General features: G+C 43.7%; 4 protein-coding genes across 9 annotated transcripts in view; 2 read left to right on the top strand and 2 right to left on the bottom strand.

Annotated features, from left to right (window-relative positions):
• Nucleotides 1–41,764, bottom strand: part of pde1ca (phosphodiesterase 1C, calmodulin-dependent a) — a 185,245-nt gene extending 143,481 nt beyond the window's left edge. For 4 of the 6 annotated variants that reach the window (XM_052483326.1, XM_052483324.1, XM_052483325.1 and 1 more), the window contains exons 1-3: nucleotides 41,020–41,764; nucleotides 8,228–8,278; nucleotides 7,247–7,412 (exon numbers count right to left, since the gene is read on the bottom strand). In XM_052483326.1, coding sequence (XP_052339286.1) covers nucleotides 7,247–7,412; nucleotides 8,228–8,278; nucleotides 41,020–41,263 — 461 coding nt within the window. In that variant the 5' untranslated portion in view covers nucleotides 41,264–41,764. Of the gene's footprint in view, nucleotides 1–7,246; nucleotides 7,413–8,227; nucleotides 8,279–14,869; nucleotides 15,428–41,019 lie in introns of those variants that run through there. The other 2 variants (XM_052483328.1, XM_052483329.1) reach the window with 1 other exon arrangement.
• Nucleotides 41,765–54,405: 12,641 nt separating this feature from the next.
• vim (vimentin) lies at nucleotides 54,406–62,965 on the bottom strand. The gene is made up of 9 exons (XM_035741659.2): nucleotides 62,278–62,965; nucleotides 61,552–61,612; nucleotides 58,985–59,080; nucleotides 58,265–58,426; nucleotides 57,184–57,309; nucleotides 56,568–56,788; nucleotides 56,148–56,191; nucleotides 55,230–55,312; nucleotides 54,406–55,011 (listed from the first exon to the last, which is right to left on the bottom strand). Exons 1-9 carry the CDS (start codon nucleotides 62,829–62,831, stop codon nucleotides 54,970–54,972), a joined length of 1,389 nt encoding a protein of 462 aa, XP_035597552.1. The 5' UTR covers nucleotides 62,832–62,965; the 3' UTR covers nucleotides 54,406–54,969.
• A 1,063-nt stretch (nucleotides 62,966–64,028) lies between these two features.
• trdmt1 (tRNA aspartic acid methyltransferase 1) lies at nucleotides 64,029–82,125 on the top strand. Its single transcript, XM_035741658.2, has 11 exons — nucleotides 64,029–64,172; nucleotides 64,995–65,104; nucleotides 73,772–73,848; nucleotides 74,041–74,112; nucleotides 74,551–74,616; nucleotides 75,000–75,069; nucleotides 75,164–75,247; nucleotides 75,470–75,801; nucleotides 77,276–77,333; nucleotides 77,585–77,714; nucleotides 81,728–82,125. Exons 1-11 carry the CDS (start codon nucleotides 64,109–64,111, stop codon nucleotides 81,826–81,828), a joined length of 1,164 nt encoding a protein of 387 aa, XP_035597551.1. The 5' UTR covers nucleotides 64,029–64,108; the 3' UTR covers nucleotides 81,829–82,125.
• A 365-nt stretch (nucleotides 82,126–82,490) lies between these two features.
• On the top strand, nucleotides 82,491–134,791 carry cubn (cubilin (intrinsic factor-cobalamin receptor)). Its single transcript, XM_052483322.1, has 66 exons — nucleotides 82,491–82,805; nucleotides 83,272–83,398; nucleotides 83,950–84,084; nucleotides 84,244–84,345; nucleotides 84,444–84,547; nucleotides 84,664–84,790; nucleotides 85,531–85,699; nucleotides 86,457–86,588; nucleotides 87,233–87,328; nucleotides 88,093–88,217; nucleotides 88,560–88,746; nucleotides 89,029–89,147; nucleotides 89,438–89,672; nucleotides 89,832–90,013; nucleotides 90,179–90,341; nucleotides 90,584–90,774; nucleotides 91,237–91,393; nucleotides 92,354–92,529; nucleotides 95,129–95,294; nucleotides 95,526–95,751; nucleotides 95,994–96,124; nucleotides 96,634–96,823; nucleotides 97,108–97,268; nucleotides 97,440–97,621; nucleotides 97,811–97,967; nucleotides 98,959–99,146; nucleotides 104,091–104,250; nucleotides 108,024–108,205; nucleotides 109,621–109,789; nucleotides 109,876–110,057; nucleotides 111,132–111,288; nucleotides 111,530–111,646; nucleotides 111,852–111,965; nucleotides 112,357–112,485; nucleotides 112,691–112,823; nucleotides 113,087–113,292; nucleotides 113,575–113,756; nucleotides 113,990–114,182; nucleotides 114,281–114,478; nucleotides 114,846–114,992; nucleotides 115,350–115,540; nucleotides 117,300–117,468; nucleotides 117,663–117,837; nucleotides 118,066–118,244; nucleotides 118,498–118,704; nucleotides 118,903–119,043; nucleotides 120,329–120,519; nucleotides 120,782–120,953; nucleotides 121,269–121,472; nucleotides 122,257–122,406; nucleotides 122,706–122,827; nucleotides 123,258–123,483; nucleotides 123,717–123,904; nucleotides 124,215–124,371; nucleotides 124,476–124,625; nucleotides 124,892–125,080; nucleotides 127,508–127,634; nucleotides 128,272–128,489; nucleotides 129,752–129,957; nucleotides 130,107–130,272; nucleotides 131,994–132,202; nucleotides 132,538–132,679; nucleotides 132,851–133,032; nucleotides 133,295–133,460; nucleotides 133,766–134,001; nucleotides 134,399–134,791. Exons 1-66 carry the CDS (start codon nucleotides 82,681–82,683, stop codon nucleotides 134,504–134,506), a joined length of 10,893 nt encoding a protein of 3,630 aa, XP_052339282.1. The 5' UTR covers nucleotides 82,491–82,680; the 3' UTR covers nucleotides 134,507–134,791.
• Nucleotides 134,792–144,179: the final 9,388 nt, after the last annotated feature.

The raw sequence follows: 144,179 nt of genomic DNA, 5'->3' as shown, positions 1-144,179 counted from the left end.
ACATTTCAATGCAAATATCAACCGTAACAAAGTCTCAAGCACATGTGCATGGACACACACACACACTCCTGCCACGTGTCAAACAAGATCTTCCAATCAACCAGTTGCCAGTAAAAACATATTTTTTATGTGAAAGGCCACGTTTTGAAGTTAGCATTTCCTCTGTGGCAGGAATAGAGTGTACCTGACACTGCTGTCATAGTGACACTAGGACCTTTAAACTCCCAATTATCATCTTGGCTACACACACACACACACACACACACACACACACACACACACACACACACACACACACACACACACACACACACACACGCACACGCACACGCACACACGCACACACGCACACACACACACACACACACACGCACACACACACACAGTTTTCATTTGATCCTTAGACGCCATGCTCCACTGAGTGAGGAACAGGTTGTGCAGCTAGATGGCTTTTTTATGGCGGAACAGATCTACCTGGCTATCCTAAAGTGACACGACACACACACACACACACTCTTCTCACATGTTATTCCATAATCATAACTATCCCCTTCTGGACAATACAACCATATTTTGTAAGGATAGAACTGATTAGCAACCTATTTTAGAACAAGGTTAGGCCTATTTCAATGACTGTCACCATCAGATTATGTTACAGAATGACAAGATATGTACTTTACTGTAAATAGTCACTGGGAATTTTTTTCCCTACCAGTACACCAACCCTATCACCAGGGGCAACAACAACTGCCCGAGTTACACAAGGAACACACAATCCCTCCATCAGTGCTCAGACTGCCCGCAATAGGCTGAAAGAGGCTGGACTGAGGGCTTGTAGGCCCGTTGTAAGGCAGGTCCTCACCAGACATCAACGGCAACAACGTCGCCTATGGGCACAAACCCACCGTCGCTGGACTAGACAGGACTGGCAAAAAGTGCTCTTCACTGATGAATCGTGGTTTTGTCTCACCAGGGGTGATGGTCGGATTCGCATTTATCGTCAAAGGAATGAGCGTGACACCGAGGGCTATACTCTGGAGCAGGATCGATTTGGAGATGGAGGGTCCGTCATGGTCTGGGGTGGTGTGTCACAGCATCATCGGACTGAGCTTGTTGTCATTGCAGGCAATGTCAACGCTGTGCATTACAGGGAAGACATCCTCCTCCCTCATGTGGTACCCTTCCTGCAGGCTCATCCTGACATGACCCTCCAGCATGACAATGCCACCAGCCATACTGCTGTTCTGTGAGTGATTTCCTGCAAGACCGGAATGTCAGTGTTCTGCCATGGCCAGCGAAGAGCCTGAATCTCAATCCCATTGAGCACGTCTGGGACCTGTTGGATCGGAGTGCGAGGGCTAGGGCCATTCCCCCCAGAAATGTCCGGGAACTTGCAGGTGCCTTGGTGGAAGAGTGGGGTAACATCTCACAGCAAGAACTGGCAAATCTAGTGCAGTCCATAAGGAGGAGATGCACTGCAGTACTTAAAGCAGCTAAATTTTGGGGGGGCCCGGGGACCCGTTTTGTGATAGAAAATTCATCATAACTCATAACACGAGAGTCACGACTTCTGCCGAAGTCGAAACCTCTCCTTGTTCGGGCGGTGCTCGGCGGTCGACGTCACCGGTCTTCTAGCCATCATTGATCCATTTTATATTTTCCATTGGTTTTGTCTTGTCTTCCTACACACCTTGTTTCAATCCCATTCATTACCTGTTGTGTATTTAACCCTCTGTTTCCCTTCATGTCTTTGTCAGAGATTGTTTGTTATTCAGTGTTGTGTTGTTTTTTTGTATTGGTGCGCGACGGGTCCTCGTACCCACTTTGTTATTTGTTTACATTTAGTGTTTGGAGTATGTTTAGTTTATCGTTATTAAATAACTCCATTACACTCAGTTTGATTCTCTTGTGCCTGACTTCCCTGCCACCTATACACACGACTCTGACAGAATCTCTGACCAAAAAATGAAGTGAGCAAGAGAAGATACCCCGGCCATGGAAGTAGAGGAGCGCATCATGGAACACACAGAGATGATTGACAATCTGAGTTCCGCCATGGATCGCGTTGTCCAGAGTATGGACCACTGGGAGAGACAGGGAGTTTTTCCAGTGCCTCCACCAGCACAACCGGGGTCTCCCCTGAGCGCCCTCTCCGCCTGAACCCAGCAGGATCCTTTTATCCCTGCCTAAGGGGTACTACGGAGATACTGCCGGCTGACAGGGTTTTTCTCCTCAAACTAAGCCTGTATCTGGCCACGGTTCACCCAGCTCCATCGGACCGTGAGAAGAGTTACGCCCTCGTCTCGTGCCTCACCAGGAAAGCCCTGGAGTGGGCCAGCGCTGTGTGTAGAGAGGAGGATGTGGCGTTGGACCATTTTGAGGACTTCACCCGCCATTTCAGGACAGTATTCGACCATCCACCCGAAGTCAGAGCGGCGGGTGAGCGCCTCTATCATCTGAGGCAGGAGACGAGAAGCGCACAGGAGTTTGCTCTGGAGTTTAGGACCCTGGCTGCCGGTGCTGGACGGAGCGACAGGGCCCTGTTCGACCATTACCGCTTGCGACAGGGGATACAAGTGACTCCTGGGAAATGCAGCATCTACCAGGAGATCTATCGCACAATCATCCCGTCGATGGGGTGGTAATTGTGCCTTCTTTTCGAAGAAGCTCAGCCCGGCGGAGCGAAAATATGATGTGGGAGACCGGGAGTTGTTGGCTGTCGTAAAAGCCTTGAAGGCGTGGATACATTGGCTTGAGGGGGCTAAACACCCTATTCTCATCTGGACTGACCATCGCAATCTGGAGTACATCCGGGAGGTGAGGAGACTGAATCCTCATCAGGCAAGGTGGGCCATGTTTTTCACTCGTTTTGTGTTTAACCTCTCTTACAGACCAGGCTCCCAGAACGTTAAGGCAGACGCATTGTCCCGGATGTATGACACAGAGGAGCGGTCCATGGATCCCACTCCCATACTCCCAGCTTCTTGTTTGGGTGTGCCTGTAGTGTGGGAGCTGGACGCAGACATTGAGCGGGCGTCACATGCAGAGCCCTCTCCCCCTCAGTGTCCAGCTGGGCATCTGTACGTTCTGTCTGCTGTCCGCGACCGACTGATCTATTGGGCCCACACTTCACCCACCTCTGGTCATCCTGGGATCGGTCGCAAGGTGCGCTGTCTTGATGGGATGTACTGGTGGCCCAATTTAGCTAAGGATGTGAGGATTTATGTTTCTTCCTGCTCAGTGTGCGCCCAGTGCAAGGCTCCTAGACACCTGCCCAGAGGTAAGTTACAACCCTTAACCATTCCACAACGTCCGTGTTCGCATCTGTTGGTGGATTTTTTAACTGATCTTCCACCTTCACAGGGTAACACCACGATCCTGGTCGTTGTGGATCGTTTTTCTAATTCCTGTAGTCTCCTCCCTTTCCCCGGTCTCCCTACGGCCTTACAAACTGCGGAGGCCCTGTTTACACACGTTTTCCGGCACTATGGGGTGCCTGAGGATATAGTGTCTGATCGGGGTCCCCAGTTCACATCAAGGGTCTGGAAGGTGTTCATGGAACGTCTGGGGGTCTCAGTCAGCCTTACCTCAGGTTTTCACCCCGAGAGTAATGGACAGGCGGAGAGTTAACCAGGATGTGGGTAGGTTTCTGCGGTCTTATTGCCAGGACCGGCCGGAGGAGTGGGCGAAGTTCGAGCCCTGAGCAGAGATGGCCCAGAACTCACTACGCCACTCCTTCACTAACCTTTCTCCCTTTCAATGTGTATCAGCCGGTTCTGGCTCCTTGGTATCAGAGTCAGACCGAGGCTCCTGCAGTGGACAATTGGTTCCGGCGCGCGTAGGAAACCTGGGAGGCCGCCCACTTCCACCTTCAGCGTGCCATACTGCGCCAGAAAGTTGGCACAGACCTCCACCGCAGTGAGGCCCCGGTGTCCGCACCAGAGGACAGGGTCTGGGTCTCGACCCGAAACCTGCCCATCCTCCTGCCCCTCCTCCTGCCCTGCCGGAAGCTGGGTACGCTGTTTGTTGGGCCATTTAAAGTCCTGAGGAGAGTGAACGAGGTATGTTATAGGTTACAGCTACCCACTAATTACAATATTAACCCCTCGTTCCATGTGTCTATACTCAGGCCGGTGGTGGCTGGCATGCTCCAGGAGACTGAAGTGCGAAATTTTCCTCCGCCCCCTCTGGACATCGAGGGGGTCCCGGCATACTCCGTTCGATCCATCTTGGATTCGAGATGTCGGGCATGGGGCCTTCAGTATCTCATGGACTGGGAGGAGTACGGTCCGGAGGAGAGATGCTGGGTTCCGTTGGAGGACATATTACATCCTTCCATGCCCCGAGGGGGGGTGGGGGGTACTGTCAAGCCTCTCCTTGTTCGGGCGGTGCTCGGCGGTCGACGTTACCTGTCTTCTAGCCATCATTGATCCATTTTTCATTTTCCATTGGTTTTGTCTTGTCTTCCTTACACACCTTGTTTCAATCCCATTCATTACCTGCTGTGTATTTAACCCTCTGTTTCCCCTCATGTCTTTGTCAGAGATTGTTTGTTATTCAGTGTTGTGTTGTTTTTTTGTATTGGTGCGCGACGGGTCCTCGTACCCACTTTGTTATTTGTTTACATTTAGTGTTTGGAGTATGTTTAGTTTATCGTTATTAAATAACTCCATTACACTCAGTTTGATTCTCCTGCACCTGACTTCCCTGCCACCTATACACATGACTCTGACAATGAGTGAGAAAAAGTAGCACACAAAGAGTTTTGCTATGACTTTAACAGCGCATGGCTGGACGAAACAAGTCTCGGGCCCTGGGAAGGCCCACCTCTTGGCATCAGAGAGAAAATGTGTTTACATCCCTGTTAGTGAGCATTTCTCCTTTGCCAAGGTAATCCATACTCTTGACAGGTGTTGCATATCAAGAAGCTGATTAAACAGCATGATCATTACACAGGTGGACATTGTGCTGGGAACAATTAAAGGCCACTCTAAAATATGCAGTTTTGTCACACAACACAATGGCACAGGTGTCTGAGGTTTTGAGGGAGTGTGTAATAAAAAATAAGTATTTAACCAGGCAAGTCAGTTAAGAACAAATTATTATTATTGACAATGATGGTTCAGGAACAGTGGGTTAACTGCCTTGTTCAGGCGCAGAACAACAGATTTTTACCTTGTCAGCTCAGGGATTTGATCTTGCAACCTTTCGGTTACTGGCCCAACACGCTAACCACTAGGCAAACTGCCGCCCCAGGTAGTAGCCTAGTGGTAGCCTAATTGGCTGCTGACTGCAGGAATGTCCACCAGAGCTATTGCCAGATTATTTAATGTTAACTTCTCTACCATAAGCCGTCTCCAAAGTTGTTTTAGAGAATTTGGAAGTAAGTCTGACCGGCCCCATAACCGCAGACCATGTGTAACCACGCCAGCACAGGACCTCCTCATCCGGCTTCTTCACCTGCGGGATTGTCTGACACACCAACCTGGATAGCTAATGAAACTGTGGGTTTGCACAACCTAAAATTTTCTGCACAAACTGTCAGAAACAGTCTCAGGGAAGTTCATCTGCGTGCCCATCGTCCGCACCAGGGTCTCGACCTGACTGCAATTCGGCGCCGTAACTGATATCAGTGGGAAAATGCCCACCTTCGATGGCAACTGGTACGCTGGTGAAGTGAGCTCTTCACGGATGAAACCCGGTTTCAGCTGTACCAGGCAGATGGCAGACAGCGTGTATGTCGTCGTGTGGGCGAGTGGTTTGCTGATGTCAACGTTGTGAACAGAGTGCCCCATGGTGGCGGTGGGGTTATGGTATGGGCTGGAATAAGCTACGGACAACGAACACAATTGCATTTTACCTATGGCAATGTGAATGCACAGAGATATCCTGAGGCCCATTGTCGTGCCATTCATTTGCCACAATCACCTCATGTTTCAGCATGATAATGCACAGCCCCATGTCGCAAGGATCTGTATACAATTCCTGGAAGCTGAATGTTCCAGACATGCATACTCGCCAGACATGCATACTCGCCAGACATGCATACTCGCCAGACATGCATACTCGCCAGACATGCATACTCGCCAGACATGCATACTCGCCAGACATGCATACTCGCCAGACATGCATACTCGCCAGACATGCATACTCCCCAGACATGCATACTCGCCAGACATGCATACTCGCCAGACATGCATACTCGCCAGACATGCATACTCGCCAGACATGCATACTCGCCAGACATGCATACTCGCCAGACATGCATACTCGCCAGACATGCATACTCATCAGACATGCATACTCGCCAGACATGCATACTCACCAGACATGCATACTCACCAGACATACATACTCGCCAGACATGCATACTCACCAGACATGCATACTCGCCAGACATGCATACTCACCAGACATGCATACTCACCAGACATGCATACTCACCAGACATGCATACTCGCCAGATATGCATACTCATCAGACATGCATACTCGCCAGACATGCATACTCATCAGACATGCATACTCGCCAGACATGCATACTCACCAGACATACATACTCACCAGACATGCATACTCGCCAGACATGCATACTCACCAGACATGCATACTCACCAGACATGCATACTCGCCAGACACATATCTGCCTTTCCAGTCGTGTGAAATCCATAGATTAGGGCGTAATGAATTCATTTCAATTGACTGATTTCCTGAAATGAACTGTAACTCAGTAAAACCTTTGAAATTGTTGCATGTTGTGTTTTATATTTTGGTTCACTGTAATTTTCTGCAATTGTACATATTTTGCCATGTGTCAGAGAGATGTTTTGTTGTTGCAGCTTTAAAGCTCATATCCTGCAATTATACACATTTTCCCATGAGGCAGAGGTAAAACTTTTTAAAAGCTTAAATTACAGTGCCTCCACGACCCTATTTTGAGAACCTCTGTTCGAAGAGAGCAAACACTAGGACAAAGTGTGTGTGTGTGTGTGTGTGTATATGTTTCAAATCAAATCAAAGTGAACTGGTCGCGTACCCATTGTAGCAGATGTTATTGCAGAACACAAAAAAAAGCTTGTGTTACTAGCTCCTAACGATGCAGTACAAATGTGTGTGTGTGTGTGTGTGTGTGTGTGTGTGTGTGTGTGTGTGTGTGTGTGTGTGTGTGTGTGTGTGTGTGTGTGTGTGTGTGTGTGTGTGTGTGTGTGTGTGTGTGTGTGTGTGCACAAGGCCACACAACTCCAGACCTGATGGCAGTCTTCTCCATGGCGTCTGGCCCGTCCACGACTGGTAGGTCATCAGCCAGAATCTCCTCTGGACTGCGGGGATCGATGAGAATCCCTCTCTTATCCTTATCCTTGATCCCGATCCCTGCAGTGATGGCGTTCCACAAGGCATTCTGGGACTTGGAGCCTGGACAGGAAGGTCAAGGGACAGAGTTCAGGGTTCATATAATGGGTAGGGCATGGAGTTTTACCCTGACCACATTTTGACATAACCAGGAAACACTCTGGGCATTACAAATGGAGAAGAATACTTGGATCTGAGAAATGTAATGCAATGAGTAAAGACCATAATGTTACAGATGGTGAGCTCAGTGTGTTTTATTTTGCTAGACTATAGATGTAACACATCAGTCAGTCAGTCAGGCTAAGCAGGGAGGCGGTGAGGGTTCGTAACAACTACATGACGAAACACTGCTGCGGCTGTGGGTGTCTGTCGCCCTCTGTCGATAGGTCTCTAGAATGCACTCAGATTCCACTTGGTACAGGAGGAGTGCATAACACTCTGTCACGTGTCTGTGGTGTATAAACACATGGTGTGATGCTGCCATCTAGCCTATGTATGGTATTATCACAAGACAAAAGTGTCAAAATGGTTGATGAGCATTGTGGTGTGATGCTGCCATCTTAGCCTATGTATGGATTTATCAAAAGGCAAAGGTGTCAAAGTTGTTGATGAGCATTTCAACAAACAGCTATTCAATTAAACGGCTATTGACTATGAAGAAAATTATATTTGTCATATGCCAGATGTGTTAAAAAAGTTTTGAAGTAGCTGGTTCCACCCAATGGGCATGCCTTCTCATAGTGTTTGTGTGTGTGTGTGTGTGTGTGTGTGTGTGTGTGTGTGTGTGTGTGTGTGTGTGTGTGTGTGTGTGTGTGTGTGTGTGTGTGTGTGTGTGTGTGTGTGTGTGTGTGTGTGTGTGTGTGTGTGTGGTGACTCACGTGCAAAGCGATTCAGTGGTGGAGGGGTAGTCTCCCCAGCCTTGTTGGCAACTGTGAAAACAGAGACCGAGATAATGAATTAACAAATGAGGGAAGAAGAGGGGGAGGAGAGGATCTGAGCAGGGGAGAGGTTGAAGAAGGCGGTTTTAATGAGTGTAGAAATTAACGCATTCTATTCATCTTATTTTATTTGTTTACAAACATGCTTTTTCATGGGCATGACTGGCTGACCAATTTCCTGTTAAAGTTCAGGACAAGTGAAAATAATGTGTGAATTAATGAATAATGAATTAATGAACTAATCCATCAACGAGTTAGAAGATAAAAGATACCCCAAATGTTCCATACACACAAAAAGCTTATTTCTCTAAAATGTTGAGCATAAATGTGTTTACATCCCTGTTAGTGAGCATTTCTCCTTTACCAGGATAATCCATCCACCTGCCAGGTGTGGCATAGCAATAAGCTGATTAAACAGCGTGATCATTACACAGGTGCACCTTGTGCTGGGGACAATAACATGCCACTCTAAAATGTGCACTTTGTCACACAACACAATGCCACAAAAGTTTTGTAGGAGCATGCAATTGGAATGCTGACTGCAGGAATGTGCACCAGAGCGGTTGCCAGATCATTTAATGTTAATTTCTCTACCATAAGCCAATGTCGTTTTAGAGAATTTGGCAGTACGTCCAACCGGCCTCACAACCCCAGACCGCATGTATGGCATTGTGTGGGCGAGCGGTTTGCTGATGTCAACACTGTGAACAGAGTGCCATGGTGGATGTGCGGGTTATGATATTGGGCTGCCATAAGCTATGGACAACGAACACAATTGCATTTAATGGATGGCAATGTGAATGCACAGCGATACCGTGACGAGATCCTGAGGTCCATTGTCGTGCCATTCATCCGCCGCCATCATCTCATGTTTCAGCATGATAATGCACAGCCCCATGTCGCAAGGATCTGTGCACAATTCCTGGAAGTTGAAAATGTCCCAGTTCTTCCATGGCCTGCATACTCACCAGACATGTCACCCATTGAGCATGTTTGGGATGCTCTGGATCGACATGCACGACAGCGTGTTCCAGTTCCCGCCAACATCCAGCAACTTTGCACAGACATTCAAATGGAGTGGGACAGCATTTCACAGGCCACAATCAACAACTAGATCAACTCTATGTGAAGGAGATGTGTTGTGTTACGCTGCATGATACAAATGGTGGTCACACCAGATAGTGACTGGTTTTCTGATCCATGCCCCTACCTTTTCTTAAATGTATCTGTGACCAACAGATGCATATCTGTATTCCCAGTCATGTGAAATCCATAAATTAGGGCCTAATGAATTTATTTAAATTGACTGATTTCCTGGAACTCAGTAAAATCTTTTGAAATTGTTGCATGTTGCTTTTATATTTTTGTTCAGTATAGATGACATTTTTTCATTTACCTTCAGTACTCAACTATTCTACTACTAGCTTTGTGATTCCACAGAGTAGTCACCATACTTTAGCACAATGAGTAGCAATTATATTCTGCAAGGTCAAATCAACACGTGCCATGCCACATACCAAAGGCTCATTGATGCACTGGAGACCTATCCACACACACACACACACACACACACACACACACACACACACACTGCAGTTCTACCCCAGTTGCCAGGAGACATGTAGCTAGCTAGTTAGCTCGCTTGACTATACACCTACAGCAGTTTAGTTATTTAGTGAGCTAGCTCCTTTTCCAACCGACACACATCTGTCCCTTTCTGGTAGTGAGAAACAAACACAGAATGTCAACCAACATGACAGAGATGGTAAGCAGATTCTCCTGCTGAGGTCACAGACCTTCGAGTCATAAGTGGTGTTTACACAGTGAGGGAAATACTGTAAACTGAATTTGTATTACATTAGTACATTACTTTAATGCACAACTATGTATTTGATGGTCTTGAAAGGTCTTCATTTGAAAGTCTAAATAGATGTTATTCCGTTGAGACTAATGGACTACCTGATGAATTATAAAGACTGTGCCATAAGGAATTTTGATTCACAACGTGTTGGCAACAGTATAAGCAAAAGCAATGAATATTTTTGTTTATATAAAACAATGTTTTATGTAATGATATATTTGGCTGACCAATATCGATATCATCAAGAACATTTAATTACAAGGATTCACGGTTCAGTTAGGAATTTGTAGGACAGCATGCCCTGCCGTTATTGTAAAGAAGAATGTGTACTTAATTGACCTGCCTGGTCAAATAAAGGTACAGTTAAATAAAACGACTGTCCTTCAAGAGCTTTTCAATTTTACACAAATCATACTGTCCTCATTCAGATGGTGCAGCCTATGTATTGGCAATGAAACAGGCAGTAAGAGATGAGGAGGACGGGAATAAGACCGCTGATATAGAGAATCATTGCAGTGCTGGACTGTACTGTGGTTAGGTCATTACATAGGATTACACCTATAATGGGCTACTCTGGGTTACCATGGCATTTTGCTCTACCTACCCCACTGATGACCACCACCTCAAAGACATCTACAGGTCATAAAGAAGGGAGAGAGAGAGAGAGAGAGAGAGAGAGAGAGAGAGAGAGAGAGAGAGAGAGAGAGAGAGAGAGAGAGAGAGAGAGAGAGAGAGAGAGAGAGAGAGAGAGAGAGAGAGAGAGAGAGAGAGAGAGAGAGAGAGAGAGAGACATGAAGAACAGAAAGGGAAGTAAGAGAGAGTGCAGGTGAAAATGGAAAATGACAGAGAAAGGAGATAGAACAAAGAGAGAGAACAAGGAAAGAGGTGCAATAAAAAGAAAATAATCGTAGACAGACATCGAGAGTGACAGATTGGTAGAGGGGTGGATCGAAGGGGTAGAGTGAACAAACCAGTGAGCGGGTCTCAGGAGGAGCTGGGTAAGAGGAGATCCACAGGGGCCAGCAGGAAATTAGGAGAAATCAGAGGGTCTCCAGGAGAGGCTCCCCTTAGTAGGGAGGGTGAGAGAGGATGACTAGAGAGGGAGAAGGAGGGAGGGGAAGAGAGAGGAAGAATAGAAGGGGAGGGAGGAGTGATCGATTGAGCAATAGAGAGAGAGAGAATCTGCTGGAAGGAGTGAGGAAGGAGTGAGGGAGGAGAGAGGTAGTAGAGGGAGAGATAAAGAGAGAGAGCGAGGTAGAGAGACAGTGTGTGTTTGTTCACGTAATTTGTGTCGTCTCAGTCGCCACGACGATAGAAGAGTAGTCCCCGGCAGAGCAGAGGGAGTCATTACCACTAATGAAGTGGCCTCCTCCATCACTGTCGCCCAGACAATACATTGACTACTTACACGTCAGACCCTCTCCTCCCTCACCCCTTATTATTTCCATCTTACCTCCCTCTCTCTCCCTCTTCCTTTCCCTCTTCACTCGCTCTCCTTCCTTCTTTCACTCTTACCTCTCTCTCCCCCTCCAACATGTCTTTCTCCCTCCTACCTCTCTCTCTATCCCTCCTCCATCTCTCCCTCTTACTCATCTCTCTCCCTCTTACCTCTCTCTGCATGTCTCCAAAGCGGTGCCCCAGGTAACCAAAGGTGATATCCCATAACCCCCCCTGCTCCATGCCCCGACAAACCAGAGTCACAGAGATTACCAAACAGGTGTGTGTGTTAATTAGGTCTCCACAGACTACCCTTCCACTGATAGAGGAGGGGACAGGCTAATTTACCACAAACACACACACTAACCCACACATACACGCACTTGTGCACACACACACTTTCCCTCCTCTACCCTTCCATTCTCTCACATCATGCGTCTTGTGTGCTTTTTAAATTCTATGGTATATTATCATCTATATTATTGTTGATGTCACTTCATTGTTGGAAAGAGCTTTCAAGATAAGAATTTCAATGTACTGTTTTACACCTGTTGTATCCTGTGTGCATGGCAAATAAACTATGAAAGTTGAAACACATGCACACACACGTGCACACACACACATGTACCACACACACACACACACACACACACACACAGCAATGTCATATCCTCCCCCGTGCCTCGTCCCCCGTTCCCATAGTAACAGTAATCAGTCATCATCACACACGGCAAGCGTGGGCAGGTAATGTGTGTGTGTGTGTGTGTGTGTGTGTGTGTGTGTGTGTGTGTGTGTGTGTGTGTGTGTGTGTGTGTGTGTGTGTGTGTGTGTGTGTGTGTGTGTGTGTGTGTGTGTGTGTGTGTGTGTGTGTGTGTGTGTGTGTGTGTGTGTGTGTGTGTGTGTGTGCGCGAGCGACGTGGGCAGGTAATGTGTGAGGTAGGGAGAGGGAGACCCTTATCAGCAAGTCAAAGTGTGAGGGTGTTTATGTCCCTTTCATTTACAGACCACATAGAAGCACATAGAAGCAGCTGGAACTCTGGACTCGATCACATGTCTGTTTACTTACATGGGACTTCATCATCAACTATATAGTCTACACGATGGGGAACTATTAAGCTACAACTGTTTACTGTTCATTAACAGCAGATCGCAGCCAGGTGTAGACGGTTAGGTTAGCTGGTTGCATAGTGCTGTAGCTACCGCCGTCACAGCTATGTATGGGCTTAGCCAACTCCTTTGACATTGGTTGTCATACTTCACATGCATGTTTGGCGGGAGGATTGTGTCTTCCTTTCCCATTATTCCTTTCCCATCCTCCCATGAATTGGAGAGTCAGATATTTCAGAAGGACCCCTGTCATATCTACTGTAAATAGTACCCTACCTCTTTTCGTCCCTTTTCATTTTCCCTCCTCTATCCTTTAATTGTCTCTCATCTCTGACCACTGAAGGAACAACTGAACAGAGGAGAGGAGAGGAATGACGGAACATGGAGAGTAGAGGAATGACAGAACATGGAGAGGAGAAGAGGGAGGTTACATAAGATGTACCACTTGACCTTTGAAAGCCTGCAATTACTGCCCTGTTTCTCTGCAAACACACAGTCACACATACACCCCCCCACATACACACACACAATGCTCATGTCACTCCTCTCCTCCACCTCTCAAACTGTAGATTTGAATCCTTACTTTAAATGCAAATCATTCTGCCGTCTTCAACAGCTAACTACTTCCCTATCCTCTGGCTTGACACAGTAAAGTAAAACACTTTCTTCTCTCAGCAGTCTCAGTTCTCGACATGTGAAACAGCCATATGGGCAATTCCATGAAAAGAGAATGATGCAACTAACATTTCCCTTTCAAATGTATGTCAAACAAAATAAAAGTTAAACAAACCATTAAAACAATATGCACAATGACTACTTCTATCAACTTCCACTCAAAATCGTACAAAAACAAGTTTATTGTATATGATGGTTTGTGCAGTCACCGTGTCACCAACATTTGCATCTGCACTCAACTAAATGTGTTTGTGTAACATTTTCTGTGGAAATTGTTATAATTAGTCATTGTGCCTAGAGATGTATGGTTTGTATAACTCCACAATCATCGGTTTATGTTTGGCTTACATTTGAAAGTGAAGCGTCTCAGCATCACTCTGTTAACGTGGAATTGTCCCATAAAAGAGAACACGCTCTGGGGATGAAATAAATGGGATCTCGGAAAGTAATTGTACAGATGTGAGACATTTTGTCTGAAAAAAGAGACGTGTTACAGCCTCCTTCTGTTATCTGCTTTGTTCAGACGACACTGCAATATTCCTCCGCTCAACAGAGAACTAGCTGACTGGATGAGACAAATGTTCACCTCACTGATTTCTGTTCATTATCACCCCTCTCCATGCATCACACACACACACACACACAGACACACACAGACACACAGACACACACACACACACACACACACACACACACACACACACACACACACACACACACACACACACACACACACACACACACACACACAGACACACACAGACACACAGACACACACACACACACACACACACACACACACACACACACACACACACACACACACACACACACACACACAGACGGACACACAGAGACACACACACACACACACACACACACACACACACACACACACACACACACACACACACACACACACACACACACACACACACACACACACACACACACACACACACACACACACACACACGGGGACTTGACAAACAAAGAGAGGAAAATGAAGCTGCCACCAAGATGCATAAAATATTGACAGGCTATTTCACTTTTTTTGATTTTCCTCAATCTATTGAAAAATAATGACACTTCAGAAGAATAGAGATATATTTCTCTCTGTGTCTCCCTCTGTTTTTGTTTTGATAGACTGTGTACAGACATTGAACGACTGTACAGACAGTGAACGACTGTACAGACAATGAATAGACTTGCTAAGGATGCAGGGGAAACATACGAAACTGATTTATCTGAATGTTCACACTGTAGGTCAGTTACATTGTGATATCACACAAGAAAATCACACTGTTAAAGTGCAATTTAACTTTCAAACAAAGAATATATTCAATCATTATATAGAAAACTCGAGAGATATGCTCAACTATGGCAAAGACAGCCTCAGCCAGTGGTAAAGAACACCATATGTTCAGTTCAGTTTGCAAAGACACACAGCTGCACTCAACTATCCCCTACACACACACACACACCCTCTTTCTCTCACTCACCGATGGTGAAGCTGAACCCATCGATGCTGAAAGTGGCGCTCCGGCACTTTTTAAATCCCTGCTTCTTGGAGCTCTTGGAGCTAGGCTCCGTCATCTTTCCTCAACTCCTCACTCTGTCACTGAACTTGTCTTGTATCAAAACTCTTCTCTCTGCTGCCTGCTGTTCTCTCTCTCCTGTGTTTTCCCTCTCTCTCTCTCCGTGGAGGCTCCGTGAGGTGAAGGGGTCCCCCCTCAGCCTGTCCCCCAGGAGAAGTGCACTGCGCGGGGGTATCACCAGAGACTCTCTCCCCTGGGTAGTGACGGTGGTGGAGCCAGGTAGGTGTTGTAAGAGAGAGTTAGCGGAGAAAGGCTAAAGCTCTAGCGCTAACTGAGATGTGGCGACACTAGGGACGGAGCATTAGCGCCGTCCAGTCTCACTGTGCATCCTTACTTCAGGCCCGCTAAGAGCTCTTCAGGAGCCTATAGCTCTAACTCTCTCTATCTCTCTGTTTCTCTGTTTCCCTTTCTTACTCCAGCTCTCCCTCTCTCTGTCCAGCTATCTCTGGCACAACCACTCACCACAGCCACAGAGGAACCCATGTGGGAGAATACAGAAGATATAAACCTCTCTCTCTCCCACCTCCCTCCCTCCCTCCCCTGTAGTAATCTCTATGACCATCCACACTGTTATGCTCCTACAGCAGTTGATTAGTCCCTCTCTCTGTCACATCTCCCTCCCTCCCTCCCCTGTAGTAATCTCTATGACCCTCCACACTGTTCTGCTCCTACAGCAGTTGATTAGTCCCTCTCTCTGTCACATCTCCCTCCCTCCCTCCCCTGTAGTAATCTCTATGACCCTCCACACTGTTCTGCTCCTACAGCATTTGATTAGTCCCTCTCTCTGTCACATCTCCCCCTTCTTTCTCTCTTTCTCCCTCCCTTTCTCTTTCTCAACCTCCTTGCATGAAGTTGCTATCAGAATCATGTTTCTCTTCACCCTGTTGTAGGTGTGCTAATATGGATGTTTCTCTTGCTGCGTACATGCCTGCGTTCATGTGTGTCTGTGTGTATTTGTGCATGAGTGTGTGCATGAGTGTCTGTGTGTATGTTTATTTGTGTTTGGTTGCATTAGTCCCTTGTTGCTGATCCACCAAAATATTTACTTTGCCTCATCGTTAAGAACACTGTAATGGCTGACCTGGGAGACTTGAATGCACACAAACACACACACACACACACCCACATACTGCTCTGTTGCTGTGCAGGGACACATCCACGATTACTCTTTAATGCAATTTCACTTGTCAACTAGGTCTGCAGGTGCATAGATCCTCTTACATTGGAAGTTACTTTACTGATAGTAGTGGACGAGGTTCTGTCAACTGGACTGCATCCCATTAATATATCAACTGCTAGGTCGTATCCTGATGAAGTGCAATAATTGACTAGGCTCTTGGGGAGGATATCCTGCACACTGGGGCCGTGCTATCATTGTATAGTATACTGATTACATTGAAGAAGTCCTTAAGACTGTGTGAAAGGTTTTTTACATGAAAGTGCCTCAGAAAACCACAGACTGTAGAACAATAACATGTTTCAGTACAGACTTTGTATCATTTCCCCCGACATCCATAATGTAAACACAGTCTGCACCACTACTCACTACTGTTCGTCTAGTGCCACTTCTGATTTCCTGCTTCACCAATTGTTTATGAAAAAGGTGTGTGTTTGTGTTTTTATTATTTTTTATTTTAAATAGTTATCGGGCACCATTGTTCACAGGCATCAATACAGACTACAGCCTCACAAAAGACGCTGTTCTTCTCAGCTGTTGGAGTCGTAGCACAGACATTCACCTCAAGGTCTCTCTTCCAACACAGAACAAGAGGAACGATTACACAATATGTCCCTTAGTAACAACAGAACCCTTTCAGTTCACTTACATTGACTTGGTCATCTCAACATATCGTACTGTGCTATAGCGGGAGGTAGGAGATCTCAGAGGAGAGAGTTGTTCTCAGGCTATAGGGTGGTTTTCACAGTCTGTTGAATAACTACCGGGGAGTACTAATAACGTGATCCAGTTGAATTGAATTGAATGTGTCGACGTAGAAAATATCCCACAGTTTCCTCAGAACCAAGTATTTCATGTGACCATCCCCACGGAGTGAGTGAAGGTGTGAAGTACAGGAGTGTCAACAGTGCGTCACCCTTCTACATCCAGTCTCTTAAACACCTGTCTTGTGGCACCTGTGAAACCAGTCAGGCCAGAGGGTTTCATTGTATATGTGATAATGGCGTATGCAGTTTCATCTACAATAGAGACTCTATGGCCAGAACAGATTTGATTTGTAAAAGAACAGACACACAAATGCAACATGCGACAATTTCAAAGATTTTACTGAGTTACAGTTCACATAAGGAAATCAGTAAATTGAAATAAATTCATTAGGCCCTAATCAATGGATTCCCGGGAAAAGGTAGGGGTTTGGATCAGAAAATCAGTCAGTATCTGGTGTGACCACCATTTGCCTCATGCAGTACGACACATCTTCTTCGCATAGATTTAATCAGGCTGTTGATTATGGCCTGTGGAATGTTGTCCCACTCCTCTTCAATGGCTGCGTGAAGTTGCTGGATATTGTCGGAAACTGAAACATGCTGTTGTACACGTCAATCCAGAGCATCCCAAACATGCTCAATGGGTGACATGTCTGGTGAGTATGCAGGCCATGGAAGAACTGGGACATTTTCAACTTCCAGGAATTGTGTACAGATCCTTGTGACATGGGGCTGTGCATTATCATGCTGAAACATGAGGTGATGGAGGCGGATGAATGGCACGACAATGGGTCTCAGAACTCGTCACGGTATCTCTGTGCATTCACATTGCCATTGATAAAATGCAATTGTGTTTGATGTCCATAGTTGATGCCTGCCGATACCATAATCTCACCGCCACCATGGGGCAGTCTGTTCACAACGTTGACATCAGGCTGCTGTAGGCCAGTTGGACATACTGCCAAATTCTCTAAAACGATGTTGGAGGTGGATTATGGTAGAGAAGTTAACAGTAAATTGTCTGGCAACAGCTCTGCCAATTGCATGCTCCCTCAAAACTTGAGACATTACATGGCATTATGTAATGACAAAACTTCACATTTTAGAGTGGCCTTTTATTGTCCCCAGCACAAGGTGCACCTGTGCAATGATCATGCTGTTTAATCAGAATCTTGATATGCCACACCTGTCAGGTGGAGGGATTCTCTTGTCAATTTAGAAATGCTCACTTAGAGGGATGTAAATACATTTGTGCACAACATTTGAAGGAAATAAGCTTTTTGTGCGTGTGGAAAGTTTCTGGGATCTTTTATTTCATGAAACATGGGACCAGCACTTTACCTATTTTTAACTGAAGGACAAACATATAAAATGGGTCATCACATTTAAATGCAGTTCATGAATGTTGCATTAAATCACACAAACCAGATGTCTGGAAACATACATAATTAACAAAAACACACTATGACATATGGGCAGGAACTATGAGCTTTTGCCAGTAGCAAATGCTAATATTGTCACGCCCTGACCTTAGAGAGCCTTTTTATGTCTCTATTTGGCTTGGTCAGGTTGTGATTTGGGTGGGCTTTCTATGTTCTTTATTTCTTTGTTTCTGGCCGAGTGTGGTTCCCAATCAGAGGCAGCTGTCTATCGTTGTCTCTTGATTGGGGATCATACTTAGGCAGCCCTTTTTCCCACCTGTGATTGTAGGTAGTTGTCTATGTGTAGTGGCCTGCGAGCACTACGTAGCTTTACGTTCGTTTGTTATTTCTTGTTTTGTTGGCGACATTCTAAATAAAAGTATAATGTACGCTCACCACGTTGCACCTTGGTCCACTTCTTCCGATGGGCGTAACAGAACTACCCACCACAAAAGGACCAAGCAGCGTGGAGAAAGGGACTCATGGACTTGGGAGGAAATCAAGGACGGTAAAGGACCCTGGAGGCAGGCTGGGGAATATCGCCGTCCAAAGGAGGAGATAAAGGCAGCGAAGGAGGAGTGGTGATTGTATGAGGAGGCAAGTCATCGAAGCAGGCACGAGAGGTAGCCCCCCCAAAAAATTTGCGGGTGGGCACACGGGGAGATTGGCGGAGTCAGGTTATAGACCTGAGCCAACTCCCCGTGCTTACCGCGGGGAGTGAGTGACCGGGCAGGCACCGTGTTATGCGGTAAAGCGCACGGTGAGCATGCACAGCCCTGTGCGCTCGGAGCCAGCTCTCCGCAAGTGCCACGCTAGAGTGGGCATCCAGCCAGGGCGGATTGTGCCATCTCAGCGCCATTGGTCTCCGGTGCGCCGTTTCGGCCCAGGGTATCCTGTGCCGGCTCTGCGCTCTGTGTCTCCGGTGCGCTGTGACTGCTCAGAGCGTCCTATGCCTGCGCTCCGCCCGTGCCCGGCTAAAGTGAGCATTCAACCAAGAGGAGTGGTGCCAGGGATCAGCACCAGATCTCCAGTGCTCCCCCACAGCCCGGTTCATCCTGTGCCTGCTCCCAGAACCAGGCCTCCTTTATGTCTCCCCAGCCTGGTGGGCCCTGTGGCAGCCCCACGCACCAGGCTACCTATACATCGCCTCCCACCAGTGATGATCCATGGCACGAAGCCTCCAGTGATGATCCATGGCACGAAGCCTCCAGTGATGATCCATGGCATGAAGCCTCCAGTGATGATCCATGGCAGGAAGCCTCCAGTGATGATCCATGGCACGAAGCCTCCAGTGATGATCCATGGCACGAAGCCTCCAGTGATGATCCATGGCACGAAGCCTCCAGTGATGATCCATGGCACGAAGCCTCCAGTGATGATCCATGGCACGAAGCCTCCAGTGATGATCCATGGCACGAAGCCTCCAGTGATGATCCATGGCACGAAGCCTCCAGTGATGATCCATGGCACAAGCCTCCAGTATAATGTACGCTCACCCCGCTGCGACTTGGTCCACTTCTTCTGACGGGCGTGACAAATATTACTACTCTGAAGCCAATCAGTTCAAACATAGCTGTTAGTCAAATGATCATCAAACCTGGGTTCAACTATTATTTCAAATATTTCAATTACTTTCACATATATATTCAGATATTTGTTATTTGAAAAGACAAGTAGTTGAATTTTGGCACGTATTTTAAAATACCCATTACTGTCACGCCTTGGTCACTGTATTTTGTGTTTTCGTTATATATTTGGTCAGGCCAGGGTGTGACATGGGTATATATTGTATTTTCGTATTGGGGTTTGTAGTATTTGGGATTGCGGCTGAGTAGGGGTTCTCAATCAGAGTCAGGTGATTCTCGTTGTCTCTGATTGGGAACCGTATTTAGGTAGCCGGGGTTTCACTGTGTATTTCGTGGGTGATTGTTCCTGTCTCTGTGTAGTTTCACCAGATAGGCTGTAATTAGGTTTCACGTTCCGTTTGTTGTTTTTGTATTTGTATAGTTATTTCATGTGTCACTTTTTCCATTAAAGTCATGAGTAACCACCACGCTGCATTTCGGTCCGACTCTCTTTCTACAAACGAAGAACGCTGTTACAGAATCACCCACCACACTCGGACCGAGCAGCGTGTTAACAGGCAGCAGCGAAGGGAGGACGTTATGGACAGCAAAAGCATGGAGTATACGACGTGGGAAGAAATAGACAGGTGGGCGGCCGACCCAGAGAGAATGCCGGAGCCCGCCTGGGATTCGCTAGAGCAGTGCGAAGAGGGCTATAGGCGAATGGAGTCGAAAAGAAAGACACGGCGGCTAAAGCGGAGAGGCGCTGGTATAAACAGGCAGCGACAGCTGGAGCAGCAAAAGGAGGATGAATTATTCGGAGAATGGACATGGGAAATCGTGTTGGATGGTAAAGGTTGTTACACTAGGGAGGAGATACTGGCCGAAAGAGATCGCCTCCCATGGGAACAGGTGGAGGCACTAAGTGCGGGTGCATAGCCCGGTGCGGTTCATACCAGCCCTTCGTATTGGCCGGGCTAGAGTGGGCATCGAGCCAGGAAAGCTTGGGCAGGCTCGGTGCTCAAGAGCTGCAGTGCGCCTGCACGGTCCGGTCTATCCAGAGCCACCTCCACACACCAGTCCTCCGGTAGCAGCTCCCCGCACCAGGCTTCCTGTGCGTGTCCTCGATCCTGTAGCACCAGTTCCAGCACCACGCATCAGGCCTACAGTGCGCCTCGCCTCCCGTCTCTCCAGCGCTGTCGGAGCCTTTCTCCTCTCCTACGCTACCGGAGTCTCCTGTCTGTTCAGCGCTATCAGAGCCTTCCTTCCCTCCTGCGCTGTTGGAGTCTCCCGCCTGTTCAGCGCTATCAGAGCCTTCCTCCTCTACAGCGCTGCCAGAGCCTCCTGCCTGTTCGGAGCAGCCTGAGCTGCCAGTCTGCAGGGAGCTGTCAGTCTGCAAGGTGCTGTCAGTCTGCATGAAGCAACCAGAGCTGTCAGTCTGCAAAGAGCTGCCAGTCTGCAAGGAGCTGTCAGTCTGCAAGGAGCTGCCAGTCTGCAGGGTGCTGTCAGCCTGCATGGAGCAGTCAGAGCTGTCAGTCTGCATGAAGCAGCCAGAGCTGTCAGTCTGCAAAGAGCTGCCAGTCTGCAAGGAGCTGTGAGTCTGCAAGGAGCTGCCAGTCTGCAGGGTGCTGTCAGCCTGCATGGAGCAGTCAGAGCTGTTAGTCTGCATGAAGCAGCCAGAGCTGTCAGTCTGCAAAGAGCTGCCAGAGCTGTCAGTCTGCAAAGAGCTGCCAGTCTGCAAGGAGCTGTCAGTCTGCAAGGAGCTGTCAGTCTGCAAGGAGCTGCCAGTCTGCAGGGTGCTGTCAGTCTGCATGAAGCAACCAGAGCTGTCAGTCTGCATAGAGCAGCTAGATCCGCCAGTCAGCCATGATCTTCTAGATCTGCCAGTCAACCAGATTCTTCCAGATCTGCCAGTTAACCAGAATCTTCCAGATCTGCTAGTCAACCAGAATCTTCCAGATCTGCTAGTCAACCTGAATCTTCCAGATCCGCCAGCCACCCAGGATCTACCGGAGCCTACTACCTACCTGAGCTTCATCTCAGTACTGGGCTTCCTCGCAGTACTGGGCTTCCTCTCAGTACTGGGCTTTCTCTCAGTACTGGGCTTCCCCTCAGTTCCGGGCTGCCCCTCAGTTCCGGGCTGCCCCTCAGTCCCGAGCTGCCCCTCAGTCCCGAGCTTCCCCTCAGTCCCGAGCTGCCTCAGTCCCGAGCTGCCCCTCAGTCACGAGCTGCTCCTCAGTTCAGTGGGTTTCTGGGTGAGGACTATTAGGCCATGGTCGGCGGCGAGGGTGGATTATCCCAGGACGCGAAGGGGAGGAACTAGGACATTAATGGAGTGGGGTCCACGTCCCGGGGAGGGGGTTCTGTCACGCCTTGGTCATTGTATTTTGTGTTTTCGTTATATTGTTTAGTCAGGCCAGGGTGTGACATGGGGTTATTGTATTTTCGTATTGGGGTTTGTAGTATTTGGGATCGCGGCTGAGTAGGGGTGTTGTATAGGCTTGGCTGCCTGAGGCGGTTCTCAATCAGAGTCAGGTGACTCTCGTTGTCTCTGATTGGGAACCGTATTTAGGTAGCCGGGGTTTCACTGTGTATTTCGTGGGTGATTGTTCCTTTCTCTGTGTAGTTTCACCAGATAGGCTGTAATTAGGTTTCACGTTCTGTTTGTTGTTTTTGTATTTGTATAGTTATTTCATGTGTCACTTTTTCCATTAAAGACATGAGTAACCACCGACTCTCTTTTTACAAACGAAGAACGCCGTTACAATTACACAATGTATTTTCAAATTAAATTAAATTCTCCCATGTATATGAACCCAGGTCCTAGGAGTCTTTGAAAAAACTTTATTTGGAAATATGTATTTGAGAAACAAATCTAATAGTAGGCTATTTATTGAAGATATTTGAAAATACTTTCAAATACTTCCAATAGAAGTAGTTGATTATGGCCACAGTATTTGAAAGTACTCAAATACACAAAGTAAATATTAGAATCGCAAAATACATGTATTGAAACCCAGGTCCGGTAGTCATGCATAATCATCTTAGATGTAGTTTTTGTTGTTTGTGCCACTTGGAAAAGAAGGTGTAATGCATTGTGAAACATGTGACAGTTGTTTATCAGAATAATGCCAGGTGTTAAGAGGAAAATATCACAGTATTAGAATTCTACAAATGATGCATAATTTATACCATTAAACTTCTCTTAATCATACCATTCACCAACCACTCCATCACCATCAATAGGTAATTACTGTTCTCAGAAACCCTTCCACAAACTGAAACAAATACTACAAAACAATCTAAAGCAGGGATGGGCAACTTTGATGGGGGTTGGGGCCACAAAACCCCCCAGAACCTATCATGATGGGCCGCAAAGCCCCTTTTTTTGTGCAGTTTTACAACTAACGTCCTGCAATTCTACACATTTTGCCATAGGGTGGAGGCAAATGTTTTCAGTTTTTAATATGATAACTGATAATCAATGGGCCCCCACCCTGGTCAGTAATTAGAACATTCTTACTTCAAGTTTAGATAGCTGGCCACTAGACTAACTTATCAATTGAAAAAAAAGTGTTGACTTGGGCTAATTGAGTGGCTGCTGATGCACAACTACATTTCAAAATTGCACGTTGTGTATTCTATTATTTTAACTCTCAACAGTAAGTTGAGATCCCGACGAGGTTCTTAAAGCCTTGAAATTGGTCCGCGGGCCTACAAAAGGGGGCCGCAGCCCAGTTGTCCATCCCTGATCTAAAGAGCCCAGGTAAATACCACACCAACTGTCATCCATCCACCCATCCCCCGCTCCACAGCAGGGGAAGGAAAAAAGGAACTCAAGGACAAGTTCCAGGCAGCTAGCTTGACCATTCAGCAGCTCTAACTTTTTCTCAGAATGAGTAGGAGTGGGAACACAAAGACAACTCTTTGCCTTTTCTCACCATTCAATCCGGTGCCTCTCGCTTGCCGCTTATTGAATAGGGCCAGGGTCCTTCAACACTGTACTGTATTGCCTCCTGGGTGCTCTCACTCTCTCTCGCTAACTCTCTCAGCTCAGGTTACCATAGGAACCATGTGTTCAGCTAGCTAGTACACCACACAGGTAAGCACGACAATCTTTAAAAGCGAAATTAGGATGGAGGCTTGGCTGAATCAATATTTAATACATTAGACCATTGATAACAGTGAACAGCACTGGTATTGTACATACAAACAGTGTAGGGTTTGTGTGGGACCAAAAAATGGAATGGAACTACTTCAACATGGAAGTGACACCAACGACCGAGTGGCTTAAGTCCTGTTTACAAAGGCACTCTGTCGACTCAGTTTTACTCTCTTCTACATGGAGGGGGAGAGACACATTATCAGGAGTGCTTAGTGTCCTTTTACTGTGTTTTTAAGTGCATGCTGTGTAGAGAGAGAGAGAGAGGGAGGGAGAGAGAGAGAGAGAGAGAGAGGGAGAGAGAGGGAGAGAGAGAGAGAGAGAGAGAGGAGGTGAAGGCTCGATCTTGTCAGAGCTATAATGTAAACCGAAAGACAAGTGATTTGCTGTGTAAGGCTATCTGACACCAGCTCTCAGCCATATGTCACTTACAATAGCTAGAAAATTGCTCTTCCGACAGTGCTATAGCATCAGTTCTTAACGCTTAAGGTGATGCTCCAGGACTATACATTTAATTTCAGCCAGTAGTTTTGAAAGAGAGGGAAAACGAGGAAAAACGCGTCCCTGTTTTGTGTGTACAACTTCATCCAATTGTGTACTATGCCATCCATTTAATTTGATATTTTACACCCTGCATCATTTTTTTTGTATTTTTTTTTTTTGCAATTCGTATGACACTATGTTAAGGATCCACACAATATGAGGGTAAAATGAGGGTATTTACAAGCTTTTCTTGTAATTGCAATTAGGCCTTACCATCGAGAGAGAGAGAGAGAGAGAGAGAGAGAGAGAGAGAGAGAGAGAGAGAGAGAGAGAGAGAGAGAGAGAGAGAGAGAGAGAGAGAAAGAGAGGGAGAGGAAGAGAGAGGGATAGAAAGAGAGAGAGAGCAAAGTGGTGCAGTGGTATGGCTACTTCTTCAATAACAAAAGGGCCAAGACGTGTCATGGATGACTTGCTCGGATGACTTGAGTTTAATTGGTAGTTTATGCTATGACCTTCCTCTTCTGAGCACAAAAGCCCCCGGCATCCTTCACTTCTTAACACACAACCCTGTCTCTGAACCCTCTCACTGTCTCTTGCGCTCTTTGGCTTTCTCCCTCTCTCCTCTCTCTTTGCTGTATATACAGAGCATTCGGGAAGTATTCAGACCCCTTGACTTTTTCCACATTTTGTTATTTTACAGCCTTGTTCTAAAATGGATTAAATAATTTTTTCCCTCATCAATCTACACACAATACTCCATAATAGCAAAGCAAAAACAGGTTTATAGAAATGTTTGCTAATTTATTCCAAAAAAACAAACAGAAATATGGCATTTACATAAGTATTCAAACCCTTTACTCAGGACTTTGTTGAAGCACCTTCGGCAGCGATTACAGCATTGAGTCTTCTTGGGTATGACGCAACCAGCTTGGCACACCTGAATTTGGAGAGTTTCTCCCATTCTTCTCTGCAGATCCTCTCAAGTGCTGTCGGGTTGGATGGGGAGCGTTGCTGCACAGCTATTTTCAGGTTCCTACAGAGATGCTTGAACAGGGTCAAGTCAGGGCTCTGGCTGGGTCACTCAAGGACATTCAGAGACTGAAACCACTCCTGTATTGTCTTGGCTGTGTGCTTAGGATCATTGTCCTGTTGGAAGGTGAACCTAAGACTTGGTGGTTCCAGACTTCTTCCATTTAAGAATGATGGAGGCCACTGTGTTTTTGAGGACGGTCAATGCTGCAGACATTTTTTGGTACACTTCCCTAGATCTGTGCCTCGACACAATCCTGTCTCGGGGCTCTACGGACAATTCCTTCAACCTCATGGCTTGGTTTTTGATCTGACATGCACTGTCAAATGTGGGACCTTATATAGACAGGTGTGTGCCTTTCCAAATCATCAAGTTGTAGAAATATCTCAAGGACAATCAACGGAAACAGGATGCATCTGAGGTCCATTTAGAGTCTCATAGCAAAGGGTCTGAATACTTATGTAAATAAGGTATTCTGTTTTTTATTTATAATGCATTTGAAAAAAATTCGAAACATATGTTTTTGCATTGTCATTATGGGGAATTGTGTGTAGGTTGCTGAGATGTTTTTTATTTAATCAATTTTAGAATGGACGTAAAAAATTTGGAAAAATTCAAGGGGTCTGAATACTTTCGGAAGGCACTGTATATATTTAAATACAGTTGAAGTCGGAAGTTTACATACACCTATGTTGGATTCTGCTAAATGGCATATATATATATATATATATATATATATATATATATATATATATATATATATATATATTGGATTCATTCAAACTTGTTTTTTTAACCACTCCACAAATATATTGTTAACAAACTATAGTTTTGTCAAGTCAGTTAGGACATCTACTTTGTGCATGACACAAGTAATTTTTCCAACAATTGTTTACAGACAGATTATTTCACTTAGAATTCACAGTATCACAATTCCAGTGGGTCAGAAGTTTAAATACACTAAGTTGACTGTGCCTTTACACAGCTTGGAAAATTCCAGAAAATGGTGTCATTTCTTTAGAAGCTTCTGACAGGCTGATTGACATAATTTGAGTTAATTGAAGGTGTACCTGTGGATGTATTTCAAGACCTGCATTCAAACTCAGTGCCTCTTTGCCTGACATCATGGGGAAATCTAAATAAATCAGTCAAGACCCCAGAAAGAAATTGTAGACCTCCACAAGTCTGGTTCATCCTTGGGAGCAATTTCCAAACGCCTGAAGGTACCGCGTTCATTTGTACAAACAATAGTACGCAAGTATAAACACCATGGGACCACACAGCCGTTATACCGCTCAGGAAGGGGACGCGTTCTGTCTCCTAGAGGTGAAAGTACTTTGGTGCGAAAAGTGCAAATAAATCCCAGAGCAACAGCAAAGGACCTTGTGAAGATGCTGGAGGAAACAGGTACAAAATAATCTATATCCACAGTAAAACGAGTCCTATATCGACACAACCTGAAAGGCCGCTCAGCAAAGGAAGAAGCCACTGCTCCAAAACCGCCATAAAAAAAGCCAGACTACGGCTTGCAACTGCACATAGGGACAAAGATCGGAATTTTTGCAGAAAGGTCCTCTGGTCTGATGAAACAAAAATAGAACTGTTTGGCCATAAATGACCATTATTATGTTTGGGGGAAAAGGGGGAGGCTTGCAAGCCGAAGAACACCTTCTCAAACGTGAAGCACGAGTGTAGCAGCATCATGTTGTGGGGGTGCTTTGCTGCAGGAGGAAATTGTGCACTTCACAAAACAGATGGCATCATGAGGGAGAAAAGTTATGTGGATATATTGAAGCAACATCAAGTTAAAGCTTGGTCGCAAATGGTTCTTCCAAATGGACAATGACCTCAAGCATAGTTCCAAAGTTGTGGCAAAATGGCTTAAGGACAACAAAGTCAAGGTATTGGAGTGGCCATCACAAAGCCCTGACCTCAATACTATAGAACATTTGTGGGCAGAACTGAAAAAGCGTGAGCGAGCAAGGAGGCCTACAAACCCGACTCAGTTACACCAGCTCTGTCAGGAGAAATGGGCCAGAATTCACTCAAATTATTGTGGGAGGCCTGTGGAAGGCTACATGAAATGTTTGAACCAAAAAAAAGAAAGAAAGAAATACAAGCTTAAATAAATAATTCTCTCTAATATTATTCTGACATTTCACATTCTTAAAATAAAGTGATGATACTAACTGACCTAAGACAGAGAATTTTTACAAGGATTAAATGTCAGGAATTGTGAAAAACTGAGTTTAAATGTATCTGGCTAAGGTGTATGTAAACTTCCGACTTCAACTGTATATATATATACAGTACAGTACCAGTCAAACGTTTGGACACACCTACTCATTCCAGGATTTTTCCTTTTTTTAATTACTATTTTCTACATGGTAGAATGATAGTGAAGACATCAAAACTGTGAAAAATCACATATGGAATCATGTAGTAACCAAAAAAGTTTTAAACAAATCAGAACATATTTTATACTTGAGATTCTTCAAAATAGCCACAGCCTTGATGACTGCTTTACACACTATAGGCATTTTCTCAACCAGCTTCTTTTAGGAATTATTTTCCAACAGTCTTGATGGAGTTTCCACATATGCTGAGCACTTGTTGGATTTTTTTTCCTTCACTCTGCGGTCCAATTCATCTCAAACCATCCCAATTGGGTTGAGATCAGGTGATTGTGGAGGCCAGGTCATCTGATGCAGCACTCCGTCACTCTCCTTCTTGATCAAATAGCCTTTACACAGACTGGAGGTGTGTTGGGTCATTGTCATGTTGAAAAAAAAATGATACAGTCCCACTAAGCGCAAATCAGATGGGATGGCGTATCGCTGCAGAATGCTGTGGTAGCCATGCTGGTTAAGTGTGCCTTGAACCACACATGTGGAGATCATCCGTTCACCTACTCCGCGTCTCACAAAGACACGGCTGCTGGAACAAAACATCTCAAATTTGGACTCATCAGACCAAAGACAGATTTCCACCAGTCTAATATCCATTGCTTGTGTTACTTGGCTCAAGCAAATCTCTTCTTATTATTGGTGTCCTTCAGTAGTGGTTTCTTTGCAGTAATTCGACCATGAAGGCCTGATTCACACAGTCTCCTCTGAGCAGTTGATGTTGAGATGTGTCTGTTACTTGAACTCCGTGAAGCATTTATTTGCGTTGCAATCTGAGGTGCAGTTAACTCTAATGAACTTATCCTCTGCAGCAGAGGTAACTCTGGGTCTTCCTTTCCTGTGGTGGTCCTTATGAGAACCAGTTTCATCATATCGCTTGATGGTTTTTGCGACTGCACTTGAAGAAACTTTCTAAGTTTTTAAAATTTTACACATTGACTGACCTTCACGTCTTAAATTAATGATTGACTTCTCTTTGCTTATTTGAACTATTCTTGCCATAATATGGATTTGGTCTTTTACCAAATAGAGCTATATTCTGTATACCACACCTACCTTGTCACAACACAACTGATTGGCTCAAACGCATTAAGAAGAAAAGAAATGCCACAAATTAACAAGGCAAACCCGTTAATTTAAATGGATTCCAGGTGACTACCTCATGAAGCTGGTTGAGAGAATGCCAAGAGTGTGCAAAGGTGTCATCAAGACAAAGGGTTGATACTTTGAAGAATCTTCAATATATATATACACTGCTCAAAAAAATAAAAGGGAACACTTAAACAACACAATGTAACTCCAAGTCAAGCAAGAGGAGCACTGCCAGAGCCCTGCAAAATGACCTCCAGCAGGCCACAAATGTGCATGTGTCTGCTCAAACGGTCAGAAACAGACTCCATGAGGGTGGTATGAGGGCCCGACGTCCACAGGTGGGGGTTGTGCTTACAGCCCAACACCGTGCGGGACGTTTGGCATTTGCCAGAGAACACCAAGATTGGCAAATTCGCCACTGGCGCCCTGTGCTCTTCACAGATGAAAGCAGGTTCACACTAGCAGGTGACGATGTGACAGAGTCTGGAGACGCCATGGAGAACGTTCTGCAGCCTGCAACATCCTCCAGCATGACCGGTTTGGCGGTGGGTCAGTCATGGTGTGGGGTGGCATTTCTTTGGGGGGGCCGCACAACCCTCCATGTGCTCGCCAGAGGTAGCCTGACTGCCATTAGGTACCGAGATGAGATCCTCAGACCCCTTGTGAGACCATATGCTGGTGCGGTTGGCCCTGGGTTCCTCCTAATGCAAGAAAATGCTAGACCTCATGTGACTGGAGTGTGTCAGCAGTTCCTGTAAGAGGAAGGCATTGATGCTATGGACTGGCCCGCCCGTTCCCCAGACCTGAATCCAATTGAGCACATCTGGGACATCATGTCTCGCTCCATCCACCAACGCCACGTTGCACCACAGACTGTCCAGGAGTTGGCGGGTGCTTTAGTCCAGGTCTGATCCCTCAGGAGACAATCCGCCACCTCATCAGGAGCATGCCCAGGCGGTGTTGGGAGGTCATACAGGCACGTGGAGTTCACACACACTACTGAGCCTCATTTTGACTTGTTTTAAGGACATTACATCAAAGTTGGATCAGCCTGTGGTGTGGTTTTCTACTTTAATTTTGAGTGTCACTCCAAATCCAGACCTCCATGGGTTGATACATTTGATTTCCATTGATAATTTGTGTGATTCTGTTGTCAGCACATTCAACTATGTAAAGACAAAAGTATTTAATAAGAATATTTCATTCATTCAGATCTAGGATGTGTTATTTTAATGTTCCCTTTATTTTTTGAGCAGTGTATATATGTATGTATATCCCTCTCTTTCCTCTCTCTCTTTCTCTGACTCTCTTCTTCTCCCTCTGATTTGGACTTTGGTCACCAGAGAGCAGTACTACATGCATAGTGTCTCTTGTCAATGTCACTACCAGGGGATTTTTCAAAAGATTCAATTGCATGATCTTTGCTTGAATATTCAAATAATTTCCGTCTGCATTGCAATACTGAATCATTTTTTCCATCTACAGTTAATTTTCACCTCCAGAGTAATACCTACCGCACAGTAATTTACGTTTAAATATTGAATTTCACAGTGGTTATGTAGCCAGGCGGAGTTTGACCGAGAACACACTAGAGTGTGGTGCAGTACACTCAGCATCACAATGCTTTCCCCTACCAGATGCCCAGAGCATTGGCCTGACCCTCACCTTTAACCTCTAACCAATGACCGATGTCCACTCCACAGTGTGGATGGAACAGACTTGACTTGGGGATATACTGTATATGTTGTTATTGTTCCTGAGTTAGCATACTAATGGCCTTGAGATAGCTCTGTTGACCGTAGCAATTAACTCAGTCCTTTCAGTCCGTCTCCTCTCGTCCACCATTCATTGCCCCTGGGCTGGCTTAGTGGGCGAGAGTAAAGACATGGCAGCGTTCCACTTCTACTGCTAAAGGCTCTGACCTTGTGAAAGCAGGTTCAGGCATGCACACACACACACACACACACACACACACACACACACACACACACACACACACACACACACACACACACACACACACACACACACACACACACACACACACACACACACACACACACACACACACACACACACACACACACACACACACACACACACACACACACACGCAAGAGATTGCATAATGGTAGTGTGATTGTGTGAGCAGCCACCAACCACATGCCGTGTAGTCTTAGAATTATGCCAATCATGACAGCCTGAAATATGGTGAGGGTAAAGGTCTAAGGATATAAGGATATATAAGGAATAGCCCATGACATCGTAGAGCGATTGACAAGTGGATCGCTCAACAAGAGAACTACACTGCTGTAACAGTAGGGGAGAGTGGGGTAAATTGAGCCATTTGTACATTGTACATTCAGCATCACTCCGTCAAGGGAAATATGATATTATTTCTAACAAATGTATCTACATATATTTCAGGACGTTGTGTCCCGGAAAATAATCAGAATTCACGTAAACATTACAGTTTTGAAAACGTAGCTTGTCCAAAATAAAGTGGTCTCTTGGCACAGGGTACCCAGGGTATGGGTACACAGGGTACCCAGGGTATGGGTACACAGGGTACCCAGGGTATCAGGGTATGGGTACACAGGGTACCCAGGGTATGGGGTAAGTTGAGCTGTGTAAATTAAGCAGCCTATACATGTATGTACTGCATTAAATATTACCACTATCCTTTTAAAAACCATGTCTGTCTTTATTTCCCAAACACAATCACAGCTGCTGTTATGTTTTTATTTTATTTTAAGCATCGTTAAAACACAGGTTTAACCCCTAACAAAAACTTTTTTAAACACTTTTAACATGCGTATGGGAATAAAACACTTACATTTTGCTCAACTTGCCATTGACTCAACCATTGGCTCAACTTGCCATTGACTGAACCATTGGCTCAACTTGCCATTGACTCAACCATTGGCTCAACTAGGCATTGACTCAAGCATTGGCTCAACTTTCCATTGACTCAACCATTGGCTCAACTTGCCATTGACTCAACCATTGGCTCAACTTGCCATTGACTCAACCATTGGCTCAACTTGCCATTGACTCAACCATTGGCTCAACTAGGCATTGACTCAACCATTGGCTCAACTAGGCATTGACTCAACCATTGGCTCAACTAGGCATTGACTCAACCATTGGCTCAACTTGCCATTGACTCAACCATTGGCTCAACTTGCCATTGACTCAACCATTGGCTCAACTAGGCATTGACTCAACCATTGGCTCAACTTGCCATTGACTCAACCATTGGCTCAACTTGCCATTGACTCAACCATTGGCTCAACTTGCCATTGACTCAACCATTGGCTCAACTTACCCCAAGGCAAACATTTTCATTATTTAGCCCAAACAGCTACAAGGATGGGGAAGGGGGATACCTGGTCAGTTGTACAACTCAATGCATTCAACTAAAATGTGTCTTCCGCATTCAACCCAACCCTTTCTGAATCAGAGAGGTGCGAGGGCTGCCTTAATCGACGTTGACAGCGCCCGGGGAACAGTGGGTTAACTGCCTTGATTAGGGCAGAACAAAATATTTTGAGATTGTCAGCTCGGGGATTCGATCCAGCAACCTTTCGGTTACAGGCCCAACGCTTCTAACCGCCTCTCATTTTGAAACTTATATGCTAGGTTAAGAACCTCATATCGAAGCTTATAGAAACCCCAACTAATGTATAGAACAATCTTTAAATTATCTACTTTGGTTTAGATACAAGCATCTTGAAACCTCTTAACACAATAAATTCATTTGACTTCATGAAAATCTTTGTTTTTTTTTCAATGTGGTTTCTTCCTTCAAAGACTCCATGATATTATGGTATTACCCCCACTCCCCTACATGAGAGAAAAACGTTGTCCTGCAGTTCACCTTATGCACCACTAGATCGCGGTCTTTCCTCTCAAAAGGAAGGCACTGAAGTAACTGCATGAGCTATGACCACAATAACAAAGTACCATCTCATGGATAAGACACTCTGATAGAACTGAGCTCAGATGTGAATATTTATATGTGTCTGCAAGTCCAGGGGGGTCTTTCAGATAAGGCTTGCCCTGTCACACACACCCTCTCCTCCTCTTGGCATACAATGCCATGGGGAACAGATGTTATCTAAAACAGGATCTCAATCGTGTGGAATGAGAGAATCAGCTTTTGCGTCAACCACGAACAGCATTCTAACCAAATTGTTGGAAGCTGAAGTTGCATTTTAAATCATAATGAATAAGCGATCCTAGATCAGCATTGTTACGCTGAAATGCTTTGTCAATACAGGCCATGGTCTAAAATGCAACATCATATTAATGGTGATCAGCCCATTATCAGCCTGAAAATGTCATCCTGGCACATTTTTGCAAAAAGGTCAAATGTCACAGAAGCTGTCGTTTTTCTCAAAACATTGCAGTCAATGGGATTAGATGAGGGTTGACTTTTTCTCAACACATTACAGTCAATGAGGTTAGAGTTGAGCTAAGATGTGGAGATGAAGCAAGGGTTGAGCCGGGAGTTGATATTAAGCTAGGGTTAGGGTTTTTGTTTTTAAAATTTTATTTCACCTTTATTTAACCAGGTAGGCTAGTTGAGAACAAGTTCTCATTTGCAACTGCGACCTGGCCAAGATAAAGCATAGCAGTGTGAACAGACAACACAGAGTTACACATGGAGTAAACCATTAACAGGTCAATAACACAGTAGAAAAAAAAGGGTTGAGGCTCGGATTAGGGTCAAACCAGGATATGGACATAGGGTTAGGGTTAGGGGTTAGGGTTAGGATTACGGTTAGGGATAATCCAATTAACAATTCATGATTTTGCCCCCCCCCCCCTCGTTTTAGGGTTGAGCCAGGATGTGGACATGAAGCTAGGGTTAGGGTTAAGGGTTGAGGATAGTTTTAGGGTTGAGCCAGGATGTGGACATGAAGCTAGGGTTAGGGTTAAGGGTTGAGGATAGTTTTAGGGTTGAGCCAGGATGTGGAGGGTTAGGGTTATGATCCCATGCGTGACAAAATTCACACATGGGATCATTCAACAGACGCTCCCGATGAACGCAAACCTACATCTGACCATGTGAAATGAACTCTTCACAATTAAAATTTGGTCCCACAGAGAACAAGGCTTTTCTTCTATAGAAAAGCATTACCTACAGTTCTCACATAACCATGACGTCCCCATTGACTTCGATTGAGCGAGGTAACCGTCCTTGCACACAACCAATCGTGGCCTTATAGCGATGATCTGTGTTGAGGTTCAGCTTCCTAATTAATCCTCAACATGGTCATTCATTCTCTCCCTGCACTGTTTGAAACTCAGGGCATCATTAAAGAGTGTCCCCAGGAGACTGTACACAGAATTTCAGCTTCCTGCGATTACAGGAAGTGACTTAATAGGGGGGTCATAGGGTCGAAGGGTTAAAAAGGTTTAATCTTCCCAAATTGTACATATTTGTGATCAGGAGATATGGCATATGAAGTCAATCAACCTCCATTGGTCTTGCAGTTCTAGAAATTAAGAGCCTTGTTATGAATTACTGATTTTTTAAATAAATTTAGATTGACTTGAAACTCTCTGGGTCTGCCTGTCTAAGTGTCTGCTTACTTACCTGTCTGTCTGTCTGTCTGTCTGTCTGTCTGTCTGTCTGTCTGTCTGTCTGTCTGTCTGTCTGTCTGTCTGTCTGTCTGTCTGTCGGCCTGTCTGTGGGAGAGAGGAAGGAGAGAGAGGAGGGAGAGAAAGATGAGAGGAGGGGGAGGCAGGGAAAAGAGGGAGAGAAAATGATGGGGAATGAGAGAAAGAAAAGTGGGAGAGTGAGGAAGGGTGAAAGAGGGGGGAGGGAGAGAGGGAGATGGTGAAAGAGGGATGGGGAGAGAGAGGAGGGAGCGAGACAAGGGAGAGTGTGAGAGAGATGAGAGGAGAGGGAGAGAGACTAGAGGGGGAGGGAGGGCGAGGGAGGAGGGAGAGAGAAAGAAGAGGGAGAGTGAGGGAGGGGGAGAGAGGGAACAGAGAGACAGAATGGGTGAGAGAAGGGAGAGGATGGGATGGAATAAGGGGAGGGAGATATAAAAATAAGGGGAGGAAGATATAAAATGGAGGTAGAGAGTAAGAGAGAGAGACATGAGATAAACGTCATCCATGTGACACTCATCTTTTCCCATTGACTTCAAGGTATTGAGAAAAATGTCAGCTCCTGTGACGTTTTACCTTTTAGCAATAATATGCCAGGATGATGTTTCCCTATAATATTGTGTTGCGGCGATACCATATCTTGGTATTATTTGCAATTCATACACAGTTGAAGTGGGAGGTTCACAGTACACTTAGGTTGGAGTCATTAAAACTCGTTTTTCAACCAATCCACAAATTTCTTGTTGACAAACTAGAGTTTTGGCAAGTCTGTTAGGAAATCTACTTTGTGCATGACACAAGTAATTGTTAACATATCAATTATTTCACTTATAATTCACTGTATCACAATTCCAGTGGGTCAGAAGTTTACATACACTAAGTTGACTGTGCCTTTAAACAGCTTGGAAAATTCCAGTGATGATGTCATGAATGGTGTCATGGCTTTAGAAGCTTCTGTTAGGCTAATTGACATCATTTGAGTCAATTAGAGGTGTACCTATGGATGTATTTCAAGGCCTACCTTCAATCTCAGTGCCTCTTTGCTTGACATTGTCATGACATTGGCCTCTTTGGGTATAGCAAGCCCCATCCCCCTCTCCCTGCCTCCCCCATGCCTCCTTCAACTAGGCTGCTGTGGTCAGAGAGAGGTCGTAAATTCCTGAGAAGACCCTGCCACATGGCCACATAGTATAAGAGGCAGAGTAGATTTTCATGGAGCACAAAGGAATTTCCTCCACCTCACAGAACTTGAGGTACAAACAAATGTCATGTTCCAGAGAAAGTATAACAGATCGGTGAAGAATCCAGCCACGAACTGGTCCGTTTGTTACAACTTGGGGAAGCTCGTGGGAGACGGTGTGGCAACATTACCATAACAGTGTTTATATAATAGCCTCAGATATGAGGTTTACATCTAATTGTTGTATAATATGAATGAGTGAGTATGATACTGTTTGTAAAATTGTGTAATGTGATTTTGGACTGTTTAATGACAGAAAATCCTATTTCCTTTTGATTTGAACTAAAAAAGAGAACCGCCCCTGAGCTCAGTTAGGGTCAGGCGTCCTGGGACAGCCATTCCGAATAGAACCCAACGTTGAGAAATTATCAGCAGACCATGTTTTTCTCCATTAGGAGAGGACAAAGATTGCAAAACCATTGCTGAATCTTTTAACCATACCACGTGGTTAAACTCTTAGACTAACGATACCGACAGAATAAGAACAAGTCTTTGATATTAATTATTAGTCTGCAGCTAGGAAGTCGGAATCATTGAACGTGAAGAACGACAACCGCCGAAACATCCATTCTATAACAAATGAATGAATGTCACTCTGAACGATCCACTATAACCATGACAAAGAGAGAGAGAGGACGACACACTGAGCGTAAATATATATATTGATTGCAATTGTTCCCGAATGAGTGAGCGTTCATGTGCAAAGGATTAGCATTTCAATTGTTATAATTATCGCTCTGTAGTGACTTCTTAGTCGACCCCCACTTCCCCTTTTGTCTAACAAGCCTCCATGCTGGTTTAGCCCACTAGGGCACATTCTCATTTCATATAACCACATTTACTTTGTTTGTTTGTTTATGCATTTCTGTGAATTATTTAGTTAGCAACAAATAAATTATTTAAGACAATTGATGTATGGATGACTCATATTGAAAACTGAGTTTGTGCAGATAACCAACAATTTACGACGTTTGGAATGAGACTAGCGTGAGGTAAAGTAAATAATTCATTAATTCGAAGACTAATTGATCAGATAAAATATCTGAGACATTATTTTAAGAAATTATAACTTCGAAATCAGAATATTTTTCCTTGGGGCTCCAACTTCCTAGTAATTACGGTTACATGATTAATCAGTCTAATCGCGTAATATTAATTACAGAGAATATTTGATAAAAACTATAAGTCTTCAGTTAATGATAGTAAAGACACAACAACATCATGGGAAAATCTAAAGAAATCAGCCAAGACCTCAGAAAAAAAATTGTAGACCTCCACAAGTCTGGGTCATCCTTGGCAGCAATTTCCAAATGCCAGAAGGTACCACGTTCATCTGTACAAACAATAGTACGCAAGTATAAACACCATGGGACCACACAGCCGTCATACCGCTCAGGAAGGAGACGCGTTCTGTCCCCTAGAAATGAACGTACTTTGGTGTGAAAAGTGCAAATCAATCCCAGAACAACAGCAAAGGACCTTGTGAAGATACTGGAGAAAACAGGTACAAAAGTATCTATATCCACAGTAAAACGAGTCCTATATTGACTTAACCTGAAAGGCCGCTCAGCAAAGAAGAAGCCACTGCTCCTAAACAGCCATAAAAACGCCAGACTACAGTTTGCAACTGCACATGGGGACAAAGATCATACTTTTTGGAGAAATGTCCTCTGGTCTGATGAAACAACAATAGAACTGTTTGGCCATAATGATCATCGTTACATTTGGAGGAAAAGGGGGAGGCTTGCAAGCCGAAGATCACCATCCCAACCGTGAAGCACGGGGGTGGCACCATCATGTTGTGGGGGTGCTTTGCTGCAGGAGGGACTGGTGCACTTCACAACTTAGATGGCATCATGTGGATATATCTAAGCAACATCTCAAGACATCAGTCAGGAAGTTAAAGCTTGGTAGCAAATGGGTCTTCCAAATGGACAATGACCCCAAGCATACTTCCAAAGTTGTGGAAAAATGGCTTAAGGACAACAAAGTCAAGGTATTGGAGTGGCCATCACAAAGTCCTGACCTCAGTACCATAGAAAATGTGTGGTCAGAACTGAAAAAGCGTGTGCGAGCAAGGATTCCTACAAACCTGACTTAGTTACACCAGCTCTATCTGGAGGAATGGGCCAGAATTCACCCAATTTATTGTGGGAAGCTTGTGGAAGGCTATCCGAAAAAAAAATCCATGTTAAACAATTTAAAGGCAATGCTACCAAATACTAATTGAGTGTATTTAAACTTCTGACCCACTGGGAATGTGATGAAAGAAACAAAAGCTGAAATAAATAATTCCCTCTACTATTATTCTGACATTTCACATTCTAAAAATATAGTGGTGATCGTAACTGACCTACGACAGGGAATTTTTACTAGGATTATGTCACGCCCTGACCATAGAGAGCCATTGTTTCTCTATGGTGTAGTAGGTCAGGGCGTGACTGGGGTGTTCTAGTTTATTATTTCTATGTGGCGTTCTAGTTTTAATATTTCTATGTTGGTGTGCTTGATATGGTTCCCAATTAGAGGCAGCTGGCATCGTTGTCTCTAATTGGGATCATATTTAGGTGGCCTTTTTCCACCTGTGTTTTGTGGGATATTGAATTTTGTATTTTGAGGTAGTGTATAAGTAGCACCTCTGTCGTCACTGTTTGTTTCTTGTTTTGTTTTATAGTTTCATTTTAATAAATTATGTGGAACTGTAAACACGCTGCGCCTTGGTCCTTCTCTACAAACGATTGTGACAGATTAAATGTCAGGAATTGTGAAAAACTGAGTTTAAATGTATTTGGCTAAAGTGTATGTAAACTTCTGACTTGAACTGTATACAGTATTATTGTAACATTCATTACTGTATGTTACATTACGCACCAAGGTCATATGCTGATGTAGAGTGATATAGAGTGATATACAGTATTATATCACTATGTGATATCACTCTGAAGCCACTATACTGCTTGCTAAACTGCCATGTTCCTACTACACAGTATGTGACTTTTCCCATTACACATTAAATGTCCCTCCATTCAGCCAGGATTAGGATGTAAACAAGTGGGTTTGTGACGATCTAATTTGCAGTCATCAAACTGCTATTGGAGTAATACATGTAATTTCAGCACATTACCATTTCCTGTTTACAATAATGGCTCCTCAGTGCACAGACTCACGAGTAAATGCTCAGGCCTTGCACAGCTGGGATCAGATCATGGTCCAGTAGGTAAGCTTTAAAATAGTTTGATTTGGTATAGAAGCTGAAAATTGGCACACTTGTATCATTTTTCATGCTGAGCAAAAGCCGATATATTGCCATTTGAGCAAAGCCCTGGGTCGACCTGTAGTGCCCCCTACAGGCCAACTGTGAATATGCTTTTAACTATATTGATGTGTTGGGTAATGACTTCCCCTGTGTTGGGTCTACATGGCTCCAAAATTGCTTAAAATGTTTGGGGAACACATTCAATCAACAACCAAAACTATATGACCTTTGTTTTGTCATTTATGATCTTAACAATTTTGAAAAAATATCACAAATTGCAGTAAAATGTTGATATTTTCCCTTTCGAAGTGATGTTTTAAATACAAAGTCACCTTTGACACTCTAAAAATATTTATAAGTGTTCCCTGACGACTGCTGTTTAAAATTCAATGAAATATGATATTATTTACTTATGAGAAACTTGTGACAGGAAACCTGCTCTGTACACGTCACTCTAGCTAAAATCCCATAGGAATATCCAGCAGGGACAGAGGTAACCCATTTTAGCAAAATCCCTTCATGATGAGACCACACAACTTTTACAAAAAGCCAGGATATGTCTCAATAAAGATGTCCAGCTATATTATATATATCCAGCTATGCACCATTGCAGATTAAACCGATTACACTCGAAGGCAGCAGTTTTGCAAAGTGGCCACCAACCAGCTCCATGGGGCCAAATAGGACAGCTAGAGCAGGGTTTGTCTTATTCAGGCCCTCTGGTTTGACGATAAGATTGAGTGTGGAACAACTAACCAGATGCTGATGAATTGCTGTGTAATTACAATCCTCTACAATCTGTCAACCATACTGGGCTTAAACATCCACTTCCTGCAATTGTTCAACTGACTATACTGTGCAATACCCAGAAAAGAGCATGATTTGTTGGATAAATGTCCTACAGTATTTGGAAGCGTACTCCCTGTTTTCACTGTTCATATACAGTATCATCTATCAACCTTTATACAATTATCAACACAATACTTCATCTCTAATACGACAACAGCCCCATACTGTGAATACAGTATGATCTGAGGACTGTAGCCTACAGGAGAGACTACAGGCAGACAGCACCACACCACAAGGCCCCTCTCTCCCCGCTGAGGTTCCAAGGGAAGCATTAACGTAACCTTGGTGAGAACATCATGGGGGACAGATAGATGATATTTTGGTGTTTGTCTTGGGAGACAGTAGGACGCTAGAGCTGTTGTTAAATACTGGAAACCTTCCATGAAAAGGAGAATAAGAGTCTGTGGAATTTTGCCCCATAATTACTTTTGTTTTGTAGATCAGCTTTAATATTGCAGATATCTTGAGGGTTCTATCAATTGCTAGAGTTGTCAGGTTGATTGGGCAGGACTACACAGAATCCACAATTACTTAACAACTGCAGCATAACAACCTGAAGTTGTTTTGGTTTTAACATAGCATACACATATAACACTTTAGTTTAAACTTGTTAGCATGTTTTCGTTGTCCAATATTCAAATCTCAATCAGAAATTAGACTCAAAAAGCCCTGAATCTGGACTAATCTGTGTGGTTCACACCATTGATTATTGCCTTTTCTCAGAATGGACGTGCTTAGTTAGAGTGGTGGTAACATTGTCAGAATTTAGTAGACACCCTTCATTTTCATACAAAAAACAAAGTATCATGGTCTTTTTTCTGGGAAAATGCATATTTCATAGTGACAAGAAGGGCAGGATTTGACAAAAAAAAATGTATGAATAATGCAATACTCATATACCAATAGACAACATTACAGAGAGAAAACATCCGATTCTTATTCACTATGCATAAAGGCGTGCTGAATGTTTTTTTTATCTTACCACCAAAAGTCTCCGACACGGTCTCTAGAACTCTTGCGGCTCCTCTACTGTCCTGTGCGTTCAGCACCTCGGACAGCGACCTCCGCGTGCTTTGTCCACTTCTTTGACACTGGGGCATGGTTGATCGAAGACTTCTCCGCTTGCTTCCGCTCCGGACGGACTGGCTTCTCTCGGGCTCTAATGATGAAGACCCCTGCACGATGGTGTTGCTTGTTTTTGTCAACGCCGAGGTGACGGAGCCCATGGCAGCAGTGTTAACTTTATAAACTTGTTTCAGGAATCTAGCCTAATAAGTCTACCGCCTATTTTTCTAAAACTTTCGAAGTCTCCCGAGGCTATTTACTTTTCATTTCGTCGACTTGAAAATTGGCATGCCAAAACATCCTGTCCAACTCATGAGACCAAACCAACTGAGTTTTAGTCAGACAGACTGTTCTGTTGACTGACTTGTTGTTTTTAAAGGCTTCCCTTGCAACAGTCAATTGATGTGGTCTAGTCTATAGCCTAATGACTAAAGTTCTCCATCGGTTTTCCACATAAAACTCCTAGGGGAAGGAACTGACGCAACCAGAATCGTTCAAGTTCGGTTAAAAGCTCCACACGTTCAATTATTCACTTTATCGTCACGTTTCCATCAAATTGGCGACAGACTTTCATGCGAATATTTAAAAAATCAGGATGAAACCTATAAAACATTTCCCATCAGAGATTTGTTTCCATCAAATTAACCTGTTGTGGATACAAGTCAGTACACGATGACATAGTGGTATAAAAATAACTTTTGCAGTTAAATTCCCATGTAAGTCTACCGAATAAAAAATACAAGTTAAATGGGTTTCCATCGCATTTTCAACTCTACTGGTGGTTTCATCCTCCCAAAATTGCGTTATATAGCAAATGTACCCAGACTAGTCTTGGCACATGCGCTCTAGCCAACAGATTGGCTACCTACAGTAGTATGCAAAGCTACGGGCAGTAAGGGTACCCGCTGAAAAATGTGAATTAAAAAAAAATACATTTAATTAGCAGACCCATATAGCCGTCTGTAACACAGTGGATTTTTTTTGTCTCCAAACTACGCGCGCAAACTACTATGAGTACATGATGAGATTATTATGGAGAATTTGTCAAATGGCAGCCAAGCATTGATCATCATATAACTAGAATAAGACCCTCGATATTTATTGGAAAGCAGCATCAAGCTCAGCACCATACACTTCCGCCACCCTGTGAAGTTCCTCATAACTTATTTAATGTGTAGCCTAATAAACTGGCTGCTTTCCCGAGTCGTAGTGGGAGGACCACATAACATACAGTGGGGAGAACAAGTATTTAAGACACTGCCGATTTTGCAGGTTTTCCTACATACAAAGCATGTAGAGGTCGGTAATTTTTATCATAGGTACACTTCAACTGTGAGAGACGGAATCTAAAACAAAAATCCAGAACATTGTATGATTTTTAAGTAATTCATTTGTATTTCATTGCATAACATAAGTATTTGATACATTAGAAAAGCAGAACTTAATATTTGGTACAGAAACCTTTATTTGCAATTACAGAGATCATACGTTTCCTGTAGTTCTTGACCAGGTTTGCACACACTGCAGCAGGGATTTTGGCCCACTCCTCCATACAGACCTTCTCCAGATCCTTCAGGTTTCGGGGCTGTCGCTGGGCAATACGGACTTTCAGCTCCCTCCAAAGATTTTCTATTGGGTTCAGGTCTGGAGACTGGCTAGGCCACTCCAGGACCTTGAGATGCTTCTTACGGAGCCACTCCTTAGTTTCCCTGGCTGTGTGTTTCGGGTCGTTGTCATGCTGGAAGACCCAGCCACGACCCATCTTCAAAGCTGAGGGAAGGAGGTTGTTGGCCAAGATCTCGCTATACATGGCCTCATCCATCCTCCCCTCAATACGGTGCAGTCGTCCTGTCCCCTTTGCAGAAAAGCGTCCCCAAAGAATGATGTTTCCACCTCCATGTTTCACGGTTGGGATGGTTTTCTTGGGGTTGTACTCATCCTTCTTCTTCCTCTAAACACAGCGAGTGGAGTTTAGACCAAAAAGCTCTATTTTTGTCTCATCAGACCACATGACCTTCTCCCATTCCTCTTCTGGATCATCCAGATGGTCATTGGCAAACTTCAGACGGGCCTGGACATGCGCTGGCTTGAGCAGGGGGACCTTGCATGCGCTGTAGGATTTTAATCCATGACGGCGTAGTGTGTTAGTAATGGTTTTCTTTGCGACTGTGGTCCCAGCTCTCTTCAGGTCATTGACCAGGTCCTGCCGTGTAGTTCTGGGCTGATCCCTCGCCTTCCTCATGATCATTGATGCCTCACGAGGTGAGATCTTGCATGGGGCCCCAGACCGAGGGTGATTGACCGTCATCTTGAACTTCTTCCATTTTCTAATAATTGCACCAACAGTTGTTGCCTTCTCACCAAGCTGCTTGCCTATTGTCCTGTAGCCCATCCCAGCCTTGTGCAGGTCTACAATTTTATCCCTGATGTCCTCACACAGCTCTCTGGTCTTGGCCATTGAGGAGAGGTTGGAGTCTGTTTGATTGAGTGTGTGGACATGTCACGCCTTGGTCTTAGTATTTTGTGTTTTCTTTAATTATTTGTTCAGGCCAGGGTGTGACATGGGTTTATTGTACTGTCATATTGGGGTTTTTGTAGGCATTGGGATTGTGGTTGATTAGGGGTGTGTCTAGTTTAGGCCTGGCTGCCTGAGGCGGTTCTCAATTAGAGTCAGGTGATTCTTGTTGTCTCTGATGGGGAACCGTATTTAGGTAGCCTGGGTTTCTCTGTGTATTTCGTGGGTGATTGTTCCTGTCTCTGTGTAGTTTCACCAGATAGGCTGTAATTAGGTTTCACGTTCCGTTTGTTGTTTTGTATTTGTATAGTTATTTCATGTGTCGCTTTTTTTCATTAAAGTCATGAGTAACCACCACGCTGCATTTCGGTCCGACTCTCTTTCTACAAACGAAGAACGACGTTACTCAGGTGTCTTTTAAACAGGTAACGAGTTCAAACAGGTGCAGTTAATACAGGTAATGAGTGGAGAACAGGGAGGATTCTTAAAGAAACTAACAGGTCTGTGAGAGCCGGAATTCTTACTGGTTGGTAGATTATCAAATACTTACTGTATGTCATGCAATGAAATGCGAATTAATTACTTAATGCTTTGTAAGTAGGAACCTGCAGAATCGTCAGTGTATGAAATGCTTGTTCTCCCCACTGTATCATTTCACTCAATGTTTACTTCGATGTGATGGCTATTATATCAATATTTGCGCATAAAGCCATTTTCCACATAATTAATCTTACGGACACAAAATAACATTGTGTCAGCATTCATATAACTGTACCGAAACTTCCTGTTTCCATCACAGCTGTAGTGATTTATTTTTTATACGGGATGACTGTGGATGGAAACGTGATTATAGACATTTGTAAATTAGGTGAATGTATTTTCTTTTTTTATTCCCAGAGATCCAAGTAAATAAATGCATTTATGTTTTTATTGTGGATGAAGGATGATATAAAAAGTTTGCAACTTCTGAACTTTTGAAGACCAATGTCATAATGTTGCCAGTATGGTATTCCTTCCTTCAGAAATGCTCCCCCTCAATTAAGATTGCATAGGCTATACTGGTAATTAAGAGGCAGACTATGGTGATAAAACACCTTGAACTGTAATTAGGCCAACAGTGCTTTTATAAGGTTGGCCCAGCAATAGGAGGCTTGAAAGGCTTGAATGGATTGAAACTAGGGCAGTGGTCATCACAAAAGTGAAGTTCTGGGAATTATAGCAATACTAATGCCGCATTCACGTGCTAGTCGGAACTAGGAAACTCGTTGTAGAAAGATTATCCAGAGTCCCAAATGGATAGTATCAGAATCAACTAAAAGGAAGCTCTGAACAAATAATGCCTGTTCATTTTAACTCGGCGGTTCAGAGTTTCCTGTCACGTTCGTCGTATGAAGGAGACCAAGGAGCAGCGCGGTAAGCGTACGTTCTCTTTACATTTACATTTAAGTCATTTAGCAGACGCTCTTATCCAGAGCGACTTACAAATTGGTCCATTCACCTTATATCATCCAGTGGAACAGTCACTATACAATAGTGCATCTAAATCTTAAGAGGGGGTGAGAAGGATTACTTATCCTATCCTAGGTATTCCTTAAAGAGGTGGGGTTTCATTAAAAGAAGGTTTTATTAAAAGAATGAACACCGAACAAAATAACAAACGAAACGTGAAGCTATATAATATACTGCTGATAGGTAACTACACATAAACAAGAACCCACACCAGAAAGTGAGGAAAAGGCCTGCCTAAATATGATTCCCAATCAGAGACAACGATAAACATCTGTCTCTGATTGGGAACCATATCAGGCCAACATAGGCATACAAAACCCTAGACATACAAAAACCTAGAGTACCAACCGTAGTCACACCCTGACCTAACCACAATGTATAGAAAACAGAGATATCTAAGGTCAGGGCGTGACATTTCCGGTGAACGAGGCATTCATTTGAATCCCGGGAAGCCTTCTACAAGGTTGACGATGACATCAACCTTGCCCTCATAGTTGAGCCCAATTCTATTGGTGCTTTCAAGACAACTCGGAAACTCGGAACCTCCAAGATTAAATTTGCTTATGTTGTTCGTGTAGAGCTTACTATTGGTTGATTCTGATACTCTTCAAGTGGGAAAGTCTGAGCTCCTCGTTCTACAACGAGTTTCCAAGTCAGAAATGTCAAGTTTGCGATTTGAGTTGTATTGAATGTACAGTACCATGTGAAAGTAGCCACCTCTTCTGCCTTACTTCCGTATCATGTCACCTAATCTTTTGAATTGGCAAGATGATTATATCATTCAATTCACGAAAATGTGGTTATTTAAGATATACAATTACATTTGTGTTTGTGGATGAATTTACTTTTGCCTTTTATGAACTTATTGTTCTGAAAACCTTTGCGCTACGTTTTGCCCATTGAATACAATTCAAAAAGCCTACAAAAGTAAAACATATTAAAAAATAAATAAAAAGCCTACTTCCAGGAAAACGATGCATGCATACATGCTTGCATAGCCTATTGTCCTTGGAATGAGCAAGTTTGTTTCTCATGGCCCGATGCCCCGGGTGGGTGGACATATCATCTTACTACCAATGGAATTGTTAAGTTATAAAGCGAAGAGACACTGACACCAGAGTTAGTAGGAAATATGAATGACTTTATCTGGCTTCAACACAGTATTTATTAACTCGGTTACCTTGCGCCCCCTTATGGAGGGGGACTTGTAACTACTCCTACATCTCCCTTCCTTAAGGAATAACAGAAAACACAGAACTGCATTGTCGAACATCAAATCGTCAACTGTAACAGTTCTTTGAACTAGCATTTCAATAAATGCCACAACTAACATATAAACAACATGTAGAGATCCAGTCACTTTTTTTCTTATTTTCTTTTCAAGGGAGCACATGGTACCTACTTCCTGCAAATCTTCTCCATACACCTGGGGCTTTATTCTGTCCCCATTCAATGTGTTTGGTGTGAACTATAGAGCTGTAAAGTCTTCACGGTAAGTGGGTGACAACCTAGTCCTCATAGAGTACGGTCGAGAGGGAGAACGTTGTGGAGAGGTAATGGAGGGCTCTGTCTGAGCTGGGGGAGGCTCCTTGGAGCTCGAGTCAGAGGTGCTGTGGTGGTGCATTTTCTGGTTGGGCCAGTGTGAGGTGTCGGTGGTTTCTCCTGTCTGTCTGGCCATGAGTGTTTACTAGGATGGAGTGGGGTGTGTCTGCATGTCCTTGCACTATGCCTTTGTCCCGGATGTCCTGTATCCACACTGTAGTTCCTATGCATGGAGAGCTGAGGGCCTTTGCGCAATCTCGGCTGTCGGAGTGGTTCTTTTGGTTGAGCTTAGATTGTCTGTCTTTGTCTGTAAACTCAGAAATATCTGGCCACCCTGGAGACAACTACAGTGTTGTGTTCGAGACCACCTAAATTGAGACAGAGAAACTACCAGCCCTCCAGGACACCTACAGCACCCGATGTCACAGGAAGGCCAAAAAGATAATCAAGGACAACAACCACCCAAGCCACTGCCTGTTCACCCCGCTATCATACAGAAGGCGAGGTCATTCTAGTGCATAAAATTTTGAACCGAGTGACTGAAAAACAGCTTCTATCTCAAGGCCATCAGACTGTTAAATAGCCAACACTAGGCGGCTTCCACCCAGATACGTAACCCTGCACCACATAGGCTGCTGCCCCATATACAGTTGAAGTCAGAAGTTTACATACAGGACACCTTAGCCAGATACATTTAAATTATTTTTTTTTCACAATTCCTGACATTTAAACCTCGCAAAAATTCCCTGTCTTGGGTCAGTTAGGATCACCACTTTATTTTAAGAATGTGAAATGTCAGAATGATTTATTTCAGCTTTTATTTCTTTCACCACATTCCCAGTGGGTCATAAGTTCACATACACTCAATTGGTATTTGGTAGCATTGCCTTAAAATTGTTTAACTTGGGTCAAACGTTTCGGTAGCCTTCCACAAGCTTCACAAAATAAGTTGGGTGAATTTTGGCCCATTCCTCCTGACAGAGCTGGTGTAACTGAGTCAGGTTTGAACGTCTCCTTGCCCGCACATGCTTTTTCAGTTCTGCCCAGAAATGTTCTATAGAATTGAGGTCAGGGCTTTGTGATGGCCACTCCAATACCTTGACTTTGTTGTCGTTAAGCCATTTTGCCACGACTCTGGAAGTATGCTTGGGGTCATTGTCCATTTGGAAGACCCATTTGCTACCAAGCTTTAACTTCCTGACTGATGTCTTGAGATGTTGCATCAATATATCCACATACTTTTCCTTCCTCATCATGTCATCTATTTTGTGATGTTCACCAGTCCTTCCCGCAGCAAAGCACCCCCACAACATGATGCTGCCACCCCCGTGCTTCATGGTTGGGATGGTGTTCTTCGGCTTGCAAGCCTACCCCTTTTTCCTCCAAACATAACGATGATCATTATGGACAAACAGTATTTTTGTTTCATCAGCCCAGAGGACATTTCTCCAAAAAGTATGTTCATTGTCCCCATGTGCAGTTGAAACCTGTAGTCTGGCATTTTTATGGCGGTTTTGGAGCAGTGGCTTCTTCCTTGCCTAACAGCCTCTCAGGTTATGTCGATATAGGACTCGTTATACTGTGGATATAGATACTTTTGTACCTGTTTCCTCCAGCATCTTCACAAGGTCCGTTGTTGTTGTTCTGGGATTGATTTGCACTTTTCGCACCCAAGTACGTTCATCTCTCGGAGACAGAACGTGTCTCCTTTTTGAGCGGAATGACAGCTGCGTGGTCCCATGGTGTTTATACTTGCGTATTATTGTTTGTACCGATGAGCGTGGTACCTTCAGGCGTTTGGAAATTGCTCACAAGGATGAACCAGACTTGTGGAGGTTTTGGCTGATTTCTTTAGATTTTCCCATGATGTCAAGCAAAGAGGCACTGAATTTGAAGGTAGGCCTTGAAATACATCCACATGTACCTCCAATTGACTCAAATGATGTCAATCAGCGTATCAGAAGCTTCTAAAGCCATGACCATGATCTGCTGGAATTTTCCAAGCTGTTTAAAGGCACAGTCAACTTAGTGTATGTAAACTTCTGACCCACTGGAATTGTGATACAGTGAATTATAAGTGAAATAATGTATATGTTAACAATTACTTGTGTCATGCACAAAGTAGATGTCCTAACCGACTTGCCAAAACTATAGTTTGTTAACAAGAAATTGGTGGAGTGGTTGAAAAACAAGTTTTAATGAGTCCAAACTAAGTGTATGTAAACTTTCGACTTCAACTGTAGATATTCCATTTAAAAAACAGCAGTTTCCAGCTTCAATAGTCATTCACAACATTAACAATGTCTACACTGTATTTCCGATCAATTTGATGTCATTTTTGGCAAAGTGGGTGGGGTTATATCCTTCCTGTTTGGCCCTGTCCGGGGGTGTCCTCGGATGGGGCCACAGTGTTTCCTGACCCCTCCAGTCTCAGCCTCCAGTATTTATGCTGCAGTAGTTTGTGTCGGGGGGGCTAGGGTCAGTTTGTTATATCTGGAATACTTCTCCTGTCCTATTCGGTGTCGTGTGTGTGAATCTAAGTGTGCGTTCTCTAATTCTCTCCTTTCTCTCTCTCGGAGGACCTGAGCCCTAGGACCATGCCCCAGGACTTCCTGACATGATGACTCCTTGCTGTCCCCAGTCCACCTGGCCGTGCTGCTGCTCCAGTTTCAACTGTTCTGCCTTATTATTATTATTCGACCATACTGGTAATTTATGAACATTTGAACATCTTGGCCATGTTCTGTTTATAATCTCCACCCGGCACAGCCAGAAGAGGATTGGCCACCCCACATAGCCTGGTTCCTCTCTAGGTTTCTTCCTAGGTTTTGGCCTTTCTAGGGAGTTTTTCCTAGCCACCGTGCTTCTACACCTGCATTGTTTGCTGTTTGGGGTTTTAGGCTGGGTTTCTGTACAGCACTTTGAGATATCAGCTGATGTACAAAGTGCTATATAAATACATTTGATTTGATTTTGATTTTAATGGACAAAAAGTGCATTTTTCTTTAAAAAACAAGGACATTTCTATGTGACACCAATCTTTTGAATGGTGGTGTATATACTGCATTCTATTCTACAGTATTTGTCTTTGCCACTCAGACTTTGCTCATCCTAATATTTATATATTCCTTAATTCCCTTCTTTACTTTGTGTATGGTTAGATATTACTGAACTGTTGGAGCTTGAAACAAACATTTTGCTACACCCGCATTAATATCGGCTAAACACGTGTATGTGAGAAATAAAATGTTATATAGCAAACAAAACATGATTGTTTGTCTCTGAAATGAAACCATCAAGGGATAGCTTTCAAACAAATGTCTGTTATTGAACAACCCCATGCCATGATTAGATATTGAAATCCTTTCTAGGGAGTTTTTCCTAGCCACCGTGGTTCTACACCTGCATTGCTTGCTGTTTGGGGTTTTAAGCTGGGTTTCTGTACAGCACTTTGAGATATCTGCTGATGTACGAAGGGCTATATAAATACATTTGATTTTGATTTAATGCCTGTGAGTATAACAGAACTTATGTAGCAGGCAAAACCGCGAGGACTAACCGTTCTGATATTTTTTTAGGTCTCTGTCTGTTCAGTGAGTTCTCATTGGGAAACGATGTTTCTTAGGAACGTGTTTTCAGTTCCTACCGCTTCCACTGGATGTCACCAGTCTTTGAAATTTGGTTGAGGTTATTCCTTTGTGCAATGAAGTACGGCCATCAATTTGATCAGGTGCCATTAATAAACAGGTGCCATTAATACAGGTAACGAGTGGAGTACAGAGGAGCCTCTTGAAGTTACAGGTATGTGAGCCAGAAATGTCTTGTTTGTAGGTGACCAAATACTTATTTTCCACCATAATTTGCAAATTAATTAATTAAAAATCATACAATGTGATTTTCTGGATTTTTTTTCTCTCATTTTGTCTGTCATAGTTGAAGTGTACCCATGAAAATGTACAGGCCTCTTTTTAAGTGGGAGAACTTGCACAATTGGTGGCTGACTAAATACTTTTTTGCCCCACTGTATGTTCTGCGATTTCATCTGATAGCATTGAGGACTTTACCACGACAGTCACAGGCTTCATCCAATAAGTGTATAAACAATGTCATCCCCACAGTTACTATAAGAACGTATCCAAACCAAAACCATGGATTACAGGCAATATCGGGACTGGGCTAAAGGCTAGAGCTACAGTTTACATGAAACTGGACATGGACGCATACAAGAAAGCCCGCTACAACCTCTGACGAGACTTAGATAAATTAAGACGGGGCCACGTTTACTAGCTTGCACTCTGAAGTGGTTTCCATCTGGAATATTACCTATGTTAGGTTAAATCCAGACCAACCGAGGCACCGGGCCATGCAAAACAAACTTTCCCGTTCCCACCTCAGGTTTGTCACTTATTTGGAAAGAAGACTACAGCAAAGATGGTGGATGACTTGTGTCTAAGTCAGGCCATTTACCATTGACAAAAATGGTCACAGTTCCAGTCTGCTTAAGGCATGGCGCTCCCATTTTGGAACCAATGCGATAGCAACTGGGTCCGGTCTGCTTAGGTCATTGACTAAATCTGAACCAGAAAAAAAAATTGCGAGTGGGGTGTTTCGTTTCCTCTTCCATCTGACTGCAGTTAAGTGAGTTCAATGGCTAATCTGGACTCAGCGGTAGACGTAACAAACTAATTTCGTATGGTTTGTATTAATTTGTGGATGTCCTCCCCCAAATCCTTTTCCCATCGAGTCTTTAAAGGCACCAAAGAAGGGTTCTGTAAGTCATGAATGATTGCATATACATCTGAAATTGCACCCCTAGGAAGCTTGTTCAGCTCCAAGATGCTCTCTACAGCTGTATTTGCAGCCCTATTGGGAAATCCAGGGGTGTTAGCTTTGACAAAGTTTCTAGTCTGGAGATAGCGGAAAAAGTGGGATTGGGGGAGATTGAACTTTTCCTGCAGCTGAGAAAGAGGCAAATGTATCAAAGAATAATTGGGCTAGCGAGGAGAGGCCTAGTGAGTACCAAATGCCAAAAGCCCCATCTTTCAAAGATGGAAATAAAATGTTCTGATTGATTGGGCCTGATAGAGAAAAGCCTCGGAGGCTAAAGGCTAAACGGAACTGATTCCAAATTTTAAGAGACTGCTTTACAATTGGGTTGACACACCTTTTGCCTAGGGACGCTGGGAGAGACGAGCACAGCACAGAGGAAAGTGCTGCAGGTTTACACGATTCAGACTCCATCTGGACCCAGTGGTCTAGGGCCAGTAGGATCAGTCTGCAGCCAGTACAGAATGGCTCTGAAATTTGCAGCCCAGTAGCATGTCTGAAAATTTGGTAGAGCTAAACCCCCCAATGACCTATGCTTCTGTAAATGTTTTCTACCAATCCGTGGTACCTTGCCATCCCAAATAAAATGCATGAATGTTTGATCCAGTGAAATAAAAAAAGATTTGGGAATCAAAATGGGTAAACATTGAAATAAATATAATTTGGGCAACACATTCATTTGAATGACATTAATCCTTCCGATAAGAGAAAGGGGTAGCGAATTCCAAAAAGTAAAAGATTGAAACAATCTGTCTGCTAGAGTAACAAAGTTTTCCTGAAACAAATTTGAATATTTCCTTGTCACTTTTACTCCCAAGTAAGTGAATTGATCCCAGACAATCCTTAACTGAGAACTTGTAAAAGAGCACTTTAATAAAGCAGCCTTGTTTACCGGAAAAAGCTCACTCTTGCCTAGATTCAGCTTGTACCCTGAGATTGATCCACACTTTTTAAGAACAGATAGGGCACAGGGCACGTGGCAGAGGTATCGGGGTTGGAGATGACCTCCTTTTGTTTGTCAGCATCATTAGAGCGTAGTGCAATGGCGAGAGGTTCGATTGGCAAAGCAAACAACAAGGGGGAGAGTGGGCAACCCTGTCTCGATCCGCAGTGCAAGGGAAAATAGTCAGAGGACAAGTTATTAGTCCGTACCGAAGCCATGGGGGGGAAATCATCTTTATCCACACAATGAATTTGGGGCCAAAGCCAAATCTATAAAGGGCAGCTGTTAGGTAATCCCACTCAACGCGGTCAAACGCTTTTTCGGCATCAAGTGAGACCACCTCCGGGTGTTTCCACGTCATTTAAGAACGTTTTTCTGCACACATTTGAACTTAAATCCAATGACATGGTGAAATGTTTTGATTTCACCTTGAGTTCACGTAAATCAAAACTAGACAAACAAACGTCTGTGCCCAGTGGGAGGCTAACAAAGATGACCATAGAATAAAGTGTGTGGATGCATGGATTGTGAGCAGCACGAACATGTTTAGAGGGATGAATATGAACGACTTAGGTAGGCCTAGGTGTGGGTGTATGTGCTTTTACACAGCATTTTCCACTAGGAGGTAGTCAAAGACAGGAAATCTACTCAGGAACTACAGATTGTAGACTATCTGCACTACTTTTTGACAAGAGCCATATGGGCCCTGGTTAAAAGTGGTGCACTAGCATGCCATTTGGGGCACAGACCTGGTCTCCAACACAATTTATGACCTACTCATTTACTCTGCCACACAGCAGGAGTATGTGGACTTATGTCCAGGCTATGTAGAGAATAGGGCTTAAATTAGCTCTAAATTTCCTGATACTAACACAGCATCACCAGTGGGAATGAAGCAGTCTGAAAACATCTAACCCACTGACCCGAAACGGCACCCTTTTGGGTATTTGGCTGTCTCGGCCCCAGAATACTCACAGGAATGTTACCCCCAAATAGAGGTCAGAGGGCCTATCAAGGGACTGAGCTCTTGATCCAGCTTTCTTGTGATTGGTGCGAAGGGACAAGGGTTAGAGTGAGGAAGTTAACTTCTTTCAAGCTCACGTTTCTATGTTTGTTAGCATCCTAGTAGAGACCATGGTTGTGCTTATTTCCCCCACCTTATTACTAAGCTGCATCTTGCACTTACTGTATAGGGAATTCCTGGTGACCATTACCTACCAAATGCACCAAACTCAATAGGGTAGAATGACAACTCTACCCAGCTGTATTTAGCACACTCATGCAGTTGTCTGGGGTTGTAGAGAGCAGAGTTTGGGAAGTTGCCTTGTGAGTTAGCAGGACCTGACATTACGCTGTCACTTTTTGATAATGCTCTGTCACTTCCTCCACTGTAGCGGGCTAGGAGATAGGCAGAGGAAACAGATGTCCTCTTGGTAATTATCAAGTCAACCATTGTGTAGAGCACTGAGGTTTCATTATAGTGTTTAAGTCCAAGTTTGAACTTTATAGTAGATAAATATATACAGCATACTAGCAGGGTTGAATTGGATTTTACCCCAATTCTTGAATGCACTCATGAAGTGGAGAATTGTTTAATTAGAGTTATAGAATTGAAATTAGAATTGGAAAACATTTAAATCTTTGGAATTCCATATTTTTACATTTCCCGATGAAATGAATGCACTTAGTATCAAATATTGACTGCAGGATTTGTTTTAAATCATTTCAACTTGTCTAAATCTCTGAACACTGACATGATCAGCCTGAGCGAATTGAATTTGAGGAATTGTCAGTGATGATATTGACTTGGGAAATTAATGATTGGAATTTACCTAACATAGGAAATGAGACTGACCTGGAATTTGAATTAAACGGAATTTACAGGGAGAAGGAATTAAACACCAAGAGTACTTTGGCCATTAAACTCAAAGAAAAAAAAAGTATAATTCAAGACACCTCAGAATAAATTGCATTTTCCTCAAAGCTTTATTGACTTACAGTAGCGTTGACAGTTGTGTTGGTCTTGTTTGTGTACATGAAACAGTGCTTCAATCCTTCCCATGATTTTGGTAAATTAGAATAGAAAAAAACAGCCATTGCTCAAAGTGTTGCTATGGTCTAAGCCTAACAGCGCAAGTGTAAACTAGACTCAGTGTGGTTGCATCACAAATGACACCCTATTCCCTTAGTGCACTACCTTTCACTAGAGCCCTGTACAAAGGTAGAGCACTATAACAGAAAAAATAAGTGTCATTTGAGAATTGCCCAGTGTCTGTGGTCAAACAGAAACATTCAGTAAAGCTGGTTTCATCACCTCTAAACAGTGTCTAGCCTACCTATCAACAACCCTACCAGATCAGCAAGTACCCTAACATGTCATAAAGGCACTTTTAAAGCTGTTTTTGTTTAGTTTTACTCACAAACAGAAATATCCCATTTTGCTTTCTCCTCATCCCCAGACAGTGCATTTCCCCCCCAGTATGCTGCTGCTAACTATTTTCTCTTCTCAATAGAGACATGCTATGTGATGTTCACTCCAAGTCATCATGGTTCTGGGTGGACTCATTGATCACCTGATGAGGAGAGGGAGGTTATAGTGAGTATGGAAACACTTTACTTGCAGATTACAGGTATAACGCATTATAACTTGTCATAAGAATGCATGTGCCTTCATGATGTCTTCGTATCAGGCCTGTGTCTAACATGAAAGTCGAACGGACACTTTCAACTCAGCCTCCACTGATGTTATGCATTCTTAATTCTATAGACTTAAATGGAGTCTAGTACTTACATGACCATCTCTAGTTTCAATGGTCTTGATCACAACCTTCTTTGACAGGTTGTCAATCATTGGTCTTGCCTCCAGCATGGATTCTGCAATAAGACAAAATATTGAATAGTGCAACTTGGATAAAATGATATTGAAATGTTCCACTCAGGCCTCCCGGGTGGCGCAGTGGTTAAGGGCGCCATCAGAGACACTGTGCAATCAGAGACTCTGGGTTCGCGCCAAGGCTCGGTCGTAACCGGCCGCGACCGGGAGGTCCGTGGGGCGATGCACAATTGGCCCAGCGCCGCCCGGGTTAGGGAGGGGTTGGCCGGTAGAGATGTCCTTGTCTCATCGCGCACCAGCGACTCCTGTGGCGGGCCAGGCGCAGTGCGCGCTAACCAAGGTTGCCAGGTGCAGTGTTTCCTCCGACACATTGGTGCGGCTGGCTTCCGGGTTGGATGCGCGCTGTGTTAAGCAGTGCGGCTTGGTTGGGTTGGGTTGTGTATCGAAGGACACGTGACTTTCAACCTTCGTCTCTCCCAAGCCCATACGGGAGTTGTAGCGATGAGACAAGATAGTACCTACTAAAAACGATTGGATACCACAGTATTGGGGAGAAAACAGGCTAAAAATTAAAAAATAAAATTTAAAGAAATGTTCCACTCAATACAACACTTTCTAGTCAAATCTGTAACTGAATTGAATTATTGCATTCAACCTTTATATTGCCATAAAAGCAGTTCCATTCCATTACATAATTTCTTTGAGAAGGACTTTCAGAATCACAGAATCCATAATTGAAAGGCTCAACTGCATCACTCGGAGGTTACATGAGGATAGTGCTGCTGGTTACCTGGTGAAGTTGTCAAGCTAGTGTTAAGTAAATCCTCACGAGTAACATTCCCACAGGAGGTAGTGCTCTGTTCTAAAGGAACCTACCTCTCAGGTTAAATGATGAGAAGTTGGGCATGGGAGTGGTGATTCTAGGAGGGATGAAGAGAGGGGGTAGATAGAGAAAGAAAAGCGCATTAGACACAGCTTGACGTCTGAAGTTGAGAAACTGGCATGCAAACCACTGAAACACTAATCTTCCTTACAGTCCCGTTTAATACGCTTATCTACAGTCCAGAGGAGAACACAAGATAAAACCTGTTTGTTTCAGTCTTGACTCATCTGTCTCTTGTATAAGCCACCATACACACGCATTGTGGACAAACACCAACAGGCAAATATATTTCCCTATATACATACACCTCCCCCTTTCCTCCCTCATTCTCTGCCCTCTACTTTCTCTGCTTATGTCACCTGCTCCCCTCTCCCTCCAGCAGCTTGGTAGGCATCTGTCCATCATGACCTCACCTGCTCTCTTCTCCCTCCAGCAGCTTCCTGTAGGTGGCGATCTCTATGTCCAGGGCCATCTTGACGTTGAGAAGGTCCTGGTACTCTCTGAGGTGACGGGCCATCTCATCCTTCATGTTCCTGATGTCGTCTTCCAGGCGAGAGATGGTGTCCTGGAAGTTATTAGCCTCGCAGCCAAAGCTCTCCTCCAGCTCCCTCATCTGACGCTCCATGGACTCATTCTACACAGGTTGATAAGAGATGACTGATAGTCTCAGGTCATTGTCTGATGCTACACATTTCAAAATTCTCTGCAAGGACACTTCCAGAAATTCCGTTAACATTGTATTTCATCTGGGTTGTTAAAGTCAAGTCTTGGGAGAACACCAGAATGCACTCAGTCAGCAGAGGTGGTTTTGCTAGTCTATTTTTTGCATTCAACCACTCATTTCATTAGAGTTGCATTTCATCAGGAGATTCTGCCAGTACTCCTCACTCTAGTAGTACACAACATTTCCTCTGGAGTGAGACGCTCGTGTTTCTCTAGCAAACCCGACGAGGCCCTTTACTCCACTAGGAGCTGAAAGGAATAAGGCCAAGTCAGTCAATAGAGGAAGTGAACTGGGAAAGTACTTACAGTTCCTTTGAGAGAATCCACCTCACAGGTTAGGGCCTGTACCTGACGCCTGTACTCGTTAGCCTCCTGCTTGGCCTGCCGGATGGCATCGGTGTTACGGTTTGCAGCCTCCGACAGGTCAGCAAACTGAGGGGGATGGGGAGAGATAAAGATAGATGGGTGTGGGAAAGAGAGCGGGCAGAGAGGCCTTGTTAGTCATCATTGGAGATGAAGGCTTTTTAATTAGCCTTAATTGATGTGTGGGAGTCTCAGAGGCAAGGGGATATAGACAGAAGGTGAGCGTGAGCAAGAGGGACTTGTGTGAGAAAACTCTGCTCTACTCCTGAACCCTGAGATTAAAAGCTGAACGCTCAGCCTCTTTCTCACCCTGGCTGTAAGCCCAGACATTTAGCCTTAACGCAAAACAGGCAATTTGTCTCTCTCGCTCTCTGAAAACACTTCTACAGCATTAGAGAAATCACTTTGTATTACCTTGTATCCAATACACATTGTCCTCAAATGTTTCCATTTAGTTTTCCATGGAGCAGATCAATATGCTTTAGAGCAATGCACCCTGCGGTCACTCACAGACCATTGTCATTGACTCAGTGAGTGGTCAGCTGTCCACTCAATCCACTGAGCCCTACAGCACCATCTGGCCTGTTAGGAGACTGAAAAGCTAATCCTACAAGGAATAGCCCTGCTAGACATTTCTACTCTGTCATCCCTAGAGCGATCACTGCTGCACCTGCACACCAGAACTGCTACTGTGCTTTGTCATGGTAGGACAGCTTTGGATTCATAAAACAGTTAACTAAGTAGCATTTGCAATCAATCTTCAAAGATTTAAAACACTGATGTTGTTCAGCTCCACAGCAAGACACTAGCCTACTACGTCCTCTCAAAGTATAAACTTTCATTGTGATTAGTGACAGACGGGGCCAAAGAGACACGAAGCCAATGTGAGGGATTGAACGACAGGTGGAGGACAGACAGTGTGAGGGGGCCCTTGATGCATCCCAAATAGCACACCCATTCAGTGCACGACTTTTGACAAAAGCCATTTGGGACACAGCCATAGTGTGAGTGAGGGGTTACTGACCTTGGACTTGTACCAGTCTTCAGAGTCCTGGAGGTTCCTGCTGGCCAGGGTCTCGTACTGCACACGCACGTCCCTCAGGGCAGCCGTCAGATCAGGCTTGGCCACATCCATATCAATCTGGACATGCTGATCCTGGATCTGTGCCTGCAGCTCAGCAACCTCCTACAGAGTGGATAAAGGAGAGGGACCGTTACAATACTGACTCTTAGATCAGAAGGTTACCTCAATGGCTAACGTCCAATAACGTAGCGTGGTCACAGGTGTGTTTGTTAGAGTATACTCAATGTAGATGGGTTGTTGAGTAACTTCAGATGTATATTCAGGGGGGTGGGGGGGGGGGTTCCTCCTTGATCTAAGTCTTTGCTCCACCTGCCATGAATTTATCCTCTAGACAGTAAATCCCAGACTTCCGATCCGCTGAGAGTGTGTAATCACCATGGCAATGACCCTGCTGGCCAGGCCAATACCATGATCCTCTTAGGCCTTGGTGACGGCGGAGGCGGCAGGACACAGACTGTCCGAACTTGGCACAGGTGGGGGTGTAAGGTTAGATGGACAGACTGTTAAGGGACAACACCATAGTCATCTGTGATGTCTGTCTGGACAGGTGAGGTGTCAGGTGAGACACTTGGTCATTCAGCTTCCTAATAAACACAATCCATTGGGACAGGTGTGGGTGTCAGGTAAGGTTGGAGATGTTAACCACTGTCATAGTCTCACCTCATCATGCAGCTTCCTGAGGAAGATTATTTCCTCCTGAAGAGACTCCACCTTCCTCTCCAGGTCCAGACGAGCCAGGGAGGCATTGTCCACATCCTACACACAGTAAAAATGTAGTACAAAGTTTTACATCACATTCAAATCCCGTACAGTGGCATAGCAGAAAATAGTGGTCCACATGGCGTAAATGGGCCACTGTAGCGCAATTGGTGGAGCATGGCACTTGCGATGCCTGGATAGTGGGTTCAAACCTGGGCCCACCTGTACATAAAATGTTTGGATAAGAGTCTAAATGGCATAGAAAGAGTTTCTTGCCAAAAATCTACACATTTTAACAAATGTTGGTAAATTAACCTTTGTTCTTTAAATAATTAGATAGTGAAAAAAAACATCTAATCATGGGATGGGGTTGTTCAATGACATGTATTTGTTTGAAATCACTTGAGGGTGTCATGTCATCAAAATGCTATATCCACCTCTCTCAAAGACAAGTTCAATCAACTGTAACAAATAACTCATTTCCAATAAAGAAATGTACAAATTACACACGTGACAATTTGTTATAATTCAATAACCTCATGAGTCATTTAGCAGGTGGTCTTATCCAAATGGATTTACTTACACTAAGTGCATTCAGCTTAACATCGATCGCTAGGTGTGACAACCAGAGTCAAAAATACAGGACACAAAACATTCCATGTCAGGTAAACAATGGCTATATAGCATTTTGCCTAAAACAATGCACCTAAAATCTTTTTTTTTTGCGCACTCACATGAAGCAATCATTTCTGATGAAAAAACACAAATGTGAAGTGTTTTTATATAGCATTTTGGAAATAAACTAATATATTATAGAATATACCTTTAATCAATCTTCCAAATCCAGAGACATGGTCTCCTTACCATGTCTCAGGTAACTTCTGTATAATGCATTGTATTACACACATTTTTCACATCTTGAAGGCCTGTCAGTGCTGATCATCTTGAGCCAAACTCCCAGCTTCCTGTATACCATGGCATTAAATCACACAGAAGCAGTTGTTTCCTGTATTTAAAAACCCTAATGAAGAATAAGTGAACAAGCAGCATAGTTACTGGGGGAAAATAATCAGTCAGGAATCAGATTACTTTTTACATTTTTTTTAAAATAAAGGCCTCATGTCAATAAAGCTACATTTAAAAGTATTCCCAGCATAAGTGCGTTACTGCTGGACACGCATACAGATTGCTGGCTTCTGGTCTCAGCTCTGTCACCCTCTGGCCCGGATGTGGAGAGCCCTTGTTGCCAGCGCCAGATGTACTTGAACAAACAGTCAGTTTGTCTGCTGCCTGCCGGCCAACCAGTGTGCCGAGGTAAGTCAGTACCGCTCACCCACCCCTCATCCCCACCACTGGTACCGCCCACCCAGACAACAGCTTGCTTTGTCATTTAACCCACAACCCCCCTCTCCATCGCCTCATCAACAGAACAGAAACAATGCCATTGGAGAATCAGCTTTCCTGCCATAATTTCCGACTGGGACAAAGCTGTCCATTGAGCTCTGTGTTTAAAAACGCAGACAGTGACACGGTGGCTGGCCCGGACCAGACCGGGCCTGGATGAGGAGAGCTGCTGTGGACTTTCCTCTGTTCGGTTCTGACAGACGTGGCAACAGCTGGGTTCTTGTAACATTATATTTGACAACCTCACTTCACTAAGTGTTCCCACTGGCAATTCCCCAAGGGGAGAACAAAGGGACTTAAAAAAAAGCAATGAGGCTAGAAAGTGGCATCTTGACAAGGATGAGGTATATACATAATTCTAAGAATAGGGATTAGGTTCCGTATATGTTATCGGGGCACTCCACTCGAGTTCATGTTCGCCAAAACAAAGTTGTACTGCTCATTTGAATGGGACTGCATTCTGAATGGAGAGCCCACTGAGGTGTAAGAGAGGATCGATAACCACCAAGGTCCTCAGTAACACAGCTGCTCCTCACTGCAAAGCCACCAAATTAATGAAACCCAATGGAGATTTGATCTAAATCCCCAAAATACCTTCTAAAATGTCTAGAGTAACACTTGAGTAGCCAGCATGAGTGGAAAGGCACAATCATTCTAATGTAAACTGCACACACTTCCCTCCATGAGTGGACAGCAAAAAACGTTTTTATTTTACCAGGGCGTGCCACTGAGACCAATGTCTCGTTTGCAAGGGAGCCCTGCATCTTACAATTACATGCACCCGTGTCAAAATGACTTGTCAAATGGAGTTGATTGCAACACACCCAACATGGCTGGCTGTTCCGAGAGATTGTCACTGGAGGTGAAACATCTCTACGTGGGACCTATGCTACCACGCAAAGCAACAGGTATGAAGTTTATCGTCACATTTCAAAAGACATGCTTTAGTAGGAAAAAACGATCACAAGTACTCAGTATGAAATGAACAGGACTATGTAGTTTACTGTTGAAAATAAAGAGATGGCATCACACATGTATAAAAAAAAATAATGTTTGTTGTTTTTACACATTTTTTAGATGAATGAAACGAATCAAGGAACACTGAATGGGACTTTCTACCATACCTGTCTGAAGCTCTGCAGGTTGTGCTCTGCTTCCTCTTTCTGGATCATCTCATCTTGGAGCCTGAGAATAGCATTGGAGTGTATTATATAATGTATTTCAATTGCCACACCCACATTTGGCGAGGAAGTCCTGGAGTATGGAAGGCCGCGGTGCTACTCTTGAGTTCGACTGTAATATCTAAAGTATTTTATCTGAGGTTACTTTCACCAATAACTTACTCTTTGCAGTCGGCTACAACGTTATATGCCTTCTTTGCCATATGTGATTATCTGAAGTACAATAAAGGAAAATCGTTCCCCTTTCTTTAAAAAAAGCTAAAATAGTCTAATAGAAAGTTGCAATTGGAAGAATGAGTTCATTTAAGTATTTCGTGATTGCATAATATGTTCAGTGCAAAACTGCATCCAGGCCTTGAACAAAACAGCTAAAGCTATGTATGACAGTGAAGAGCGCTTAAAAGCCCGTAATCTGCGTGTAGTTCTGGGGCTGTGGGCTAATGGCTTTACAAAGAACTAAAGAATGCATGGGCCGTTGCCAAGAGAAACATTTGGGGGAATTAATGCATGTATTCCAACAAAGGTCTAGAGGAACAAACTGAAAAGGGACGTGTGGTGCATTAATAGCTCATATAGTGCTTCAGAGATGGGGGGAGGGGAGGGGGGCATTCAGAAAATTAAATAATCGTGGGAGGGGGGCATTCAGAAAATTAAATAATCGTTGCCTACTTCTCCCTGAGCCTCTCGATGTCCTCTCCCATGTTGTCCCGGTCCACTTCGACATGGGCTTTCTCATTGGTGAGCTGGTCCACCTGCCTCCGCAGATCCCTCATCTCATCTTCGTACAGATCCCCGATACGGGAAGCGCCTTTGCCCTTTAGCTGCTCCAGCTCCGCTAACAGGATCTTGTTTTGCTGCTCCAGAAAGCGCACTTTGTCGATGTAGCTGGCGAACCTGTCATTGAGGTGCTGCATCTCCGCCTTCTCGTTGGTCCGGTTGGCTTTGAACTCCGAGTTGATGGCATCGGACAGGGCGAAGTCCACGGTATCCGACGAGAGCCGGGGCATCGGGGCGCTGCTGCGAAGTCGGACATTCTTGGAAGCGTAAATGCTCGGCGGAGCGGAGGAGACGCTGTAGGACATCCGAGAGGAGCGCACCGGGCTCGAATACTGGCGGCTAGACAAGGTGGACCGAGCCATCCCGACACTGGGCCGTCCTTCGCCGCCGAACATCCTCTTGTAAGAGGATGAAGAGGTGGTTTGCCTGTTGGTTGTCCGGTTCATATTGTAATCCTTTGGTCCCTAAGGTTTCTTCAAAAAGCGGTGTAAATGCCTTCTCTCAAATTGGACTTCCACTTCAGTGTGTGATGAAACCTCTGAACAGTACTACCCCAGCGAGAACTCTGCAGTTGACCAATGTCGGATTTTATAGTCCACTCCTTTATGCAAATCACATGTGGGTGTGATTGACGAAGGCCGGAGCCTACCAGTGAAAACACTGGTATGCGCGCTCATGGCATTAGGCCATTCTTCTATTGTCCGGTAGAGCCTTTTGTTCTGAGGTTGTTTTTTCCCAGTTGCCATTTGGCAAAAGCCAGGACACATCCACAGAGACACAAAAAGTGTTTACTGATGGACCTTACTGTTTTAAATATAGCCTATAGGAGACTTCGCATGTAAGGGTGTGCCGTCGTTACATCCTTTTAAGCATCCTTTTATGGATATTGTCACCTTCTGGTACAACATTTCTTTTAACTTATTCATTACAGGGCCCATAATAAAAAATTACATTTTCATGAGATTGCCAAGAATACAGAATTATGCAGCATAAATAAATAATTTACGGAACTATGTGATTTGGCTTTTCTTCTACATTTGATATGTATCATTAGGCTACCCACCAACATGTATCCAACATGAGAGTCAAAGTTGATAAAGAAGTGAATGGCACTCATTATTCAGATCAAAGTTGACTCCCCCTTCCCCCACCCCATTTTATATGGGTTGCTATGGGAATGTGCATATTTACCTCACAGACTTGACCCTTCCCTCTGGAGGGTTTTATAAGTGCACACACACTATAGCCTGCATCTCATCTTAATTTCTTTGTGTTGGGGGAAAAGGTTTAGGTTTCGTATTGCAACATCCCCTCTTGACATGAAAACTATTCAAGCTGACTGTTTCCTTATATAGCATGTGTCTATTTTAGCAAGGTAGAAAAGTATTTCAGGCAGGTTTTAGGATATAATGTAGACTTAATTATAATAAAATACAATAGAACAGAATATAATAGAAAATCACACATTTTTAACTAATGACATTACAGTGTATTACATATTTATAAACCGCATGTCGCCTAATATAATTAACAGCCTAACTATCTACACAGTCTTTACAGATAATGTCTATGAAAATTCCATAGTTCGCAATTAAGTGCGCCTGCGGAACCTTAATATCCGGAACCTTTCTTTTAGTACTCTACTCTGATCGGAAACGCACCAGTAATGCTTGTTTACAATGTGTATGCTGTTAAACCTAGATAGCTCAACTAGGGACCAAACATGGAAAACCTCAGAGTACTAGAATTGTACAGCGGGATCGGAGGAATGCATTATGCATTAGCAGGTAACGTTATGTGAAATATGTAACTGTTCGCTAGTCACTTATGAGTCTGACTTTCTTTTTGTGTCCAAGCATGCTATAAAATGGCTAGCCGCGTCCGCTAACGATAGCAAGTAAATGGTTTTCTTACTGTTGATAGCTAGCTAGCGTTATCTTGTTCTTAATTGGAGAGCAAATACTAAGTTATTGTCTGCAAAGATGACTGGAAATTGATTTATAGCTAGCTTCTCGCCTAGTAAATCTCGCTAATTTACCCCAACTTTCGCTCATGCTCAATTAACCAAGGTTAATAGCACCTGTCCAGCCAACTAACCCTTTTTAATTCCAATAAAGCACATTTTTCTTGAAGTGTTCACTACTCCCCACAAATCTTAAAGCATTGGATTGGTGGAGGCATAGGGGACTAAACTCCACTCCATGGTGAAATAAGTTTCAACTGTGGAGTTTATTTCGTTAGTGGAAGCATGGCTAGCGGGAATGTCTACTATATTTCGTATACCAGTCATTTCCTTTCAATTTAGTGAAAGGAAGTGAACGAGTGTACGCTTTGCTCAGGCAGTGACGTTCATTTGGAATCCGAAGGTTGACGCAGCCTGTCATGCTTTGACTTTCAACAGGTGTCACTGTCGGTATTCATAAAGTCTATGGGACAATACCTGTTGATCATTAGATTACCAGGCTCATCAGCAAACCACTAGGCGTTAGTGCCTACTGTTGTAAATTAGCTGTCCATCTTTTTATTTTGTTATTTTTATTTAACCTTTATTTAACTAGACAAGTCAGTTTTTCATGTTGATTTACACTCCCGTTTCTTTCTCTGTGCAGAGAGTGGTGTGGCAGCAAAGGTGGTAGCTGCAGTGGATGTGAACACCACAGCCAATGAGATCTACAAACACAACTTCCCCAACACTCCTTTACTTCCCAAGACCATAGAGGTGAGCGCTCTTAGACCTGTCATTGAGATCCCGGGTTCACAAGAGTTGCCATACTGCATTCTTAACCAACAGGCTACACTTCTGGGGCACACTATGCCAAAGGAAATTAACAATTTAACTGAAATTGTCAGCTCATGTTAAGTCACATACACCTGCACTTTGAGAGACATTCAAAGTGCCAAGGTTAACATTAAAGGATATTACGAAAGTCTCTCAAACAAACAGTGATTTTAGGTTAAAGAGATTATCTGCTACATTTGTATACTTTTTAGCCAATAGATCTGAAAGTAGCCTCATGAGCCAAAAGTGGTCGCTGAATATTGTGTACTACTTCACATATGTGCACCACATCAATACACTCTCTCACTCACTATACTGTGTGCATCTTGCTAGCGGTCACTCAAATGGTGAGGGGCTGATGTTCGTCGGCTAGAATTTGAATTGCTAGGGGGCTGGCCCACATGGGGGAAATGTAGAGTTGTCTGCTCTGGCAGCATCCAGTCAGTCATGATGCACAACTTGCACTGTCTTCCTAATAATATAGAATAGTCAAGCAGTTATAGGTCTATGTGTCACTCTCTTCAAATTAGCCCAGACAAAATGTAGGGAAAATGGCACAGCTTCCAGAAAAGCAGTCACTTTCAAATTAGAGATTTCGTGGCTAATTAGGGCAAGACAATAATTCTGCTCATAAATTATGAACTACACATTGACACATCCAGCCCAAAGCGGGAGGTTTAAAAAAACACTTAGTAGTCGCCAAAGTTCCAGAACATTTCTTTTGAGCTGTAACCTTCTAAATGTTGTCTTCGTTTCAAAAGGAAGCACTTTGCTGACATGTGTAGATAATTCAGTCATTTCGCTGTTACTATTCTTAGATTAGTTTAAGTGATCTTTGACCTGGATAATAGAAACCAACATGGAATTCTTGTCAATTAGTCTAGTCCTTATACAAGAGTAGCTGTTATTGACACAAGATTGTTAATTTGGATAAATATGCTTTATTAATAGTGGGGGCGTACCACAAAATTAATGCCTTTCGTGTCCATTTTATATTTTAAGTAGAAATTGTGCACAAATATTGCATTTTAAAATCCTGTTATATTAAATGAAGTGCCCTTTTTAATATAGACCATATGACTAATTCAATCAGATTGTTATTATAAATATAGACTTACTAAAGTGTCAAAATTCTGCATTTTGACATGTCCCTCTCTGCACCCTCTGTTACTACTAGGAAGATTTGAACACACTTAACCCTAACATTTCTCCATGTGTTCAACATCATTGTAAAGCTGTGGTTATTTTGTTGTTTTGACAGTCATTTATGAATATTCTTATTTAGGCTATTTCATGTGATTAGCCTACTGATTAATTTACTTCTGTCCCTAGTTTTAAGGCAAACCCTGTGAACTGAACTCTCTTTTTAACATGGAAACTATTCCTTAAAAAATAAAATGATGAAGAAACATTGATCATCTAATACTCAAATCATAGTGTATAAGCTGGTGAGCTGGTTCTGTTCTTTTTGGCCATTTGCTGTTTTGTACTGGAAAACCCAGCGGATCGAGCATAACACATCAACCATGTTGTGCATAGACACAAGCTAGAAATGTTTTAACAATTACATTTCTTTGTGAAGCTTGCATTCAATTGCCACTTCCTGACCCACCTTCCATTCCACCTGTCACAAGGGGATTTATGGCTGATTTATAAGGATATCGTCAACCTTATTACTTTATTTGGCACTTACTATAGTCATTCTTTATTTAACCTCTTGAGATGGGAAAACATGTTTTTTATTAAATTAAACGTGCTCTTTATGACAGAATGTAAAAACTATGTGAAATCCAAAGTTTTTTCAAAATGTCTGAAAAGTCACTGACTTGGTGGAAGACCCATTGAGAGAGGGCCTACTCCTTTAGTGTTGCATAGTCTAGGATGTATTTGTTTGTTTATCTTTTCCCCACATAATCCCATGACTTGTGTTTTTAATAGGCTGTTTGAGGTAATTTAGTAACTGAGGAGCAGGTTAAGTGAGGGGTAAAGGTTGTGTGCTCTGTCAGCATCCAGTCAGACATGATGCACAACTTGCACTGTGTTCCTAACAGGATAGAATATTCATGCTGTTATAGGTCTATGTGTCACTCTTCAAACTAGCCCAGAGTTTCAGTGAAAGCAGAAGGGCAATTCCATGGTAACGGAATTATGCTGAGACTTTATTTTTTTTACACTTTAAAATATATACAAAAAAAAACAAACATTGATTTTAAAGTTTAACACGCCATAGAACTCTATGCACAATGACTATTTTTAACACATTTTATCAAAACACATTTTAATGACATTTTTTATATATATATATATATATATTTTTATATACACTACCATTCAAAAGTTTAGGGTCACTTAGAAATGTCCTTGTTTTTGAAAGAAACTGTCTCTAACCAGAATAGAAAGAGGAATGGGAGGCCCCTGTGCACAACTGAGTAAGAGGACAAGAACATTATAGTGTCTAGTTTGAGAAACAGACGCCTCACAAGTCCTCAACTGGCAGATTCATTAAATGCTACCCACAAAACACCAGTCTCAACGTCAACGGTGAACAGGCGACTCCGGGATGCTGGCCTTCTAGGCAGAGATTCTCTGTCCAGTGTCTGTGTTCTTTTGCCCATCTTAATCTTTTCTTTTTATTGGCCAGCCTGAGATATTACCTTTGTCTTTGCAACTCTGCCTAGAAGGCAAGCATCCTGGAGTTGCCTCTTCACTGTTGACGTTGAGACTGGTCTTTTGTGGGTACTCAACTGGTCTAAAGAAGGACGGTTTATTGCTTCTTTAATCAGGACAACAGTTTTCAGCTGTGGTAACATAATTGCAAAAGGTTTTTTTAATGATCAATTAGCCTTTTAAAATGATAAACTTGGATTATCTAACACAACGTGCCATTGAAACACAAGGAGTGATGGTTGCTGATAATTGGCCTCTGTACGCCTATGTAGATATTCCATTAAAAACCAGCCGTTTCCAGCTACAATGTTAATGTTGTAAATGACCAATGTATACACTTTATTTCTGATCAATTTGATGTTATTTTAATGGACAAAAAACAACTTTTTTTTCTCTCCCAAAAACAAGGACATTTCTAAGTGACCCCAAATGTGTGTGTGTGTGTGTGTGTGTGTGTGTGTGTGTGTGTGTGTGTGTGTGTGTGTGTGTGTGTGTGTGTGTGTGTGTGTGTGTGTGTGTGTGTGTGTGTGTGTGTGTGTGTGTGTGTGTGTGTGTGTGTGTGTGTGTGTGCATATACTATAGGACTCCCAATCACGGCCAGTTGTGATACAGCCTGGATTTACAGGAAGAAATGTGAAGATACAAAGTTTGGTAACAGAATAACATTTATGGAGATTTTACCGTAATTCTGTTACCAAACTTTGCATCTGCATTTACTGTGTACAGTTTCAAAGTAGGCCCAGTCATTTTGCATAGAGTTGTATGGTTTGTTAATCAATATTTTTAGTTTGGCATGCATGCTTTTAAAGTGACTAGGCCTGCTTCCCTTTCCGTAGAATTGCCCAGAAGTAAATGGAAATGATGTTGTTGTAGTGTCTTAGATCCAGGGACATAACCTTACCTGAAGGCAATATAAAGGCTCATAAGCCTGAATGCTTATAACACATTACACAGCAGTATACCTGCAGGCTTTTAGTATGATGTTACCAAATATTTTATTGGTTGTAAAAATAGAGATTAATGTTATGTGCATACCACTGAGAGTTAATGGTTACACACAGACTTCCACTGAGTAGGTTTCCATGACATAGACTGACCAGGTAAAATCTATGATTCCTTAGTTTTGTCACTTTAATCAGTGTAGATTAAGGGGAGGAGAACGGTTAAATAAAGATTTTTTGTTGTTGCCTTGAGACAATTGAGACATGGATTGTGTATGTGTCCTATGCAGATGGTGAATGGGCAAGACAAAGATTTAACATAAGTGCCTTTGAACGGCTTATGGTTGTAGGTGCCAGGCGCACCAGTTTGTGTCAAGAACTGCAAAGCTGCTGGGTTTTTCACGCTCAATATTTGTGTATCAAGAATGGTTCACCATCCAAAGGACATCCAGCCAAACTTGGTACAACTGTGGGAAGCGTTGGAGTCAACATGGGCCGGCATCCCTGTGGAAAGCTTTCAACACCTTATAGAGTCTATGCCCTGATGAAATGAGGGTGTTATGAGGGCAAAAGGGGGGTGCAACTCAATATTAGGATCGTGTTCTTAATTTTGTATACATACATACATACATACATACATACATACATACATACATACATACATACATACATACATACATACATACATACATACATACAGTTGAAGTCGGAAGTTTACATACACTTAGGTTGGAGTCATTAAAACTCGTTTTTCAACCACTCCACAACTTCTTGTTAACAAACTATAGTTTGTTAGGACAAACTATAGTCGGTTAGGACATCTAGTTTGTGCATGACACAAGTAATTTTTCCAACAATTGTTTACAGACAGATTATTTCACTTATAATTCACTGTATCACAATTCCAGTGGGTCAGAAGTTTACATACACTTAGTTGACTGTGCCTTTAATCAGCTTGGAAAATTCCCGAAAATGATATGTCTTTAGAAGCTTCTGATAGGCTAACTGACATCATTTGAGTCAATTGGAGGTGTACTTATGGATTCAAGGCCTAGCTTCACAAACAGTACCTCTTTGCTTGACATCATGAGAAAACCACACAGCCGTCATACCGCTCAGGAAGGAGACTCGTTCTGTCTCCTAGAGATGAACGTACTTGGGTGCGAAAAGTGCAAATCAATCCCAGAACAACAACAACGGCCCTTGTGAAGATGCTGGAGGAAACAAGTACAAAATTATCTATATCCACAGTAAAACAAGTCCTATATCGACATAACCTGAAAGGCCGCTCAGAAAGGAAGAAACCACTGCTCCAAAACCGGCATAAAAAAACAGACTACAGTTTGCAACTGCACATGGGGACAAAGATTTGTACTTTTTGGAGATATGTCCTCTTGTGTGATGAAACAAAAATAGGACTGTTTGGCCATAATAACCATTGTTATGTTTAGAGAAAAAAGGGGGATGCTTGCAAGCCAAAGAACACCATCCCAACGTGAAGCACAGGGGTGGCAGCATCATGTTGTGGGCGTGCTTTGCTGCAGGAGGGACAGGTGCACTTCACAAAATAGATGGCATTATGAGAAGGGAAAATTATGCTTAGTCGCAAATGGGTCTTCCAAATGGACAATGACCCCCAAGCATACTTCCCGAAGTTGTGGCAAAATGGCAACAAAGTCAAGGTATTGGAGTGGCCATCACACCCTGACCTCAACCCTACAGAACATTTGTGGGAACTGAAAAAGCATGTGCGAGCAAGGAGGCCTACAAACCTGACTCAGTTACACTAGCTCTGTCAGGAGGAATGGGCCAAATTTCATCCAACTTATTGTGGGAAGGTTTTTGAAGGCTACCCAAAATGTTTGACCCAAGTTAAACAATTTAAATGCAATGCAACCAAATACTAATTGAGTGCATGTAAACTTCTGACCCACTGGGGATGTGATGAAAGAAATAAAAGCTGAAATAATTTTTCTCTATTCTTACATTTCACATTCTTAAGATCAAGTGGTGATCCTAACTGACCCAAGACAGAGATTTTTTTCTATGATTAAATGTCAGGAATTGTGAAAAACTGAGTTTAAAGCTATTTGGCGAAGGTGTATGTGAACTTCCGACTCAACTGTGTGTAATATATATATATACACATACATACATACATACATACATACATACATACAGTGGGGAGAACAAGTATTTGATACACTTCAACTGTGAGAGACGGAATCTAAAACAAAAATCCAGAAAATCACATTGTATGATTTTGAAGTTATTCATTTGCATTTTATTGCATGACATTAGTATTTGATCACCAACCAACCAGTAAGAATTCTGGCTCTCACAGACCTGTTAGTTTTTCTTTAAGAAGTCCTCCTGTTCTCCATTACCCGTATTAACTGCACCTGTTTGAACTCGTTACCTGTATAAAAGACACCTGTCCACACACTCAATCAAACAGTCTCCAACCTCTCCTCAATGGCCAAGACCAGAGAGCTGTGTAAGGACATCAGGGATAAAATTGTAGACCTGCACAAGGCTGGGATGGGCTACAGGACAACAGGCAAGCAGCTTGGTGAGAAGACAACAACTGTTGGCGCAATTATTAGAAAATGGAAGAAGTTCAGGTTGACGGTCAATCACCCTCGGTCTGGGGCTCCATGCATGATCTCACCTCGTGGGGCATCAATGATCATGAGGAAGGTGAGGGATCAGCCCAGAACTACACGGCAGACCTGGTCAATGACCTGAAGAGAGCTGGGACCACATTCTCAAAGAAAACCATTAGTAACACATTACGCCGTCATGAATTAAAATCCTGCAGCGCACGTAAGGTCCCCCTGCTCAATCCAGCGCATGTCCAGGCCCGTCTGAAGTTTGCCAATGACCATCTGGATGATCCAGAGGAGGAATGGGAGAAGGTCATGTGGTCTGATGAGACAAAAATAGAGCTTTTTGGTCTAAACTCCACTCGCCGTGTTTGGAGGAAGAAGAAGGATGAGTACAACCCCAAGAACACTATCCCAACCGTGAAGCATGGAGGTGGAAACATCTTACATCCGTAAGAAGCATCTCAAGGTCCTGGAGTGGCCTAGCCAGTCTCCAGACCTGAACCCAATAGAAAATCTTTAGAGGGAGCTGAAAGTCCGTATTGCCCAGCGACAGCCCCAAAACCTGAAGCATCTGGAGAAGGTCTGTATGGAGGAGTGGGCAAAAAGCCCTGCTACAGTGTGTGCAAACCTGTTCAAGAACTACAGGAAACTTATGATCTCTGTAATTGCAAACAAAAGTTTCTGTACCAAATATTAAGTTCTGCTTTTCTGATGGATCAAATACTTATGTCATGCAATAAAATGCAAATGAATTACTTAAAAATCATATAATGTTCTGGATTTTTGTTTTAGATTCCGTCTCTCACAGTTGAAGTGTACCTATGATGAAAATTACAGACCTCTACATGTTTTGTAAGTAGGAAATCCTGCAAAATCGACAGGTTATCAAATACTTGTTCTCCCCACTGTGTGTGTGTGTGTGTGTGTGTGTGTGTGTGTGTATATATATTACACACACACACACAGTGGGGCAAAAAAAGTGTTTAGTCAGCCACCAATTGTGCAAGTTCTCCCACTTAAAAAGATGAGAGAGGCCTGTAATTTGCATCATAGGTACACTTCAACTATGATAGACAAAATGAGAAAAAAATCCAGAAAATCACATTGTAGGATTTTTAATGAATTTATTTGCAAATTATGATGGAAAAATAAGTATTTGGTCACCTACAAACAAGCAAGATTTCTGGCTCTCACAGACCTGTAACTTCTTCTTTAAGAGGCTCCTCTGTCCTCCACTCGTTACCTGTATTAATGGCACATGTTTGAACTTGTTATCAGTATAAAATATACCTGTCCACAACCTCAAACAGTCACACTCCAAACTCCACTATGGCCTAGACCAAAGAGCTGTCAAAGGACACCAGAAACAAAATTGTAGACCTGCACCAGGCTGGGAAGACTGAATCTGCAATAAGTAAGCAGCTTGGTTTGAAGAAATCAACTGTGGGAGCAATTATTAGGAAATGGAAGACATACAAGACAACTGATAATCTCCCTCGATCTGGGGCTCCACGCAAGATCTCACCCAGTGGGGGTCAAAATTATCACAAGAACGGTGAGCAAAAATCCCAGAACCACACTGGGGGACCTAGTGAATGACCTGCAGAGATCTGGGACCAAAGTAACAAAGCCTACCATCAGTAACACACTACGCCGCCAGGGACTCAAATCCTGCAGTGCCAGACGTGTCCCCCTGCTTAAGATGAAGATGAAACGTGGCCGGGTCTTTCAGCATGACAATGATCACAAACACACTGCCTGGGCAACAAAGGAGTGGCTTCATAAGAAGCATTTCAAGGTCCTGGAGTGGCCTAGCCAGTCTCCAGATCTCAACCCCATAGAAAATCTTTGGAGGGAGTTGAAAGTCTGTGTTGCCCAGCAACAGCCCCAAAACCTCACTGCTCTAGAGGAGATCTGCATGGAGGAATGGGCCAAAATACCAGCAACAGTGTGAAGACTTACAGAAAACGGTTGACCTCTGTCATTGCCAACAAAGGGTATATAACAAAGTATTGAGATAAACTTTTGTTATTGACCAAATACTTATTTTCCACCATAATTTGCAAATAAATTCATAAAAAATCCTACAATGTGATTTTCTGTTGAAGTGTACCTATGATGAAAATTACAGGCCTCTCTCATCTTTTTAAGTGGGAGAACTTGCACAATTGGTGGCTGACTAAATACTTTTATATGTATATATAGTTTCTTTCATAATCAGTCTTATATACAGTAGCAATGGCTTACATAGAAAGCTGTCAATCAGTCATAATTCCATAGCACAATCACAGCTTTGAGTAGAAGATAAAATGCTGTTTTTTTAATCAATTCAAACAAAAAATGTATCTGTCATTTTGTGTAGCTTCAAAGTATTTTTGTTTTGGTTTCAGGGAATGACATTGGATGATTTCAACAAACTGGCGTTTGATATGATCTTGATGAGCCCTCCATGCCAACCTTTCACTAGGTACGTGCGCGTGCGTGCGTGCGTGCGTGCGTGCGTGCGTGCGTGCGTGTGTGTGTGTGTGTGTGTGTGTGTGTGTGTGTGTGTGTGTGTGTACACATGTCCCTAAGACCTGGTGTTAGCATTTACAGATAATCTCTGTTAGTTCATAGATGTGTTAATGAAGGGACACTGCAATCGTCTTCCTCTCTGTAGGATTGGGTTACAAGGTGACATATCGGACCCCAGAACCAAGAGCTTTCTCTACATCCTCGACCTTCTACCAAGGTTAGACACAAACATTTACACTCCCTATTCATCTTTCCACTTGGTCACTCTTTCCAAGGCCTTGTTTGTTTTATAGGTAGCCAATAGGCCTACTCTGTTTTGTACTATTTCTAGCCATAGGATTGAAGTTCATTCATTCTTTTCCTCCACTGTAGTTACTCAGTTTCCCCTCTTTGTTGCCTAGCTAGTAGCTATTTCTGGAGTCATTAATTCAGTTCCTGGCCTCTGAAACCATTGTTCGACACCCTCGTGACCATGTCATTTTCTTACTCATTACATTCTGTTCATAGATATACTGATGTAATAATATCCTGTTGCATATTGCACATTCAGAGTGTAATAATATTAGCATCCATATGAATTCACCTCTCTGAATTATGTCTTTATTTTAATGAATAAATACATGCTGTGTGGTTTGACCCTCATCTTTCCCTGTAGGCTCATCAAGTTGCCACGCTTCATTCTGCTGGAGAACGTGAAAGGCTTTGAGACGTCCTCCGCCAGGTAACCATGGAGACGGGAGTCCCCTGCTTTGGAAGGTCGCCATGGTTACCCTGTTGGTGGCCAATGGGGTCCCGGGACAGGCTGTGTGTTTAGCCTTTGTCTGTCGCTGTGGATCAGATCAGTGTAGAAAACTTTCTCTGAGCACCAGAGCGCCCACTTCTCGACTAAGTCCTGTAGGCCTATACATTTTTCAGCTAAATGCTATTTTTTTTTATTTTGGTTACCACATAATTTCTCTAGTGCCCCTTTACTTTTCAACTGTCATGTACAGTGCATTTACTACAGTCTTGTAAAAAATATATATATATGATCTTACGTTGTCTGTGATATGGCAGAAGGTATGCCAAGAGTGATGTCTGAATAGTTTTTCCTACTCTGCCTAGAGACTCTTTGGTGAAAACGCTAAAGGAATGTGGATACAACTATCAGGAGCTCATGGTTTCTCCTACATGTGTAAGACATCACCTTTCTTTACATTTGCTTGCATTGAAATGATGAGCAGCATAGTGAGCTTACACATCTTCATTCTGTCTATCTCTGTTCACAGCTGGGGATGCCCAACTCCAGACTCCGGTATTTCATGATTGCCAAAGCACCACCAGGATCTTTCTCCTTCCACACCACTTCAGAGGTGGGGCTCGGGCACCTTAACATCAATCTGTATTATGTTATGGATAGGATGTACCTAACTACATGTACTGATGTCTACTTCGCATTCCTGAAAGACAGTAGCTCCATACACTTTTTGGGCAACATTGTCTTCATATACATTTTGTAGACAACATCCTGGTTTTATGTCTTTGTCACCACCAAGTAAATAATGTGAGGTAAACTTATTTCCTCCCATGACCAGATCCAGGAAGGTTTCCCGCAACCCGCAGACGAGGTCTTATTAGAGCCCAGTTCTCCAATCTCACCTAGTCCTACTTCAACCGCCTACCAAGAGGAAGATCACAAGGAAGATGAAGGTGGTATCCTGTACAAGCTAGAGCGGGCTCAGGATGCTGAGAGGAAGAGCACTCAGAACAGAGACCAGTCCCTCAGACAGATCAGTGTCTACCTGGAGGACCAGGGAGAAGGGGAGATGGAGCAGTACCTCCTTCCCACGAAGACCTTGCTGCGCTACGCTCTGCTCATGGATATAGTCAGGCCCACCTGCAGGAGATCTGTCTGCTTCACCAAAGGGTATGGCATCAAGCTGCGCTGGAGCATAGACACACTAGTTTTTTTTTTCCTGGATCAAAAAGGGATTTAAGTGGTAAGCCCGTCGGTGCAGCTGAATTTCAGAGAACGTTTTAGAGGCCCCCATCTTGGCGGTGTAGTGGCTTATAGGAATTTTTAAGCTTAATTTCCTGCATTTCAAAACATTTCTCCATAGGGCTGAGAGACATTTTTTGCAGCTTTTAAAGGAATTTCCTGCAATTCGACAGTCTGCTATGGAGACCGAGAGAAAATGTTGCAGTTTTAAAGGTAGACTCAGTGATATTATTTTCAATGACGGCCTAGGAACAGTGGGTTAACTGCCTGTCCTTGTCAGCTCGGGGGTTTGAACTTGCAACCTTCTGGCTACTAGTCCAACGCTCTAACCAATAGGCTACCCTGCCGCCCCCCATATGACGTAGATGCAGAAAGTAAACAGCATAGTGGGTCACTTAATCATAACAAAATCTATACTGCTCAATTCATTGTTCTGGGAAATTTCAATTCTCCCTGACTGTCTTGCTTTTATTTAGGTAATTGTTCATTTTCAAAGATTATATTATATAAAATATTCAGGTTCATTATCTTCTACATATTTCATATCTGGTTTTAGTCATTTTAAATTTACACTGAAAGCGTTTATCCATCCCCATTATTCTAATAACATTTAATAAAAAAATATATAAATACAGGTGCCTTCGGAAGGTATTCAGACCCTTTGCGTTTTTCCACATTTTGTTACGTTACAGCCTTATTGTAAAATGTATCAAATAAATACATATCCTCAGCAATCTACACACAATAACACATAATGACAAAGCAAAAAAGTTTTTTGTAAACCGATCGAACATCTCTGGAGAGACCTGAAAATAGCTGTCCAGCAACACTCCTCATCATACTGTACCTGACACAGCTTGAGAGGACCTACAGAGAGGAATGGGAGAAACTCCCCAAATACAGTTGTGCCAAGCTTGTAGCGTCATAGACCAAGAAGACTCGAGGCTGTAATCACTGCCTACGGTGCATCAACTAAGTACTGAGTAAACGGTCTGAATACTTATGTATATGTCATATTTCCGTTTTTTAATTTTGAATAAATTAAAAATGTTTTTGCTTTTTTTTATGGGGTATTAACTTTAGAATAAGGATGTAACCTAACAATGTGGAAAAAGTCTGAATACTGAATACTGTCTGTCTACGGTCTGAATACTTTCCGAAGGCACTGAATATATGTATTTCACACTGTTTGTACTTTGGCGACCCGAAAAAACACTAGGCGGCCCGCCGAAGGATTTCAGTGGCAGAAAAACAGTGTAGAGTAGCACAGCTTTACATCATTCTCTCACTTAATCTAGCCTGGGATAACATGCATTTTATCCTACATGTTTTCCATGTGTTGGTATCGTTCTTGTGTAAACTTTAGTATTTGCTGATTTTTGTGTCCCCTATTTTTCCACAGCTATGGACACTACGTGGAGGGAACAGGCTCTGTGCTTCAGTCCTGTATGGAAACCGATGTAGGTTTTTGACCTTACAACCTTACACAAGCCACACGTGTCTTCTAATAGATCACTTAGCCAGCTTAGGGATATGTCTACCCTCGCAATGTCTAGTTGGTCTTAGACCTGCCTAGCTGCTCCATTACCTGTCTCAATGTGTACATTTAACGTGACAGGAAGCAGAAGTGAGCAGGGTGTTGCATGTGCCTAGGAGAACAGGGTGAGCTCTGCCCTGACAGATATATTCTTTGTTTTGCGTTTCCCCTCAGATGGAAGCAGCGTTTAAGTCTCCGGAGCATCTGTCTGATGAGGAGAAACTAAATCAGCTGTCCAGGTTGAAGCTCCGCTACTTCTCCCCCAGAGAGATAGCCAACCTCATGGGCTTCCCCAAGCACTTCAGTGAGTCATACACACCCATTAGCCAATAACATAAGACGTCTATTTGATTAGTTAGTCAATCAAGAATATTTCCAATCAAATGCAGTACAAAACTCCATAAATCATAGGCCTAATACTGTAGGCCATGTGAGGACCTTACTCACAAAGTGCTGAAATTAAAACTAGCCTGCAGCCTACACTAGTTAATTAGTTTGTTGTCGTCACAGCAAACACAGCACGGCTAATGCCTAGTCTTCTGCGCTTGGTAGTTTGCTCCATGTAACCAGGTTAGTTACGGTGAGTGCTAAGCCTAGTTGGCTGTTGTGTTTTTCTGTGCAAAGGTTTTAGCGTAAGGAGCTTTCTGGGTTGGTGATATAATTAGAGAGTAGAGGACGTAGGAAGCCGGCCAAGGTAACAAGATGAGCGAGACCAGAGAGTAAGGGCCTGAGGGATGACAAAAGGGATGAGGGATGACAAAAGAAGGGATCTTAATACTAAGCTAACATATGGAATTGTTTTAAGGTGGTAATTTCATGGATAATTTAATTTTTGGACCCCTTTTAGGTATAAAAAAATATATATATATATAGATATGTTTGTTTGGGTTAAGATACATAATTTGGCCTTTACTACTGTAGAAACGCATCGACTAAGACACTCATAAATGGCAAAAAAATGAGTCAAAAAAATAAATCATAAGGAATAAGGTTTTGAAGTGTCTGTCTTTTTCTAGAAGATATAAGAAAGCTCAGGAAATATACAATTTAATTTGTACACATATAAACCCCTTGACTTTCCACATTTGTTACTTTAAAGCCTTATTCTAAAATGTATTCTAAATTGCCCCCCCCCCACCCCATAATGATAAAGCCTAAACCTGTTTTTGCTAAATGTTTGCAAATGTATTTAAAAAAAAAAAAACTGAAATATAACATTTACATGCAGTACCAGTCAAAAGTTTGGTCACCTACTCATTCCAGGGCTTTTCTTTATTTTGACTATTTTCTACATTGTAGAATAATAGTGAAGACAACACAACTATGAAATAAAACCAATGTAATCATGTAGTAACCAAAACTGTTAAACAAATCTAAGTATATTTGCGATTCTTCAGAGTAGCCATCCTTTGCATTGATGACAGCTTTGCACACTCTTGGAATTCTCTCAACCAGCTTCATGAGGTAGTCACCTGGAATGCATTTCAATTAACAGGTGTGCCCTGTTAATTTGTTGTATTTCTTTCCTTAATGTGTTTGAGCCAATCAGTTGTGTTGTGACATGGCAGGGGTGGTATTCAGAAGCTATCCCTATTTGGTAAAAAAAAGTCCATATTATACCAAGAACAGCTCAAATAAGCGAAGAGAAATGACAGTCCATCATTACTTTAAGACATGAAGGTCAGTCAAATTTGTGTCAAAAGTGCAGTTGCAAAAACCATAAAGTGCAATGATGAAACTGGATCTCATGAGGACCGCCACAGGAAAGGAAGACCCAGACTTACCTCTGCTGCAGAGGATAAGTTCATTAGAGTCAACTGCACCTTAGATTGCACCACAAATAAATGCTTCACAGAGTTCAAGTAACAGACACATCTCAACATCAACTGTTCTGAGGAGATTGCGTGAATCAGGCCTTCATAGTCAAATTGCTGCAAAGAAACCACTACTAAAGGACACCAGTAAGAAGAAGAGACTTGCTTGGGCCAAGAAACACGAGCAATGGACATTAGACCGGTGGAAATCTGTCCTTTGGTCTGATGAGTACAAATTGGAGATTTTTGGTTCCAACCACCGTATCTTTGTGAGATGCAAAGTAGCTGAACAGATGATCTCATCATGTGTGGTTCCCACCATGAAGCATGGAGGAGGAAGTGTGATGTTGTGGAGGTGCTTTGCTGGTGACAGTCTGATATATTTAGAATTCAAGGCACACTTAACCAGCATGGCTACTATAGCATTCTGCAGTGATACGCCACCCCATCTGGTTTGCGCTTAGTGGGACTATCGTTTCGTTTTTCAACAGGACAATGACCCAACCCACCTCCAGGCTGTGTAAGGGGTATTTGACAAGGAAGGAGATTGATGGAGTGCTGCATCAGATGATCTGGCCTCCACAGTCATCCGACCTCAACCCAACTTGGATGGTTTGGGATGAGTTGGACCGCAGAGTGAAGGAAAAGCAGCCAACAAGTGCTCGGCATATGTGGGAACTCCTTCAAGACTGTTGGAAAAGCATTCCAGGTGAAGCTGGTTGAGAGAATGCCAAGAGTGTCCAAAGCTGTCATCAAGGCAAAGGGTGGCTTCTTTGAAGAATCTTAAATATATTTTGATTTGTTAACACTTTTTTTGGGTTACTACATGATTCCATATGTGTTCATGGTGTTGATGTCTTCACTATTATTCTACAATGTAGAAACTAGTAAAAATAAAGAGAACCCTGGAATGAGTAGGTGTATCCAAACGTTTGACTGCTACTGTAAGTATTCAGACCCTTTACTCAGCACTTTGTTGAAGCACCTTCGCGCTCGATGCACAGCTATTTTCAGGTCTGTCTAGAGCTGTTCGATCGGGTTTAAGTCTGGGCTCTGGCTGGGTCTCTCAAGAACATTCCTAGACTTGTCCCAAAGCCACTCCTGCATTGTCTTGGCTGTGTGCTTAGGATCATTTTCCGGTTGCTTAGGGTCATTGTCCTGTTGGAAGGTGAACTCTCCCCCCAAATCTGAGGTCCTAAGTGCTCTGGAGCAGGTTTTTATCAAGGACCTCTTTGTACTTTGTTACTTTCCCTCGATCAGGACTAGTCGCCCAGTCCCTGCCGCTGAAAACCATCCCCACAGCATGATGGCTCCACCACCGTAGGGATGGAGCCAGGTTTCCTCCAGACGTGATGCTTGGCGCTCAGGCCAGAGAGTTCAATCTTGTATCTCATGTTCTGAGAGTCCTTTAGGTGCCTTTTGGCAAACTCCAAGTGGGCTGTCATGTGCCTTTTACTGAGGAGTGGCTTCCGTCTGGCCACTCTACCATAAAGGCCTGATTGGTGGAGTGCTGATAGATGATTGTCCTTCTGGAAGGTTCTCCCATCTCAACAGAGGATCTCTGGAGCTCAGTCAGAGTGACCATCAGGGTCTTGGACACCTCCCTAATTGCTCAGTTTGGCTGGGCAGCCAGCTCTAGGAAGAGTCTTGGTGGTTCCAAACCTCTTCCATTTAAGAATGATGGAGGCCACTGTGTTCTGGGGGACCTTCAATGCTGCAGAAATGTTTTGGACTCCCAAGTTGTAGAAACATCTCAAGGATGATTAATGGAAATGGATGCACCTGGGCTCAATTTAGAGTCTCATAGCAAAGGGTCTGAGTACTTATGTAAATAAGGTCATTCTGTTTTTAAGCGTAATACATTTACAAACATTTCTACAATCTGTTTTTGTTTTGTCATTATGAGTTATTCTATGTAGATTGAGGTAAAACAGAATAAGGCTGTAACGTAACAAAATGTGGAAAAATTGAAGGGGGTCTTAATACTTTCCGAATGCACTGTATTTAACCCCTTATTTTTGTTGGCTCAAAACTACTTCCATTAGTTTGTATGTGTTACCTTCAGACGAGTCCCAATCACACATGGGGGTCGCAGAGCAAAACGGAGAGAGTCACCCCTGGCCTACAAGGGTTTGGCATTTTTATAGGACATACCATTCGGACGCTACAGAAGTTTTCGTGAGAAAATGAGATGAGATGTCTCATGGTCTGACAAACACCGCTGTAGCTTGGCCACCTTCCACCACAAATGCGGAAGATCGACATAGGCGGACTTGGTGGATGGAGACGCAGCCCACATTTTGATGGTGGTTTTTTCATTATGTTCCTTAGACATGTGTCAATAGACTCTCTCTTAAGGATTTTAATGAGGTATGGGCATTCTCATAATACTATTTAGTCACTTGACAATATTGGGAAAAACTAACCTGGAAATCAGGATCTGTTTAGTCTTGTTCATAGGATAATATGTGACGTAATGAATTTGTGTTTTTTTTTTTTTCAGCTGTCCCAAAGAACATTTCCACCAAGCAGCAATACCGAGTCCTGGGGAATAGCCTGAACGTACATGTGGTTGCCCGGCTCATAGAACTCTTGGTATCCTAACCAGGCATATGCAACTCGTGGTATCCTAACCATGTGTATACAACTCATGGTATCCTAACAAAAAATACTATCTGCCTCGGGAAAAATACTGTTTTCCAGTGTATGTTTTATAACTGAGATAATGTAGCCACAGTCTGTCTGTCCTACAGTCCACAGTTGATCCAGCGGGACAAGTTGCATTCTGTATTTATTGACCAAACTGTGTAAATGATGTTCTACACGACATGGATTGGAATCATGGAATCAACCTTTGCAGATGCCTTTGCTAACTGAATTAAATAAAATGTTTTTTTGATACATTATTTTGTTCTGATTTTCTCAACTTGTATGTATTGTGATGGTTCTTCTTTTTGGCAGTAATTATGAATATGATTTGAGCCTTCCTCGTTTGTCAAGGAAGTTCAAAAACCTTTTTCATCTTTTATACATGAGAGAAACTCCTCATCTCATTTGGACCGTACACTCATTTGAACCATACACTAAGGAATAAGCTTCAAACAGCCAGGTCCCTGCATGAGTTACTGTTAGCTAACTAACGTTCACCCCAGCCGCTCCTTAACCTCTGGTTATTCATCTCTTAAATCATGTGATGGCTCGTGTCAGTCACCCAATAAAAGGACATAACCGGTATATAATTGTGTTTAAAATGTCCCCCCCCCCCATCCCCCTTTCATCGTTGAGTAGGTTTGGGTGTTTTATGGTTCTATGTGGCTGCCAATGCCTGCTTCCAGAAGAAGACCAGTAGGGACAAAGTGCACCCCTGTCCCTTTTTAGAGGCATTAGTGTTATATCAGATCTGTACGGCAGTATTGTGTCTGAAGAGCAGGTGTCCAGGGACCAGACTCTCTCAGCATGGCTCGGATACAGCAGCTCTCCTGGTTGCTCTTCGGCCTCCTCTTCCTGGTTGGACTACAGTGTGACCAAGGGGAGCACGCCGCCCAAGGACCTCGCAGCAAGAGGGACATCAGTAATGACCAGTGAGTTTGGTGATGAGAGGATTTTAGTGATGGCCAGTGGTTGTTGGAATTGTGGTTGTAGTTTTTTCTGTTAATCTGCAAGAATGCAGTGTCTGATAAAAGCAGTTGTGTAATGTAATAATTATCTAAAGTGATTGAATTTGTTACATAAACTTCGCATTATTGCAACGGGTAAAAATGTAGTTATCTGGAAATATTTTCGCTTCAGTCAAGCAACGCTGATCTTCAAAGCTCAACCAAGCATCACCTCCAAAGGGTGCATTTAATCTATTGCTATTGGAGAATGAGCTCATTTGTCATTGAAATCCCCCCCCAAAGATTAACAGCATTTAGTGCCTAACCTACATGCTATATCATATCTTCTGTATAGTGGCACGTGTTGTGTGTATATACAATTAAAATGTTGATACATTAAATCTGTTCACATGTAAATGAATGATTTGAGATAAATATCTGGTCCTCCTAGGCCACGCATGTTATCGGAGAACGGTCACCTGGTCTTTTCCACCCATAACAAAGAGATCCGCTTCCAGACCTCAGGGTCAGGCAGTGTCAAAGTGGGAGATGAGGACCTCACTCAGCTGATGAGTCAGGTACACACACACACACACACGCGAGAGAAAGTCTTAAATGGATAAACATATCCACATTGACAGACAATCTGTACAAATGTTTTCCTGTTTTGTACCATCTTTTCGAAAGGCATCCATCTTTGTTAGTTTTTTTCCAGCTGAAGTTGTAGAAATCATATCAGATCAAGTGGTGGATTTCACCATAGATATGGTAATTGGAACATTGGGAAGTTATTTCGTTTTCTTATCCACTTATCTTGTTCACGTAACTATCTTTAGGAAGATATGTCCAAAAAGCACAAATATTCCATCTGTTCAGGACTTTGTTCTGTCTCTCAACATCTCTACAAGCGAGTGTTTTCACATGATACTATGAATCATTAACAACGTATAAAGAGCAGACTCTGCAATTCAACCAGCATTTGACCAAAGATCAAAAAGTATTAATATCTAATTTTATTGTAGCATGGTTATTCCTCTTTAAAAACATTAATTTAATAATGGTGAAGAAACATGTAACATCAAAACTTCCATACCAAGTCTTCTTTACCTCTTACTTCATATAATTTCAGATCAAAACCAACAAAGCTGACATCGACAATATAAAACAAAATGGAGGTGGAACGTCCCCTGATGTCACTAACCAACTCAATACGCTCAACACAAAGGTGTCATCACTTGAAACTAAAGTGACAGTACTAGAACAGGTAAGTACAGTAGGGCCTACTTCTTACATGTTACATATTGAGTATGATGAATCTTACTCTTATTGTAACAAATAATAATTTTTCTAATTCCAAACCCCTTATCCTCTTCCCCTTACCCTCTGCCTCTGTCCTCTCCTTCTCTCTTCCTGCCTCTCCAAGATGGTCCAGAGAAAGACATGTACCAGTAATCCCTGTCAGAATGGAGCCACCTGCCTAGACCTGCTGGACTCTTTTCACTGCATGTGCCCCAGCAACTGGGGGGTAAGTGGACACTGGAGTTGACACGGAGTGAGAGAGAGTGTGCACGAAGCTGCATGTATGTGTTATTCCTGTTTAAATCTGGTTTTGTGTGTCTGCAGGGTCCCATCTGTGCTGTGGATGTGAATGAGTGCCAGATCTTTGTCGGGACCTCTCAGGGATGTCAGAATGGAGCCACTTGTATCAACACTCCTGGATCCTTTACGTGAGGCCACACACACACACACACACACACACACACACACACACACACACACACACACACACACACACACACACACACACACACACTGAATCTGTCTTCTTGTATTTCTCTTCCAGTTGCACCTGTTCACCAGAGTGGTCTGGTACCCTGTGTACAACCCGCTATGACGACTGTCAGGGTGCTGCCCAGGACCTGTGTGTCCATGGGACATGCATCGACGCAGACAGAATCACACCGAATGTGGTAACTGTCAATCATCATTCAACAGTGTTGGTCTCCTATTTGATTTCATGGATCTCATCTGTATAAAAAAACGAATTGTCCGATTTTCTTTTACTTAGCTGTCGCCTGCCCTGTTTAACTAGCCAAAGATACTTTCATTTAATTAATGAAGACTGTCTCGACAAGGTCATTTATTTCAGCCAACGTCTTCACCCTGGTCCCTTGGCGCCAAACAATTAGTTTAATGTGATAAATGCCCTGTGAAGAAAGCAATTACTGGATTAGATTTAGCACTGCTAGCTACCATAGCCTTAATGTTTATATCATTTTATTAGAGTAGACTAGAGCAATGAAACACTTATTTTTCATATCATAGTGATGATAGATCTGAGGCCTGGTTTTGAGGGACCGATCCATTACCAGTAGTACAGTGCCGGTGGTCTTACATGGGAGTAGCTATGACCATTTACCCCTTGAATATCGAATCAAATAAATTATTTATAGGCAAAGATGCCTTCATCCTCTTTTATTTTAATTTTAAAGGCCCTTTGCTAATCTTATTGAGTCTCGGCTCAGTAGGCCATGATTGTCATGGAAATAGAATGACTCTAGAATGACTGTATTTCTATGACGCAGGTCATTTCACATTATTGATTCACTACTAGTGCATCTAAATGTGCTCGGTACACATTCTGTACATATTCTATTCATGGGAGTTGACATTAATCCAGGCCATGCCATGTTGTGTTATGTCCTTCCAGCCCAAGTTTAAGTGTGTTTGTGATGATGGTTGGATGGCCCCAGCCGGCAACCCGGCCTGTATCTCAGACGTGGATGAGTGTAGCCTTGCCCAGAAGCCTTGCTCCACCAACCCCCCTGTGACCTGTTACAACACCCAGGGATCCTTCTACTGCGGCTCCTGTCCTGCTGGTGAGAGCCGCTCAGTGCTCACAGTTTCCTTATCATCAATGGTATTGTGCATTAGGTCTGAGGAAACTGATGTTTGCTGACCCAAAATGGCTGTCATGGTTGGTTACCTCCATGTGGTTGCCAGATGGATGCTTCTTCCATCTTCCAAAATAGCATGTTTTGATCTTGAGTCGAAGTGCTCTCAAATTCAGTTATATAAGAGTACTTCTTAAGACAAAGACATTGCTCCAGCAAATCTGTAGGGTTTGAACTTGGGAAAGTACAAGAAAGCACAAGATTTGCGATTCGTGAGCGTTATTGAATATCAATTGGAAACGGCTGTCCTTAGCTCCTAGCTGGACTGCCCCTCTCAGGTGATACTCTGACATTAAGGGATCTGGGTCCTATTTCTTTACTCTGGGAACAGCCCCATCGTGATTAACTGAACTCTACAGAGGAAAACAGGCTGTTCTATCTGTGAAGATGTGTGGATCTTTATGATGCTTAGTGTGTGTGTGTGTGTGTGTGTGTGTGTGTGTGTGTGTGTGTGTGTGTGTGTGTGTGTGTGTGTGTGTGTGTGTGTGTGTGTGTGTGTGTGTGTGCATCAGTAAAGAATAAATGTTATGCTTGCTTCGATATCATTACAATAAACAATGCATCTGTAAACTAAATGTGAATGTAACCTTGAATAATATGCCACTGCCTAACTGTGTAATAAACAATGATTTCCTGTATTACAGTAAATGTCCTTAGCACTGTTTGTTGTGCATTCCCCCAGGATGGCAGGGCAACGGCTACAGCTGTCTGGATGTCAATGAGTGTTCCACTAATAACGGAGGATGCTCCACTACTCCCATGGTCCAGTGTCTCAATACCATGGGCTCCTTCCACTGTGGTACCTGTCCTCCAGGTACCCATATCTGTATCTGGAGGAATGTCTTCTGGATCCTCTCCCTCTTCTTTCTTTACCTTCCTCTCTGTACTGTTTTCTGGTATTTTTCTAGGATTTAGAAAAGGTTTTCTGTTGCTACAACTGATCTCTTGGTGACACATACACAGCATTTAGACCAACATGGTCTTACTCAGGTTACTGTAAGAGTATCCGTACACGACCCTTGGTTTGAAAGTCAAAACTGAGCTGGTGGATTTGGTGTACCACAGAAGAAAGCTGTCCTTGTTTTCCTGTCCGTGGTTACGGCGGATGCCAGTTGGCAGGTGGATGCTAGCTGACTCATGGTAGTTTTCAGTAATATAGCTCTGATGAAAAGCAGATGCCTGACTATGTAGTGTGTTCAGCGCAAGCCCCATTCAGAGATCTCTGTGTGTATACTCTCTACCCCTCTGGCTCAGTTTCTGTCTCTCTCGTTTTCAATCTCACTTTGTCGACCTCTCCTCCGTCTGTCCCTGTCTGTCTCTCATAATTAGTCATTGTGCTCAACAGTATTTTATGGCCTTTTTTATAATTCAAAATCTTTCTTTTTGACTAATGTATAGACCCACTGGTTCATTGGTGGATTGATTGATTGATTGGTTAATTGATTGATCTGTATCCAGGCTATGAAGGAGATGGGAGAACCTGCACTCAGGCTAACATCTGTGCCAATAACAATGGAGGCTGCTACCCCCTTGCTACCTGCTCTTCCACTCCAGGTAAACATGCACACACACACCTACCTTTACGGCACCTAATGACCGCTGGCCGTGAGGATAAGACAGGCCCATTATAGCAGGCGTTGACAGCTCTGCTCTCTCTCACCTCACCATGGCTGTGAGGATAAGACAGGGCCATTATAACAGGCGTTGACAGCTCTGCTCTCTCTCACCTCACCATGGCTGTGAGGATAAGACAGGGTCATTATAGCAGGCGTTGACAGCTCTGCTCTCTCTCACCTCACCATGGCTGTGAGGATAAGACAGGGCCATTATAGCAGGCATTGACAGCTCTGCTCTCTCTCACCTCACCATGGCTGTGAGGATAAGACAGGGCCATTATAGCAGGCGTTGACAGCTCTGCTCTCTCTCACCTCACCATGGCTGTGAGGATAAGACAGGGCCATTATAGCAGGCGTTGACAGCTCTGCTCTCTCTCACCTCCCGATGGCTGACATCCACTATGAAGACTGTTACAGCCAGGAGACTAGATTATGATGCTATCTTATGAGTAGAGGCTGTGAGTGCTGAGAAGGCAGAGATACCAGAGCTCAATGACCTATTCACCTATGGGAGGAAATGTAGTATACTTTTGTTGCATGGTAGTTCGGGAGATTTGGTTTATTTCTCGAACAAATTGTCCTTGTTCGTGCTGTATCCCTTATCCCTCATCTTTATACCCACTCCAGTCAATGCACCTGTGTCTTTTAATGTTATGGTGAGTGAGTTAATCAGGTATCCTGACTATGTCTCTGTGCTTCCAGGCTCCACCCTCCCAGTGTGCACCTGTCCCCCAGACTACACAGGAAATGGCTACGGCCCAACAGGATGCACCCAGAGCAGCAATATCTGCCAGACCAACAATCCATGTGTCAACGGACAGTGTGTGGTGAGCGTGGGTTACATGGGACTCTAGCAGCTTCACAGTTTCTCAGAACCAGGATTTTACTCCTTAACCTATGATTAGTCCAGTTTTCATCTATACAGTATATTATTTAAGCAGTAAGGCATGAGGGGGTGTAGTATGTGGCCAATATACCACAAAGACCCAAGGTGCCTTATTGCTATTATAAACTGGGTACCAACGTAGTTAGACCAGTAAAAATACATGTTTTGTCATATACATGGTATACAGTCTGATATACTACAGCTGTCAGTCAATCAGCATTCAGGGCTTGAAAAAAACATGTTTATAATTGGGTTTTGGTAACATTTTTGCTGTTATCCCCAGCCTACTTCCAACGGGTATCTCTGTACCTGTAGTCCTGGCTGGGGAGGGGTGAACTGTGACCAGAATGTCAATGAGTGTGCCAGCAACCCATGTCAGAACGGAGGTACCTGCAACGATGGACTCAATGGATTCACCTGTACCTGCACTGACCAGTGGACAGGGCCAACCTGCCAGACCGCACAGCAAGGTGTGTGCATGTGTTCGTGCCGTCACTGCTTTGCATGTATATCTGTGTCTTTATGGAATGATAAAGAGAAATTGACTTATTTCAGGGCATTTGATGTGTTTGTACAGTGTGTGTACTGTGTGCTTCACTTACCTGTGTGTGTGTGTGTGTGTGTGTGTGTGTGTGTGTGTGTGTGTGTGTGTGTGTGTGTGTGTGTGTGTGTGTGTGTGTGTGTGTGTGTGTGTGTGTGTGTGTGTGTGTGTGTGTGTGTGTGTGTGTGTGTGTGTGTGTGTGTGTTGTCAGTGTGTGGAGGCTACCTGACTGGCCCGGCTGGTACATTCAGCTACCCCAACACCCCTGGTAGTGACCAGTATGACCACCAGGTCAGCTGTGCCTGGGTCATCAGAACAGACATCAACAAGGTCGGTGTAATCTAATGCCACACAGTCACTTACACGCGGCAGGTCCTGGACCAGAATACACATGACAAGACTGGACTCACAGTCTAACAAAGAGTTTGGCATATGCTGTTACATCAGTAGTAATGCAGTATCCCATGGAATAAGCATTTGTTGATTTGAATGCCTAACAATATGTGACATTTGTTCTATTCATTGTGCACGCCAAGTCGCTATAGAAGATGAGTGAGTACAAGAGAAGTGGAATAGTTATTTAATGCTGTGTTAATACTGTGGTGTTAATTTCTTCCCAGATTCTACGGATCACCTTCCCTCACTTTGAGCTGGAGAACAGTGCCAACTGCAACTTTGACTTTCTTCAGATCCACGATGGAGAGAGCGCCTCGGCCTATCAGTTAGGGAAGTACTGCGGTACCAGCTCCCCCGCAGAGCTCTTCAGCTCCCACAATGCATTGTACTTTTGGTTCCGCTCTGACCATTCCGTCAACGCAGGCGGCTTCACTGTGGCCTGGACCTCACAGACACCAGGTGTGTGTCTGTGCTTGTGTGTGCCTGTGCGTGTCTGTGTTAGCAAGAGACCTAGACAAAATGTATTATTTGCAATCTACCTGAAATAGCTTAGTCAGGCATTACCCAATGTGCAGTCCTCTCCTCACGGCAATATGTACCTGTTTGTTCCACCTCCAGTATGTGGCGGGGAGTTGACCGAACCCTACGGTAACATCAACTCACCTGGTTACCCTGGCAACTATCCACCCAACCGCGACTGCTATTGGACGGTTGACGTGGCCCCCGGCCTGCTCATCACCTTTGCCTTCGGAACCCTCAGCCTGGAAAACCACCCTGACTGTAACTATGACTACCTGGAGGTGAGGCAGGCAACATGTCCCTTCAGCTGTGGAATATATATATATATTTATATCCCCACACATTATGTGAATATTAAGATTTTTCATTTTCATCCGCAACTGTGAAAGTTCTAGGCCTGTTTCTGTAACGGTTGTCTGCCCTTGGTTCTGTGTTCTGTGTTCTAGATTCGGGATGGTCTACTCCCAGAAGATACGGTTCTAGGGAAGTACTGCCACAATGTGTCTCCCGCCCCTCTCCAGACCACGGGACCTGCAGCATGGATCCGGTTCCACTCGGACTTCTCCAACTCTGACCGTGGCTTCCACATCACATACACCACCTCTCCATGTAAGAGATCTCTGTCATATCAACTACTGTTAACAACTGACCTTTGATAAGGATAGGATTATTACAAGGATTCTCTATGTTTTTCAATGTCATATGCAGCTTTTCTTGGTCCCAGATCGTTGTGCTGTTTTGCTCATTCCTATGGTCATTCCAGAAACATCCCAAAGTGGTCTGGGACTAGGCTATTCTAAAGGATCTCCCTCTCCAACTGAAGGTCATGTGTCCGTCTCTCTCTGTTCTAGCTGACCCTGGTTGTGGAGGAACCTTTACAGAGAGCGAGGGCATCATCATCTCCCCCAACTGGCCCAATAACTACGCCCACAACCGCCAGTGTGTCTACGTCATCCGCCTGCCGGCCAATGAGATTGTCTCGCTCAACTTCACGCACATGGACTTGGAGTCCCACAGCGGTTGTGTGTTTGACTATGTGGAGGTACAGTAGTGTGTGTGTGTTTTTGTTTATCTATCCTTGTGGGTACCAGAAGTCCTCACAAGGATAGTAAAACAAAGAAATTCTGACATTTGGGGACAATTTCCCAGTCCCCACAATGAAAAATGCTAGGTTAGGTTTAGGATTAGAATTAAGGTTAGGGTTAGGTATTACAGTTAGGTATAGTTTTAGGGTTCGGATTTCGGGGGGTAAGGTTAGGGTTATGGTTAGGTTAAGGGTTTTGGGGTTAAGGAAAAAATGATTTTTGATGGGAATAAATTCTTTGGTCTCCACAAGGATAGCAATACAAAACTGTGTGTGTGCATGTGTGTGTTTGTGATTGAGATTGTTGGCGGTGTCAAGGTGCTTTGTCTCTGGGAGGGGGATTAGCTATGATGTGTGTACCTGTATCTCTGTGTCCTCGTAACATTGTTCGTGTTTGACTCTCCTGGTTGTGTTTCCCAGGTCCGTGACGGTTCCACAGAGACAGACCCTCTGATTGGGAAGTACTGTGGCTACACCATCCCTGCCCCCATCCTGTCCTCCTCCAATGCTCTCTGGATCCGCTTCAAGTCTGACGGATCAATCACCCGGGCCGGGTTCAGGGCCACATACGAAGTCGGTGAGAAACACAAGCGCTGTCTAACCACACTAGTGGCAAAACACTGTCTCTTCACTGTCTTGTCACTGGAAAACCCCAACAAACCACAAGCTCTTCAGATATGCCAAAAAAGCATGACCCGGTGACATATAGGGTTACTGATAATGTACTGCATCCATATAGTGCTTCTCACTAGGTCTCCAGGCATTTAAAATCTCTAGTCCTCACGTCTCCCCGATCTCTACCTCTGTAGTAATCACATCTCAGCACAGCTGCCTCGCAGAGCTTATTGAAAGTGTGAGGCTTTTATGTGAAGGATAAAAAGGGTTGTGTATTCAGCTTCTTCTGCCCCCTCCCCCACCATGCAGCTTTGTGTGTGTGTGTGGCCATCTCATATGTCTGTATGCCTGGCCTGTGTGTTGTTTAACAGCTGCTCGAGAGACTGAGGTTATATCAGCACAATTGAGTTATTGACATAGTCGTGTTCTGTTCAATGTTCTCTACCTCTCTTATTGAACCCTAAGTCTTCCTGCGGCAATGGCGATTTGTAAGTCGCTCTGGATAAGAGCGTCTGCTAAATGACTTAAATGTAAATGTAAATTAAACACACTCTTGACGCGCACCGTGAATAGTGTGTGTGTGTGTGTGCACTTTAATGGCCCACCCTCCACTCCATCTTCTGCACCTGGAAATGGCCTGTGAGACTGGACTACTTAGTGTCAAAGTTCTCAATGCTGGTTTTCCTCGCTCCGGATTTGCATATACAGTATGTGAAGTGTAACAGTTGTGTATGGTGATCTGAGCCAAAAGACCATTTACAGTTTTGTCATTTAGCAGGCTCTCTTACAGGTCCTTACAGTTCATTTTCATTATCTAGCCACTGGTTTGCAGTCCATTAGAATGAATTAACTTGACCTCCTTTTCCAATTAGTTTGTGCATAGCCATCTAGAATTGTCTCAATGGAGTTCTCTCTTTCCCAGGCTGTGGTGGCACATTCTCTGGGACAGGTCAGATCCGGTCCCCCTACCACCCTGATGCCTACCCCCACAACAAGGAGTGTGAGTGGGTCATCAACCAACCACAGGGCTACGTTGTCACCGTCAACTTCCTCACCTTCGACATCGAGAGTGGCTCCTGTGTATATGACTTTGTTGAGGTATTCAAAATTCACTCCAGCCTTTCATTCTTGAATTCTGCCTCTGATTGTCAAACATTGTCAATGAATATACAGTACCAGTCAAAAGTTTGGACACCTACTCATTCCAGGGTTTTTCTTTATTTTTACTATGTTCTACATTGTAGAATAATAGTGAGGACATTAAAACTATGAAATAACACATATGAAATCATGTAGAAATTCCCCCCAGAAATGTCCAGGAACTTGCAGGTGCCTTGGTGGAAGAGTGGGGTAACATCTCACATCAAGAACTGGCAAATCTGGTGCAGTCCATGAGAAGGAGATGCACTGCAGTACAAAGTTTAGCTGGTGGCCACACCAGATACTGACTGTTACTTTTGATTTTGACCCCACCTTTGTTCAGGGACACATTATTCAATTTCTGTTAGTCACATGTCTGTGGAACTTGTTCAGTTTATGTCTGTTGTTCGATCTTATGTTCAGACAAATATTTACGTTAAGTTTGCTGAAAGTGAATGCAGTTGACAGTGAGAGGACGTTTCTTTTTTTGCTGAGTTTGTTTACATTGCCAAAGCAAATGAAATAGATAATTAACAAAAGTGAAATAAACCATAAAAAAATAGCAATAAACATTACTCACAAAAGTTCCAAAGGAATAGAGACATTAAAAAAATTATGGCTATATACGTTGTGCAAATAGTTAAAGTACAAAAGGGAAAATAAATAAACATAAATGAGGGAAAGGGGGATCCCTCGTCAGTTGTACAACTGAATGCATTCAACTGAAATGTGTCTTCCGCATTTAACCCAAACCCTGTCGTATTATCAATGGTGTTTGTTCTTCACTGGTTGCCCTTTTCTTGTGGAAACAGGTCACAAATCGTGGGTTTGTGTAATCTGAGGGAAATATGTGTCTCTAATATGGTCATACAGTTGGCCGGAGGTTAGGAAGTGCAGCTCAGTTTCCACCTCATTTTGTGGGCAGTTTGCACATAGCCTGTCTTCTTTTGACAGCCAGGTCTGCCTTCAGTCGCCTTTCTCTATAGCAAGGTTATGCTTACTGAGTATGTACATAGTAAATATTTCCTTAATTTTGGGTCAGTCACGGTGGTCAGGTATTCTGCCACTGTAGGGCCAAATAGCATTCTAGTTTGCTCAGGTCTTTTTTTGTAAATTCTTTCCAACGTGTCAAGTAATTATCTTTTTGTTTTCTCATGATTTGGTTGGGTCTAATTGTGTTGTTGTCCTGGGGCTCTGTGGGGTTAGTTTGTGTTTGTGAACAGAGCCCCAGGACCAGCTTGCTTAGGGGGCTCTTCTCCAGGTTCATCTCTCTGTAGGTGATGGCTTTGTTATGGAAGGGTTGAGAATCACTTCTTTTTAGGTGGTTGTAGAATTTAACGGCTCTGTATTTTCTGTATTTTGATAATTAGTGGGTATCGGCCTAATTCTCCTCTGCATGCGTTATTTGGTGTTTTAAATTGTACACGCAGGATATTTTTTCAGAATTCTGCATGCAGTCTCAATTTGGTGTTTGTCCCATTTTGTAAATGGTTGATTTGTGAGAGGACCCCAGACCTCACAACCATAAAGGGAAATGGGTTCCATTACTGATTCAGGTATTTTTTGCCGGATCCTAATTGGTATGTCAAATGTTATGTTCCTTTTGATGGCATAGAAGGCCCTTCTTGCCTTGTCTCTTAGATCCTTCACAGCTTTGTGGATGTTACTTGTGGCGCCAATGTTTAGGATGAGATATGTATAGTTTTTGTGTGCTCTAGGGCAACGGTGTCTAGATGGAATTTGTTTTTTTGTGGTCCTGGCAACTGGACCTTTTTTGGAACACCATTATTTTTGTCTTACTGAGATTTACTGTCAGGGCCCAGGTCTGACAGAATCTGTGCAGAAGATCTAGGTGCTGCTGTAGACCCTCCTTGGTTGGGGACAGAAGCACCTGATAATCAGCAAACAGCAGACATTTTACTTCAAATTCTAGTAGGGTGTGGCAGGGTGCTGCAGACTGTTGTAGTACCCTTGTACTAGTCAGTATATATGCTGAAGAGAGTGGGGCTTAAGCTGCATCCCTGTCTCACCCTAAGGCCCTGTGGAAAGAAATGTGTGTGTTGTTTTTCCAGTTTTAACTGCACACTTGTTGTTTGTGTACTTGTATTTTATAATGTTTAATCCCCAACACCACTTTCCATCAATTTGTATAGCAGACCCTCATGCAAAATGTTCTTTCTTTATTTCTTCCTCTCTCTCGCGCGCTTTCTTTCTCTCTCGCTCACTCTTTCTTTCTCTCTCTTTCTCTCTCCTTTCTTTCTTTCTTTCTTTCTTTCTTTCTTTCTTTCCTTCTATTTCTCTCTCTCTCTCGCTCTCTCTTCTTTCTCTCTCTCGCTTTCTTTCTCTCTCTCTCGCTCTTTCTTTCTATCTTTCACTCCTTTCTCTCTCTTTCCCTCTCCTTTCTTTCTTTCTTTCTTTCTTTCTTTCTTTCTTTCTACTTCTCTCTCTCTCGCTCTCTCTCCCTCTCTCTCTCTCCCTCGCTCTCTCGCCCTCTTTTTCTTTCGCTCTTTCTTACTCGCTCTCTTTCTTTCGCTCTTTCTCTCCTTATCTCCCCCAGGTAAGGGACGGCTCCACGGTGAGCTCTCCTCTGATTGGTACATACTGTGGCAACACCATGCCAGCCATGCTCCAGTCCACCCAAAGGTCCATGTACATCCGCTTCAAGACTGACTCGTCTGTCTCCAACCATGGCTTCACCGCAGCCTATGACTCTGCTATGGAGGGTAAGCCCTTGGCACTCATGAGATATGTAGTTTATTCTGCCTTAACTTAAAGCTCAAGTATCTAGTAGTGTGTATGTGTTGTCAGTGAGTGGTATCTGTGAGCCTATGTGTCCTGGGACAAATCCTTTGTCTCTGTATAATATTTAAAAAATATATGAATTGTGTTGACTATGAATGAGGTGTGAAAAGAATAGTAATTTTGAACCTGTTTCCCTGTTTGATACAACCCAGGTTGTGGCGCTACTCTTAATGCCCCATCGGGCTCCCTCACCAGCCCTGGCCATCCCAACAACTACCCCCATGGAGCCAACTGCACCTGGTACATCTCTGTCGCCCCAGGCAACCTCATCCGCCTGTCCTTCACCTCCTTCAACATGGAGTACCACATCAGCTGTAACTATGACTACGTGGAGGTGTATGACAATGGCACCGTGGCGACTGGGACCAAGCTTGGCAGGTAGAGTCCAGTATACGCAAACAAACCCATGTCAAGGTGTTAAGAACCCGTGGCAATATGGTGATTACCATAAATCATGTTAATGTGTGTGAACCTTGGCATGATTCAAAGTCAATATGCACTCTAGAAGTGATTCACTCTCGTGATAATTTGCTCCCAACTCCACATCAACTCAAACTTCAGTTAACTTCTGTTGATTGTTTGGGAAGGAATAACCCTTTTTTCCCCCTATCTCTTTCCAGGTACTGCGGTCGGTCCGTCCCTCCCTCTCTGACCAGCACAGACAACCTGATGACTGTCCTCTTTGTCTCCGACGTCAGCCTAGCAACCGAAGGCTTCTCTGCCAACTATGTCTCCATCGATGCCACCACCGGTACGGTTACCCTCGGCAACAAGAAACATTACGGTTACCCTTGGCAACTGTTTTTTCCATTTACAACCCCCCCCTCCCAACAACACATTCATTCACAGAATAAGTCACATAAAATCTGTGATATATGAGGGTTAGGAAGAAGAAATCACCGCCACTACGAGTACTGTTACCCTCAACAACATCAAGAATTCAAATTAACAGAAAAATAGAAAATAACTTGTCACATAAAATAGATGCGATACCAGGGTTAGAGGGGGTTCAAACCTTTATAACAAAATAAAGAAAACATACAGAAAAGATGGCAGTAGTAAAGTAGAAGATTATATCTGAGTTTGACCAATGCTTTGCCTCTTGCTTGAATGGTACTGTAATTTACTGCACACAACATTACCCCTTTATGGTGTTGGTGTTATGGTGTTGAGGTCTGGTACTGCAAGACTAACCTTATGTTAACCCCATCTCTTTCCCCTCATATTCACTAAATCCTATTCCTCTCATGTCTTCCCCAGACTGTAGTGAGACTTTCACCTCCCCTACAGGAGAACTCAGCTCTCCTAACTTTCCCAGTAACTACCCCAACAACCGCCAGTGTATCTATAAGATCATCGTTGGGGTCAACATGCAGATCATGCTCAACTTCACTGACTTTAATATGGAGGGCTCACCACCCAACTGTGCTTTCGACTATGTAGAGATCAGGTGAGCACCCAGTCATAACGGGCCTGATCTTATTCAGCTGTTACAGAAGGATGTTTGTCAGTTGTATGATTCAATTTCACTTGAGCATTCATTTTGGTGTAGTTAGCAGCTAGCCAGGCAAGAGAACCCATGCCAAAGTGAGTGACTGTGAAACCAATGTACAATAATGTGATTGGAATCAAATGAGAACTATGTCAGCAAGCGTGACGAGACGAAAGCTGTTAATATAGCCAGCAACTTAAATGCCACTATTTGTATCTCCCACGGTTTTCTCTGTCCCACAGAGATGGCGGTTATGAAACCTCTCCTCTGATTGGCAAGTTCTGCTCCAACCAGAGGCCTCCAATGATGGTGTCCCATAGCAACCGCCTGTGGCTCATGTTCCGTTCTGACTCCTCTGTCACCCTCCCTGGCTTCAGGGCACACTGGGACGGCACGCAGACAGGTGGGTGTGTGGGAGAAATGTCTATTTCATTAGCATCATCTTCAACAGGTATTGTGATACATACCCTAAAATGTACTATACTTGAACTACTCCGAATCTTAACTCCACCCCTCTGTTTGTACCTCTCTCCTCCTATTCCTCTCCTTTTGTTCATGCCCTTTCCCAACCTAGGTTGTGGAGGTACTCTGACCACCAGTTCGGGAGGGTTCTCCTCTCCTAACTACCCCCTACCCTACCACACTAACGCTGAGTGCTACTGGCTGATCAAGGCCGGCGCTGGGAGCCTGATCACTCTCAGCTTTGGTGACTTCGATCTGGAGTCCAGCACCAGCTGTACATATGACTACCTGGCCGTGAGTACAGAGCACTGTTCAAGGTTATCACACCCACATAACAGTCAGTCAGTACAAACTGAAATTGAACAGGAGAGACAACATGTGTTTATGACGTTGCTGAAAGAAAAGCATATCCCTTGCCCCTTTCGATATCTAACATAATGTCTGTCTGCCTGCCTGCCCATCCGTCCGCCCGTCTGTCCGTAGGTGTACGATGGGAACAGCACTAATGCTCCACAGCTGGCCAACCTGTGTGGGTCTCAGTTGCCCGCCCCAATCAACTCAAGTAGGAGTGAGCTCTATGTGAAACTACGCACAGACAGTGTCGTCGCAGCTGGAGGCTTCGTGGCCATGTATACAACCAGTGAGCATCTATCTCTCTCAAACACACGCACACACACACACACACACACACACACACACACACACACACACACACACACACACACACACACACACACACACGCACACACGAGTCTAGCTTTACGCAAATATACCTCCCCAGTAGCCACTCCATGTAATTGATGTGTCAACGTGTCCTAATGGAGCTGTTGGGTGATTATAAGCCATCTGGCTTTCCAAAGACATTCAGCCATCTCTGTTTGCTGCTTGAGCTGGTACGCTCATGTTGATTTTGTTATCATTTTGTATGTTCCATTTTACTTTCTTGTTATCCAATTTTGTACATGTTTACTTTGACATAGTTACATTTGAATCTTGAGATACAGTAAAACTTACTACAGTTCATGCCGTACCATACCTAAGAGGCTTACAAGTGGTATCCCAGGGTGCCTTTTGTTTGGTTTCCATGGAAATGGGGTTAGGGAAAGCACTCTTGAGGTTTGTGAGGTGAGGAGACCGAGTTGCCAGAGGTACTCGCACTACAAAAGAATGTCAGAGTGGGGACTGGCTTTTGTTCGTATTGTCAGTGTTGTCAAATGGGCTTTCTGGAAGTCATGCTGAAAGAACAAGAGGTCACTCTTAGTGAAGTCTATCTTGTTTTGTTTCTGTCACAGCGCTTTCCAATTTGGCCCTGGACTCATGTTCTCATTCTGGCCCTGGAACACTAATTGTCACTTAGGTTTATACAGAGAGGTCAGCTCTGCTCTGAAGATTTACACACACTTTCAGTTTGACTCTCAGTTGAAAAGTACAACGTTTGCCTTTTTGTTGTCTCTCATGCTTAAGCTTGACATTTCTGTCCTAAAACACAATGTACATTTAATTCCTTTTAATATTGGAATATATTTTGGTAACAAGCAAATATATCCTTATATCACCATGAAATCTAGTAAATGGAATACTTCTAAATTCACTAAATACGTTACTATGAGCTCACTCTCTGTCTTCCGTAGACTGTCAAGGTGTGCTGATCGCCAACCAGGCGCGTGGGGCGATTGAGTCTCTGAACTACCCCAACACCTACCCCCACAACTCCCTGTGTAGCTGGACCATCCAGGCCTCCATGGGCAACACCATCAACTACACCTTCATGACCTTTGACCTGGAGCAGACCAGCGTCTGTAGTTTCGACTACGTCAAGGTGGGTGGCGCCCTTTGGGAAACAGTGCAAGATAATGTGATGCTAGTGCGGTTTAATGAACTCTAATCAGAGTACCATCATAACATTTGGAAACTGAATGGATCTAATGATAGAGGTTGAACCTGAGAAACTGTCCCTGTTGACCTGGCCTGAGCTTTCTGTTCTCCCGGATGACATCACTCCAGGAAAGGCATCGTCAGGTCAGGAGGTCAGAACCCCCTTCATGTGATTAGTGTTGCGTGTTATAGTAGTCATTGGTGATGGGTTGGCCTATTCAATTCTGGGAGGAAGTATCAGTTTCCTCTGCTGTGCTCTACTGACTCACCACATGGACAGTGAGTAGGAGACAGATGGACCGCTGACTCTGCTTATACTCTGGAGATAGTGTACACAGTGACTGGTTCTCACTACATGCATCAACACTTTTGACATTACCTGATAGGTGTGAGTTTTTGATGCAATTTTTAAAAATATATTTCTTAGTGAGAAGTTGGATTTCTGTACAATAGTTACTAGTGTCCTGGACTGAGCTGAAATAGAATGTGACTGAAACCTGCATGGGAAGTAGTTGATAGACAGTTTCCTGTGATCTGCACAAGTTCTCACAGGTTTTTTCTTCAGGGGTTCCTTTTAACATGATTTTCAAGGAAGACCCAATTTCTTAGAACATGCTACAAGGCGGACCTTTCATGGCTTACATAATACAAGTGAGTTCTATGGCTCTTCATCTAACTCACTCACTGGAAATAAATGTCTTTGTGGAAACAAAATAGTGCTGTTTTCAACTCGCCCCCTGGTCACCATGACAACCCCAGCACACATGGATGACATCATGGGCTCTTGTTGTTAAATAGACTCATTCTGTGCGGGTCTAGATTTCCTGGAGACTGGTAATTCACCTCCTCCTGCTGCCCCTCTATTTGGCTAGGCTGATCTCACCACTGTTTTTGTTGCCTCTACTCTATTCCACAGACCTGCAACTTTATGGTGCCAGTCTGAGTATTTTACTCAGAACACTGTATGGCACAAATGACACCCCTATGGACCCTGGTCGAAATGAATGCCAAACATTTAATAATTTTCAGTGTACAGAACAGAAATGTCTCGTGAAGATTGTCATGACATTGTACTCTCAAATAATGTTGATTGTAACTGAGGGAACGATAACCTTGTTGCAAATCACCAAATAACACATTACACAATCGTAATTCAACTCTGTAGTTATATTGGTCTGCGTTGTTCTTTAGTCCTCACAGTATATCCACAGGCTTATGGTAATCTTTCTGTTTGTTTACTTTTGGATGTAATGAATCTGAGATGTCAAGCTTTGTATTACATGAAAGGTCATATTCTTCATCCTCGTCATTACCTGGTCTAACATCCGACCTCTAACCCCCGTAGAATGAATGGCCTGGTTAGTGCAGATGAGGTAGAGGAAGTTAACATCAATAACACAGAGGTCTTAACAGGGAATGATTCATCTATCCAGCTTTAATTTCACCTCTTCAATCTTAGGCCTCTAAATCCATTCACTGACATGTAGACATACAGTGGGATCCATAATTATTGGCACCATTGATAAAGATGAGCAAAAAATACTACATCAAATAAATAATACACATACTGAGCTATATTGTATGCTATTAACATTTGGACAATTATAATATGTTATACAAATACAGATGGTCAGTGAAATAGATTTGATTGAACAAGTAATACAAATTAAACTGTCTAAAAAAGATGGGTACATTTTTAACACCCGTTTTCAATACTCTAGCACCTTACCCTTGCGAGGATAATGACAATGAGCCCTTTTATTTAAAAAAAATATGAGCTTGGAGAACACATTGGGAGGGATCTTAGACCATTCCTCCATAATGAATCTTTCCAGATCCTTGATATCCTTTGTCTGCGCTTATGGACTGCCTGCTTCAATTCAAACCACAAGTCCGGAGTGTGTGATAGCTATTGGCTCGTTTCACCTCAAAAAGCACAAGAAAGAGGATGTCTGACAAGTAGTATGGAGCTGCGGTACAGAGTATTGTTTCTTCATCCTATGTAATGTATTCTCAGTGAATTTGGTGAGTTTTTAGGCGCATAGGAGTCATAGGACACATCTCCTTCGCATAGAGTTAATCAGGCTGTTGATTGTGACCTGTGGAATGTTGTCCCACTCTTCAATGGCTGTGCGAAGTTGATGGATATTGGCGGGAACTGGAACATGCTGTCGCACACATCGATCCAATCTTTTTCACAACGTTGACATCAACAAATCGCTCATCCACACGTCACCATACATGTGGTCTGCAGTTGTGAGGCCTGTCAGACGTACTGCCAAATTCTCTAAAATGACATTGGAGGCGGCTTATGGCTGAGAAATTAACATTCAAATCTCTGGCAACAGCTTTGGTGAACATTTCTGCAGTCAGTGTGCCAGTTGCCACGCTCCCTCAACTGTCTCAGTTCTTCTTGTCAAGTTGGTTGTTGATCATTGCTAGACAAACATTTTCAATTCTTGCCATAGATTTAAGTCAAACTGTAACTAGGCCACTCAGGAACATTCAATGTCGTCTTGGTAAGAAACTCCAGTGTATGTTTGGCCTTGTGTTTTAGGTTATTGTCCTGTTGAAAGGTGAATTTGACTCCCAGTATCTGTTGGAAGGCAGGCTGACCCAGGTTTTCCTCTAGAATTTTGCCTCTTCTTAACTCTATTCCGTTTATTTTAATCCTGAAAAACTCCTTCGTCCTTGCCGATGACAAGCATACCCATAACATGATGCAGCCACCACCATGCTTGAAAATATGAAGAGTGGTACACGGTGATGTATTGTGTTGGATTTGCCCCAAACATAATGCTTTGTATTCAGGACATAAAGTGCATTTCTTTGCCACATGTTCTTCTGTAGTGTTTTTATTGTAAACACATTGCATGTTTTGGAATATTTTATTCTGTACTGGTTTCCTTATTTTCTCTCTGTCATTAGTATTGGGGAATAACTACAAGTTTGTTGATCCATCCTCAGTTTTCTCCTACCACAACCATTAAACTCTGTAACTGTTTTAAAGTTACCATTGGCCTCATGGTGAAATCCCAGAGTGGTTTCCTTCCTCTCTGGCAACTGAGTTAGGAAGGACACCTGTATCTTTGTAGTGACTGGGTGTATTGATACACCATCCAAAGTGTAATGAATAATTCACCATGCTCAAAGGGATAATCAGTGTCTGCTTTTACCCATCTACCAATAGGTGCCCTTTGCGAGGTGTAGGAAAACCTCCCTGGTCTTTGTGGTTGAATCTGTGTTTGAAATGTATTGTTCGACTGAGAGACCTTACAAATAACTGTATGTTCGAGTTATAGAGATGAGGTAGTCATTTAAAAAGAATGTTAAACACGTATTATTATACTCTATTATACACTATTACACGACTGCGTGGCCAGGTACGACTCCAACACCATCATTAAGTTTGCAAATGACACAACAGTGGTAGGCCTGATCACCGACAACGACGAGACAGCCTATAGGGAGGAGGTCAGAGACCTGGCCGGGTGGTGCCAGAATAACAACCTATCCCTCAACATAACCAAGACTAAGGAGATGATTGTGGACTACAGGAAAAGGAGGACCGAGCACAACCCAATTCTCATCGACAGGGCTGTAGTGGAGCAGGTTGAGAGCTTCAAGTTCCTTGGTGTCCACATCACCAACAAACTAGAATGGTCCAAACACACCAAGACAGTTGTAAAGAGGGCACGACAAAGCCTATTCCCCTTCAGGAAACTAAAAGATTTGGCATGGGTCCTCAGATCCTCAAAAGGTTCTACAGCTGCAACATTGAGAGCATCCTGACTGGTTGTATCACTGCCTGGTACGGCAACTGCTCGGCCTCTGACCTCAAGGCACTTGAGAGGGTGGTGCGTATGGCCCAGTACATCATTACTACCTCAATTAGCCCGACGGCGCCCCCACACATTGGCTACCCGGACTATCTGCATTGTGTCCCGACACCCACCACCCGCCAACCCCTCTTTTACGCTACTGCTACTCTCTGTTTATCATATATGCATTGTCACTTTAACCATATCTACATGTACATACTACCTCAATCAGCCCGACTAACCAGGGCCTGTATATAGCCTCGCTACTGTATATCGCCTCGCTACTGTATATCGCCTCGCTACTGTATATAGCCTCGCTACTGTATATAGCCTCGCTATTGTTATTATTCACTGTCTTTTTACTGTTGTTGTTTATTTCCTTACTTATCTATTGTTCACTTAATACCTTTTTTTGTTACTTAAAAATTGCACTGTATTTGGTACATGTGACAAATATTGCACACAGAGTGAGTCCATGCAACTTATTATGTGACTTGTTAAGAACTTTTTTTTACTGCGTAACTTATTTAGGCTTGTAATAACAATGGTGTTGAATATTTTGCTTTTCATTTTTTATTAATAATTCCACTGACACAAAATCTCTATTTAATCCATTTTAAATTCAGGCTGTAACACAACAAAATGTGGAGAAATTCAAGGAGTGTGAATACTTTCTGAAGGCACTGCCCTTCTTAGATTAGACCCCCCCCCTCCCCCAGTTTCCACCTCCCTTTCAGGCCTCAGAATATGTCAGGATTCATTAATCTCATCTCCTCTCTCCTCCCCTCTCTCTGTTCTGGTCTGTTACATAAGAATACACCATGCCAAGACAATGGAGCTTATTCTTGCATTGTCACCACATCACCACTATACTAATACAGTATGTTTACAATAGGAAGCCATATTTCAGGTTATTAGTACATATGTTTGAATTCATCTACATTTCCTGTAGCTCTGAAGTCCCGTGAAGCCAAATATGTGTATGCTTGTATTTGTAGCTTTATTCTAATATATATTCAGTTTTCTCAGAATAGCTAGTTCCTAACCTGTCTTGATATTTTCCCCAGCTGTACAATGGTCCCAATGATCAAGCCCCTCTGATTGGCTCGTACTGTGGGAGCACGCCCCCTCCGGCTAACACCACCACTAGCTCCTCCCTTCATATGGTGTTCAGCACTGACTCCTCAATTGCCATGACGGGCTTCCAGATGCTCTGGTACCAGAACGGTGAGACCACAAACACAACCACAACTAACTCTTGTACCACAACACAATCACAATACGACTATAAGTAATAGAACCATAACAACCTTACACAACAAACTGTCTATGTCCAAAATGGCACCCTATTCCCTTCATAGTGGAGTACTTTTGACCAGCAAAACCCGCCCATCTGGCACTCCAGGTAAGCTAGAGCAAATATGTCAAATAGTATTTAAAACCAGGTCTGACTGTTAGTATGAGTATCACATTTTACTAGCTAGATCGGAGAGGGACCACAAATACCACGCCCCCCCCCCTTCCTCTTACTGCTGTGTTCCATTATGATGTCATCTATTCCTACTCTTCACTTCTTTCCCAAACAACTCTGGGAACTCCCCCTGCCCACACTCCCACATAGGGAAGGGCCTGGCCCAAACACCCAATGTTACTGGACGATTCATTGTAAATAGGCCTAAAGTACAGCCAAAGTGTTCTGTGTTGAATTATTTAGTATAAGACTGAATGGAGGGAATTGGCAAGAGAAATTGTCAAATGTGACTACTTGTGGTAGAATATGCATTTGTCATAAAATACACTCCTAATTTAAAGTAATCCCATGTTTCAGGGATATTCAATGATTTACAACACAGAGCTAGTCTGTGGAGCTAGTCTGTGGAGCTAGTCTGGGGAGCTAGTCTGGAGCTAGTCTGGGGAGCTCGTCTGGGGAGCTCGTCTGTGGAGCTAGTCTGGGGAGCTAGTCTGTGGAGCTAGTCTGGGGAGCTAGTCTGTGGAGCTAGTCTGTGGAGCTAGTCTGTGGAGCTAGTCTGTGGAGCTAGTCTGGGAGCTAGTCTGGGGAGCTAGTCTGGGGAGCTAGTCTGGAGCTAGTCTGGGGAGCTCGTCTGGGGAGCTCGTCTGGGGAGCTCGTCTGTGGAGCTCGTCTGTGGAGCTAGTCTGGGGAGCTCGTCTGTGGAGCTAGTCTGTGGAGCTAGTCTGTGGAGCTCGTCTGTGGAGCTAGTCTGTGGAGCTAGTCTGGGGAGCTCGTCTGTGGAGCTAGTCTGTGGAGCTAGTCTGTGGAGCTAGTCTGTGGAGCTAGTCTGTGGAGCTAGTCTGTGGAGCTAGTCTGGGGAGCTAGTCTGGGGAGCTAGTCTGGGGAGCTAGTCTGGGGAGCTAGTCCAAAGGAAAAGTTAGATCAAGACTACCTGGAAAGCTGTAAGAAGCTTATGGAAGATAAGAGATGCCACAAAGTTTAGAGGCCAGCATTCCTGTTGATTTTTCATCAAGTATTACACTCCAATTTGGTTAATATTGAAGAAGTTGTAATTAGCTCGAAGTCGTTTACAGATTGTTTGTGCTCTTCATTGCACAATTACGGACATTTGCATTCCCATTTGCAACACATGCAGTGTACACACAGTATCATTTTTACAAATTGTTCACTAGCCATTCGGTCCCCTGCTTTTATTTATATTCCACAACACTGAGATTTACTGAGTGAATAGCAGGATGCCATTGATGTTGCTGAAATGATCTTGATCGTCATAGACCTATCTGGATTCCCATAGACGAACATAGATCTCATTCCCTTCCTCCAACTGCACAGTGATCCCATTCGATACACTAGCCCAGTCGCCAGCGCTGTTTCCCTTAGAAGTTACAAGTAATTGACCATTTATCATCAGCGACGTAAAATATTGGCCTGCATTGTAGTTATGATATTATGTGAAGTGATAGAGATTAATGTAGACAAGTTGTGCAATAGACCATAATGCAGTTGTCTTCATTATTCACGATGTAAATAGGACCTGTATTTGGGCTATAAGCGTCTTGCTGTAGATCTTGCTGTAGATCAGGGTGGTGTCCGACGTACCCGACACCTCGTCCAGCTAAGAATGCCGCCTTTGGTTTGGCCAGGGTACCTGCAGAGTGTTTGAGCTTGAGTGATATAATCACTCATGTTAAATGCTGTAACAAACTATAGTGAACAGTTACAGTATTAGCATATTTCATCCAAACATTGGGAAAGGAAGTTAGCCTAACCCTTTCAACGTTAAAAATGTTTGATGATATTAAGGAACACATTGATAATATACAGATCATTAATAACAATCGTAAATCAGAATTTGACAGCTTGTGAATACCGTATGCTCGGGGGATAATACTGTACGATTTGGAATGGAAATGATACTCACAATCTTTAAACAAAATAACTGTCATGACCACAGACTCTGTAAATGAGATTGTAGAATGCAGGTAACAATGTTCTGCTTCAGCTCCCCCATCTGGCTCTCCATGTCCCTGAGCTCAGCCACTGTGATGCCCAGTTGGGATGTAAGACCTGGAGAAATATGAATAGCAAGCTTTCAAGACCGATTATTGAAAGGGCGTAGTGTAAATCTATGAATTTCGTATTACCTTCATTCACTGTCTGTAGGGTAGCCACTGTAGACTCCGCCCCTGTCAGTCTGGCCTTCAAGTCCCTGAGCTCAACCACTGTGGTGCTCAGTTGGGATGTAAGCTTTAGCGAGCTTTCAGACTCAACTAGGCTCCACCTGCCTCACGCTGGCTCTCAACTCCAATGCTTGAGCCGTTGTATTGTAAGTAGAAGTGTTTTTAAGGGCCATCGTTTGAGACATTACAGACCTTAACCATAATGGACAAAACAGCAGAGAGTTAAGGTGAGCTCAGTTTATGAATCAGCCAATTTTGAATCCATTATTTATTATTAAAAGAGAAAAATAACAGGTCTAACGGGTTAAATAGTCTATTAAGTGATACCTTTGATCTCAGTCTGTAGGACAGCCACTGTAGACACCTAGCTGCTTAGCTCCTCCTCAGTCGCTTTCAGCCTGGCCTCCATTCCTTCTATCTTTATCAGTAAAATAAATGTCAGGCTGGCAGCTTCTCCCTGAGTCTTCTAGGATTTGACTATTAGCTTCCTGACTTTCTGCCCTCTCTCCCTCCACATGTATCTCAGAAGTGATCTCATTCCCTGTGAATATCCCCTCGATCTCTGGCCCAGTCCGACCACCACACAATAACACCAACAGAGCTGCAACACCCCTCATTCTTTACCTGGACTCTCAACATCGTTAGCCCTCCTATGTTGAGCCCACTAGGATCTTCCAAGCCCTGCAAACACATATCCGTGTGAAGTGTTTAGTGAGGTCCATGTGTCTTTATGGAAAAATAGGACATGCTCTGGCAGTCAAGGTTTTGGGGAATGTGCATCTGTTTGGTTAATGTTGCGTTGCCAACTCATGTGAACGTGTTATCATCATGGTTAATCTTGTTCATGTTTAATATTGTGACAACAGCATGACTTTTGCAGGAACATGTCGATGGTCTAGTTTGTTTGCCCCCTACTAGAGGTAAATTGCTCTGTGTAATTGCATTGGTGTAGTATGGTAACACCTCATACAGTATGGACAGGATCTGTTTAGTTGGTAATCAACTGTATAAATACTGTATGAAATTACACACTTATAATGACAGGTGGATTGTTGTCATGATTAGTCTCTGTGACCAACACTAACCAGCATCTCTTCCATCTTTCCTATCACTGTGTTCCAATTACCTCTTTCCTCCCATCTTGCACTTGTTCACTTCCCGTCAATGATTTGAAAGGACTGGTATAGCAAATATGGTGGAAACTCCAACTAACCCATAGCTTCAACACTCCAATGCTTTTAGATGTATGGGAAGTGGTGAGCAAGTATACACTTCAGGTTAAAGGAGAGATTAGTGGGACCCACCCCTTGTCTCCATCAGCCTCACTGACTCAGTGTGGCCCCCTACAGGTTGCGGTGGGGATCTATCTGGTCCCACGGGTTCCTTCAACAGCCCAGGATACCCCAACAGATACCCCGACAACAGAGAGTGTTTCTGGTACATTCAGACTGCCACAGGAAGCAGCATCACCATTACCATCTATGAGTTTGATGTGGAGTACCACCCTGATTGCAACTATGACGTACTGGAGGTAATGTGTGTGGTGTGTCAATGTGTGTGTTGGTGTGGCTCTTAGGGAGTATGTATTTGATTCTGCCAGAGTTGTGTTGTACTCCCTCCTGTGCTAGCTGTACCCAGAGGGCCTAGAGCAGAGTAGCTCACGCCAGTGGAATGCTGTCTACCACTAGACAGAACAGTGAATGGAGCCAGTGGGGCAGAACTGACCAGGAAATCACAGCTTAGGGAGCTAGCTAGCTGGCCTTTTTCTGGTCCAACTGCCTCCAATGCTGGACTAGCCCCGGCCACTGTCAAACTACCCACAATCCCAAAGGCTGGTGCCACACCCTAACGTCCCACAAATGTCACTTCATCATCATGTGGTTATCAGCTGCTTCTTCCTGTCCTGTAACTGACCAAAGATGTTTGTTAATGAGGAAACCATCTGTAGTCCAGCAACACATGTGAAGGATGGTCTGACAATTAGCTAATTTGATTCCCATATGTCCTATTTTTAAACCAGACAAATGAGCATAGATAAGGATATGAACATAGTTAAGTGAACCTCAGCTCTAAATATGCAGTGACAGTCCAAATATGTTTTCTGTAGGGTCTTTGTTCCCTTCAATGGCCCGTTGTTGCTACATCAGGTTGTTTGTACACTGAGTGTACAAAACATGAGGAACAACTTCCTAATATTGTGTTGCATCGCCTTTTTGCCCACAGAAAAGCCTTAATTCGTCGGGCCATGGAACCTACAAGGTGTCGAAAGCGTTCCACAGGGATGCTGGCCCATGTTGACTCCAATGCTTTCCACAGTTGTGTCAAATTGGCTGGATGTCTTATGGGTGGTGGACCATTCTTGATACACACAGGAAACTGTTGAGCATGAAAAACCCAGCAGCGTTGCAGTTCTTGACACACTCAAACCAGGGAGCCTGGCACCTACCACCATACCCCTTTCAAAGCCACTTAAATCTTTTGTCTTGCCCATTAACGCTCTGAATGGCACACATACACAATCCATGTCTCAATTGTCTCCTCCCCTTCATCTACACATATTGAATGGAACACTGGTCACTTTAATGTTTACATACTGTTTTATATATATATATATACTGTATTCCAGTTCAACTTATGCTGTATATATACTGTTCTATCCAAGTATTCTTCAGATATACTACATATTATATTGACATACTGTCCATAATATCTATACATCCCATAACATTAGCACATTGCTCACACATTGCTCATACGACAATAATTCTTCATTATATTATTTTACTTTTAGACTAGTGTGTATTGTTAGATATTACTGCACTGTTGGAGCTTGGAACACAAGAATTTCACTAGGTCCAGACCTGTCAGCTCTCTGTCCACCACCACCATTTAACTGTATCTTCCACAACCTCTAACCCTTAATCTCTAACCCCTGTCTTTCCACAGGTATACGGAGGCCCTGACCTTTCAGCCCCGAGGCTGGCCCAGCTCTGCACCACCACCTCCAGCCCCCTCCAGGTCTCCAGCACAGGGAACATGGTCACAGTCCGCTTCAAGTCTGACCCCTACGTCAGTGGCCGAGGATTCAATGCCAGCTGGGTCGAGGTCCAGGGAGGTGGGTGATAGTGGGCTGTAGACGCATACTGTACTGCACATACACACAGGTTTTCACCAAATCCCCCCTCCTCTCTTCCTCCCTAGGATGTGGAGGTCCGATCAAGGCCCCCAGTGGAGAGATCCACTCCCCCAACTACCCCGCCAACTACCCCAACACGGTGGACTGTTCCTGGACCATCTCAGTGGACGTAGGCCACCGGGTCCTCTTCAACTTCACTGACCTGGACATAGAGCTCCACTCCACGTGCCAGTGGGACCATGTAGCTGTGAGTGACTTACTTTCTGAATGATAACGTGTGTATGGTATTATTACTCCTGGGATGAGGAGGAAATGAGGAATGTGGTTGTGGTTCTAGTGTCTTTATGCCAGTATCGCTCTCAATGTCACGGCGTTGGCAAGTCCACACTAACAGATGTCAAGGTCCTCTGAAAGAAACGTGGCATCTGAACACTGAGACATTCTATTGAAATTTCAACCGCTGTTCTGAGGGCAGTTTCCAATCTGTCCCTCCCACTGCCTCTGCTGTCCTAAGTGGCCTTTGTCACCATCCTCCCATCCCCCCCAATCACAGAGAGACAAAACGCGAACAGGCCAGAGCTCTTTGTCTCTCTGTGGTTTGGCCGTCTTCTTGTCATCTTCCAGGGCCCATTGTTAACACAGTGAAGGGCAGATAGTACTACTGAAATGATGTGAATGCTAACACCCTGATGTCCCTCTGGTCAAGTGCCCTAGTTGTCGGTGACAAAAGCTAGTGCTACAGATTCTGTTCAGGGAAACAAGTGGAATTCAGTCTATGCGAAAGAGCATCCAGTGTGTAAGATACAAGCTGCTATGAAATACTGCGTTGAGGTAGCCAACAGAATAGTTATCCTTTGAAAAGCCCCTGTATGAGTCAGGCAGGTAGCCTAGTGGTCAGAGCATTGGGCAGTAACCGAAAGGTTGCTAGATCGAATCCCCGAGCTGACAAGGTAAACATCTGTCGTTCTGCCCCTGAACAAGGCAGTTAACCCACTGTTCCTAGGCCGTCAATGTAAATAAGAATTTGTTCTTAACTGACTTGCCTAGTTAAATAAACATTTAAAAAATTAAATAAAGACCCGGTGAATGTAATTTTTTCACTTCATTGAACTACAGGAAACAGAAATTATTCCATATTTACCATTCTGAATATCAACTTCTCACCTTTACGTTCCGTGTGTGTGTGTGTGTGTGTGTGTGTGTGTGTGTGTGTGTGTGTGTGTGTGTGTGTGTGTGTGTGTGTGTGTGTGTGTGTGTGTGTGTGTGTGTGTGTGTGTGTGTGTGTGTGTGTGTGTGTGTGTGTGTGTGTGTGTGTGTGTAGATCTATGATGGACCCAGTATATCTGCTCCGCTGCTGGGTCAAGTGTGTGGTCAGACACGGCCCGCCCCCATCACCTCCACCCAGAACACCATCTTTGTGCGGTTCAGGTCTGATGCCAGCCTCAACCACCGGGGCTTTGCCGCCACCTTCTCCGAGGGTGTGTCATCAGCACAGCTGGCACGGCAATAGAAATACATATACATATAGAGATACATATACTTTACCTCTCTTAGCCGTTATTGAGACATTGAACACATTTCTGGTTTATTATAAAAAATATTTTTGTGGACGAAGTCTGTTCCAACATTGAAAAACATATGTTTATAAAACACATTTTGTTATAAAAGTGTAGATTTTGGTTTGGATTCTTATTGGTAAGAAACTTTTATTTCTCTCAGCTTGTGGAGCCACCTTCTTGACAGATGACGTGGGTGGGGCCATCGCATCGCCACGGTACCCTGCTGTTTACCCAGCCAATCAGAACTGCAGCTGGATCATCAAGGCTCAGTTGCCATGTGAGTTAGCCAATCACATCACAGATACACACCACTCGATCCACTGCACTACAACTCCATTCATTTCAATGGCCTGCCAGCTTTGGTATTTGTATTAACCAGTGATACTTTGCAATATAAAAACAATGTAATTGATAATTATCTGTAACAAACTGAAGTGATGCTGTGTCTTGTTTTCTCTTTCCACACTCTACCCAATGCACAGTCAACCATGTGACCCTGTCGTTTACGGACTTTGAACTGGAGAGTCTCAACTCCAACTGTTCCCACGACGCTGTGGAGATCCTAGATGGAGATAACTACATGGCACCAGTCATTGGTAAGGTCATGTTACAGAAAATAAATAATATATAATAATACAGACCAGTGCTACACAGTGGATACTGGTCCTCTGAGGCTACATACTATAGAATAATATTAACAAGAACGGGATATAACAAGGACTGTGCAACCCTTTACACTCGTAACTGTATATGGTGGAAAATGGCAGATTTGAGCACTGATCACCTCCTAAATTGGTACGCTGTGGCTGTACCGTAACATGCTCATAAAAGCAAATTCCCACCAGTGTGAAGGTTAATGTCATTGTTGCAGCACGTGGCCTTTAACATGAAAAAAATACTGTGTCGAAGTATTACTGATTACTACTCCAGCACAATGGTAGATGACGTTTTCCATGTTAGTTGTGGTGATATTTATTTTCCCCTCAGGTCGTTACTGTGGCACTGAGATCCCTCACCCAGTCACATCGTTCAGCAACGCCCTGGTCGTCAACTTTGTCTCTGACTCCTCTGTCGCCATGAAGGGCTTCAGAGCAACCTACACTGGCTCCACCTCAAGTAATGCGTCTATTAGTGGGACCCAATGGTTGTGTCACATAAGGTCTTAAAGTACCTTCAGAAATTGAGTTTGATTCCACACATCTACTGCTGCCTCTTGCCTATCTTTTTGGAAATCTCCATATCATCTGACAGTGATCAGTTCTGACAGCGACTAACTCTTAACCCTCCTCTCACTAATCCTAACCCCGTCTTCCTCTCCTAGGCTGTGGAGGGGACTTGCTCATGGAGACAGGGGCCTTTAACAGTCCTAACTACCCTGATGCCTACCCTCCCAACGTGGAGTGTGTCTGGACCATCACCAGCTCCCCCGGCAACCGCCTCCAGCTCTCCTTCATGTGAGTCTCCTATACTTATTGCACGGGTTATTACATGGGTTATTACATGGGTTATTACATGGTCAAATGCCTCCATATTGCATCTTCTACATATTCTGAATATTTCTTATACTTTAAGACATTGCCTCAGGGAAGAACATTAAATAATATGTTCTTTCACCATGGAATAAGTTGTAAATACAGTGGTTATAACAGTGTTATTAAATAGGTCGTCACACATCAATGACTAAGCTAATAGTTATTATTTACTTCTCCTGTGCCAGTATGTTCCAGCTGCAGCAGAGTTCTGACTGTAACAATGATTACCTGGAGATCCGGGAGGGAAACTCCACAGGCGCTCTGGTTGGTCGGTTCTGTGGGGTCTCCCTCCCCTCCAACTACACGTCTCTGATTGGCCACATCCTGTGGGTCAAGTTCCGCTCAGACTCCTCTCTCAGTGGAGCTGGATTCAGAGCTACCTTCTCCCACTGTGAGTGTGTGTTGGGTATTTGTGGGCGCGTGCATGCGCATGTTCTACTGATGGCCGTAGTCTCTTACTGTTCAACCCACTCTCTCGATGACACAATGCATCTCTTCAGATGCTTTCTCCGTTCTGTTAACTCCATGCCCAGCATCACATCTCTGTCGATGCTCTATCTTCTTCTACTGATGCACAAACGCTTTCAATGACAAGATACAGTACTTTGGCTTTAGATGCGTCCAGCCATACTCGGTATGCTAAACACAGGACATGTGGTCTCGCCTTCTCCAGTGTATGGGAATGACATCACAGGTACGTCAGGACAGATAGCGTCTCCACTGTACCCCCGGACGTACCCCAACAACGCAGACTACCGCTGGACCATCACTGTACCTGGAGACGACTACATACAGATCCACTTCCTAGACATGGACATCGAGGACCTGTACGACTGCTACTATGACCAGCTTAAGGTGTGCGTCGTCGAGGCGACTGATTCTTTTGAAATGACAACCTCTTCCTTCAATAGAATTCAAAACATCCCCGAAAGTCATCTTCGTTTTGATATTAGGAAATGTTAGATCACGATCGTCCTTGAAAAACTCACTGTGAACATGAATAATAAAATACAAATGTTATATAAGACCCCATAAACCATTTGGCCAGTCTTTTTCATAATCTCTAACCTCTCTCTGTGTGTGGTCAGATATTTGATGGGCCCAACATCCACGCCTACTCCCTGGGGAAGTTCTGCGGTCTATCCCTGCCCGCCTCGGTCAGTAGCTCCGGCAGCACCGTGACTCTAGAGTTCCAGTCGGACACTGTGGTGGGGGGAAGAGGCTTCCTCATTGAATGGTCAGCCATACAGAGCTCTGGACCCCTGCCCACCATAGCACCAGGTGTGTGTTTAAGCCAGTGAGTATTTGTGCACATGCCCATGCACCCATTCATGTGTGTTACTATACTGATTTCTATCTCTCTTTCTGTGTGTGTGTAGGTGCCTGTGGGGGGGCTCTGATGCCAGGCTACAGCCCCAGGTTCCTCTTCTCCCCCGGCTGGCCAGACAGCTATGACGCTAACCTGGAGTGTACCTGGGTCATTCGTTCCCCTAACTCTGTTGTGGAGTTCAACCTGCTGTCTATGGACATGGAGGACTACCCCACCTGCTACTTTGACAGCCTGGTCATCAGGGATGGTGAGTGAGAGAGAGGCCTGGATCCTGTTCATTAGGCCACACTGTAGCAAAAAAGCAAGTATTTCTCATTGGACAAAATCAGATAGTGCCTGTTTGTTTCACTCGGTGTTCTGTTTCGTGCAAACTGAACATGACCATGGTTTAGTAAGACCTTTATACTAGACTACTGGTTAATCAGCTTTGTGTGAAGTGTAAAACATTGAGGTTTACTTTCTAGTGTCTGGGAGACCGTATGTCACAACCACAACACTGTACAGTGTGTTTATGTTTTAGCTAAGCAAATGGACACGTCTCCTCAGTAAACACTGCACGTCCTTTCCTTTGTGTTCCTAATGTTTACCCCCCATTGTGTGTTCTCGTCCCCCAGGTGAAACCAACCTGTCCCCCCTGCTGAACACTGTGTGTGGCCGTGAGCTGCCGGGGCCCATCCACTCTACAGGGGACTCCATGTTCCTCCGCTTCACCTCAGACAGCAGCGTCTCCGGGAAGGGCTTCAACGCTTCCTACTCCAAGGGTGAGCTCACTCACAACCCTCTCTGAAGCAATCCAATCACCGGAGGTTGTTGACCCTGCTAACTTGGTTGACATGTCATGTCGTTTACCCTGCTAATGTGTCATCGGTTCACATCTCATTCTCTTAACCTTGCTTGTGTCTTATTGGTTAAAATCCCAGGCTGTTGATTTCATATTGGTTTGTATCAGGTTTTTGATCTTCCTGGATTCTGTTTCTCTTTGACTTTGACAAATGCAGATCATTTTTATTTCATAGAGGATGATATCATTGACTGTATTTATCTAAAGGGAAAAGAAAACTCTCAGTATCTCTTTGACAAGTGACAATAAAGTTATTGTTTTCTAATTCTCATTCTAGGTTGTGGTGGTCTGCTGCACGTGGACAGGGGTGTACTCTCCACCCCGCGGTACCCCGAGAACTACCCGTCCAATCTGGACTGTAGCTGGCACGTGATGGTGACCCCAGGCTTCAGAGTGTCTGTTAACATCCAGAGCCCGTTCCAGGTCCAGGGCTTCGGCACCGCCTGCAGCTCTGGAGACTACCTAGAGGTGAGATACAGTGCATTTTGGGAACTATTCAGACCCCTTGACTTTTTCCACATTTTGTTTCGTTTCAGCCTTATTCTAAAATGTATTAAATTGTTTTTCCCCCTCATCATTCAACACACAATACTGACAAAGCAAAAACAAGTTTTTAGAAAAGTTTGCAAATATATTAAAATGAAATATCACATTTATGTAACTATTCAGACCTTTTACTCAGTACTTTGTTGAAACACCTTTGGCAGCGATTACAGCCTTGAGTCTTCTTGGGTATGACGCTACAAACTTGGCACACCTGTATTTGGGGAGTTTCTCCCATTCTTCTCTGCAGATCCTCTCAAGCTCTGTCAGGTTGGATGGGGAGTGTCACTGCACAGCTATTTTCAGGTCTCTCCAGAGATGTTCAATCTGGTTCAAGTCCGGGCTCTGGCTGGACCACTCAGGGATGTTGTCTTGACTGTGTGCTTATGGTCGTTTTCCTGTTGGAAGGTGAACCTTCGGTTCAGTCTGAGGTCCTGAGCGCCCTGGTGCAGGTTTTCATCAAGGATCTCTCTGTACTTTGCTCCGTTCATCTTTCCTTCGATCCTGAATAGTATCCCAGTCCCTGCCGCTGAAAAACATCCCCACAGCATGATGCTGCCACCACCATGCTTCGCCGTAGGGATGGTGCCAGGTTTCCACCAGACGTGACGCTTGGCAATCAGAACAAAGAGTTCAATCTTGGGTTTCATCAGACCAGATAATCTTGTTAATCGTGGTCACTGACGAGTCGTGGTTTTGTCTCACCAGGGGTGATGGTCGGATTCGCGTTTATTGTCCAAAGAATGAGCCTTAGACTGTGGCCTGTACTCTGGAGCGGGATCCATTTGGAGGTGGAGGGTCCGTCATGGTCTGGGGCGGTGTGTCACAGCATCATCGGACTGAGCTTGTTGTCAATGCAGGCAATCTCAACGCTGTGCATTACAGGGAAGACATCCTCCTCCCTCATGTGGTACCCTTCCTGCAGGCTCATCATGACATGACCCTCCAGCATGACAATGCCACCAGCCATACTGCTCGTTCTGTGTGTGATTTCCTGCAAGACAGGAATGTCAGTGTTCTGCAATGGCCATGCGAAGAGCCCGGATCTTAATCCCATTAAGCACGTGTGGGACCTGTTGGATCGGAGAGTGAGGGCTTGGGCCATTCCTCACAGAAATGTCCGGGAACTTGCAGGTGTCTTGGTGGAAAAGTGGGGTAACACCTCACAGCAATAACTGGCAAATCTGGTGCAGTCCATGAGGAGGAGATGCACTGTAAATGGAGTTGGTGACAACACCAGATACTGACTGTTACTTTTGATTTTGACCCCTCCTTTTTTCAGGGACACATTATTCCATGTATGATTGTCACATGTCTGTGGAACTTGTTTAGTTTATGTCACAGTTGTTCAATCTTGTAATATTCATACAAATATTTACGCTAAGTTTGCTGAAAATGAACGCAGTTGACAGTGAGAGGACATTTCTTTTTTTGCTGAGTTTATATAGTGAATGAACCAGTCTCCTAAATAATTTTGAAAGTCACAGTTATATACTACACTACACATAATATACTAAACCTTGTTATAGCCAGGAAGAGTGATTTGCTCTGACAGATTCAATTTACCCAGGGAGTGATATGGATTGTAACATTACCCTTACCCCTCTGTGTGTGTGCGTGCGTTACTGTGTGTGTGTGTGTGTGTGCCCGTGTGTGTGTTTAACCCGCCGCCTGTCTACCTTAGTTGAGGAACGGTCCAGATGCCTCAGCCCCCTCTCTGGGGGGTCGTCTGTGTGGCACCAGCCCCCCTTCCATCACCCAGACAACAGACAACAACCTCCACATACGATTCATCTCAGACGCCACCAACGAGGGCAGTGGCTTCAAGCTGATCTTTGAGGCCCACAGCCAGGGTGAGACTGTAATAACAGTAAATTGTTATAAAAATGTTTATAACACAGACAATCAAAGGTTTAGATAGAAACACTCTAATGTATGTTTTTACATGATTGAGACATCACTGTATTTTGTGCTTAAGAGCATAGAAGTCAAAGTGTATGTGAGAAAACACCTTTCCTAATCACATGCATTTTCTCTCCTCCTGTAGCTTGTGGAGGAAGCATTGTGTTGAGTGACTCCGACCCTCCAGGCTATATCACGTCACCCAACTACCCCCAGAACTACCCCCAGAACATGGACTGTATCTGGGTCATCACTGTGCCCAACGGGGAGTCTGTCCAGATCGACTTTGATGATGAATTCGACATCGAGCCTACGTCCAAGTATGAAAATGTCCCATTTGATATCATCGTCATGTTGTAATTCTTCATCATGTTTCTTTTTACCTGTACTTGTTATAAGTTCTTATGTCATGTTTCTTATATATGAGTACAGAGTATAATAGTGTTTCTAATAGATTGGATCCAAGAGCTATATATTATACCATTCCGTTGTTACATTTTTTGAAGAAAACTATTTCATGAGATTTACCCCCAATGTTTTGTCGTCAGCTGTTTCTATGACTACGTTGAGCTTCGTGATGGTGCCACCTCTGACGCTAACTCCCTCGCAAAACTATGTGGCAACACCAGGCCCTCTACCGAGCATTCCACTGGCTCCACCATGTACCTGCGCTTCCGCACAGACAACAGCATCACACACAAGGGCTTCAAGGCCAAGTACTCCATCGGTGAGTGTGTAACTGGAACAGAATCAACCCACTCTGCCACACTCCCTAGTACAGTCTCGCACACGCTCCCACACTCACTCAAATACACTTCACCACCTACAGAGACCATGAACCCTTTCAGTGGGCATGTTACAGTATCAAACGTATCTCAGAAAGCAGATGTATTTTGCTGCCTCTTCTACAAGATACAGGAGATACTTGGAATGACCCGGATCTCAATCTCATTTTTTTTTGTCTTTTCAATCCAACACAGCCACGTGTGGAGGCACATACATTGGCCAGAGTGTTAACCTCAAGAGCCCAGGTTTCCCTGCGAACTACCCAGATAGCTCATCCTGTGAGTGGTACCTGGAGGGCCCTACAGGACACTACCTCACCATCCGCTTCAACAACTTCAGCCTGCAGAACACAGTAGACTGCAGCAGTGACTATGTCGAGATACGAGAGTACAATGCCTCAGGTAACCTGTTCTATGTTTACGGATTCTTGACATGTTTCTAGCAATGTTCTGCCTAAAAATGACAGCGGCGTGTGCACATAGTTGTGTCATATCTCTTTTCTAAGAAGTCTAATTCAGTTTGTCAATTTGTGCAATTCATTTTGTCTAATGTGATGAAATAAAAGGTGACGAATGTGTTGCCGGTATGTGCTGTTCCAGGGCGCTTCCTGGGAAAGCATTGTGGGAACGTCATACCTAGCCCTATGGACACAGGAGACAGCTTTGCTTATGTCAAGTTTGTCAGCGACAGCAGTGTAAATGCCCCTGGATTCACTCTGTCCTTTGTGGCCAGTGTGGAAGGTAAAAGTCAATTCATTTAAGACTTACAGTGCATTCGGAAAGTTTTCAGAACTCTTTACTTTTTCCATATTTGGTTACGTTGCAGCCTTATTCTAAAGTGTACACACAATACCCCATGATGACCAAAGCAAAAAACTATTTTTAGATATTTTTGCAAATGTATTACAAGTACAAAAACTGATAATACACATATACTATTCAGACTGTTTACTCAGTACTTTGTTGAAGCACCTTTTGGCAGCGAATACAGCATGGAGTCTTCTTGGGTACAAGCTTGGCACATCTGTATGTGTGTAGTTTCTCCCATTCTTCAGAGACTTGTCCCAAAACCACTCCTGCGTTGTCTTGGCTGTGTGCTTAGGGTCATTGTCCTTTTGGAAGGTGAACCTTCATCCCAGTCTGAGGTCCTGAGTGCTCTGGTGCAGGTTTTCATAAAGGGTCTCTCTGTACTTCGCTCCGTTCATCTTTCCCTCGATCCTGACTAGTCTCCCAGTCTTTGTTCCACAGAGGAACTCTAGAGCTCTGTCAGAGTGACCATCGGGTTCTTGGTCACCTCACTGACCAAGGCCCTTCTCCCCAGATTGCTCAGTTTGGCCGGGTCTGCTAGCTCTAGGAAGAGTGTTGGTGGTTCCAAACTTATTTCATTTAAGAATGATGGAGGCCACTGTGTTCTTGTGGACCTTCAATGCTGCAGAATGTTTTTATACCCATCCCCAGATATGTGCCTCGACACAATCCTGTCTCGGAGCTCTACGGACAATTCCGTCAACCTCATGGCTTGGTTTGTGCTCTGACATGCACTGTCAACTGTGTGGGCCTTTCCAAATCATGTCAATCAATTGAATTGACCACAGGTGGACTCCAATCAAGTTGTAGAGACATCTCAAGGACGATCAACGGAAACAGAACGTACCTGAGCTCAATCTAGGTGTCTCATAGCAAAGGGTCTGAAAGACTTATGTAAATAAAGTATCTGGTTTTATTTCTTATAAATTAGCAACGGTTTCTGAAAAGCTGTTTTCGCTTTGTCATTATGGGGTATTGTGTGTAGATTGATGAGGAAAAACAAGATTTTTATCTGTTTTAGAATAAGGCTGTAACGTATCAAAATGTGGAAAAGGGGAAGGTGTGAAAACTGAGCTGTGTGTGATTTCTGTGTCATAGCTTTGTGTAGTATTGGTATTAGCAGTGAAAATGACTGACTGACAGTAGAAGTTAATAAGCTGTGTTGATGTTAACAACCCGTTCTTTCTTTCTCATTCTTTCCGGTCCTGTCCCCCTACAGTGTGTGGAGGTGAGCTGAACGCTCCCTCGGGGACCATCTCGTCCCCTAACTATCCCAACCTGTACCCTCACAGCCGTACGTGCCGTTGGGAGATCACTGTGGTCCCGGGGAGAAGGGTCACTCTCACCATCAACGATCTTCGGCTGGAGGGCACCACCAGCAGCAGCAGCTGCTACGCCGACTATGTGGATGTGGGTCCCACTTATCTTTCAGCTTCTCTTCTTTTAGGTTCACTTGTTCATCCTTTAAGTTGGTGTGTTGATTTATTTTCACATTTGCCTCCGTTTACTGTACAGTCATATCATCTAAGACTAAAATCTACTCAATCCTTCTAGCACATAATCAGCCCGGCCACATCCATGGTTCTTTCCATGCTTCCAGTATGACTTTATTGGTTCTAATGCAATTCTAATTGTTCTAACTGGTTCTGATGGCGTGGTTCTCCTCACTCAGGTGTTAAACGGCGTGTCGGTAACCGCCCCTCATATCGAGCGGCTGTGTGGCACCGTGCCAACAGGCTACCAGGTTAAGGCGTCGGGCAACACCATGACTGTCGTGTTCCGTACCGACTCCTCTGTCTCCAATGGAGGCTTTACAGCTACCTACTCCTCCAATGAAGATGCGTGTGTGTACAGCTTTACTCTCGTCTCCCTCGCAACTTTCCCCAGGGTGTTTAGTATAAGATCTAACTATAAGATTTTCTCAGGGTTTAATAAGGGTTAATAATAAAGGCGGCCATTGCCGTTTTGACCTCTTTCAAAGACATTTAAAGACACTTTTAATGCAAAGCATGTCTTTAATGTGTGAAGTGTGTTGCCATCCTCATAGGGATGTTAACATTTGGATTTGAATTATCAGAACTGCTCTCAAGGGAAATATCATACATTTAAAATACCCTTCAGTGCTTTCTTGTTCTAAACCTCTATGTCCTTCTCCATAGTGTGTGGTGGCATCCTCAGTGACCCAGCTGGAGGTAACTTCACCTCCCCGGGCTACCTCACCTCTAACTACAGCAACAACCTGAACTGTGAGTGGCTGATCCAGAACCCTACACAAATCAACTCGTCCATCGTGGTCATCCTAGAAGACCTGCACCTGGAGAACCATCAGACCTGCGAGTCCGACTACATAGAGTTCCGCCTCGGTGAGTCACAATGCTGGATGTGTCGTTTTGCTAATCGAAGAATGTTTGCGTCCGTATCCAAAGTAACTACTCATTGGGGCGGTTTCACAGACACAGATTTAAGCATAGCCGTAGAAACAAAATGTATATTTTTGGCATTTAAATTTGACCCCTTTTTTCTCCACAATTTTCAATCTTGCCTCATCGCTGCAACTCCCCAACGGGCTCGGGAGAGGCGAAGGTGGAGTCATGCGTCCTCCGAAACATGACCCGCCTAAGTGCACTCCTTAACACCCGCCAGTTTAACCCGGAAGCCAGCCGCACCAATGTGTCGGAGGTAACACCGTTCAACTGGCGACCGGGGTCAGCCTGCAGGCACCCAACCCGCCACAAGCAGTCGCTAGACCGCGATGAGCCACGTAGAGCCCCACCTGCCAAACCCTCCCCTAACCCGGATGACGCTGGGCCAATTGTGTGCAGTCCTATGGGACTCCCGGCCACGGCCCGTTGTGACACAGCCCGGCCACGGCCCGTTGTGACACAGCCCGGCCACGGCCCGTTGTGACACACTGCGATGCAGTGCCTCAGACCACTGCGCCACTCGGGAGGCCCTAAAAAGCACTTTTAATGGAGATCCTTCATTGAGCTTTCTTTTTATTCCAGGACTAATCATAATCTGTGTCTGGGAAATTTCCCCTAAGACCTAAGTGATAAAGACAAGTGATTATGTGCCTAACCGTTCTGTAACTGATCCCCATAAACAGGCTGTGTAACTGTGTGGATGTTGTGCATCTTCCCTTCCTAGGTGACTCTAGCGGGGAGCTGCTGGCCCAGTTCTGTGGCCAGACCACTCCGATGATTCCCCTGGTGGTGTCCACCCCTGAACTCTGGGTCCACTTCCAGACCAACCAAGCTATAGGAGACCTGGGCTTCAAGGCCAAGTACTTATTCTCCGGTGAGCTTAGCCCCATCTCTCACGTACAGTTTCTCAATGCCTCTAAACTCAACATTATGTGGTCCAAGCACCACTAGTTTTATTCTGAGGGATATCAGGCACAGATCGATGCTCCACTAAGGCATCAAGATATGAAATGTAGCATTACAAACTTCATAACCTCTCCATCTCCCTATATAGTGTGGTGGTTGGTAGACTGGGGAAGGAGGTATAATCCTGCCTTCTCAAACATTGACCTTTTTACTCAGCCATTGTGTCTAGCTCCTAACCTCTACCTCTGTCTCCTTACCTCCCTGTAGAATGTGGTGGTTGGCAGACCGGACAGGGAGGTGTAATCTCCAGCCCTGCCTACCCTAACCTCTACCCCAGCCCCAGCCGCTGTACTTGGTTACTGGAGGCCCCTGAGGGCCACACCATCACTGTGAGTAGTAGAGAATCCCTCAGCAGCATGTCCTGGAGCTGGGTTAAATCTTGTGTGTGTGTGTGTGTGTGGTTTGGTGGCTAAAGTTAGCTACATAGCTAACACTGTAAGACTAATATCAATCAGCATGTGAACTAGCTAGCTAGCCATATTGAGAAGTGAAGAGGATTTGTGATGCGTTTCTCTAATGTCTTCTGGTAGATGGTGTGATTGTTATATTTGTTTACCTGGATGGTCAATTTCTTAGGTAATAGTGACATTAATAGTAACATTGATGTAGTGTATGGTATTTATGCAGAGCTGGTGCTATAAATCAGATGGTATAATATAAACTCAACTTGTGCAACACAAACAGCCATCACATACCATACAGATTTACCTTAAAAACATTCAAACCACCCCTCCATTTACCCCCTGTTGTCCCCCTCAGCTCACCTTCAGCTACTTCAACCTGGAGCCTCACAATACCTGTGGCTGGGACTCTGTCACCATCTTCAACGGGGGCTCCCCAGGGTCTCCTGTGATTGGCCAGTACTGTGGAACCACCTCCCCAGGAACCATCCAATCAGGGTCCAACAAGCTGGTGATGGTTTTCCTGGCCGATCACTCAGTGTCCAGAGGAGGGTTTGTGGCCACCTGGTCAACTGACTCCTCAGGTAGGCTATGGGCCGATGAATGACCAGGATGTCGTCTTGCCCAGGGTTGAGGTCAACTCTTAAGATTCCAAGTAATCTTAAAAAGCAAGAATGGAAATCGGACTTGGAATTTCAGTTTACTTTCTGGATTAACTGAATTTATATGGAATTCACCCCAGCCCTGGTCTTGGGATTGTTCTGTGATAGTTGTGTGATATGTTGTGAAAATATGATGTACTGTTGTATCCCTAAAGGCTGTGGAGGAGTGATACACGCTGACACTGGTGTCATCAAGTCTCCCAACTACCCCCAGAACTTCCCTGCCAACATTGAGTGTTCCTGGACCATCATCGCCCACGAGGGTAACCACCTGGAGATGAACTTCAACTCTGACTTCCAGATCCCTGATGCCAACGGGCAGTGTCAGAGCAGCTACATCAAGGTGAACACACACTATTGAACCTCCTAGCTCCTACACTTGCTTGATAAGATTGCGCCCTCTATTAAAATAGCCTTTGGTATTGCAAGGTTGATGCTCCGCTGACATCATATGACTAAAATAATGAACCCAAGGAGTGGGAATTATTTTGTATAATGGTTCTGTGCAGGGGTGTGTGGTACGCCACTGGTTCTGTGGTCTGCTAGCTTCAGGGTGTGACAGCACTGATCCAGTTGACATCATCACTCCCTACTGTACAGTACATACTGAACATAACGTCTGTTTGTTACTATCTCTGTCGTATTACCTGTAGGTGTGGTCAGGTGATAGTGAGACCGCTGATGGACTGCTAGCTACAGGTTGTGGTACCACCGCCCCAGCCCCCATCATCGCTCCCTACAACACCATCACCACTAGGTTCCAGTCCACTGGAACCCCAGGAAGAGGCTTCTCAGCCAACTACATCACACGTGAGTAGAGTACTACTAGTGTATGTTAGGTACACATTTACAGTCGTAATATATCAGTGTATTTTAACTACTATAATGTTCTGTCCGTTGGCGTCTTCTCTCAGGGTGTGGAGCTAACTTCACTGCCCCCACCGGTCGGGTGGTGTCGCCCAACTACCCAGCCGACTACCCCTTATTCTCCGACTGTAGTTACCTCATAGACGTTGGACCCCAGACTGTTGTCATCCTGGAGTTCCGCACCTTCCAGGTAGAAGGTAAGAAGAAGGACCATCTAAATGGTCATCTTGGCTCTCCTGCAACATGATAGATGTGTAACACCTGCACAAGAGATTTGTCTCTTGCTCTTTGCTGTTGAGAAAGTCCGCCCGATACGCTGCTTCCGAAATGTGTGTCGCTTATTCTACCTTCAAATCACATTCATAATACTATGATTCATTTGACAGTTATTTTCCCCCAATGTTGTCCTAGCCTGTGTCCTTTGTGTCCTGTCCTAGCCTGTGTCCTTTGTGTCCTGTCCTAGCCCACTCCACGTGTATGTTTGACGGGGTGAAGGTGTACGGTGGTACCCACCCTACGGGGACCCCTGTGGCCACAGTGTGTGGCAGCTCCATCCCTGGGCCCTTCAGCACCCTGGGACCCATGCTGGTCAACTTCTACTCCGACTCCATCATCAACGACAACGGCTTCCTGGCGGAGTACAGAGCAATACGTGAGTTTCATGCTTCAAGTCTTGAGGCCCAATTCTAAATCAACCCTTGGACCCTAAGCCATCTACCATAGGTGTCCAACTCAATTCCTGGCCGTGCCTCTGCTGGTTTCTGTTATTTCCTTTCCTTTCCAATTTAGACCTAGACAACAAGGTGAGGAGAGTTCCTAACTACCTTCAGAGGACTGGAGTTTGACGCATTTGCTGTATGCACTTGAACAAATCTGAGAAGATTTTATTTGTGTAAGCAAATGTGGTAAAATGTCCACCTGGGCCTACAAAAGGCAAGGGGGAGCTATTACCATATTGAGTATCAGTGCATTCTGACTGGGTCTGTCTGAGCCTCTGGGCTCAGAGTTTTGGGCTTTTGGCCTCATAGTTCTGGGGTTGTTTACCATTAAGAGGGGAATGCTGCCGTTGCGCTGGCGCTCCATTCAGCCCAGTGGAGAATGTGAGGAATGGAGAGAGGCTGCGCTTTCTAACAATTAGAGGGGATTTGAGAGGAGAAGAGGGCTCTGGATACAAGGCCACAGCAGATGGATACCAGGCCAGGGACAACACATACACACAATAGACCCACACACATACAGTGCCTTCAGAAAGTATTCACACCCATTTTACTCTTTCCAAATGTTGTTGTGTTACAGCCTGACTTTAAAATGGATTCATTTGCATTTTTTTGGTCACTAGCCTAGACACAATAGTACCCCATAATGTCAAAGCGAAATTATTATTATTATTATTAAAAGAATGTAAGCTGAAATGTCTTGAGTCAATAAGTATTCAACCTCTTTGTTATGGCCTAAATAAGTTCAGGATTAAAAATGTGTTTAACAAGTCTCATAATAAGTAGCATGGACTCACTCTGTGTGCAATAATTGTGTTTAACATGATTTTTAAAAGTCTCTGTACCCCACACATACAATTATCTGTAAGGTCCATCAGTCGAGCAGTGAATTTCAAACACTGATTCCACCACAAAGAAGGGCACCTGGTAGATTGATTTTAAAAAATGAAAGGCAGACATTGAATACCCCTTTGAGCAGGGTGAATTTCTCTATTGGGTGGTGTATCAATACATCCAGTCACTACAAAGATACAGGCGTCCTTCCTAACTCAGTTGCCGGAGAGGAAGGAAACCGCTCAGGGATTTCACCATGAGGCCAATTATGACTTTAAAACAGTTTAATGGCTGTAATAGGATAAAACTGAGGATGGCTCAACAACATTGCAGCTACTCCACAGTACTAACCTAATTGAAAAAAATGTATATATATTCCAAATCATGCATCTTGTTTGCAACAAGGCACTAAAGTAATATTGCAAAAAATGTGGCGAGACAATTAACTTTTTATCCTGAATACAAAGTGTGATGTTTTGGAGCAAAAATACAACACATTACTGAGTAGCACTCTACATATTTTCAAGCAAGGTGATGGCTACATTATGTTATTGGTGTGCTTGTAAACATTAAGGACTGGGCAGTTTTTCAGGATAAAAAAAAAATGTAATTGAGCTACGTGCAGGAAAAATCCTAGAGGAAAATCTGGTTCAGTCTGCTTTCCCCCAGACACTGGGAGATGGGTTCACCTTTCAGCAGGACAATAACCTAAAACACAAGGGCAAATCTACGCTGCAGTTGCTTACCAAGAAGACCGTGAATGTTCCCGAGTTGCTGTAAATCAGCAAATTAAGTCAGTTTTGACTTAATTAAATCTACTTTCATTTTCACCAAATTCGATAACATTTCTAAAAACATGTGTTTGACTTTGTCATTACAGGGTATTGTGGTAAATGGATTAGATTTTTTTTGTTTGTTATCCATTTTGAATTCAGGCTGTAACACAGCAAAATAAATAAGTCAAGGGGTATGAATACTTTTCTGAAAGCATGCACACACGCGCACACACACACACACACGCACGCACGCACACACCCTTCAATTCATAAGGATTAAACACTGACCTCTAATATTCAGACATGCAGCCTGTCAGACAGAACAGTAAATACGTATCATCATCAGTAGCTAAATGACTCAGACGGGCACCCACACACTTCAGACAGGGCAGCCATTATAGCCTCTATAATGGGGGAGACACCACTCTCCATCAAGCCTTTTAGATGATTAATGTCTGGAGTGACAGGGTAAACGTGACTGGCTGCACATTGACAGCTCAGAGTAGTCAAAAACTAAAAGACTTATTGCTTTATTTTTTTGCATGCATCATAATGAAAACAGCTCTTCTCTCAGAAACCAAGACACACAACAAAATACAGTCTGAAAATAAACCGAATTCATTTAAGTAGGATTCATTCAAGTATATTTACTTCAAGTAGCAGAAAAAGTGGGAGGAAGGAGACTAATTAAGGGATTGGTGTTTCTGGTATGGTCAGAATGTTATTAATCTGTGTTTTGTTTTTTACTATTAGCATGTGGAGGTGTGTTCAACAGCACTTCTGGTACGGTCAGCAGCCCGGCTGGCATCGATAACTACCACCACAACATGAACTGTACCTACCACATCGTCGTCACTGAAAACAAGATCATCAACCTCAAGTGAGTCTAAGGGACATGCTGCTTTGTCTACCAACCCAGAGAAAGTCTAATAATGATCAGAAAACCAACATCATTCAAAATAAGAACAGGGAGCAAGTGCAAGGCTTAAGCTGAAGTGTTGACTTAGCCTAAAGCACATACGGACTGCATTCTTAGCTAACAATAAGTACCTCATGTCTGTAGTGTAGTAAGATCATTCTGATTCTGAGAACAGACTGTCCCATGTCCCCCGTTTCCACCTGCAGGTGTTAATGCCTTTGTGTCACACCATAACCCCCACACACACACACACACACACACACACACACACACACACACACACACACACACACACACACACACACACACACACACACACACACACACACACACACACACACACACACACACAGAGAGGGAGAGAGAGTGTGTGTGTGTGTGTGTCCCGGTGTATGAGGAAAGATTTCCTCTATGGACCAGGCACAGCCTAACTCAAAACAATTACTTTCCTCCTAAGGGACATTCTGTGCGTGGCAGTGCTTTAACAGACCCACATGAACAGGTTGAAACCTCTTCCAGAAAGTGGTGTCAGGCTTTAAGTGACACCCACATCTCCTCAGATATCCCATTACCCTCTGCCTCTTCTTCCACCAATCAGGTGGAACACCTTCCATCTGGAGGCATCGTCGTCCTGTCGCTATGACTATGTGATCGTGTACGACGGGCCCAACGCCATGGCTCCTATAATGGGGCAGTTCTGTGGCACGGAACTCCCGCCCGACCTCCAGTCCACAACCAATCAGATGTTTATCGCCTTCACGACCGACTCATCCGTGTCTGGGATTGGCTGGAGGGCCACTTACATTGAGACTCTGGGTAGGTCATCTTCTCGATTTGTCTATTTTAAAACAGTGGATGGTGTTACATTTTTCTTATCTAAGTGTCCCAGACACTATATGGGCTATTTGAAAACAACGGACTGTATCTATATAAAAGATGGGTAAATATCTTACATTGTCCTATACTTATTCAGGCCTCAAGCTACTGTCGACGTTCAGTTAATATAGTTTGTTTTACACTCACTCTAGAGAAGTGAGAGGCCAGGATTGTTGTTCTACTCTCTCCAATATTAACCCACATGTCTTAAATCGCTATGTGGGGAGTGGGGGGCTGTACATTCCCAATGACTGCCCCGCTGCGCATAAACAGCCTTTTGTCCATCCGATGGGCAGGGGGCCAGCCAGCCATATTAGTGTACTCAGACCAGGACAAAAGAGAGAGTGAGAGAGGCATTCTGCATTGCATCAAGCTAGTGAATAAAGGGCGAGAATGTTTTTTTTTTTTTTTTTAATCTCTTTTGCCATTTATTTTAATGCATTTTATCTAGTTGATTAGTGTTTGATAGTCTAGATACAAATGTCTCTATAAAGTGTAGAGAGGGTTGATTTGTGTTTGATAGTCTACTGTAGATACAAAAGGCTCTATAAAGTAGAGAGAGGGCTGAAAAAGAATCCCAAGATTCCGTCATTGTCATAGAAGAGAGCCATGGTGAATCACCCCACTCTGTGTTACACTTAAATCAATCTCCAGCTGTGGTTACCCCTGTTTCCCATGGAGCTGAAGGCCATCCGAGGGATGTGAGCAGCTGAACAGACTGGGCAAAGGGGGAAGATTTATGACGGCGCACACAAACACTCCTCTGTCTCTGGGAATGTTGGGAGTTCTATAGGTTTTAACACATTATGTTCAGTGTTCACAGCATACCCCCTCAGAGCTCAGACATCCAGTCCCTCAGTTAGTATTGATGCATACAGCACAGCAACAGCAGGAGGGACAACTGGGTATATGGGGACATGTGATATCTTGATGTGATATTAAATATCACTTGATGGGTGGATACTCAACAAGTACTGTTTTGAATGTGTACCACCCTTGTTTGACGATGTAGGCCTATACATGTGTACTAACAGCCTTCTTTGAGAATTCATGGATATTTAGTGCTATCTGCTGTTCACATATGGAAGCCTGCATGAGAGCTCCCAAAGCCCACACGCTATATCATAACTCTTTATCACATGTGCCCATGTCTTCCTCTACCCTCTTCCACTTTTCTCTTCCTCCCCTGTCTCTCTCTCCAGGCCCGGCACAAGGTTGTGGGGGTTATCTCTCTACACCTATAGGGATGTTTGGCTCTCCGGACTCTAACGGTGATGGGAACTATGAGTACAATATGGACTGCCTGTGGACTATCACCATGCCCATCAACAAAGTCATTAACCTCACCTTCTCCTCGTTTGAACTGGAGGGAACGTCTACATCTACCTGCCATTATGACTACGTCAAGGTTAGGAGATCTAGCATTCCTTCCATTCATTTGTTCACTCATTTGTTTATTTGCTCTCTCGTTTGTTCGTTCTTTTACTCATTAATCTGCTCTCTCTCTTTCTTTCTTTCTTTCTTCCACCCTTCTACCCTTCTACCCTTCACCATCAGATCTTTGACGGAGATAATATGAACTTCCCTCTGGTGGGGACGTACTGTGGACGTGATGTAATCCCGGGTCCCTTTGTGTCTGTTAGTAACTTCCTGACTGTACACTTCGTCACTGACAGCTCTATCAGCTACAGGGGCTTCAACGCCACCTACAGGGCACAGGACAGTAAGACACCCTTTGATCTATTCCCTTCCTTTCTTTCTATAAAAGTTCACCTGCCCTGCACTCATTGGCTAATCCATCACACTATTATTAATACAAACATTGAACACATATTTACAGTACCAGTCAGGTTTGGACAAACCTACTTATTCAAGGGTTTTTCTTTTATTTGTTACTATTTTCTACAATTTAGAATAATAGTGAAGACATCAAAACTATGAAATATCACATATATGTGCAGTAACCAAAAAAGTGTCACATTCTTCCAAGTAGCCACCCTTTGCCTTCATGACAGCTTTGCACACTCTTTGAAAACTCTCAACCAGCTGCATGAGGTAGTCACCTGGAATGCATTTCAATTAACAGATATTCCTTGTTAAAAGTTCATTTGTGGAATGTCCTTCCTTTATGCGTTTGAGCCAATCAGTTGTGTTGTGACAAGTTAGGAGTGGCATACAGAAGATAGCCCTATTTGGTAAAAGACCAAGTCCTTATTATGGCAAGAACAGCTCAAATAAGCAAAGAGAAACGACAGTCCATCATTACTTTAAGACATGAAGATCAGTCAGTCCGGAAATGTCAGTTTCTTCAAGTGCAGTTGCAAAAACCATCAAGCACTATGATGAAACTGTCTCTCATGAGGACAGTCACAAGAAAGGAAGACCCACAGTTACCTCTGCTGCAGAGGATAAGTTCATTAGAGTTAACTGCACCTCAGATTGCAACGCAAATAAATGCTTCACGGAGTTCAAGTAACAGACACATCTCAACATCAACTGTTCAGAGGAGACTTTATGAATCAGGCCTTCATGGTCAATTGCTGCAAAGAAACCACTACTAAAGGACACCAATAAGAAGAAGAGACTTGCTTGGCCAATCATGGTGGAAATCTGTCCTTTGGTCTGATGGGTCCAAATTTGAGATTTTTGGTTCCAATCGCTGTGTCTTTGTGAAATGCAGAGTAGGTGAACGGATTATCTATGCATGTGTGGTTCCCACCGTGAAGCATGGAGATGTGATGGTGTCGGGGTGCTTTGCTGGTGACACTGTGATTTATTTAGAATTCAAGGCACACTTAACCAGCATGGCTACCACAGCATTCTGCAGTGATACGCCATCCCATCTGGTTTGCGCTTAGTGGGACTATCATTTGTTTTTCAACAGGACAATGACCCAAAACACACCTCCAGGCTGTGTAAGGGCTATTTGACCAAGAAGGAGAGTGATGGAGTGCTGCATCAGATGACCTGGCCTCCACAATCACCAACCTCAACCCAATTGAGATGGTTTTGGATGAGTTGGACCGCAGAGTGAAGGAAAAGCAGCCAACAAGTGCTCAGCATATGTGGGAACTCCTTCAAGACTGTTGGAAAAGCATTCCTCATGAAGCTGGTTGAGAGAATGCCAAAAGTGTACAAAGCTTTCATCAAGGCAGGGGGTGGATACTTTGAAGAATCTAAAATATATTTTGATTTGTTTAACACTTGTTTTGGTTAATACATGATTCCATATGTATTATTTCATAGCGTTGATGTCTTCACTATTATTCCACAATGTAGAAAATAGTAAAAATAAAGAAAAACCCTTGAATGAGTAGGTGTGTCCAAACTTTTGACTGGTACTCTATATTAATTGGCGTGTGGGTATTGCGATTCACAAGACTGTGTGTGACTGTGTGTGCGTGCGTGTGTGCGTGCGTGTGTGCGTGCGTGCGCGTCATCCAGGACTCTGCGGAGGCACTCTGAACGCTACAAATGCGGTCCAGACCATAACATCTCCTATGTACCCCAACGCCTATCCACCGTTCATCTCGTGTCGCTGGGTCCTGGACGCCCCTCCTCAGGAGAGCGTTAAAGTAGCCGTACAGCAGTTCAACCTGCAGCCCAGCCAGAGCTGTAACACTAACTTCCTGCACATGAGTGACTGGCCTGTGGTGAGACAGGCTAGACAATTTTCTGTTGTAGCTTTTTTATGTGTTTATTTGTACAGAGTGTTCTTGGGTCACTTGAAAGTCACCTACAATTAAACGTTGTATTATATACTTAAATGTGTAGGATACTACTACTCTAGATGTCAGCTCTTTTAAACTGTGACAATAGCCGAAACCATTAATGTACTTGCATGCATACTTGCACCTCCTTGTGAAGCCGATACGTATTGCATGTCAGGACTGGGAATATTATTTTAGAAAGTCCGTCTTCACTCTGTGAGTCTCCTAAAAAGACTTACTCTAATGCCCTTAATCTTTCTGTATTGTGTGTTTCACAGGGAGACTACGGACAAGCACACAAGTTCTGTGCTGCGGACCACATCCCAGACTTCTACAGCTACGGAAGGACCATGCACATCGTCTTCAAGTCTGATGCCTTCATCACCGGCAACGGAATGAGTCTGACCTATCAAGTGGCAGGTATGGTGATGGCAGACTTCCAACCGTTAAGAGGCTCCCTCTTACCCTATTCTCCTTTTACTAGTGACTTATTTTAAACATTTGTGTTTGTCCCATGTCTTTATCTTTAATGTATTTGTCTGGTGTTTTCTCCCTTGTCTGATTATTCGTCTCTCCTGTGTGTTCCTCCAGGTTGCAGCAGGACCTATGAGCAGGCCTACGGCTACCTGAAGAGCCCCGACTGGCCTAACATCTACCCCCACAATGTCGACTGTACCATCATCCTCATGGCCCCCCAGAACAACTCCATCTCTCTGTTCTTCAACAGCTTCAACCTGGAGTCCCACTCCACCTGTAGTTATGATTACCTAGAGGTGAGGACACAGACTGTCTCAGTCTGCCACTTTACTTGATGCATGGCCATTTTATACCATACAAGGGCGTGGTTGAAATTCTCTCCTGACAGTCTGTTCTAAGTTATTTTTTTACGCCCATTTTCATATCTTGGAATGTTCCATTTTGATTGCATTTGGATGACCACATAAAGTTTATGCTTTATGAATTCTGTGTATCCCAGTCAGTCATTCCTTGGTGTTGTATGTTTATAAAAGGCAACGTCTCGTCCCTGTTCCTCAGGTCCGGAATGGCAGTACAGAATCTGCCCCACTGTTAGGAAAGTACTGCGGGTCCACACTTCCCAATCCTATATTCCCGGGCACCAACCAGCTTTACATGCGCTTCAAGAGTGACTTCTCTGGTGCCAAGGACGGCTTTGAGATCACCTGGACCTCTTCTCCAGAGGGTGAGTGATTTAACCCTGTAGGGTGTCCCCATCCTGAAAGACAAGAGACACATTCCTAGTCCTAAACCATCTCCTCCTTCTGTAGTTGACCGTATGATGCAACTGAGGCAATGGTCAAGATCTATCCATTTCTAATGACAAAATAGCTGTTTGGTTTATTAAAAAAGGAGCCTACCAAAAGGTTCTAACAGTGTATCTGTAGTACACAATTGTATAAGGGGATATCAACAGAGAAGTTGCTCGCTTTTATATTGTAGGTGTGTGTCTGTGCATGATGTGTATTTTCATGTGTGTTTTCTCCCCAGGTTGTGGAGGGCGGTTATACGGAGACCACGGCTCGGTGACCAGTCCTAACTACCCTGGCAACTATGCCAACGGTACCCACTGTGAGTGGGGCATTAAGGCTCCTAATGGGCGTGTGGTGACTGTCACCTTCGCCCAGATCAGCATTGATGACCCAGGAGACTGCCAGAACAACTACCTGAAGCTGTTTGACGGGAAAGATGCCAGCACTCCTCCTATTGGCCCTTACTGTGGAGCGGTACGTAACATAGGAATTCCTATTTCACTTTAGATGACTTTGTTGATTTGTTTCCATTTTATTGTGGGGAACGTAGGTATCATCGTACTCAACCTCAAATGGTCTTATTTTGGTGCGATGAACCAATAAACAATGAAGTTCTGAAAATGAACAGGGATTCGCACTAAAATATAGACCACTTATTTTTCCTTGCTTTTCAGCGGGCAAATGAAAATAATTGACATTTTATTGAGGAACAAAAGAGCATATCTGGATTATGTGGCATTTGTCAAATGTATCAATAGCGTTTATTATACAGTTAATATACAGATTATAACATATGATTAATGATTTGTCATATAAGGGCAAGGGTTCCGTTTTTCTCCCCTAACCCTCCCTTCTTTCTTGTCGTTCAAAGGAGACTAATATCGCTCCGTTCACAGCATCCTCACACCACGTCTACGTCGTGTTCAACGCCCAGTATTCTGTCCTGCCTTCTGGGTTCAGGCTTACATGGAGCAGCTGATAGGACACACACTCACACACATGCTTGTTTACAGATTCTCTAATCATGCCAGTGCAACTGGACATCTGCCATGAGATCTTAGCAGACCAATTAAATGTAAATAATGAAAAAGCTCTAAAATTGGACCATAGAATGTTTGAATCATCTGTTTGTAGATCATTTTCGAAAGAATGGCAAATATGTATTTTATGGAGTTGCAATTGGGTAATAAATGAATGTATTTTTTCATCTTTGATGTGCCAGCCGACATAGTAACCTTTTAATAAAAGTTATGTTTTAAATGTATTATGGGGGTATCTATCTTACAGGGCAGCAGTTGTATTGAATTGTAAATGCATGTATTCCATCAGGAGACAACTTTATGACCAGACTGACGTCCCACATACACATATTATTAGTGGAATGTATTTGGGTTCTGAGAAGCAACAGTCGTGCAAAACATGAAACAAGCTCCTTTTTCATTGGTAGGGATCTCTCTTAAAATACGTACATCTCTTAATCAAAATATGTTTTTGGTATACACTGAGTGTACAAAACATTAGGAGCATAGATGAGGATACGATAACCTCAGGTCTAAATATGCAGTGACAGTCCGAATATGTATTCTGTAGGGGCTTTGTTCCCTTCAATGGCCCGTTGTTGCTACATCAGGTTGTATCTACACTGAGTGCACAAAATATTAGGAAAAACTTCCTAATATTGAGTTGCCCTCAGAACAGCCTTAATTCATCAGGGGAATGGACTCTATATGGTGTCAAAAGTGTTCCACAGGGATGCTGGCCCATGTTGACTCCAATGCATCCCAAAGTTGTCAAGTTGGCTGGATGTCCTATGGGTGGTGGATCATTCTTGATAAACACAGGAAACTGTTGAGCGTGAAAAACCCGTTCTTGATACACTCAAACCGGTGCGCCTGGCACCTACTACCATACCCTGTTCAAAGGCACTTTAAGATTTTGTTTCTTGCTCTTTCACCCTCTGAAAGGCACACATACACAATCCATATCTCAAGGCTTAAAAATCCTTCTTTAATCTGTCTTCCCCCCATCCACACTGATTTTGGAGGTGACGTCAATAAGGGATCATAGCTTTCACCTGTGTCCAACTGGTCAGTCTGTCTTGGAAAAACAGGTGCGAGTGTTTTTTACACTTCTATGATGTTAATTCCATTTATCAACAGGAACATTTTGGCTGACCCTTATTGCTCACATTGTGTTTCCCCCCTATACACACACATGCATACTCCCCAAACACACACACACATTCTACACAAGCTCCCTGTCAGTGAGTGTGTCTAATTCCATCAGTTATTGGACTGTCTAATTTGAGTGGAGTTTCAAACCCTCTGGCTCTGCTAGTGCTCCTGGACACGCCTCAACTGACATGACACCTCTGACAGCCCTGATCAAACAGACAGTAAGAGAGAAGGAAAGAGGGGGATAGTAAAGAGAGATAGGAGAGAGGGGGTAGCAGAGAGCAAGAAAGAGGGGGCAATGAGAGGCTGAGAGAGAAAGTAGAGGGGGAGGGAGGAGAGAGATGGATAGCGGAGAAGGAGAGAGACAGATTGATAGCCGGGAGAGAGGGATCAGAGTAAATGCTGTCAGAACCAGACTTACACAGACAGTGCTAATATTGTTCTGACAGCTATGGGAGAAAAGGATCAGGAAGGCTAGCGCTCTCAGGGGAGTAAGAATGGTCTGAGGGACTTAAGCGGTATTATTCTGCAGGAACCAATGAAGGGACACCAGAAATGCAGAGTGTCACTTAGCGTGTACGGGTAAAGTCTCCCACAGCAGTTCTACAGACAAAAGCCCAGGTAAACATTTATAATAATAATAATATATGCCATTTAGCTGACGCTTTTATCCAAAGCGACTTACAGTCATGTGTGCATACATTCTACGTATGGGTGGTCCCGGGAATCGAACCCACTACCCTGGCGTTACAAGCGCCATGCTCTACCAACTGAGCCACAGAAGGACCACTTACATTTTAGTCATTCAAGACGCTCTTATCCAGAGGGACTTACAATAAGTCAATCACATGTATTCGTAATACCCTTTTTACATCAGCAGTTGTCACAAAGTGTTCATAAAGAAACCCAGCCTGAAACCCCAAAGAGCAAGCATTGTGGTTATAGTCACCAACACAAAGCCTGACAGCGCCATCCTCGCCAGGACAATGCTATCCAGGTTAGCATCCATGCCGTCCAGTCCGGGAACCACAGGATGGAGGGGGTCTAGGCCAAGGCAGAGGTTGATCTTGCCCCTCACATAGAGCGTCATACTGATCAGGTCGTTTTTGAAACACAGCATGAGGCCTCGCTCTCCGATCAGCTGCTTGTTCTGGTTGTAGGCAACAGTAAATGCAATGACTAGAGAGTGAGAGAAATTGGGGAAGTGTGAGGTGCCCTCTTACACTCAATAACTTTTTTCACCTGTAGCTGCAATGATTGCAGCAAAGCATCTACCATCACATCACACTACCACAGTGGTGGTAGTGTGATGGTGTGGGATGCTTTGCTGCCTCAGGACCAGGACGACTTGCCTTAATAGAAGGAACCATGAATTCCACTCTGTTTCAGAGAATTCTACAGGGGGATGTCAGGCTATCCATCTGTGAGCTCCAGCTGAAGCGCAGCTGCGTCATGCAGCAAGACAATGATCCAAATAACACAAGCAAGTCTACATCAGGGTGGCTGAAAAGCAACGCATTTAATGTTTTGGAAATCCAGACCTAAACCCGATTTGAGATTGTGGCAGGACATGAAACGAGTAGTTCCTGCTCGAACACCCACAAATGTCGCTGAATTAAAGCAGTTTTGCATGGAAGAGTGGGACAAAATTCCTCCACATCGATGTGAGAGACTGATCAACAACTACAGGAAGTGTTGGGTTGCAGTCATTTCAGCTAAAGGTTATTAAGTGTTATTAAGTGTAAGTGGGCAACTCCTTTTTCACACAGGGACTTTGCGTGTTGCGTAACTTTGTTTATAAAATAAATTAAATAAGTATCCACATTGTGTGTTACTTGTTCACTCAGTTTCCCTTTATCTAAATTACGTTTTGGTTGAAGATCTGACAAAATTCAGTGTCAAAAATGTGCAAAAACAGAGACAATCAGAAATGGGGGGAATCGGAAGTTTACATACACCTTAGCCACATACATTTAAACTCCGTTTTTCACAATTCCTGACATTTAATCCTAATAAAAATCCCTGTTTTAGGTCAGTTAGGATCACCACTTTATTTTAAGAATGTGAAATGTCAGAATAATAGTAGAGAGAATTATTTATTACAGCTTTTATTTCTTTCATCACATTCCCAGTTTTAAATTGTTTAACTTCTGTCAAACATTTCGGGAATCCTTCCACAATCTTCCCACAATAATTTGGGTGAATTGTGGTCCATTCCTCCTGACAGATCTGGTGTAACTGAATCAGGTTTGTAGGCCTCCTTGCTTGCACATGGTTTTTCAGTTCTGCCCACAAATTTTCTATAGGATTGAGGTCAGGGCTTTGTGATGGCCACTCAAATACCTTGACTTTGTTGTCCTTAAGCCATTTTGCCACAACTTTGGAAGTATGCTTGGGGTCATTGTCCATTTGGAAGACCCATTTGCAACCAATCTTTAACTTCCTGACTGATGTCTTGAGATGTTGCTTCAATATATCCACATAATATTTTTCCTCATGATGCCATCTATTTTGTGAAGTGCGCCAGTCCCTCCTGCAGCAAAGCAACCCACAACATTATGCTGTCACCCCCGTGCTTCACGGTTGGGATGGTGTTCTTTGGCTTGCAAGCCTCCCCCTTTTTCCTCCAAACATAATGATGGTCATTATGCCCAAACAGTTCTATTTTTGTTTCATCAGACCAGAGGACATTTCTCCGAAAAGTACGATCTTTGTCCCCATGTGCAGTTGCAAACCGTAGTCTGTTTTTTTTATGGTGGTTTTGGAGCAGTGGCTTCTTCCGTGCTGAGCAGCCTTGCTGAGCAGATTTTCCCATGATGTCAAGCAAAGAGGCACTGAGTTTGAAGGTAGGCCTTGAAATATATCCACAGGTACACCTCCAATTGACTCAAATGATGTCAATTAGCCTATCAGAAGCTTCTAAAGCCATGGCATCTTTTTCCAAGTTGTTTAAAGGCTCAGTCAATTTAGTGTATGTAAACTTCTGACCCACTGGAATTGTGATAGAGTGAAATAATCTGTTTGTAAACAATTGTTTTTAAAAATGACTTGTGTCATGCACAAAGTAGATGTCTTAACCGACTTGTCAAAACTGTAGTTTGTTAACAAGAAATATGTGGAGTGGTTCAAAAATGAGTTATAATGACTCCAACCTAAGTGGATGTGAACTTCAACTGTACGTATTTCACAGCACTGGAGCTAGAAGAACGTCTGAAAGTGAGCTTACAATGTAGCCAGTTCATAACTTGCTACATCATCACACACTTAGGCTACAGTAAATGAAGGCAATGGAAGCACAATTCGAGTTAGCCAGTAAGTTCCGGGTTTGCAATGAAAATGCTTATATTTTTCTTTCATTCTTTTTTCTTTCCTTCATATTTGTCTCCTCTTCATAATTTGGGTTGTTGTCCTCTGGATTGGTCATTGCCTTCGATGGTTTCGCTTTCTCAAAGTGCTTCAGAACTTTGACTGACATGATTGCCAATTGGACAAGTGTAGGACTTGGTTGTAGAAATGTGCGTGATAGAAGTTCTATAATGAACGCGATCCAATGCATAGCTTAAAGTCAGAGAAACATTTTCATTTAGTCTAATTATGCATTAATTTATTTCAGCCCTGAAAACAGGCCTAACCCCCATAGACTAGTTTATAACGTTAAAAACATCCCCCAAAACATATTGTAAAAAATGTAAAGAAAATTAAACACACCAGCAAAAGATAACGTGGGTTGAAAAGTGATGAGGAGTTATTATGCACTCTCCAAAACATTTCAAAGCATAGGTAACGACTATTATCTTCGTAAATCCATCCGGCGTGGACACCTACTGCATCAACAGGTTTAACTCAGCTCTACAGAAGGCCGTTAATGAAAAGATGTCATCAATCTTTGATGAGAAGGCCATTGTTGAAAAGGCTGCCCAGCCCCAAGAGAGCCCTGATGATACTACAAAACAGATGTTTAGAGGAGGAGGAGGAGGAGGAGGAGGAGGAGGAGGAGTAGAAGAAGAAGTCTAAAGAAAATAAAAATAGGTCTGAAAATAGTGAGGAGGAAAAAAACATTTATTTTTTATTTTTGACAGCTATGAGGTTGCAGGTTCATAGGTCCATGCCTTACACATATGGTTCCACAGTTATTGTATCTGAATATAAAGCTGGAATTCTGACCATGGGTAATTAAGGGTAATTAAGGTAATGAAGTAATTAAGATACAAAGGGTAGAGTAAGAGGAAGCAACACGATTCCAACAAAATCTTGTTGCACAACAAAATGTGTCAATATCAAACTGAAACTACAGAGTGTGGACATCATATCCACCACAAAAGTATTGTTATATTCAGTGGTGGAAAAAGTACCCAATTGTCATACTTGAGTAAAAGTAATTAAAAGAAAGTTTCTCAAGTAAAAGCGAAAGTCACCCAGTAAAATACTACTTGAGTAAAAGTCAACAACATCTGTTGTTTGTCATGTAGACTAAAGGGTGTGTGTCTTTGCTATAAAAGGCCATGATATCTTTTGTCATTGGACTCTCAACGAATCACCTAGGGGGGGTTCGTTGAAAAGCTCCATTACTGCAGTAATTAAAAAATAATGTTGGATTGTTTTGAAGAAATCTAAAAGTCTCTCCTTTTGATTACAATAATTCCACGACGCTCCTTTCATATTTTTAACCTTCTACCCATTAAGCTTTTCCATTTGCAGCCAGGCTTCCCTTGCTGAGTCTGAGTACCACAAAATATTAGCATTCTACCAGGCTATCTCTTTCTCTATGGCATTGGTTAATCGGATAGGGTGTAAATGAGGCCCTGTGGTCTCATCATCTGACCCATTATTACCCTTGCTTCTTACCTTGGCCCTCTCCATGCTTTCTTTAATAGACGCTCCACTGCTTTCATGATCTCTCTTTCTATGTCTTTCCACTACAGACCATTCAGATCCTTGACCCTCATCCTCCCGCTACATATCAAATCCAAATCTCTTCATTCAAAGACTCAATCATGGACACTCACTGACATATGTGGCTGCTTTATGTGATGTATTGTCTCTACCTTCTTGCCCTTTATGCTGTTGTCTGTACCCAGTAATGTTGCTACCATGTTGTTGTCATGTTGTGTTGCTACCATTGTGTTATCATGTGTTGCTGCCTTGCTATGTTGTTGTCTTAGGTCTCTCTTTACGTAGTGTTGTGTTGTCTCCCTTGTCGTGATGTGTGTTTTGTCCTATATTTCTGTTATTTTTAAATGTATTTTTATTTTTAATCCCAGCCCCTGTCCCCAGGGCAGGAGCGTTCCTCTGCGCCGATGTCCAGTCCAGGCACGACGTCCAGTCCTGCTCCATGGCAGGAGCCTCCCTCTGCGCCGGTGCCCAGTCCAGGCACGGCGTCCAGTCCCGCTCCAAGGCTGGAGCCTTCCTCTGCACCGGTGCCCAGTCCAGGCACGGTGTTCTACCCGGCTCCATGACCGGGCCCCGTGGTCTGGGCGGGGGCAAAGACACGCACCAGAGCCGCCACCGATGCTGGATCCGCGGGATGAGCAGATTTAGTCCTGCACCAGAGCCGCCACCAACACTAAATGCCCACCCGGACCCTCCCCTATAGTGTCAGGTTTTGTGGCCATAGTCCGCACCTTTGGGGGGGGTACTGTTTTGCGTTTCACAAATAAAAAGATGTGGAACCCATATCACGCTGCGCCTTGATCCGAATGTTATTTTGACGATCGTGACACATCATTTATAAACGAAGCATGTCTGTTTAGTGAGTCCGCCAAATTAGAGGTAGTAGGGAGGACCAAGGATGTTCGGTTGATAAGTGCTTGAATTTGACTATTTTCCCATCCTGCTAAGCATTCAAACTGTAACGAGTACTTTTGGGTGTCAACGAAAATGTATGGAGTAAAAAGTACAATATTTTCTTAAGGAATGTAGGAATGTAGTGAAGTAAAAGTAGTCAAAAAATGTCTAGCAAATTACAGATAACCGACAACCACTTAAATAGTACTTTAAAGTACAGCCTACTGGTGTTACTACTTGGTATTGAGATGTGTAATAAACCAATAGGGGTGTATATAGTAATTTAAGTAGTAATAAGTGATAGAGTGGGACATGGGACATACAGTGCCTTCGGAAAGTATTCAGACCTTTTGACTTTTTCCACATTTTGTTATAGCCTTATTCTAAAATTGATTAAATTAAACAAAAATCCTCAGCAATCTACATGCAATATCCCATAATGACAAAGCGAAAAAAAGTTAAATATATATATATATATATTCGCAAATGTATTAAAAACAGAAATACCTTATTTGTCATTATGGGGTATTAAAACAATGTAATCAATTTTAGAATAAGGCTGTAACGTAACAAAATGCGGAAAAAGTCAAGGGGTCTGAATACTATCCCAAAGGCACTGTATGAACACTACATATTTCCTACTCAAATATATTTGTATCCACTACTTAAAACCTCCACATTCCTAAACAATTCCCCCATGTTCATCAAACAAGAAATAATCTTATACAAACTTAATTGCATTTTTAGTTTTATTAAATTAATTAACATTGATTACATTTATTAAATTCCTTAATTACAACACTTTTAATCCATTTGAAGCCTTGTCTTCATTCAGCTTTGATTTAACTGTCTTCAGATTGTCTTTTTTGTTGGAGTCACATTTCTCTACCATGTAACCTTTCAGAAAATAAAGACAAGAACAAGCGACAACCAATTGTAACTTGTGCCATTACCAATAATCTGCTAACAGAGGTCACATAAGAGTGGCACAGCAGTCTAAGGCACTGCATCGCAGTGCTAAAGGCGTTACTGCAGACCCGGGTTCATTTCTGGCGGTGCCAGAACCGCCCGTGGCTGGAGTCCCAAATGACGGCGCACAATTGGCCCAGCGTTGTCCGGGTTAGGGGAGGGTTTGGCCGGTGAGGCTTTACTGCATCCGGTTTATATGGACCAACACAGCAGAAGCATCCCGTCATCTAAAAACTTGGCAGACATTGGATGAATAGAAAATGTTAATATCTTCAGCTGTGAGTTATATAAAATGCTAAACAACGACATTAAACTATTCAAAAAATATAAAGGAAAGTTACATTTACAGATGATCCCACCATAAAGGGCTGTGAAAGACAGAATACCGAATGATGGAAGATGATTACATTAGAGATTGTCAAACTAGCTAACAACCAACTACTTCCTTTGTGTTGGGTCATTGTCCTGTTGCAAATTAAACGATATAATCAGTCTATATATAGAGGCCTATGTTTTGCTGTAAAAATCACCAGCCCCAGCCTACCCTGAAGCTAATATCGTTGTCTCCCAGCTAAGCAGCAAACCAGATGGGATGGTGTATCACTGCAGAATGCTGTGGTAGCCATGCTGGTTAAGTTGCCTAGAATTCTAAAGAAATCACTGACAGTGTCACCACAAAGCACTCCCGTACCATCACATTTCCTCCTCCATGCTTCATGGTGGGAAACACACATGCAGAGATCATCCGTTCACCTACTCTGCGTCTCATGAAGACACGGCAGTTGGAACCAAAAATCTCCAATTCGGACTCATCAGACCAAAGGACAGATTTCCACCAGTCTAATGTCCATTGCTAGCGTTTCTTGGGCCAAGCTAGTCTGTTCTTCTTATTGGTGTCCTTCAGTGGTGGTTTCTTTGCAGCACTTTGACCATGAAGGCCTGATTCACAGTCTCCTCTGAACAGTTGATGTTGAGATTTGTCTGTTACTTGAACTCTGTGAAGCATTTATTTGGTCTGCAATTTCTGAGGCTGGTAAATCTAATTAACTTATCCTCTGCAGCAGAGGTAACTCTGGGTCTTCCTTTCCTGTGACGGTCCCCATGAGAGACAGTTTAATATATTTAATTTTTTATTTAACCTTAATTTAACTAGGCAATTACATTTGAGCTTGATGGTTTTTGCAACTGCACTTGAAGAAACTTTTAAAGTTCTTGAAATGTATTTGAGCTGTTCTTGCCATAAAATAGACTTGGTCTTTTACCAAATAGGGCAATCTTCTGTATACCACCCCTACCTTGTCACAACACAACTGATTGGCTCAAACGCATTAAGAAGGAAAGAAATTCCACAAATGAACTCTTTTTAAAAATGTTTACCCCAATTTTGTGGTATCCAATTGTTTTTAGTAGCTACCATCTTGTCTACTATCTTGTCTCATCGCTACAACTCCCGTACGGGCTCGGGAGAGACAAAGTCATGCGTCCTCCGATACACAACCCAACCAAGCCGCACTGCTTCTTGACACAGCGCGCATCCAACCCGGAAGCCAGCCCCACCAATGTGTCGGAGGAAACACCATGCACCTGGCAACCTTGGTTAGCGCGCACTGCGCCCGGCCCGCCACAGGAGTCGCTGGTGCACGATGAGACAAGGATATCCCTACCGGCCAAGCCCTCCCTAACCTGGACGACGCTAAGCCAATTGTGCGTCGCCCCACGCCCCAC

The sequence above is a fragment of the Oncorhynchus keta genome, chromosome 28 (genome assembly GCF_023373465.1).
Source record: "Oncorhynchus keta strain PuntledgeMale-10-30-2019 chromosome 28, Oket_V2, whole genome shotgun sequence".
Classification (NCBI taxonomy): Eukaryota; Metazoa; Chordata; class Actinopteri; order Salmoniformes; family Salmonidae; genus Oncorhynchus; species Oncorhynchus keta.
This window is presented reverse-complemented; position numbering and strand designations above follow the sequence as displayed.

Excerpts from the sequence above, each read along its gene's own strand:
- vim (XM_035741659.2), bottom strand. The coding sequence starts at position 62,831 with ATGAACCGGACAACCAACAGGCAAACCACCTCTTCATCCTCTTACAAG. Across the intron at positions 59,081-61,551 it reads ACCTGCAGAGCTTCAGACAG|GATGTGGACAATGCCTCCCT; the intron begins GTATGGTAGAAA and ends TACTGTGTGTAG. Across the intron at positions 55,012-55,229 it reads TTGAAACTAGAGATGGTCAT|GTGATCAATGAGTCCACCCA; the intron begins GTAAGTACTAGA and ends TCTCCTCATCAG.
- trdmt1 (XM_035741658.2), top strand. The coding sequence starts at position 64,109 with ATGGAAAACCTCAGAGTACTAGAATTGTACAGCGGGATCGGAGGAATG. Across the intron at positions 74,113-74,550 it reads ATCCTCGACCTTCTACCAAG|GCTCATCAAGTTGCCACGCT; the intron begins GTTAGACACAAA and ends CTTTCCCTGTAG. Across the intron at positions 74,617-74,999 it reads TTTGAGACGTCCTCCGCCAG|AGACTCTTTGGTGAAAACGC; the intron begins GTAACCATGGAG and ends TACTCTGCCTAG.
- cubn (XM_052483322.1), top strand. The coding sequence starts at position 82,681 with ATGGCTCGGATACAGCAGCTCTCCTGGTTGCTCTTCGGCCTCCTCTTC. Across the intron at positions 84,085-84,243 it reads AAGTGACAGTACTAGAACAG|ATGGTCCAGAGAAAGACATG; the intron begins GTAAGTACAGTA and ends TGCCTCTCCAAG. Across the intron at positions 124,626-124,891 it reads CCGCACCTTCCAGGTAGAAG|CCCACTCCACGTGTATGTTT; the intron begins GTAAGAAGAAGG and ends GTCCTGTCCTAG.